This window comes from Mytilus californianus, unplaced genomic scaffold (assembly GCF_021869535.1).
Source record: "Mytilus californianus isolate M0D057914Y unplaced genomic scaffold, xbMytCali1.0.p SCAF_2, whole genome shotgun sequence".
Lineage (NCBI taxonomy): Eukaryota > Metazoa > Mollusca > Bivalvia > Mytilida > Mytilidae > Mytilus > Mytilus californianus.
Window position 1 is genome coordinate 128,913,148 of NW_026262668.1, and position 111,768 is coordinate 129,024,915.

The 111,768-nt window shown below is 32.2% G+C and overlaps 4 protein-coding genes across 4 annotated transcripts; 2 read left to right on the forward strand and 2 right to left on the reverse strand.

Annotated features, from left to right (window-relative positions):
- Positions 1-307: 307 nt before the first annotated feature.
- Positions 308-3,954, reverse strand: LOC127731004 (uncharacterized). Its single transcript, XM_052239722.1, has 3 exons — positions 3,814-3,954; positions 971-1,244; positions 308-689 (listed from the first exon to the last, which is right to left on the reverse strand). Exons 2-3 carry the CDS (start codon positions 1,233-1,235, stop codon positions 421-423), a joined length of 534 nt encoding a protein of 177 aa, XP_052095682.1. The 5' UTR covers positions 1,236-1,244; positions 3,814-3,954; the 3' UTR covers positions 308-420.
- LOC127731005 (uncharacterized) lies at positions 3,863-6,043 on the forward strand. Its single transcript, XM_052239723.1, has 3 exons — positions 3,863-3,965; positions 4,588-4,868; positions 5,366-6,043. Exons 2-3 carry the CDS (start codon positions 4,595-4,597, stop codon positions 5,605-5,607), a joined length of 516 nt encoding a protein of 171 aa, XP_052095683.1. The 5' UTR covers positions 3,863-3,965; positions 4,588-4,594; the 3' UTR covers positions 5,608-6,043.
- Positions 6,044-13,941: 7,898 nt separating this feature from the next.
- Positions 13,942-68,242, reverse strand: LOC127730999 (neuronal acetylcholine receptor subunit alpha-10-like). The gene is made up of 8 exons (XM_052239708.1): positions 68,135-68,242; positions 56,384-56,462; positions 53,169-53,317; positions 48,809-48,853; positions 47,788-47,897; positions 45,620-46,158; positions 29,286-29,470; positions 13,942-15,194 (listed from the first exon to the last, which is right to left on the reverse strand). The coding sequence occupies exons 2-8, from the start codon at positions 56,430-56,432 to the stop codon at positions 14,850-14,852; spliced, it is 1,422 nt and encodes a 473-aa protein (XP_052095668.1). The 5' UTR covers positions 56,433-56,462; positions 68,135-68,242; the 3' UTR covers positions 13,942-14,849.
- Positions 68,243-92,092: 23,850 nt separating this feature from the next.
- Positions 92,093-103,680, forward strand: LOC127731006 (perlucin-like protein). The gene is made up of 5 exons (XM_052239724.1): positions 92,093-92,224; positions 99,148-99,284; positions 99,647-99,731; positions 102,073-102,291; positions 103,611-103,680. The coding sequence occupies exons 2-5, from the start codon at positions 99,153-99,155 to the stop codon at positions 103,616-103,618; spliced, it is 444 nt and encodes a 147-aa protein (XP_052095684.1). The 5' UTR covers positions 92,093-92,224; positions 99,148-99,152; the 3' UTR covers positions 103,619-103,680.
- The last annotated feature ends 8,088 nt before the right edge of the window (positions 103,681-111,768 follow it).

Genomic DNA, 111,768 nt, shown 5'->3' on the forward strand with positions numbered 1-111,768 from the left:
CCTATTTTGCGTCGGTGTAATGCAAAGGATTAAAAAATTCCCCAATGCATGTTCTATTTCAAACGAAACACTTTATTTCAGCACCCATTTTGAATTATTAGTCATTAATTTTTTGCTTGAGAACACAAACCTTTAATAGTTTCGATGAGTAAACAAATCTTATTGATAATTGCTATGCTGGAAGGAAAGTAATACTCTTTGACTTCATAAATTTCCACAAAATTGAAATAAATAAATAAATATCAGTGCACATTTCAATATATAAAACTTGACGTCATTCTTGATGCATGAACTTAATAAATAAACAACGATTTTGCCATGTATTAACATTAACAAATTATAATACTGTATATTCTAAAGTACAAACAAGCAGTTTTAACAGTCAACGAATTGCAAAACAAACAAAGAAATATGATACAATCACAACTTTGGGATGTCTCTGGGTTCGATACGCATGCTTTCTGGAAGTTCTTTCTTCCTTCTTTCTCTTTCAGCCTCTATTGCCTCGTGATAATAACCATAGTAATCTCCTCGTCCTGCTCTCTGTGGCGGCGCCCAGGCATCGGACTTAGGCCAGGGATCTTGAAAGACATCTTTCGGTGGCATTGTGGGTAAATTCCTAGTGTATCCACCTAGTCTGAGTTCTGGAATGCCATTCTGTTTTAAACTTACTTCCTTGTGGTAATACGCTGAAATCAAGAAACAATACAAGCATGATTTTACCTGGAAAGTTTGGTAACAATAAAACATATTGAAAATATTTCGATCTAAATGATCAAATTTTAACTATTTATTGAAAATACGAAATTTATTATACCTTCAGATTGTTTTCATTAGCCAGGATTGAAAAAAAAAATGTAATATATTGGGTCACATTCACAACTCATATTTTTTACAGTACATACGACTTTATAGAAGAAAGAAGGTATACTAAGCTGATTTCTATGAAATCCTAAGAAACAATCCATACCACCAGGTGTATCTCTGTTCCTCATGAAGTCAACCCACTGGTCCTCAGACTGCATGTCAATGGCATCACGTTTGGTATCTCGAGGTAAGGACCTATATTGATGGTATTTAATCCAATCTCTTTCTGATGGAACATAATGAGAAGCTCCCATGTAGATGTTAGACTTTCCATCGCCGCTTAAATAGTTGTGGGTAGGTATCGGGTTGTGAGGTCCACGTTCAAACAAATTCACACCACCACTAGTACCAAATTCTTTACGATGCATCTTTATTATCTGAAGAAGAATATTTGATATGTAACTGTTTATATCAAAGTTACAAGTCTATATCAATAAGACAAAAACAAATTTAACAGCAATAACAAATCGGTGCCATCCACAATACTTGTGAAAGAAAAGGTTTTAATGAACCATCTCGGCATCATTCGGTTAAGATTCGTAGATTATATTGTCTATTTACATATTATTAACGATAGTATCCATATTTGATGACGGTTTGAATCTTCAACTATAATGCTGAATAGGTTAATAAACTTATCATCTCTATAAAGTTTTAACATACATGTCGACCATCCTCGTTTGATAAGTATATATTTTCAAGTTTTAACATACATGTCGACCACCCTAATGTGATAAGTATAGATTTTCAAGTTTTAACATACATGTCGACCACCCTCGTGTGATAAGTATAGATATTCAAGTTTTAACATACATGTACATGTCGACCACCCTCATGTGATTAGTATAGATTTTCAAGTTTTAACATACATGTCGACCACCCTCGTGTGATAAGTATAGATATTCAAGTTTTAACATACATGTCGACCACCCTCATGTGATTAGTATAGATTTTCAAGTTTTAACATACATGTCGACCACCCTCGTGTGATAAGTATAGATTTTCAAGTTTTAACATACATGTCGACCACCCTCGTGTGATAAGTATAGATATTCAAGTTTTAACATACATGTACATGTCGACCACCCTCATGTGATTAGTATAGATTTTCAAGTTTTAACATACATGTCGACCACCCTCATGTGATAAGTATAGATTTTCAAGTTTTATAGAAATCTTTGTCTTGTTTAATGAACATTATTCTTAAAGGTGACCACAATTTGCTTTCCATGTAAATCAGATTAATACATCTTTAGAACAGTTTTTTCTTCTTCAATCAAGCTAATTACTTTGTTATCAAAGGAAACAACAAATCAACTTTAATAGCAATTAAGTGACATTTTTGTGAGATGCTTAACAGTGGCAGTGAAATGATTGTCCTTTTCTCCTAACAAAATTATACTACCAACATACTTTTTCTTATTCTATAGAAAGAAATTACTTCGTAGGAGGCCGTTAATTGCCTTAACTAAAGAATATCAATTTAGATGTCAAGTTAAAAGAAATAAAAAAAGCTTATCATAAATAACACTGATAACATATCTGAATACGAATACGAAAGTTTTATTTTGATTCGGTTCACATATAACAGTACAATCAGGTGTATCTCTGTTCCTCATGAAGTCAACCCACTGGTCCTTAGACTGCATGTCAATAGTATCACGTTTGGTATCTCGAGTTAAGGACTCTCTGTATAATTTGATGTCAGTATTAAATGAGTGGAAGCATTTTACAAGCCCAAGAGCTTATCTGTCAAACATATTCACCTTAATGTATATGCATCATTACCATTGATTTGTAATAGACCGAGCTGACCTGATTGTGCAGTTTACACGGTAACAGTTCTGACCCAGGAATATATTTAGACAAGACTGATACATCGTTGCCCATGCAGTCCTTGATCTTGCTCATAAAATGCTACATGCTTAGTGGAGTATAGCACTGATCATTTTCAACTTGAGAATCCCGTAGTTTGAATCCCGGCTAGGTGTTGAATCTACGACCCCCCTCACTCGAAGCGAGGAGTTAATGGAAATGATTGGCAAAACTACAGGAAAGGAGATGTGTCCTTGCAACAATTTGTGAACTATTTTCATATTTATCTCAGATCCATATAATGATACTCCTGCTATTTTAGATCTATATTTACTATGAAATCCTTTGCTCTTTTGAGAGAACAATTTGCCTTTTGAAGTCATGAAAAGAAAATCTCTGAAATACAGAGAGAGAACTTAGTTGAACTGTGAAGTGCTAATTATAGACATGAAAACGTTCCTGTTGGTATTTCAAAAAATAAACCTAATTTTACCGAAGAATAACTTATTTGGGGGCTTTGCAAGAATATCTTAGATATTGTGCTTTTGGTCAAGTATCTCAGCGATATAAAATTTCTACAACTTATAGGAAACTGTAAAAACAATTTGTTGAATTTTGTTTAAAATTTTCAGTCATTTAACAAAATATAGGTGTTTAAAGTTATTTTATATAATGTCTGTCTAGGTTAGGCATTTTATAAATTGGCTGAAAATCCAGACATTTTACAAAATGCCTAAATTCCAAAAATGCCTGCATCATATTTTAAAAAATGAGCAATCCTGTCGAAGGTCTGCTGGTCTCTACGGGAACCCCGGCTTGCTCCATCAATAAAATTTGACCGCCGTGAAAAAGTGAAAATATACTTAAAGTGGCGTTAAACACAAACAATTAAATAACCAATCAATCATATGCCGTCATTTTATAATTAGATTCAAATCTGAATTATTTCCCTTTGTTATTGCATCGTTTTTAAAATACTTGTTCAGCTTGTTGATCAGTCATGCTCTTACATCATTTGGCCTACAGCCTCTTTGAAATATGATTTAAACCATGTGATAATAATATCATTCTACATTTTTTAATAAATATATATGTTTAGACGAACGTCTCCTTACTATATTATAAACTTACCTGACCAGGTAAAGGTAACCGTTATCACCAGGTGTCGTTATTAAGTGTACATTAGTAACCAACACTGTCAACATCCGGCGATCATAGAGAGATATAACTGTTTTGACCGGAAAGGAACGAACATCATATATAAACGTTTAGATTTTGAAAAGGTAAAAAACAATTAACAATATGTGAGCATTATCACACACATATCTCCCCTGATTGTGAAAATTCGATAGAAGGCTTAGTGTTCTTAAAAGCCTTATTATCGCAAAGGATATCACATTACATAGAGTTTAAATATCCTGACAGAATTTGTGTATAGCTTACATTTAACATGAAATTGATCGTCGAAGAAGTGGAACGATGTATATGTGTGGCGTTTGTACATGACACAAACATCCCATGTAATACTAGTAGATTGTCTTTATATAAAGTAACGGCGCTGAAATTGCTATTCTTCATCTGAACAGTCATGTTATGAATAGTTGAATAATAATAAATAAATGTTAACACGAAATCAAGCCCTGATGTGTTCCATTGCATTGTTGATATAATGACACAAAGCTTCAAAACACATGATTTGAAACATCTTTCAAACTATATTCAAAATAAAGCGGAGGAAAGGTGTAAAACAACTTCCCACAACGGCGAAAATCCTAGGCTCCCTTAAAATGTCAAAATGTCACATTTCAGTTAATTCGCTTATTCAAATAATTTTAGTTTTTACATTTTTTAACAGTTTACGTTGAAAGGTATATTCTACAGTTTGCTGTATTATTTGTTTTATAGCTGAACAATGTATAGAGCAGAATTCGGTACAAGTGGAGGTACAAACATTAGAGAGCGAGGACCATACAACGCTATTCCATTTTACAACTATCTTAGTGGAACGGGAAAGTCGCATGCCTATAGAGGTCCTGGATACTATGTTCCATCTGAGAACAGATGGATGGCATTTCACGAATACAGATCATTACCACGTGAAACCAAGAGAGATGCTATTTTGTTTGAGTCTGAAGATGATTGGGTGACATTCCAAAGGAAAAGGGATTCCGAACATCCACCATCGGGTATGACATAATGAATGATGGTGTTTACAGAATAGAGAATAATAGGCAAAAATATAAAGAGTAGAGAAAAATGGACCTAAAAATAAAGAATAGAGAATAATGAGGTGCTAAAATAGAAAGAATAGAGAATAATGGGCAAAAAGTATAAAGAATAGAGAAATATGGCCTAAAAAAATAAAGAATACAGAAATGGAAGTACCCCATCCAGACCCTCATGAATAGATAAAAACGTACCCTATATTTGAATTCGTAGAAGTATTTATTTTAGAAGTAATCAACTACTTAAAATATTATGTCTTTCTATAAAGTGCCGTGGTTTTCAAAAAATGTAATATTAATGTAAAATTAACTCTATTGCGCACTTCCTGGTCGATTTATCTTATTAATATAGAAAATATGTTATTAACACTCGAGATTTAACTATAAATGAAATATAAATAAATGAAAATAAAAAAAAAATGAATTGATATTTTCTAATACTGAGTTTGTTTTTGCAGGTATATCTATGTCTGGTGTTCCAACACAATATACTGGTGTACCTGTTCCGACCTTACTACCATCACAGTCTTCAGCGTGGAGTCGCCGTTGGACAGGATCAGGTTACTACTTACCTTCCGGAAATAAATGGTTCCGTGACCAAGATAGTCCAGGAATTCCGAGAGAATCAATGTTGTTCATTAACGAAGAGGATTGGATAAAATTCAAATATGCATCAGACAATCCTATCATACCTAAATAATTCAGACATTTAAAAAAAACATTTTTTATTGCAATGCCGATAACTGTAAAAAACAACATAATGTGTTGATAAGTAGATTAAAATACCTTCATGATATTTCCACGAAATGGTAAATAAATGTATTGTTTTTGGCATTTATTATGCATTATCGGATTATTACGTGTGGTGTTGTCATATATGAAAGCTAGAATGCTATATATACAACTCTTTGTTTCCGAAAATGCTATTTTACTCCAAAGTAACCTTGATTGAACATACGTTAACAGAGCACTGTTGACATTATTATGAAGGTATCAAAAGTGACTTCCTTGTGACTTTAACTATATATTAGAGAATATTACATTCAAATCAAGTATTTCTTGTAGTCTTTCACATAAAATGGTGGTAAACCATTTTTATTGTTTTTGTTTATTGAATAAATTTGTTACCAGCATTATATTTGTGTCTTTTATAATATGAATTTCACCTTTATACAAATTCAAAATCCAATCTTTATTAGATGGTAAATTATATCTCAAGTTGTAATACACCGTTTTTGTATGAGGTATGATTATCAGGTACCTGACATACTATTATACTTAAATTCTACAATCCTTTCAAAATTATGTTAGTTTTTTTCATAAATGAATGTATGATTTTATCTTGACCCTTCAGTGATAAAATTTCAGTTATGCTGTTACTATGATGTTGACACAAAATTGCAATTTTACACATAGTTTTTTGTGACATATAACTTTAACATATTTGTATACGACATCTTGTTGCAAAATATATTTTTGGGGAATGCTATAGCTTATATCTAAAAACGAATGACACAATCTCAAAGGTATGTTTTCCATATTTGCAGTTTTATCTTGAATTCAAGAAGTTTGAAGGTAGCACACACAAAAAAGAATACTTATATCTGAAAGACTTATGTTTTGTAAACATCTAATGGAAGTGTTTTGGGGTTTTTTAATTCAAGGGGCAAACAAAAAAGTGGGCTTATCATAACTTATCTTTCCATTAACAAAACAAAATATAAATGATAATGAGGTCACACCAAATCGCGAGAGGGATGTACACATAATCTATAATCATGACACGGTTAAAGCAACACGTAAAGGCACAGTGATTGCTGGAAGTTCCATCATTTAGGACACTACGAAAGATTGCTTTGTGTTAGATAAATTTCCATTCCTGCAAAACTGCTTGGGTCACCAGATGAATTTACGTATCACAATCAGCTGAAAATATCACATCCAAAACGGTAAAACTGTTATTTCTTGCCTTTCGTCTTCCTCGATAGAAACGGCAATATAGATAACGCACAAGATGTACAGAAGGTACAGCAAACAATGAACATTATATTGATAATGACATATGGGTGTGATAATTGCAAATGGCGCTATACTATAAAAAGGAAATGTGGTATGATCGCCAATGAGACAACTACCCACCGAAGTTTAAATAACATGAAGATATAAGCAATTATAGGTCACCGTACGGCCTTCAACAATAAGAAAACTCCATACTGTATAGTCGAAAATTAAATCGAAAAAACTAAAGGCCTAATTTATACAATTTACGAAAAACAAATAAGTGGAGTTACAGCTAGCACAACATTAGAACAAACTGTAAAAACCAGTTGCAGATGGCTTAACTCAATTAATCGAAGGACAAATACACCAACTAGAATTAAACAATAGATAGAAAGCACCGAAAATCAATGTAAGTACCGATACCGATCTTTTGAAGAATTCAGTAAAAGTTTTAATTCATTTGTGATAACGAAATCCCTGACTTAATAATTTATCAGTTATACATAAATTATGTTCATTGAAATCTAAAACGCAACGACAAACACGGTTATAGCGAACAAGTTGTGAAATATACACACTGAAAGAAGGTGCTAGTAAAATAAGAAAATTCTTGATTATTTAAATCAAAAAATTATCAAGGTAACGGTAAGGGTTTTTGAATTTATCAATTAAATGTAATTTAGACGGATATAGCCGTACACTGTGTTTCATAACAACACAGGAACAAGACTGCTATTAAAGGAGCGCAATTGGTGCCCACAGGAATGCATACAACCTGTCCATAAACTTTATTTTAGAAACGTACATAGATATTGTCAAACAGAATACAGCTTTGATTATCTCATTTCAGCACCAGTAAATATAAATATCTAGGATATTTACCTTTTTCATTACAGGAAAAGGCTTAATATGAGTTGCAGCAAATAAATTTGCAATCCGATTTTTCAAAGGACCATCTAGTTAAAAAAGAGAATCGTGTTTGATAAGATTGTATGGAAGTGTAGTGTACAGAGTCGAAAAGTCCTAACTGTCAACCGAATTGAATGAATCATCCAAAACACACAAAGACTTTTTTGACACCCGAAAAATAATCATATGCTTTAGTACAAAAAATATTAACACGTTCTTGAATAGAAGTAATGGAACAAGTCAACAGCACAGACAGATTAGTCGTAGAAGACTTACTAGAAGCCGAGATGAAACGATATTTGAAGTGTTTTTTTTATGTGTGTTTAGGCAGGCAATACATAGTAGGACCCTTCAAATATTCAGAGGAGGCCTTAAGCTGAGATGTGGTCATGACATGATTATTTACTTTTTGAATCTTTGTGGAACGCACGGCCTGGAATGTGGACGAATTTATGAATTCATTCTTAAGAACTTCGTGTAGTATTTACGTCATACAACTACCACATTGTTGGCTGCTTTGTCGGCCGATACGAACACAAAACGTTTCACGAGTACTTGAACTATAGGCACCTCAATGCCAAATTTTCCAATATATAAGCAGATAGTGTTGAACTGATCCAGAAGCAAAATGAGATTTATCTAAGTAAAACGAAAGCAACGCATGATACAAGCGAAGAGAAGGAAACAACTATACAGATAAGTATAAGGTTTGCCCAGTATACTCCGAGACCGCATAAACAGGTAGCATTGGAGAACATAGGATATAAGGCCGGACACACAGATCAGGTATAGTAATTGACATCTTTACAACTACTGAAAACAAAAAGATGTACTCTGATGGTTTCGCGGTGAGTCAGGATGTACTAATGGTAAGTATGTCAGATGCCATCTCCTCTCGGTAAAATGGGAAAGAATTACAGTAAGTATTATCTAAATGTTTGAATTAAAAGCTTGCTCATCAGGTTCATCAGGTTTAACACTTGACAACAAAAAATACTCCCTTAAAACAAGGGGGTAGACATAAGCGTGGCGGTGCAAATAAACGTATTTTTCTAGACATTCGCGGTTTTATATTAAAATCTTGGAAGTAAATAGAGTCTTATCTAAAAAAATAAGAAACCATGTTGATTTGATAGGACTTGCTAAAACCTTTTTTGGAAAACGAATTCAAGACCAACCAAACTTGACGATCAGAAGATGTAATTCAATTGGAAAGGTAAAGGGTGTCTTGGAATATGCGTTAGCGAAAGACTGGCTATTTTAAACGACACACTGATAAACAGCCGAAACGATAACTTATTTATATTTATTTAAAAAAGTTGTATACATTTAAAAATCTGTTTGTCTTGTCTACATTTAACTGACAGAACAGACAAATTAAGAACTGATAAACTGTTTTATAAATATTTCGCAATTGTTTCCAGTGATTACGAAGATTGGCTCAACTGTGTAACACTATGCCCTTTTACTGGTAAAAGTAGTTTATCAAATGATACCGATTCATATAAAGGAGAAAGGTTATTTCAGTTAACCGAAGCTAGCGAGATAACCCTAGCTAATACAATGAATCGTTTCAAGTGACTCTTTACTCGAGTAATGAATAACCAAAGGTCTACTCTAGACTATATCTTTTTTTTTATATTTTTATTCCTGTTGTAAAAAGTCTTACCTTATCAGGAACCTGATGTTCAGTGGTTGTTGTTTGTTGATGTGGTTCATTTCTCGTTTTTTATATAGATTAGACCGTTAAAAAATAGCTATACTTAATGAATCGAGCACCACTTCAGAGACATTTATTGTCGAAACGCGCCTCTGGTGCATACACATTGGTACCGTTAATATATTACAACCACTGGGTAGATAACTCTGCTGGTGGACTGTTAGTCCTCGAGGGTATCACCAGCCCAGTATCCAGTACATCGGTACTGGCATGAAAATGCGGATATTGTGTTATCAAAATTTGATGTTACAATATTTTGGAAATTTAATTTGAATTAACGAATATATCTCCCTCACGCAAAGCTCTGATTCCTTTCCCTGCTTTGGCTATACTTTTTGTACTTTTTGGTTTATAAGCTCTTCATTTTTATAATAAGTTTTTTGATTTTTAAATATTTTGGCCTTGATGATCACTGACGAGACATTTATTGTCGAAATGCACATCTGGTGCAGAAAAATTGGTACCGGTTAATGTTGTTACTACTTCACATGTCAAGAAAATGTTACCTCCAAGGAGAGAAAATAACGGAAGGAAAGACGCTCCAATATCTTAAAATTTTGTTTCAGTCTGTGCCTTTATCAAGCTTCATAGCTTATCGGCTTTGTGATATCGCGTATACATAAAAGGCCTTTACTTTGACCCGGACTTATAAACGACGTCATAAAAGAGAAGCGAAAGATACCAAAGGGGCAGTCAAACTCATAAGTCGAAAATAAACTGACAACGCCATGGCTAAATAAGAAAAAGACCAACAAACATAATGTATGACAAAACGCTTGTAAGTTTGACCAGAAGTTATAATGTCTTCTTCTGATAAGTTAACTATAAGGAATTAGAAGGGAAAACAATTTTCCATCAATAGCATATAAACTTTAAGAAAAATCTATGTATTGATTTCGGAGATTTGATGATTTAAGACAATAATACGTGCCTTTTATACAAATATACAATTATTTTGAAAGAATTTAGAAAATAAGAGATGAATGTTTCCAATTTTTATTAAAATTTAATATACCGAAGTTGTGTGCAATTCTTATTTTAAAAGTCTATGACCGTAACTTGACCTCAAACCATATGTTATGTGAACGATCAGATGAACGAAATTATCTGATTTTAGGGTATTACATTAAAAAAGACAGCTACTTGACACAACATGTTATTTAGATCTTTCGCATGCGTTCAGTCGCCCAAAAAGTTCTTATTGTGACTGACAGCTAACATTCTACAATACCTACAAGCAGAAAACCTTACGATTGTTACATATAGAGATTACTGAAATTTTGTCTTGTTTTTAAACTGTAGGTTCAGTATCAAATTGTTACAATGCATAATGTTAATAAAAGGTTTTTCTGTTTATGGAGTATCAAAAATTCTTTATGACGTCTTAAATACATTGAGTTAATCAGGGCCAAGCTTGTCGCCATTGATTGTAATGAATTCTTTACTCTTTACACGACAGTATCATAAATGCTGTCCACCATTTATTTTACCTATCTGATAAAATGTTCTTTCTATACCCCAGAGTATATGTGAGTTCGTGGTCTAGTGGTTAAGACCGATGGCTACAGTGCTGAAGGTCCCGAGTTCGATTCTCACTCGGGGTGCTAAAAATATCAGTACATCAGAAGGGTGATTTTCACCCTCTCACACACATCTCTGGTACCCAGACCGGAGTTTAAACTAGAATGGGTACTATGGGGGCCTCGGTTGGTCAAAGTTGCTCCCGACTTTGACCTGGAGATCAATCTGCTGATATCTCTTCGGTTTGTCTGTTCCCACCGAGCAGCCCGGTGGTTCTCTCCGAGTACTTCGGCTTCCTCCACCATAATAACAGATACGCCCGGTGTCCTAACACTCCCTGGTGTTGGGGTGGGGATTGTCCTTGTAAATATTGAACATTGTAAATACGTTAGTGACACATCTCTATAAATCCCGATAGGGAGTGTACACGGATTCCACTGTACCCTCGCAGCTCTCGAGGGGTGCTCCGTAAACGGAGGGATCTACGTACATACATATCTACAACTACTGTAGACGTAATAACTCCTTTTAAAGTATTACAACTCCACAAAATACCAAAAATTGGATTGACAAGTAAATAGTTATCAAAGGTACCAGGCTTATAATTTGATACGCCAGACTCGCGTTTCGTCTTCATAAGACTCATCAGTGACGCTCAGATCAAAATAGTTAGAAAGCCAAAATAAGTACAAAGTTGTAGAGCATTGAGGACCCAACTTTGTGCCAAATACTGCTAAAGTAATCTAAGCCTGGGATAAGAAAATCCTTTGTATTTCGAATAATTCATACTTTTGCAAACAGTAAATTTATAAAAATGACCATATAATTGATATTCATGGGCTGGTGATACCCTCGGGGACGATACGTTCACCAGCAGTGGCATCGACCCAGTGGTGTAAATAGTTATCAAAGGTACCAGGCTTATAATTTGATACGTCAGACGCGCGTTTCGTATTGAAAGCATAATACCAACAGTAGCAGCATGTCATGTTATCAGATTATGGCGACAGATTTATTGTTTTAGTTAATTTGTGAAATGAGAGAGACTAAATAGGTGTCGCCTACAGTTTAAGACAGTTTATTGTTGCAGTAATAAGTAGTTTGTGTAGTAATAATTATTTTTGTTCATTTTGGAGATGACGTATACAGCAAATGATTGATATTCAATTGCAGACTTACTTTTCCATTCTTATAGCAATGTAATCAGTTCTCATTGACTTGATGACTCAACGTTTAAAAAAGAAAATAACAAAAATACCGAACTCCAAGGAAAATTCAAAACGGAAAGTCCTTTATCAAATGGCAAAATCAAAAGTTCAACAACAGTTCAAACGAATGTAAAACAACTGACATATTCCTGACTTGGTACATGCATTTCCTTATGTAGAAAATGGTAGATTAAACCTGGTTTTATAGCTCTCTAAACCTCTCACTTATATTACAGTCACATAGAATTCCATTTTATTGAAAACAGTGTGTGAGCAAAACAAACAGACATAATAGGTAAAAATGTCAAAAATTGGGCAGCAGTCAACATTGTGTTATAATCTTAATTATGTCTTAGGGAGGGATAAATCCTACTTTGTAAAACATCACTCTGATTCAAACAAAGAATTCTCTGAAACTGACATTATCGAGATGCTTGATTTCTTGATTGTCAACATATTTGTTACGTTTGGAGGATGTGTTTTTCAACAAACAATCGGCATTCCCATGGGAACTAACTGTGCCCCTCTTCTTGCCGACTTGTTCCTTTATTCATATGAGGCTGACTTCATACAGGAACTTCTTAGGAAGAAAGAAAAGAAGTTAGCAGTATCCTTTAACTTTACTTTCCGCTATATAGATGATGTTCTCTCATTAAATAATTAATATTAAAATAAATTCCATTTTAGTAAGTATTTTGGCTTTAAAATACCATTAATGAAAAAGTCCGGAAAGTTACATCGTCTTTGGCATTTAAACAATGTGACGTCATAGGTATACTACCGATGCCAAACATAAACACTAAACGTATTTATGGTTTTCGTACGCTTCTGGATGCTTTAAATATTGATTGAAAGAAGATTTTGAGGCACAAAATGTGACTTTTTGTTTATTTTTTGAGAAATTACATACTAAAAAATTCTGAATTCAAAAAGGTGGCTCTCCTTAGTTACGGACTGGTAGAACGTTGACTATAACCCTTGAAAATATTTGACAACGTCCAATGAAAATTGTCGTTCTAAACGAATTGGATTACAATCTTTCATTTTTTATATGTTATTAATCAACCGCTGTCTTAACATCATCGAATCCTGTTCTTTTTCCTTTTTTTTAGTGGTGGTTTAGAGAGGTTGGGTGGGATTATATAGATTTTATAGCGACATTTTTCGAACCGACTTATACGTTATAGTCTGTTTTTTTTATGCTGAATTGAAATTCTGTAGACAAATTAGCTTCGCACTACACACGATCGTATTTCAGTACTGTTCACGACGTGACTGTGTAAATTTAGCTGGCAATATTAGTGCATGATTTCAATATTATAAATTAAATTAGAAGTGCTTTAAATTTGCTTTCATTGATTGGCTATTGTTTAGTGTTTTTTTTCTTTATGTCTTTGCTTTTGTAACCTGCAATACCGATCTTCCAGGGTTAAATCCTTTACTTATCCGACTGTTTCTGTATAGTGATAAGATTTCTTGCAAATCTATAAGTAATTCTGATCAAAAAAGTAAAACATTATGGACACAGTGGTATTGTGTTGTAGATAACACTTATACATGTGAAATGTATAATCACAGAGAAACATGTGAAGGCATACAAAGATCCCTAACTGAAGGCACACAATGATCCCTAACAAACTATTAGCTATGCAGGCAACACATCGAGACATTTATGAAACAGATATCACCCTTTATTAGGCGAAAATCAAACAAGCAGTATGAAAGATGGAAATATAAAATATGGTCGATAAACCAAAAGTAACATTTAGAAATGCACACTTTGTTCAAAGATAAAATTTCTATATCTACAAAAGTTCATGCTCAACACGATATATATGATATGAGAATCTGTACATCAGTGTACACAATCACAGACAAGTATATTGACATTTATACATAATATTTGATCCAATATATACATAACATTTAGCACCAGGTTAGACAAATCATCCTGATCAAAAAGACTTTTACATCTTACTAAAACAGTAATTGTTGTAACTAAACGAAGTAGTTTAGAATAACTAGGTAAGCAGACTTTGTTTTAAATAATTCATTCTTAAAATTTGTTTTAGTTCAGTCATTTAATAATAGCTGCTTATCAACTCTGCTTTCAAAGTGTGTACACTTTAAAATTAATTCACAAAGAAGGTTTCTACACTAGTTTATTTGTAGAATAATATAATTTATCAAAATATTTATCCTTATATCATATGGCGTCTTTATATTTAGTTTTATTAAAATGGAAACTACCGTTTGTATACTAGGTTTTTCAGCAGCCGTTGATTTTAAAATATAAAGAAATAAAAAATATAAAAAAAAAGTGACAGGTGTGAATAAATCAAACAGAGGTTAAGGTTTGGTTGCTGTCTAATTGGCATACACCCAAAATCTCATAAGAGAACCACGAATGAGGTTCAGACCTGACAGGGGCACATGCATACACTTTTGTTTTAAGTTAGATCTCAACCCTTCCCTTTTTATCTCGATCCATGGGCTAGCACAAGATCAATAGAAATACGCTTTAACTTAAAAGAAAACAAAACTTAGCGAATTAAATTTTGTTTTTAGCCTCTTTATCAATTTCTACAAACCAGGTGGTAAATCACTTATGTCTCTGTTTCCAGGAGCAAACAAAGCAATGGTATATAGAAACAAACCTAAAATAAAAATAAACATTAACATTCGGTCTATGACTAAAGCTAACTGTTGCCATTCTTGTCTGATATAGTCCCGTCTATCTTGTTCCGCCAGTCTAACTTCATTCCTTTCAATAGTTTGGTTAACCTTATGTAAAACTTTAAGGAATTGATTGTCACAACTTTCTCCATTACCACCAGTACTTAATTTTCCGGTATAACGTGTTGAAATTCCTCCGTTTTCTGAAGACTGGTCGTCATACTTATAATAATCACTTTGTGGTACAGGAACCTGAAAAGGAATAAATTCCTAATAAATGTGATGATAAAAAAACTGTAATTGATATGAGAACAAAAATAAAACAAACTGTAATTACAATTGTAAAACAAACGTAAACTAAGGAAACTGTAATTACAATTGTAAAACAAACTTAAACAAAGGAAACTGTAATTACATTGTAAAACAAAAGTAAAATAAGGAAACTATAATTACATTGTAAAACAAACGTAAAATAAGGAAACTGTAATTACATTGTAATACAAAAGTAAAATAAGGAAACTGTAATTACATTGTACAACAAACGTAAAATAAGGAAACTGTAATTTCATTGTAAAACAAGCGTAAAATAAGCAAACTGTAATTACATTGTAAAACAAACGTAAAATAAGCAAACTGTAATTACATTGTAAAACAAGCGTAAAATAAGCAAACTGTAATTACATTGTAAAACAAACGTAAAATAAGCAAACTGTACTCACGTTGTAAAACAAAAGTTAAAAAAAAGACAGGTAGAGAGATACAGTTATAATGGAGGTATTATTCCCTTGCTGTCAAATGTTTATAGGGACTTTTGTGTCATATACATTGGTGGTACACCATATCCCTCCTTTTCCATGTTAAAAGGGATAAAAAATCTAAGCCAAGAGGATAATGTTAAACTGAAACAAGGTGATCGATATATAGACAAACGTGGAAAGAAAATTACGAACAGCAAGCACTTAATATAAAAGTTTTCATCTGTTCATTCAAAACAAGCGTTTCTCCGGAAGGGTTAGCATTAGCTGTTTTGTTTGTGAATCATGTCGTATTGTCAGGCGGTCATGCAAGGAACAATAGCGGTAAAATCATTAGGCAAGACAGCTGTAGTCATTTTTTCACACTCACCTGGTAACTATCGACCAATTCATGATTGTAACAGGTTTTATAGTGAAAATATCAATTGAGGCTTGTTATAATACCCTACGGCGACATGGACTTGTTAACATCATTGTCCCTTTGTTTTTGGTTAATAGTTATTTAAACAATAATAAAACAACATCTCCTTATTTTTATATAGACCATCATTGAACAGTTAAACTTAGGCGGAGAGTTGTCTCATTGACAGACCACATATCCTCATTTTATGAAATACATCCTTTATAAAAAATAAGGAGATGTGGTATGATCGCCAATGAGACAACTATCCAAGTTCAAATGAAGTGGATGTAAGCAATTATAGGCAGCAGTGCGGCCTTTAACAATGAGAAAAACCCATACCGTGTAGTCGGCTATAAAAGGCCCCGACATGAAAAATAAGAAACAATTCAATAGCGAAAACTAACGGCCTAATTTATAACAAAACAATTTACGAAAAACAAATATGACAGACCTGAACCAACGACAACCACTGAACTACAGGCTGTAATATCGATAGTTTAAGAGTAAAACGTTTTCTTCAACCATATATTTTGTTATGCCAATACTCGAGATAGGAAGAAGGAAGAATTTACCTATTGAATGTCTAAACTGAGGTCTTTGATTGTCTAAATTTAGGCTATTCAATGTCTAAACTCAGGTCTTTGAATGTCTACACTCGGGCCATTGAATTTATAAACTCAGGATTGTTTAGGTCTAAACACGGGCTAATAGATATCTTAACTCTGGCATATAGATCTTGAAACATGGTAGGGATTATTGTATATTATTGTATATTGCTATTTCTGTAGTTTTGCTCTGAGATACCAACATCTACTATAAGACATTAACATTTATGAAAACATATAACATACTTTGTTTTCTATTGGGATACAAGAAAGAAAACAAAATAAGTGAACAAAAAAGGTCGATCTAAAATGATCAATATGATTAGAACATAAACTAATAGGAATCTGAAATAACTATGATTGATTCGTTATTTTACATACTTGTTTATGTCTACGTACCAACAGGGGATTGTAAAAATAGTCTGCTTATTTTTGTTTGTGCTCAAGTGTGAAATTATTTCACACAAATCTAAAATGTTTTACAGAAAATATGATTGCAGGCATTTCTGTGTCATTAACAGTGAGTAACATCCGAATCCTCAAGGATATCAATATGTTCATAAAAACATCCCTGTTTTTAAATTGCAGTTTTTTTTGTTTTGTTTTATTGTAAAAATGTTCAAGTGTAAGAAAAAGTGACGACGTCGTGCTCAATGATATTGTGTTTTCTTATGGTTTCATGATTTTGTAGATTACTAGTAACTTATTGTACATGAATAAAATCGGCTGTTGATTCAACGTTTTCAATGGTGCCATTTGAAGTGTACTTCCCAAGATTTGATGTTTTACACCAATGAAATATTCTAATATGATTTTACAAAGTATTTATGTGTCATTTAATAATGTAATTCCGAACAAAACAATATGCTCTTTGTTATATTCATCGAGTCAAAATACAATAGCAATTATAAATTTAATTTTCTGTAATGTTTTGATCACAAGATAAGAACAAACATTTTATAAGTAGAGCAGATATAATTCACTTAGTAACTCTTTACTAAATGGCCACAACAGCCATCTTTCTTTCTGTAAAACACATAATGTAATTAATGATGGCTAACGATCATTTGAGTTCTTGTAAATAATAATGTCTTGCTTAACGTTTTGACAACCGATGATCAATCACCCAATTGATTTTGGAGAAAGTGTATATATAGCAAGGTCAACGAAATTCAGATGCACTTAGGAAGTTCATATAAAATCAAACTGATGTGGATATCATTCTTTGTGCCAATTACAAACATTAACGAACGAAATTTTTACAATTGTTGAGAAGTTTTCAAACATTTCCGATGCAATCTATATGTAAATTATCAGGTATTCGTACTGACGTTCTGAGTAATATATCAGCTTATCGGCAGCATGTGCATTTGTATCATGCAAAGTTGCTCAAATAATCACAGTAAACATAAAAAAGCGTAACATGTTTGACATGTTTCAAATTACTTCAGGCGCCAATATGTTAACATATCAGTGCAATGATTACTTGTTAAAACATTTATTGTATACCACAATAAACCATTACGATAGTCTAGATCCTTATTTTTGTGCTACACTGATCCGGAACATGTCAGAGATATTGTGCAGACATCATCCATAGTCAACCGAAAAATGTCTGGTTAAAAAATTACAATATGGAAAAAGGTGAATCCAGTCAAATCTGTTTAAATATAATCAACATTTAATCGAAGGGTCAACAAATCAAAGTCAAAATCGAAATGACAAAGATGAGTAATCTTTCCAGATAGTAGATTCAAGATTTGAAAATACCTTTCTAAAACGGTAAGCAGGTTCGAATTGGTTTTCAGAAAATTGAAAGTACGTGTTCAACATGCATATGACGCTGGCTTTTGTTAAAATCAAGCACATTCATGGATGAGAAAAGGTGGACAAATCAACGATTTTTAATAGATAATCTAGTCTTCCAATATTTATACTTATTATTTTTTTTACTAGAAGGCGCTTAGAATTAGAAGTTCAAAACTGAATATAGAAGAAGGATGATGCTCTAATGGGAGATCAGAGATATAAGAGGAAACTCAAAATCATGGTCGAAGTAAGACAAGCCACTTAATTGTAAAAAAGTCGTAAGGTGTCAAATACTACATTGACTTGAAGTTAATGTTTAACAGATACATGTTTGAAATTATTTATATGGTTTGTTAGATGTCCTTGATGACTTGAAACAAATGTCGTTTTATGGTGTTTTTTTTGTCATGAAGAGTAATGTACAATGTTCGTGTTAAAAGAAATGAAAAATTTACCGATATTATAGAAATCTATCATGATAATACCCCGTATATCCCCACCCCAACATACCATTCATTGCCTGATCCAATGAGGTTTCCCGAAGCATTGTTAAAGTTTTGACTTACACTGAATTTTCATTTGTTGTAAAGGTTATCTATTGTGACCCAACAACACCCGTAGAAAAATCAATAAACCGGCTTAAGACCATCTTATTCAGACAAATCAATCAAACATGCACAGACAAAACAATTGTATATTGATCTTGAAAATGAACAGCCGTATAGCTGTCTTCCTTAAACAGAAAGATTAGATTAACTAGTTAACTTAAAACAATTACCTTCCTGAAAATAGATAAAGTTTAAATATAAGTGTGATGACTGCTTATCCAATATCATTCTGATCTTATCAGGTGATAATACAGTACTTATCTGATATAGAAAAGGTAAATGAGTATTAAATAATCTAACACTGTCAAAATACAAATCTAATTTAGATAATTTTTAAGAATACCTTTGAATTTCAATTCATATGTAGGACTTTCCTGTATTAACTTGTAGAATTATTACATTGAAATTATCAAGTTTGCTGAATTAATGGGTTTGGGGAGAACATAATGATTTTCAACATTAGCATTATTGTTTCAGGCTTAACTTTCTCAAACTGTTATTATAATTGCTTTTACTTTAAGATGCTCAGTACTCACCGTTTAATAACATTAACTGCACCAGATTGGCATTTCGATGGTAAATTTCTCATAAATGATGCTCCAGGCCAAAACATTTGAAAACCAAAACTTATACAAATTAAAGAACTGATAAACCAAAAAGGACGTAAAGTATAGCCAAACACTTAAGCTGACAGTTAATACATTTTTAAGTATTTGTTTTAAGGAAAGAGGACCATATATAATTTCGGCAAATGAGAGACGGAACAAATATGCCAAAAAAAAAAACTAAGACGACAAAAAGACAAAGCGCTTTTCCTTTGATTTTTGTGTGTTTTTTGCTGTGCATAATACTGATTGTAAGCAGCAACCCTCTATCAAGTAAATCTTAATAGGAAACGTAAGCTCTGTATAACGGATCATCTATGATATATACTCCATATGTAGGCGCTGTTGGAATATTGCTACATAGAAATGGAAAATTCACAATTAAGAAACTGAAATCATCACTTTAGTCGTAATGTTCTGTTTACAACCGACCTTCATTGTTAATTTTCGATGTAAGTATAGATATATGGCAGACTTAATTGTATCTGTGGTATCCTTAGTTTCAAATTCAATGGTATAGATGCGTTCAATTTAGTCACGCAACTTTGAATTATTTAGTGAGAGGATTGCAACTATATAGCGGAACACGAAGTTAAAGGATAATGGTAGCTGTGTTTTATTCTTCATTAGAAGACCCTGTATGAAGACTGTCGAATAACATTTAATGAACAAGTCGACATGAGGAGAAGCACATTTAGTTCCCATAGCAATGCCGTCCTCCAAACGTAATTCATAAGTTGTCAATAAAAAAATTATGTCAGCTTTAGAAATTGTTTTAATCAGAGTGTTTTTTCTCTCTCACAAAGTATGATTTATCCCTTCATTTGTATCTATGTTGGCCATTGACATTATTGAAACAAAGAACAATCTTTTTGGTCATGTCAGATTTAAATGTCATATTCTGGGGCATCTAATGTTTGTAAAGATATCTTGTGAATCGTGTCAGAATAGTAATGGCATACCCAAGGTCATGCACGATTTCTTATGTCTATCATTTGGCATTTAAGATTTGTACTGTCATCCTGTTTATTACATAACTTTTGTTATTTCATTGTGTTGGTCATGTTATACATTGTTGTTTACTCTCATTCTTAAGGACGTGACATAATTGTAATGTAATCCTTCATGTTATGTTAGATTTGTAATGTCGTCTTGTACAGTATGAAAAATATGTATTGCCATCATATAGGTATGTAAGACTCGTAATGTGAATTTATACCGTCATCCAGTAAATCATATGATTTGTAATGTCACCGTGTAATCATACAAGATTTGTAATGTCTTCCGGTAGGACATGTTAAATTAGTAATGTATATTTTCAATGTCACCAAGTTGGTCATGTGAGATTAGTAATATCAATTTGTATTATTATACTTCATGTCAAAATGCCAGATTTTGATTGGTTAATACGAGGGAGACAATTTACTCTAATCTATGGTAAATACTCTATTACCCTTCACGCAGACGCTTGATCAAGTGTGCGCTTTATTAAATACGACTCTATCCTATGGCAAATACTCTTACCCTTCACGGAGACGCTTGATCAAGTTTGCGCTTTATTAAATACGGATGGTTGTTATGTACAAGACGTCATAGTTTATTACTTTGAATTTGAAATTTAATCGACAGTAATAACAGAACATTCAGTATAATAAATTAAATAACACATATCTGAGAGGGTGATAGAGCAGATTGTTACCCCTCGAAAAGACATTGTCAACCTTGGCTTCGCCTCAGTTGAAAATGTTTTCTTGGGGTAACAATCTGCTCTATCACCCTCTCAGCTATGTGTTATTTATATAATGTCGTCCAGTAGGTCACGTAAGATTCTTAATATCATCTTGTAATTAATATTATATTTTTAAAAACATACCAAAAATAAAGTATGCCAAATAGGCTGATTTAAATTTTACCACAACGCTCACAGTCAAAAGTTTGGAAAGCCAAATATGTATAGATACAGGAATTGACAGGTGAGACGGATTTAGATGGATCGGGTTAAATTATGTTTGATAGTAAGACATTGTACCCTCTTTTTTAACTATCTTTAAAAAAGTGGGTTTCCTATTGAAAATCCTAGATCTGCCACTGTAGATAAACAATTACCGGTATACTTTGTTTTTTTGTTTTCTTGTTTTTTTGATTTTCATGAAAATGATGTATGCTTGATTTCTTTTGTTGTCGACTGAGAATTTACTTTGATGTATGTTTGTAATAAATCATTTCACTGCCAAATCAAATCACCTGATAATAAGGTGATAAGGAGAGCGCTGGCATCATGTAAGAAATACTAGGAATTCATATTAATATTTTTAAGGTGAGCGCTATCATTGTACTACAAATGATATAACTTATTAAACATCGGTAACGCAATACAAGGATTTATAATGTATATTTTTGTTTAAAGAAGCGATGTCATTTGAATACTGAAAGGAGGTCGGCAAGGACAGACTGTAATTAAAGGGGTTAACATATTAATGATGCATTCAAAAACTATAAGTAGAGGAAAGTCACCCTACGATCAAAAGAAAACAGTTTTTTGAATGAGAAACCAATTTAGTTAAAAGGACACTGAATTAAGGATGATTCCTTCAAAATATGAACGAAAATATAGACCAGTATAAACAACTCACACATAAAGTATATCCTGTCATAAATATACTCATTTATCACGCCATTTTGGGAGACAAATATGAGCTCCAGATTATCAAAACCCCCAGCAAAGTTCGACGACTGTGTTACAGGAGGGGAAATTGACAATGCTATTAAAAACAATGAAAATCCGTTAATCCATAAACAATGTGATGGTCGTACAAATAATGTGACATTCAAAACCAAGCATACCGAAGTATGGAAAAATGTACTTTTGTCCTATTTTGGAAATGACGCATCACATTTGATTAAAGACGGTGGCAACCCCTCGGTCATCAAAGTAACACCTACCGATCAATCTGGCACTGTTTTTTCAAATAAAGATAAACATATATAAAACAGGGTCAATAGTTATTCAAGGAGCAAAATGTGTATTATTTGAAGAAAAGTACTTTCAAATTCTGAAAGACAAAGTCGTCAAAATTGCCGAAGAAGCCCAACCCACATGTAATGCACAAACTAAAAATAAAATTAACCAAACCACATCTTCACTGAAAGACAAAACTGATAATGAAACCACTGTACCTAAAACTATAGATGATAGTTCGCTAACATTACATTTAGATCCAGAGATGACAATGATCAAAAAGAAAGACGATATGTGCAATTCGCCTTCATCACCGCATAATAATAAACAATTCACATCAACGCCAGTGTCTAAAAAATCTACACTTACTCCAAAAGCAAAAGTGGCTATTCATCAAGAAACTCTGCATTCAAATCTGGAAAGTATTTTTACTGTGCTTGAAACTGTTGATACGGCACTGGTTTCTATAGCTGGTATAGTGTCAGACATCAAACATGCTGTTGATGATTTTGACAACCTATCATCAAAAAGTGAAAACCAACTCAAGTCTTTCACAAAACAAATTAAAGAACAACTTAATACCATAGAAAGCAAAATTAAACACAACAATACATCTATAGAGTCTCTACATATTAAGTCTAATTCACTTGATAAACAAGTAAAAGATATAAGCGAAAATCAAATCAAATGGGGATCACCCAGCAAACCAAAGATACAGACATTATAGTAACAACCAAGTTAACAATATTCAACACCAACCAGAGTTTTCACAATCACCACGGTTTCCGCAACCACAACCATTCAACATGAACACTAGTCAACAACGACCACCGTTTCCGCAAACTCCACCGTTTCCACAACCACAACCATTCAACATGAACACTAGTCAACAACGTCCACCGTTTCCGCAAACAATCACATTCAACATGAACAATAACCTACACAGGATGCCATTTCCGCAAGCACCACCAGTCAACTTACCACCTGTGCCATTTTATCCGTGGCCATGGGGCCCATTTAACCAACTAAGTAACCAAAATGGCTTTGCAAATTATCCGTAAACACATATGTTATCTATCAGTATTAATTGGGTATCAAAAGCTATACATGTAAACTAACTTGTCTATTATAGTTGAAAAACAATTGTTATTTGGTGTACTTATTTGCTTGATTAGTCAAGATATGACTAAAATCAGTGTTTTTGTTTTTGTTTGTTCTTTTCAAATAAATATAAAAAATACGAATGTTTGTAAGAAAAAAATAAAGTAAAATGTTTTTCCATTTATTTTATGATAAATCAAAATAAATTTTGATGAAACTTCTATTCTATAGTATATAACCATCTATGGAAAAATAGAAAAAATGGATTATTTAATTCATTGTAGTTTTGAATTCATCAATTCCTTGACAAAGGATCATCCAAAAACAACTCCTAGTTTGTCCTTTTATCTTATATTGGTTACAATCTAATTTAAATCCTTTAACTAAAATAATGCCAAAACGTAGTTCTACTGAATATAACCTGAACATTGGCATGTGGAATATTCAAGGTTTAAATTCAGAAAAAATTAGTGAACATGCATTTGTAAATTTTGTATCAAAAATGCATATTATTAGTCTTGTTGAAACTTGGAGTGACAGTGGTAAACCTGTTGATAATATACCTGGATTTGATTTTATATGTTACAGTACCAGGAAAACACATAAAAGAACCAGACGTGGTTCTGGTGGTATTGCTCTGTATGTCAGAATTTCTATATATAAAGGTATATCCAAACTATCTTGTACTCATAATAATGCTGTATGGGTTAAACTAGATAAACATTTTTTTAATCTAAAGAATGATATTTTTATTGCTACAGTATATTTTTCACCAGAACATTCTTCTGGTTGTACAGAAGATATAAATGAAGTTTATTCAAAGTTGCTTAGGAATATTGAGCACTATAGTTGACTCGGGGATATTGTAATTCAAGGTGATTTTAATGCCTATACTAATACTGTTCCTGGCTTTGTAATTTCTGATGAAGCAAAATTCCCAAAATCAAATGAAAATGAGTATTCAATTGACTCTCATAATTTAAGAAATAATCTTGATTCGAAATCTACAAACAGGAGTGGAAAATTATTAATTGATTTATGTAAAGAATCCGGACTCAGAATACTGAATGGAAGAACTATTGGAGACCCTATGGGCAAATATACATGTATAACATATAATGGTTCCAGTCTTGTAGACTATACACTTGTGTCTTCTAATATATAAGAATGCATTGGAAACTTTAAAGTTAATGAGTTTACTACAATTTCAGATCATTGTCCCATCAGTTGCTCTTACTTACTTGCTTTCAAAAATGTAAAAACACAGAAACAAAATTAGATCCTCTCCCTGGTAAATTTATTTGGGATAACAAAGCAATTGGTTGCTATACTACAAACATTCAAAGCTCACATGTGAAACAAAGACTAGATGATTTTGTAAGTGATAGGCAGATCGATTCTAATATAGCTGTGGAAAAATTTAACGCTATATTATGTGATACAGCTCTTTCATCCACTAAATTTTTTCAAAAGAAAATCATGAATAGGCCTATCAAGAAAAATAAAAAAACATGGTTCTCGGACTCTTGTCATGACCTTCATACTACAGTTAAAAAGTACAGTTTTCTTGTAAATAAGTTTCCAGACAATGGATCCTACAGGAAATCATTTTACTCATTTAAATCTAAATTAAGAAGAAGGTGCAAACAAGAAGAAAGAAGTTACAAAAGTCAAATCTGTGACCAAATTTCACTAAATATCAAAAGAGACCCAAAGACATTTTGGAATTTACTAACAAATTAAATGCTCTATCAGAATTAAAAGAAGAAAACCATTTTGATCAAGAATTATTCATAAACTACTTTAAAAAAATGAACAGTACTTCTAATATCCAAAACAATAAATTCCATGACATAATTATTGAAAAGTTGAAAGCCTTAAAAAAGACACTAAATACTTGCAATTCTGACAACGAATTTAATCAACCAATTCAGCCAGTTGAAATCTTAAAGGCAGTTAAAACACTTAAAAATGGTAAATCATCAGCTGGGGACTTAATTTCTAATGAAATGATTAAATGTGGTATGCCAGTATTATTAGAACCCCTATCAAAACTTTTCAACCTAGTATTTATGAAAGGCAGCTTCCCAAAATTATGGAACAAAAGTCTGATCACATTAATTCATAAAAAGGGGAACAAATCTGACCCCTCTAATTATAGAGGTATCTCATTGATTTGGGAAAATTATTCAATAAAATTATACACACTAGACTTATGAAGTTCATTAACACCAATAATTTGATAAGTGAAAATCAAATTGGCTTCAAAGAAAAAGCTAGAACAGCAGATCATATCTTCTCATTAAAGTCAATTGTTGATAAATATAAGACTAAAAAAAAAGAAAGTTTTTGCAGCATTTATAGATCTACGAAAGGCCTTTGATACTGTCTGGAGGGAGGGTTTATTTTACATCCTACTCCAAAACAGACTTACAGGCAGGCTTTTTAATGTCATTCAATCAATGTATAATGAAAACAAATGCAGAATTAAATTTCAAAATGGTATTAGCCATGAATTTATATCAAATTGCGGAGTAAAACAAGGGGATGTACTTAGCCCAACTTTTATTAATATTTATATAGATGGCCTTGTAAATGACCTTGATCATGCAAACACTCAACCAATTGTTATAGGAGATGTTAAACTAACATCATTATTATATGCAGATGACATTATTCTATTGTCAGAAACCCAAGAAGGGCTACAATATGCACTTAATGAGTTAACTAAATTTTGTTCCCTGTGGAAACTTGATGTAAACAAACAAAAATCAAAAATTGTAATATTCAATTCTAATGGGAAATCCCATTGTAATTATTTTAAAGTAGAAAACGAGCATCTTGAGACTGTTAAATCTTATTGTTACCTTGGAATAACAATAAATCATTCAGGCAATTTAAGTCATTCAAAAACAATTCTTATGGAAAAAGGAAGAAAGGCTTGGTTTAAAATTAAAAAAAAACAGTTTCTTTAGATGTTTCTTGCAATATGCTTGAAAAATTATTTGATACTTTAGTTGTCCCAATCACTCTTTATGAAAGTGAAGTATGGGGTGTAAGCGAAGTGTTCAAAGATTCAGATCCATTTGAACATTTATATATAAAATTTATTAAAGAAATTTTAGAGGTACAGTGCAAAACAACAAATGTAGCTTGTCTAGCTGAGACAAACAGAACCCCTTTGTACTTAAAAATTCAGCTTTCAGCTGTAAAATTTCTAAACCACATTGTGAATTCACCTACTCTTTAGTCTATAAAATATATAATAATGTAGAGAAAACAAGGAAATGGGTTAACATTGTAAAAGATTGGTTAAATAAATTAGGTTTTGGCCATCTTACTTTTGATACTATTAATTTAAAATATTACATAAATACTATCCAACAAAGAATCTTTGACCAGGCGTATCAAATTATGAATTGTTCTATCCATAAATGTGAAAAATTAAATTTCTTTTGTAAGACTAAACAAATTGGAAAAAGACCCCCGTATATTGATATATGTAAATTCAAAACTGACAGATCAGTTTTTGGTAAACTTTAACTCAGTGCCCATTCCCTAGCAATTGAAAGGGGGCGTTATACCAACACCGAAAGAAGTAAACGCATTTGCTTATCCTGTAATAGACAAGAAATTGAGGATGAATACCATTTCTTCTCAGTCTGTCCATGCTATATATCATTGAGGGACACCTATATACAAAATATTAATAAAAATCTTAATTTCAATTTTGTCAAATTGCAGTCGACTATAACACTGAGGCATATGACCGCACATTTAAATAGCAGTCTGCCAGTCATTATAAAACTCACCATAAAGTATATCAATTATTGTTTTTTATTGAGAACATCTGTATAACTTATATTTCTTTTATAATTACACCTTATGTAAGAATCCTGGGTTTTGATTGGTTGATAGCCAGTGTATTTTTCACCAATTTACTTTTATCAAATGAATATCGTTCATTTTTAAACAGCGCCGGGGTATATACAAAAAGGATATGCCTTTTTTACCCTCTCTGCCGTGTTATTTGCCAAATAATACTCTATCCGACTGGGCGCTTGTAATGTCACGATCATCAATGCGTTTTATGTCACGATCATCAATGCGTTTCGTACGTTAACATTCGGTGTAATTAAACAGATATAGCATGTTCTTGAGGGGTATTTGCGAAAAATACCAGTATTGAGAATGAATTTCCCTCGCCTTACGGCTCGCGAAATTTAACATTCTCTCGACTGGTATTTTTCACAATTACCCCTCTATATATCTGTTCAATATATATGTATCCCAATTTTTGTTTTTGTTTTTTGTACATGAACATTAATGATGTGTTAACTGTCGATACACACATATTTATGGTCCCCCCCCCCCCGGTGAATACCACTGTCACTCTAATATAATTATAGTCAATTTAACTATTGTCAGTTTATTGTCTCAATACTGTATGCCATAACCATTGAATGTAAATGTGTTTGTGCTAATAAATATTGTCTATTGTCTATTGTCTATATTTGGTGTCATTTTGTTGTTACTTTGAGACAATTGCTTTTCAATATTTGCTATTTTTGATATTTCAAATGTTTGATTTTTAATATTGATGAAGTAATACTAACAGGAAAGAATACCCGGAATGCACATACGGTCCATCAAAGTAATTTGGATATCTTTCTGGTTTTTTTTTTCTTGTAATTGAGAAGAGCGCTTTCGTTTCTTTGATGATAGGCAGAAGTGAGTTGGAAGATGAACGCCATTTTTCTGTAGATGAAATGATATAAGATAGACGATGATTTCCTTGAAGTACTTTTGGGATACTTGCCATGCGCAGCACTACTGGTACCTCTAGTGGGACAGAAACTGCTTGCAAATCTGGATAATTTTATTTCACGTCCGGTTTTTTGTGTTTAATCTTTTGTGTTTTTTCCATAGTGTTGTCTATTTTCCCCTTTGAATTAAGGATTTTGATTGCCTCCTTTGGTATCTTTCACCCCCTTTTATAAGTCATGTATTCAAGTCACTCTGTAGATGCACAAGGGTATATATAAAAGTATGACGCATTTATTCGGTAATGACCCAGAAAAAAGCAACAAAAACAAAATAAGAAAACAAATGCCAACATACAGACAAGATAAGACGGTTTATAGGGCTCTGTCATTCTGCACGATCTGTTCGTTTGTAGTCAATTTATTAAAAGCTAAACTTGTTTTACCGTTTTTGTTGAATTTGTATAAGAATTAAGAGCAAAACGGCAGGTACTAACTATCTTATAAAACTGCATGTTTGTAATGATTGGACTTATGGAAGTGAAATATTTTGGTATACACACGTATGTTATTGATCCTATTTTGTTTATACGTTATTCCCTCAGCTGATACAGTATACTGGACGAGAAACGCTGCGCAGAAACCATCAAGGAATGTTATCAACTATGTACGCTACCCCAAATCGAATATCGAGGTTATAAATAGAGCATTTTGCCAAGCCAAAGATAAACTTACCATTCCAGGTTCTGGTGGCAAGTCTAGTTTTATACACAATAACTTTGCAACGACACCAAAAAATATTTTTCGGAATATATTCGGCACTTCATATCCTCTTGCACCTTTATGGTGGATATTTAATGTAAATACTGTCATTGCAGTTGCAAATGAAACTATTGCAATATTAATTCCATAGTAAAGACCTGAAAATAAATAAAAAATAATCAAACATCAATATTTCAATCTTCTTATTGCGAAAATAAATGTACCACCTTAATCATCTTTACTAGTAATGAATTCATATTAAAACATCATATTGTTATATATTTGAATGGTTTTGCCTTGGATTTACTAACATTGTAAGCAAATGTCATAAATGAACTCATCATAGATACCAGGATTGAAATTTCATATGATTTGATAGTTCACTTAATAAGCTGAAACTATTGTCGAGGGCCGGTTAAGAAATAAAATTTACGACAAAAAGTTTATTTCTTTTTTCCCATGGTTAACCTTTCATTTCTGTGTAGCAACATTTCTGCTGCATCTTTATATGGAGTATATACCTGATACAAGTTTTTAATTGCAATGAGCAACAAGACGGTGTAGATAATGAACTGCTTACCTTTCCCAAGCACCGGAGTTTACTCCTTATTTTTTGGGTTTCGTGTTTCCAATCTTTAGTTTTCTGTCTTTTTGGGGACATGTTTGTCTTTATGTCATTTTCATTTTGGTAATGGGTTTGACTGGATTAATATATTTTTTATTGACCCTTTTTTATTTTCTCCCTACTTAAAACTCGGTTTAATCTCTAATAGTCATATGAGTGGCATATTTGAATACAATACTTGCATGATAAAATAACTAAGAAACATCTGGATTCAGCTAGAACAATTTTAATGACATGGTGCTTTTCGAAAGACCGCACCAGGGAGAATATAGAAACACAAATATTTCTCCAAAATTTCGTTTGTTTGATTTACTAATGTAATAGTTTGATAACACAGAAAACAACAAATAGCGATATTTTTGTGTTTTAGGAGTATGTTTTTTACCATTTAAACAGAGAAATTGTATGACTTATAGAGCATATATAAGGTAATTTAAAAGAAAAAAATCCACTAAAAATCAAACAGGTGATACTTGTGACAGTACGGCAATCATTTAATTGAAATTTTGCAAAAAACTACATTTTCAATTGCCAAAACAAACTTAAATCATAGTGTTTATTACCTTACTAAAATTTTATCCTACGCCTCATCACCAGTATGAAATCTAATGGGTTATAGAGTAAAGAAAAACAACATAAGCTTCAGTTCTCTGGTAATAACGTATTAAATACGAAAGCTAGTACAACGACGTCAGGTTAAACCCCGGATCCGGGTGCCATATGAATCTCTTGAACTATTTACGGATTCAGACTAGACGTGTCGACGGGGAGTTTCGACAGTGAAAGGATCACCTACTATGAATGCATTATTTGGAATGCGATGCTCAGTTAATGTATAAGACGAAAATCAAATTAGATAAATCGTAACCCATTCCTTTAAACACTTTAGCGGTTGATAGTGGATAAAACGTTTATTCAATAGATTTGTATTTTTCTACTGATTTTCTGACATCATTAAAGCAGAAATTTGTTTGCATTAAATTGATTTCTAACGAACCAAATTGTAACTACTGAAGTAGTTAAAGTAATATGCTGTTTGTCAAATAGAATTTGTTGCTAAGTAATTTACATATAAAATTTTGTATGGACAACAATCGTCTTCAGGTAAATAACGTCATTGGTCAGTGGTTATTTTCTCAAAAATCTTACAAAAAAGGTAACTTATGAGTATTGAAAAATTCAGTTTAACTATTATAGAGTAATTTTGGTTCTTAGATTATTTTGTGAAAAGAGCAAGCGAGTCTAAACGTAGCAGCAAATCATCACATTAGACCTATGCAGTTAGACCTCGAAAATGGTACACATGAATATCACAATTACTGTACTGTTAATTAACAACTGAAATGTTATTGATGCATTACTCACTTCATTGTACTTCACTATAAGTCTCAGTATATATTAACCATACATAAAATAGGACTGTTTGATGATTTATTAAACATTTAAAAAAGTAAAAACATACCAACGTGTATCAAATTTGAAGACAAACAGGTAACACACTGGCCAAAATGAAAGGACAAATTAACAGACAGCAGTAACCAAAACACTTCAGAAAACTAAATATTGAGTACATCGTAAATTATAATCTGAGTCTCAGCAATGTCGTTTACTAGGAAAGGAGGATGGGGTGGTGGCAGTGACAATGAAACTCATTTGTGGTTCATTTCATTTAAAGTTCCTTAAATATGACCAGTCTTCTGAAATATGACGGTATATATATCTACGTCAGAGTCATTACACGAATATGTTTTATTTGATGATCATTTTAGGCCATTACCCTTATCTCAAACATTATTTGATAATTATAGTATGTTTGTCATTTGATTAATTCAGATAAAATCAGGCTGATATCCAGTTGAAATAAAACAAAAGAATTGGAACGTTTTTCTAGAGAAGGTCAAGTGGTATATCTGAATATTTACATTTGTTTTTTCTTGCTATAAAAAGTTTAATCTATGGATTTTATGCATCGTGATTATACTCTATTCATAGTTTAGAGCTTTAAGATATTTGTAAACTTTTAAATTAAAAATACACTTTCACAAAACAGTTAATTATGGTAGGTGTGAATACATTTGGATATTTAATATGTAAAGCATAAATTCCACCGACAATAATACCGCAGACAGATAGAAAGATTGATCTTTTTTCAAAGCCTTAATTTGCATCGTTCCCCTAGGCAACAGTTTTTTTGGGAAACAAAATAAGCTTCGTGCTTCTACAAATGTTAAAACATGAGGTGTATTTCTTACTTATTTTTTTTTTAAATTTTGTTCACTCGTTATTTTTTTATCTGAAAGATGATAACAGAGATGAAAACACAGTACACGTTTCTCTTCATTAAAATGGAATTGAATTAGATGTTGATGCGAGAGAAGTGAAATCGGCAAGTACATAACGGCAACACTTGATTTAAAAAAAATGGCGGCGTAACGGTGAAATAGTTTTAACGAAGTAGAATACTGACTGAATTGCATACACACATTACCATTAAATAGTAGGTAGATTTTAATTTTAATCTATATTAGTGAAACAATTTAGTTAAGTTTACTGGCTCGTTACCACTGCTGGTGGACGTTTTGTCCCCGAGGATATCACCAGCCGAGTAGTCTTTAGTCGATTGGTTTTGAGCGTGGTATCTTCCGCCTCTTTTTTTACTAACAACTTTGTACTGTTTCACTAAATTATAAACTTGGTATCTTCGATGAATCTTAATATATTATTGTGAACAAAATTTATATGATGATATTTCACTTTTGCTATGGAAAATCTACTATAACCGAAATCATGAGACGGTAATGCGGAATCGTCCTTAACTAAATGTAACTAAAAAAACCCAAATAATTCAATATAGAATTAAAAATAAAATAAATTATACAAATACAATTATCTCTACTCTAGAAAAAATATGACGAACTTCTTCTCCTTAATTAATTAGCAATTTTGTACCATTAGTAAACTAACTTCTTACAATAATGGATGGCTATGCATTTATTGAACTGATTTGATTTGTTATATAATCATTTATCAGTTTATTTCTTTAGTTTTCTCATTACTCTTATGTATTAGCCGTCCAGACAGAATGCAAATGAAGTGAACTGGAACATGTGATTTCCGTTAACATAATATCCATAATGAAACAATGTTGCTTCTATCTCTGACGCCAAGCAACGAAATAAAAACATTATACCAGGACAAAAAATTGCCACTTGTACGTTATGCATAAAAATGTATATATCTCTCAAGCCCTGGGTCTGAATAAATCAGCATGCAGACTATTGAAATTACAAACAAAAAATGCTTGTCTCCTTCAGCAAAAATATGATAAAGTGTCCCTAATCATTTATGTTATTTACATTTTTTCTCTGGAGTTCGTCATATTTCCATTTTAAACAATCATGACCACTCAGAAACACCAACTTTAACCGTTTTTCTGTTAGCCCTGGACAATTTCAGAAACTTTTCGAACCAATTCCAAAATCAATTGTAGGATAAGAACCAATATAAAATAACTCAGAGTAAAAGCAAAGAAGAGAGATCTGAAGAAGTAAAGACAAAAACCTTCAAAAGTAAGTACATGCATTTACAGTGTGGATTTCATTGGATTAAATAAGGGTTTATAAAAATCTGCAATAATTTCTGTAGGAATATACTTGTACAAACTAATTTTTTTAGTTATCACGAAAGAATAAAAGTTCCAAACTATTATTAGATATATCATTTTTACCGAGTCGTATCGAATGTATAAAAAGTCAATAAACTGAATATCATCCTCAGATTAAAGAAGACTCTATATGAGAATTTAGGAAGACGTATTGAGTTGATCAATAGCTTTACAACGGTTTATTAAATGACTGGAATTTATTAGGAGGCAAATAAAGAAGTGAGAGTATTCCCAAAGACAGATTATTAATAACTTTATAAATACTATAACCTTGTCTAGGAAAATTGATAATTTGAACAATTGGGAATATATTTTCATAATTTACTCAATTTGTTCATACGCTCGAATTGGTTCTATCACAACAAAAGGAATAAGAACATGATATGTAAGGCGATGAAATATCATCTAACATACACATAAAACCGAATCAAAACCAAACCAAACGTCACTGAGACATATCCAATTAATGAGATGTAGAAACAATTAATAGCACTTAACGTGTATGAGATACAAAAAGCAACGCTAAAACAATATGAGGCCCATACGCATGATGTGGTCGTCGTATTGTCCATTGTTTAAAGCAATAAGTATAACAGAATATGGAGTATTGAAAACATGTCTTCAATCATTTGTTAGACAAATCACAACAGTAAACAGACTCAAGTGAATATAGAAATAAGGAGATGTAGTATGATTGCCAATGAGACAACTATCCTTAAAGCTGTGATCAAATAAGTTAATTTTTTAAAATTTTTATGGTATACTAGAAATCGCCACGGTTAAAATTAAACAGCCTCTTACTGTTCACTTTATAGTTCAATTCAAAGTTTGTATAGCATTTCATTGATTTGGAGTTAAAGGTAATTAATTATATATAAATACAAAAAAAATCCAAATCCAAATAAACTCATCAAAGATATTAGAACTAAAATTTTGTACGCCAGACGTGCGTTTCGTCTAAAGGAGACTTTTCAATAACACTCGAATCAAAAAAGCCAAATTAAGAACGAAGTTAAAGAACATTGACCCACAATTCCGAAAGGGTTTGTCAAATTCAGCTAAGGTAATCTATTCCCGAGTTAGAAAATCCTTAGTATTCGAAAAACCCAAATTTGACCATATCAATGATAATGTATGTCAACACAGAAGTACTGACTACTGAATTTCATGCTTCCGAAGCGGTAAGAAATTTTGAAACAATTCAAAGTACTTAATCTGTGTATTGTCAGTTGTAACAAAAGCAAATAACTATATGCTGACCTTTAATATACAAAATCATTTCGTGATCACTGTTTCATACTGATACAGAACCCAATGGGAAGGACCAGTGATAATTTTGAATCTATATAATAGTTTACTCAAATTCTAATCAAACAAATACATAATCAACAAAAGAGGCATTTTAATGATATATCTACATGTGTATACATGTTATTAATGTTATTTAGGGTGTTCTCTTTTATTATGATATGTTTCATAAACTGCATACTTTGTTTTGAAGGATTTGCGAAGTTAAAACAAAATGAACATTCAATGGTCCACCACAGTAGAATGTAGTTACGACGTTTTGCTTTATTTGATTAATGCTAAAAGAAGTATTTTCTGGATTCAAGCGTGTATGAATCAAGTTTAAACCCTCAATCATGGTCAATAACCTCAGTAATTCTGTTCAGAAAACAGTTCATTATGTTCATCATTATATTGTTAGCATGTGAGCGTAAGAGAGTGAGTACTGGCAATGCAATATTACACAAAATTTAGATATCAATTGGACGTAGGCCCCATGCATATTTTCAACCAGCAAATGTTTCAAACTTGAAGAGGAACTTGTAGATACACCTTTAATTTGTGATTGGATTATCAATATCCTTCAATAATTACAACTGAGAGCCTTTACATGGCACGTTTTCACATAACGATTTTATCTGATATACATTTTATCAAAACCAGTCAAAAACTTAAATGATGGCATTGCAAGAGACTATCAAATGGCATTTCTGTGTCCAGCGCTCCGCCAAAACAATAAAATATTATCATCATAGTTATTTTGAAGAGAAAAACGCAAATACAAGAATTAAAAACAGTGTCAAACCTTTTTTGGTAGTGTTGAAACTCATACTAGATCTTCTTATATCTATTATATTAACGATATGTATTTCAAAATTTCTATGACTTTGCCATAAACAGATGGACTTCTCCTAGTGCAAAGTTCTACATATTTTCTTCAAATGTCGTCAGATATCTTGGAGTTTTAAAAGGTTTGTACTGATGGTTGTAAATTCAATTGAGAATTTAGAAATATTGTTTCTGTTGCATACCAAGTCGGAAGGAAGGACAAAATAGTATATGAGATGATACAGAAATGTGCGATACGATTGTAATATATGTTATCTAAAACATTTAGACATTACTGTTACATCATGAAAATAAAAGGCCATATCTTATAGCACATGAGATCACCCCCAGTTTTTGACGTGGTTCGTGTCGCTGTCTTTAGCTTTTAATGTTCTTTTTTTTTTTGCCATGGCGTTGTCAATAAAAAAAAAAGGAGATGTGGTATGATTGCAATTTTCAGTTTAATTACGACTTATGAGTCTGAGTTTCTCTTTGGTATCTTCCGCCTCTCTCTTATATGTCTTCTAGTGGATACATCGAAGGGAACAAAAGATAATAAACAACACCCCTCGGTTGGAATCTAGATAAACATATAGTTTTCTACCTGGTACGGTTTTGTTTAAATGTCTGTTTAAGACAAATGGAGAAAAAAAATCAAAGTTAAGATGTTTAGATATGACATATCATTAACTGATTATTCTAGTCATAGTTGATGAAGTAAAACAGTTACCTAAAGACGACAAGCCGCTAAATTATCCTGCATGAACAGTTAAAAAGACCTAAAGGAGGTAAATTGTTCATGATAAACAGTGACAAAGACCTATAGCAGGTAAATCGTTCTTGATGAACTGTGAAAAGACCTATCGCTTGTAAATTGTTCTCGGTGAACAGTGAACAAAGACCTATAGCATGTATATTGTTCTGGAGTAACAGCGAAAAAAACCTAGCAGGTTAATTGTTTAGAATGATCTGGAAAAAAATGAAGAGTAGGAATACCTATAGCATGTCAATTGTTTTGGATAAACAGCGAAAAAATACATTGAGAAGGTCATGGAATAAGATTATTAATAAATCTTAAATTTCACGTTGAAAGCTAATTGTATGATATTATTCAGTTCCTGTGTATCAATAAATATAAACAAGTCTAAATTGAAAACAACGTTCAAACCTGTGATTGCGTTGGATAAAAACCGCAATTTTTATACGTGTGCATGCAAAACAAATTTCTTGTTAGAGGGGTCTAAATACAGAACAAACAACATTTTCCAAAAGACTAAAAAAGTGATAAAGTATATTTTAACAAAACGCATTTGACTTACAGGTCGAACAACAAATGTTCTTAAACCCTGCTGATCGCCAAATAAACGGTTCACAAGGTGTAATAAATGGATCTTAACTATAGATTTAATACCAAACAGAAAACAATAAACTTGCGGCAAAGATGGTATACCGCAAACAAAGGTGCAAAGATTTTTTGTACACCATATCCGGATTTCGACATTAAATGTCTCTTCAGTGATGTTAGGAATCGAAACGGTTATTGGAAGGCCACATAATTTACCTCAATTTAGGATAGACTCTTGAATTTTGAGGAGTCAAAATAGGATGAACGGATCATATCAACCATAAGGCAAATATAATACAAGCCCAAACGAAAAATTATAAACAAGTCTAAATTAAAAACAACGTTCAAACGTATGATTGCGTTGGATAAAAACCGCAATTTTTATACGTGTGCATGCAAAACAAATTTCTTGTTAGTGGGGTCTAAATACAGCACAAACAGCATTTTCCAAAAGACCAAAAAAAGTGATAAAGTATATTTTAACAAAACGCATTTGACTTACAGGTCGAACAACAAATGTTCTTAAACCCTGCTGACTGCCATTGGCAATTGCCAAATAAACGGATCACAAGGTGTAATAAATGGATCTTAACTATAGATTTAATACCAAACAGAAAACAATAAACTTGCGGCAAAGATGGTATACCGGAAACAAAGGTACAAAGATTTTTTGTACACCATATCCGGATTTCGACAATTAATGTCTCTTCAGTGATGTTAGGAATCGAAACGGTTATTGGAAGGCCACATAATTCACCTCAATTTAGGATAGACTCTTGAATTTTGAGGAGTCAAAATAGGATGAACGGATCATATAAATAAAGGCAATAGTAGTATACCGCTGTTCGAAACTCATAAATCGATAGAGATAAAAATAAATCCGGGTTACAAACTAAAATTGAGGGAAACGCATCAAATATAAGAGGAGAACAACGACACAACAAAAACACAACATTAAAATGTAACACACACAGAAACGAACTATAATGTAACAATGGCCATTTTCCTGACTTGGTACAGGACATTTTAAGAAACAAATGGTGGGTTGAACCTGGTTTTGTGGCATGCCAAACCTCCCGCTTTTATGGCAATGTTAAATATAACATTAAAATGACAACATTACATGACATGACTACAATACAAATAAATGGGAGAACATATAGGTCAAAGAAACACACGAATAATAGCTAACAAAAGGTACTAGGTTTAAAATTTAATACGCCAGACGTGCGTCTCGTCCACACAAGACTAACCAGTGACGCTCAGATGAAAAAAGTTTGAAAGCCAAAACAAGTACAAAGCTGAAGAGCACCGAGGACCAAAACTTCCAAAAAGTTGCGCCTAACACGGCCAGGGTTTTCTGCCTGGGACAAGAACATCCTTATTATTTAGAATAATTTATACTTTTGCAAACAGTAAATTTTATAAAATGACTATATAATAGATATACATGATAAAACTACAGAACAAAAACGGATACATTACATAAAACAACTTAATCCAACACATAAAAATACACAGCCGAGTTAGCCAAAGCCTCAACGCACAAAGTGACGTCACATTTGAAATTCTAAAAAAACACACAAAGTGACGTCACATTTGAATTTGTAAAAATATTTCCCAAAAATAAGATAGAATTAGGATTGATTCAAGATTAGATTTGTAATACTGACATTACATTTATTAATAACAATGAAAATTACAATACTATTAATATCAAATTGTGGTAGTAATTAAATAATTAATTGTATTATCTAGCTATGTCGGTGTTTCTTCTGAATCAAACTGTAAACCAAATATATCGTATAAATTTCGTTGAACCAAACTAAAATCTAATAAATGAAGGGGGTGATTAATTATCTTTACCATAACATACGAATATAACAGAAAAGACGTTAAGACATTTGATAAAATCCGACGAGAATAACAAATATAACATCAAAAAAAAATACATGAATTTGGGATAGAAAAGTACCGTGACACGTCTTATAGCAATGCGGTTTCACACTCAGCAAAACAGTCACAATCGGGAATAAGTCACGTTTGGTAATTAAAAGATCAGACGACATAATGACAAACCACAATCTAACACGTGGTAAAAATGTCCTTAGTTAGTTTGGACAAAGACACATCGTATGGATCAACCAATTTGTGATGGTGTCCGTAAAATTTACGGAGTGTCATTTTTAATCTGTCCTCCTCATAACTTTGTTGGAGCAGTTTCTGCGTAAGGAGCACACTCCTGTATATGAAGTCCGTATAGTGTGAACAAGCACGAGAATAACGTATCAATTGAGATATGTAAACACCATACGAAGGGGCAGAGGGTATCTTACTGCTGAGAAATGGGAAATTGATAATTGGGAAGTTGAAATCGTCCCGTTTATCATAGATTTTCGTGTGAAGTCGTCCATCTGTGTCAATATTGAGGAAAAGATCAAGGTATGAAGCAGTCATTCTAGTATCAGTAGTATCCTTAATTTCAAGTTCAAGTAAACCCGAAGGCAATATAATACAAGCCCAAACGAAAAAATATAAACAAGTCTAAATTGAAAACAACGTTCAAACCTATGATTGCGTTGGATACAAACCGCAATTTTTATACGTGTGCATGCAAAACAAATTTCTTGTTAGAGGGGTCTAATTACAGCACAAACAACATTTTCCAAAAGACCAAAAAAGTGTTAAAGTATATTTTAACAAAACGCATTTGACTTAAAATTGTTTTGTTAAAATATACTTTATCACTTTTTTGGTCTTTTGGAAAATGTTATTTTTGCTGCATGTAGACCCCTCAATTAATATAAATATATTCAGCGAACCAAACTTAATCTTTGTTTTAGGTAGCAATGACTTGCCAGTGTATAAATAATGGAATATATCAATGTAGCTCCTGGTTTTAAATATAATTACTTGTACTTGATTCATGTTTTTCATTGCAATTGTTTTGTCATTGTGTAATCATTTGCTGATAAGCATTTATCCCATTTACATATTTCATCCTTTACAACTTATTCTTCCATTTTCGGAAATTGCAATGTGAGCGCTTAAGGATACATATGTACTTCTGAAATTAACCGTTTAAAATGTTCAGCACTAATGAGAATTAATGCCTTATTTAGATATTATGCTCACAAAATTAACAGGAATGTGTCAACTTAAACATTACAGCACATTGGTATTCGTAGATGACATTCTTTACGTAATTGCTTTATGTACCGTGATTAAATCTGCCAATTTTATTAGCTGGTTTTAAATTAAATCTAAATTAATGATAGCACATTGGTAGTTTTACAGTCCTTCGGCTTCAATGTATTGATTAAAGCATTTAACAAGCATAAGTTGAACATCAGATATACAGTACTGGGCCTGCTTTTAAAAAATGAAAGTAAAATAACCTTGCAATTGAGTTATATATATCCCCTGTAAACCAGATGTGTAAAACTTGCTTTAAAAACTTCATCGAATCACACAAAAAGAAAATAGGATAAACAGCAACAACAAAAAACAGCTGCTTGACAACAAAAATAATAATGTTTCTGGCTTAGGACAGACAACATTTTGATACGTTAGATAACACATGAATGAAAAAAGACGCACAAATTCAAAATTCAAGTTGAGTCGATTTAACATTTCACTGTAATATCAATCAGGAAATATCCGAAAGGAACTCAAGTAAAAGCAGTTAATGTTCTGTAATGCCGAAATTCTGGTACCAACTTGAGGACTACATATGTATAGAATGGGATATGATTTAATTATCATTTTCAATTTTAAAACAATATTTTTAGATAATCCCTTGTATTATTGATATTATTACGAAAGATAACATTATATTTCATTTTTGTATTATAACATTCTTTCATACGACTTATTTTATATACGAGTAAGTGTTCGTTAATATTTGTTTAAAGATTTTGTCTACACTGACAATTTTCATGAACAAAATTGTTCTTTACGGATTTTATATACCGTTTTGTGAATTTTTGTATAGGTACATTACAAACTATTAATCAATTTGTCAATGAAAGGATTTCGAACGGTATTTATTAGTTTGTAGTAATTGTCCAGTTACACACAGATGACGTTTGTTTTAAAACTCCAAAATGACAAGGATATACTGAACGAGTCGAAAAATAACATTTCTTTGTGGGAGCAAATTTCACCTGGCCGTAAGAAAAGAGAATTGACTACCTGGAGTTGTATTTTTTTCCAATCTAGTCATCAATCTTATTTTATTTATTGACATTTAGAATTTGACAACTTTAGCATTCTGTGTTTGATTTATTTGATTTAATTTTATGGTGAATTCTTTACTTAAAAAACCCGAAGACTTTATGCAAAAAAAAACAAACTAACGACGACCCCTGAAATACAGGCATCTGACATGAGACAGTTTGACTTATTGGCTATTAACTGTGATTCACAACAGTACTAATATATGAATAAATGATAAATAAGGATATTGCGTAATTGTACTCGAAACAATATTGCAAACGAGTGTTGATCGTTGTAGTTTATTTCTAATCTGACTTTTTTTAAATTTTGGTTTTAATCACGATCCTTACATTTTGCAATAATCATTTGATGTAACATTTGTATCGTGTGGCAGAAAATGTATGTATAATAGGCCGAAAGGAGCCTCTTGTCGACACACCTGGTCTCTATCGTTTTGAGATTCTGTTTATTTTCACTCCCGTGTCTGTCTTATGCATGACCATTAAAATAAAAAAAAATCGATATACTACCTTTATGTTCAAACTTGTGGTCTCTATTCTACCAACATCGGTATACTTACTTTATGTTCACACTTGTTGTTTATATTCAACAAATATTGGTATATTACCTGTATGTTTACACTTGTGGTCTCTTTTCTACCAACATATATATATACTACATTATATACCATATCCAACAAACATCGGTATACTATCGAATGACTACAATTGTATATATCCTACCATCATCGGAGTCCTTACTACCTTTATGTTCACACTTGTTGTCTATATTCTACCAACATCGGTATACTTACTTTATGTTCACACTTGTTGTTTATATTCAACAAACATAGGTATATTACCTGTATGTTCACACTTGTGGTCTCTATTCTACCAACATATATATACTACCTTATATACCATATCCAACAAACATCGGTATACTATCTTAATGATTACAATTGTATATATCCTACCATCATCGGAGTCCTTACTACCTTTATGTTCACACTTGTTGTCTATATTCTACCAACATCGGTATACTACCTTTATGTTCACACTTGTTGTTTATATTAAACAAACATAGGTATATTACCTGTATGTTCACACTTGTGGTCTCTAATCTATCAACATATATATACTACCTTATATACTATATCCAACAAACATCGGTATACTATCCTAATGATTACAATTGTATATATCCTACCATCATCGGAGTCCTTACTACCTTTATGTTCACAATTGATGTCTATATCCGACCAACATCGGTATAATATCTTAGAAACATCGGTATCTACCTGTATGTTCACACTTGTGGTCTCTATTCTACCAATATCGATATACTACCTCTATGTTCACATTTGTGGTTGTCTCTATTCTACCAACATCGGTAAATCAATTTATGCTCGCCTGTTGTTTATATTCAACAAACATCGGTAAACTACTAGTATGTTCACACTTGTGGTCTATATTCGACCAACATCGGTATACTACTAGTATGTTCACACTTGTGGTCTATATTCGACCAACATCGGTATACTACTAGTATGTTCACACTTGTGGTCTACTAGTATATTCGACCAACATCGGTACACTACCTGTATGTTCACACTTGTGGTCTATATTCGACCAACATCGGTATACTACTAGTATGTTCACACTTGTGGTCTACTAGTATATTCGACCAACATCGGTACACTACCTGTATGTTCACACTTGTGGTCTATATTCGACCAACATCGGTATACTACTAGTATGTTCACACTTGTGGTCTATATTCGACCAACATCGGTATACTACCTGTATGTTCACACTTGTGGTCTATATTCGACCAACATCGATATACTACTAGTATGTTCACACTTGTGGTCTATATTCGACCAACATCGGTATACTACCTGTATGTTCACACATGTGGTTTCTATTCTACCAACATATATATACCTTTATGTGAACACTTGTTGATTATATTCTACCAACATCGGTATACTTCCTTCAGGTTTCAATTGTTGTCTATATCCTACCAACAATGGTATACTACCTTTATGTTCACACGTGTGGTGTCTATTCTACCAACATTGTTATACTGTCTTAATGTTCACACATGTGGTCTATATTCTACCAACATTGGTATACTACCTTTATGTTCACACTTGTGGTTCTCTCTGTTCTACCAAAATCGGTAAACTACGATGATTTGATTGAAGCTGTTAATTTTCTCTTTGATAATATTGATGTACGTTTCGGCAATAAAGTTTATCGACAGGTTGTAGGTATTCCTATGGGCACCAATTGCGCCCCTTTAATAGCAGACTTGTTCTTGTATTGTTATGAATCACAGTTTATGACCAAACTCAGTAAAGACTCGTCTAAATTGCATTTAATTGACAAATTCAACAACACTTACCGTTATCTTGATCATATTTTTTCGTTAAATAATCAAGAATTTTCTAAATATACTGCCGAAATTTACCCAAAGGAACTTCCTTTAAATAAATCAAATATCAACGGTAATAACTGTCCTTTCCTAGATTTAGATATTTCAGTTTTACACGGGAAACTCTACACTAAAATTTACGACAAAAGGGACGATTTTTCGTTCCCTATTGTTAATTTTCCTTTTTTGGATGGTGATGTTCCTTTGTCACAATCTTACGGTGTTTATATATCACAACTCTTTCGCTTTGCCCGTGTCTGTTGTGACGTTTTGGATTTTAATGAACTTAATCTATGTATTACTGGTAAATAATCAAGTCAGGGATTTCGTTACTACAAATTACTTAAAACCTTTACTAAATTCTTCCATAGATATAAAGATTTGGTTTTGAAGTTTGGTTGTACCTGTAGAAAACTTATTTCAAACGGGATAGAACATCCTCATTTTTACGGAGATGTTGTTTTCCGAGCCCGGAATTTAGAAACGATCCCGGTAAACTTATAGATCCTTTAAATTAACTTATTCGAAAAGGTTACCAATTCAACACATTTATTAGATCTTTGAATATTGTTTTTATTGGTAATAATATTGATTTAAATCAAACTAAATATTATTGTTATATACATATGCACATTCATGGCTCTACAATCTGTCGATACCTGTATTTGGCATTGCACAAGGTCATGTTTATCTCTGACTGTTTATGGCGTCTTTACACTAAATCCATCGGATGTTGGATGTGTACTGATTGATAATTTAGTCTTAGATGCATGATTTTTTTTTATTAGTTTTTATTGGCTTTGAACTAGCTGTCAGTAACTGCGAGTACTCTCAGATCTGTGCTAAGTGTCTTTTTGTTGTTGGGATGTACAAGTACCCGTTCACGTCCACTTTATGCTTTTGTCGAATGTATTTCTATTTGTATCCATCTGATGAGTTAAGCCTTTTTCAACTGATTTTTATAGTTTGTTCTTATGTTGTACTGTTACACCACTGCCCCAGGTTAGGGGTGGGTTGGCACCTTCAAACTAGTTTAGCCCCGCCACATTATATATGTACCTGTCCCAAGTCAGGAGCCTGTTATTGAGTGGGTTTTGTTTATTACACTTTGTCATATTTGTTTTTCGTTTATTGTTTTGCATAGTTTGTTCTTGTTTTGTGCTGTTGCACCACTGTCCAAGGTTAGTGGAGGGAATGGCGCCATCTAACTAGTTCAACCCCACCACATTCTGTATGTGCCTATCCCAAGTCAGGAACCTGTAATTCAGTGGTTGTCGTTTGTTGCTGTGTTTCATATTTGTTTTTCGTTCATTATTTTGTACATAAATTAGGCCATTAGTTTTTTTCGTTTGAATTGTTTTACATTTGTCATTTCGGGGCCTTTTATAGCTGACTATGCGGTATGGGCTTTGTTCATTGTTGAAGCCGTACGGTGACCTATAGCTGTTAATTTCTGTGTCATTTGGTCTATTGTGGAGAGTTGTCTCATTGGCAATCATACCAAATCTTATTTTTATACCCTTATGTTCACACTTGTTGTCTCTATTCTACCAACATCGGTATATACCGCTATGTTCACACTTGTGGTCTATATTCTACCCATACCTCATTTAAAATGTGATTTCCCTAGACTTAATTGGAAACTATAAGGAACAAGTACCGCCAAGTAGCAAACTAACTCTTTACCAAACAAGGATTCTTTTTTATTATCTCTTTTTCATCATTCATTTGACGTCTGATAAGAATAATAACTGTTCGTCAGCCATATTATTTGATATGCATACTTTCTCCGGTTTACTGTTTTAATTTGACCATTTTTGGCAGGTATTAGAATTTACAAAATTAATTTTTGCATACTTACAATACGAATGTTAATAATTCTTACCAATGAAAGTACTCACCTATTAAAGGCACATCAGATGATGACGGTGGCAAACTGTCGGCTACAATCATCAGAAATACAGTCATTGACAACAAAGTAGTTATTCCCATAGAAACTTTTTCGCCAGATTCGCTTGGCATATAAAATCCCAACAAGGCAACAAGGGTTATCAATATACAAGGCATGACAAGGTTAAACATATAAAACAATGGTCGTCTCTTAATCACAAAGTAATAATTTATAAACACATAGGGTTCAGGACAACAGGAAAATGTGATAACTTGCCGCTGAAAGTCGAAAACAGTTAGTTCCCATTCTGAACTGCTGACATAATTTGTTAAATCTCCCTTTTCTGCATCATTTTGAATATTAATTTGAAACGCATCAAATGCCCAAGATGCAAAATCCATAGAACAATTCTGAATATCAAATGGGAAATATTTAACGTCAATTGAACACGAGCTTTTGAATATCCACATAGACAACCATGTGATATTTCCGTCAAAAGTCACGATCACATTTGTGCTGACGGTGGATAATGACGATGTAACATCTGCACTGAAAAGAAAAATATAAAATAATGTATATATTAATATATATACTTATTGCTCAATTAAAACATCGTATATCGAAATGAAAAAAAAATAAAATTTTTTTTTTTTTTTATATTGTTTGCATGAAATACAGGTAAAACAACGTTTACATACATATATTCTTGTCCAGTTTTAGGTAACCCTTAAGGTCACGTAACAGTGAATGGGCCGTATCTACGTCATTTGGTATTTGATGGTTAATTGTCTCATTGGCAATCATAACACATCTTATCTTTATATTGTCTCAAATTTTGGTACTGTAACTGAAATTCGAAAAAAATAAGTTATATAACAGATAAACTTGCTAACATTTTATTAAATAAAAATCCTTGAAATAGTCCAACAATTGTATAAAATGTACGAAAATTCTATTAAAAACTATCTTTTAACACTCCTTTCTCTACACCAAGTACATAAGATTGTAAATTTTCATTTCAATGATGTAAAATAATCATAGAATTTAGTGCATACATAAGTGAGAATCGTATTTATTGTGAAAAAATAACACAAACCGTCGAAGTTAGCGTAGTGTTATCATACTGTAAAGCCATTAAACGTCTGTATACGACTTTTTTCACTGTCAACACAGTACAGATTGGTCAATACATAAACAAACGGAGTCATTTACCATGTGATTATTTCATATAAATCAAACAGAAATTTTCTTGGCCAAAAACATACCCATTTTTTGGAAAAATATATGTATTGGTTTTGGGGATTGTATAATTTTGTTCCATACAACTATTTTTGAAAGAATTCATGCAATAAACTTTTGAAAATAAATGAGATTAAATGCATCTTTTACAATTTTTAGTTCAAGTTTAACATTCAACTCTTGAAGGCAACATCTTCTAAAAATCCATGAAATGCCTTGACCTCAATATTCTAAAAGCATTTTCAAAGCCTTTCTATAACTTATTACCTGTTAATTCAAAAAGGAGGAATTCCGATACATCTGATAAAATCAAAAGTTAGATTATATCAACCAATGGGACGAATGGAAAACAAATGTCATATTGGTACAGACATTTTCTGAAGAAAATGGTGGATTAAACTTGGTTTTGTAGCTAGTTTAACCATCCACTTGTATGGCAGTTGTCTACAGATCCGTTATACTGGTATTAACAATATGATCTGTGTTCCTGATTGTCTGTCTACCTTCCGGTTGTCATTACCATACGATTGCTTTTGTAATCGTGTACAGTAGATTATGATATGTGTTTCCTATTGTATCTGACGTATCGATAGCCGCTAATAGGGTGTGTGTTTATCAACTGCCAGTAAAAGTCCAAATGTGATTTTGTATTTTCATCCCTTGGGTGCATTTACTGATGGTGGATTTTTTACTTACTAATTTAGTCTTTATCAGATAGTTTTACTTCTTTAGTTACCCAGGATCGATCGTGGTCGATATTAGCCAGCCAAATTTTCAACATTTTTAACAAATTCAATGTTGTTGCTAACTTTCCCCATCAGATATGCGCTGTTAATGATGTACATTGCTACATTTCGTTATGGCATAATGTATCTTTAACTTTTCTTAAATGAGTATCTTTGCACAAACATGAAACTAATTAATCTTACGGTTACTTACTTATTATACAAAAGAATATCTGGTCTCCAAACTTCAGTGAATGGTAGTCGTATTACACTAGTATTACCGTACTTTCTAGGATCCCATCGTAACATATAATCCTTCCATCCCTGAACATAAACAATTATGTATATTTATAGAAATTACGAGAGGTGGTGGATTGCTTAATATAAACGAATATTTCTTAAAAAAGATACACATACGGTCACAGTCATTCATATTGTTTTACCTAAAAAGTCAGTTTTTGGACGGGTTGTACGTGAAAATAACAGGTTTACCTCAGTGTCAAGCATTATTCTTTAATGAAAACTGATTATTATTACGGGTGTGAATATTCCTGAGGTCGTATGATACAGAAGAGGTCTTTTGTTGAATTTTCCTTGAAATTTAGATACAATGTCACTGTTGAAACTCACTGTCGAAGTATGGGAAACAATATACCTTCATGATTCTACTTTGCGAATTAATTCAAAATTGTTTTTTCATGTCTCAGATAAAATCACAAATTCTGATAAATCATTTTTTTTTCGAAAAAAATAACTCAATTTTCAAACGGATAGAAATAATTTCAAACGAGTTTTTTTTTTTTTTTTTTTTTGGGGGGGGGGGGGGGGGGGGTGTCCCTTATATATAGAGGCTTTTAGTTAATTCCCAACATATGTAGCAAACTTTTTTGTGAAATGATACAGTTTTTGGAAATAGAAAGCTAATGACAATTTCATTGTCACTAGAAATGCTTACGAAAAAAATATAGCGTTTGTTTTTACTTAAATTTTGATATAAAATTCTTGATACAGCTAACAGTTAAATGCAAAAGAAGCAAAAAATGCATAGGGGTCTTTGTGTTTATTTGTTTTGAAACATACAGGAATTCTCGTGCAGTTATTCACGCGTTTTGTATGCAAATCATTTGCAATGTTGCGACAACAACATATTGAATGCAGATTCGTTATCATCTACCATTGCTAGTGTATAGAATACCATAACCGAGCGCCGATCGTTTTGCCAAAACATCTCTCACCTGGTTAAGCCAACAGTTCGTTGTAATGATCTGATTTTTTTCGTCCTATGAAAAGAAATAAATCACAATATATTCTAAATATATAAACTATCGTTATTACATTCTAATCGATCTATTTTTTCTGTCACTTTCTAAAGTGCAGACTACTATTCTTTCTACAGTAAAAGATGATATTCAAAAATATTGTGATGGGGTATATTCAACCAGTGGTGTCAATCAGATGTGGATTCTTAAAAATTATAAAGATGTACTGCTTAATCTTAGATCACAATATCTGCAATTTTGCATCAACATTAAAACTTTTAATTTTTCTACGCTTTACACTACTATTCCCCATGATCAATTGAAAGATCGACAATATATTTGTTGAGTTTTGAGTATTGATCTTTCAACAGACAGTCGGTTTTTCAATGGGTACTAATTGTGCACCCCTACTGGCCGATTTGTTTTTGTACTCGTATGAAGCAGAATTCATTCAGAACCTTCTAAAACACAAAAAGAAAAAGCACCTTGCGAAATTCTTTAATTTTACTTTCAAATATATTGATGGTGTCCTATCTCTGAATAACCCATATTTCAGTCAGTACTTACATCTCATATATCCCAGTTAACTTGAAATTAAGGATACTACTGATACTAGAATGACTGCTTCATTCATTCATTGATATTTTCCTCAATATTGACACAGATGGACGACTTCACACTAAAATTATGACAAACGGACGATTTCAACTTCCCAATTATCAATTTCCCATTTCTCAGCAGTAACATACCCTCTGCCCCATCGTATGGTTTTTACATATCTCAGTTGATGCGTTATGCTCGTGCATGTTCACACTATACGGACTTCATATACAGGAGTGTGCTCCTTACGCAGAAACTGCTCGATCAGAGCTATGAGGAGGAAAGATTAAAAATGACACTCGGTAAATTTTATGGACACCATCACGAATTGGTTGATTTACAATGTGTCTGTGTCTAAACTAACTAACGACATTTTTACCACGTCTTAAAGAGTGGTTTACCATCTACGTCGTCTGGTCTGCTAAGTACAGAACGTGACCTACTCCTGAATATGACTGTTTTGCCGTGTGTGAATTCGCATTTCTATTAGACGTGTCTCGGTATTTATACATCAACCATTCATGTTAAATTGAGAATGGAAATGGGGAATGGGTCAAAGAGACAACAACCCGACCAAAGAGCAGAAAACAGCCGAAGGCCACCAATGGGTCTTCAACACAGCGAGAAAAACACGCACCCGGAGGCGGGCTTCAGCTGGCCCCTAAACAAAAAAGTGTACTAGTTCAATGAAAATGGACGACACACTAAACTCCAAAACAAATACATGAACTAAAATTAAAAAAACATACAAGACAAACAAAGGCCAAAGGCTCCTGACTAGGGATAGGCGCAAAAATGCGGCGGGTTAAACATGTTTTGTGAGATCTCAACCTTCCCCCTATACCTCTAGCCAATGTAGAATAATCAAACACACAGCAATACGCACAGTAAAAATAAGTTTAAAAGAAGTCCGACTCCAATGTCAGAATAGGTAACAAAAGAAACTAAGCAAAATGACAATGATACATAAATTAACAAAGGACTACTAGCAGTTACTGACATGCCAGCTCCAGACCTCAATTAAACTGATTGAAAGATTATGTCTTCATCATACGAACATCAAGCACAATCCCTCCCGTTAGGGGTTTAGTATCATACCATCATAACATATATGAGAAGAACACAACCCGTATCATGCCTAAAACTGGTTTTGGAATAAATGTTTTTATTTCCGATGCAAAGACCCTATGATTGAATCAATATTAATACCAAAATATGCCATCTTTAATGACCTGACCACAGTATCGTAACTATATCCCTTCTGAATAAGTCGGTTTAATGGTTTGGTTAGCTTCTGAGGTGACTGTCGACATTTTCGTGCTTTATATAGAATATTACCATAAAAGATTGGATGTGAAATACCTGAACGTATAAGATGTCTGCATGTTGATTTATATTTACGAATGATGTCTTTGTACCGATGATAAAATCGAACAAGTTGAGATATATAAACACCATAAGATGCTGACAAGGGAACGTCACCATCTAAAAATGGATAATTAACAACAGGCTTTTATCATAAATTTTGGTATTAAGCGTCCCGTTAAAGATATAGATATCAAGATACAGGAAAGGGCAGTGTTCATTGTTAGTATTAGCTTTATTTAAAGTCAGTTCAGCAGGATAAATCTCTTTAGTGTACATACTGAAGTCGTCATTACTGAGAGCCAATATATCATCCAAATATCTAAAAGTGTTATTAAATTTTTGTTTCGATGGGTCTTTGCTGATTTTAGTCATAAATTGTAACTCATAACAATACAGAAACAGGTCCGCAATAAGTCCGCAATGAATAATGTATTTAGTCATGATGTTTCGTTTGCAAGTCTGGTTCGAAATTGTGTTATGTCTTATCGTTTGTGGTTTGTATTCTATTTTTATTTTCTATATGTATGTAAAAGTCATTTGATTTTTAGTTTAAAGCAAATAGATGCACAGGATTTATTTGTTTTTACACATAGTTTTGATTTAAAAGAAAAACCAACATGGTTAGAAAATACAAATAATTACACCATTACTAACACAAATCTATATTAATATTCTTTTAATGGTTAGAAAATACATAAAATAACACCATTACAAACTTAATCCCAATTGTATATTCTATTTTTAGAAATTAACCTGTGACGTCACTTTTTGTGGCGTTGATACATTCGTGTGACGCACAGTTCATAATTCTATTGTGGTGTAATTGTGTACTGTCGTAAATTAATTGGAGGTGTCTGTTGTTATTATGTGGTTTACATGTTGTAATTTATTATTATATTATTTATTTATTTATTTCTCTGTCCTGAGTGTTCTTGTGTTTATTTGTACTGCATTCCTGTCACGTAATGTTGTCATTTTAGCGGTATTTTTTAACATTGTCATATAAGCGGGAGGTTTGGCTAGCCATAAAACAAGGTTCAACCCACCAGTTTTTCTTAAAATGTCCTGTACCAAGTCAGGAATATGGAACTTGTTATCAAATAGTCCGTTTATATGTATGTTGGCGTTTGTTTTTGTAGCAGTTCAGTGTTTCTGTTGTTCCGTTGTTTTCCTCTTATAGTTGAAGTGTTTCCCTCGGTTTTGGTTTGTGACCCGGATTTGTTTCAGTTAAATCGAATTATGACTATCAAACAGCGGTATACTACTGTTGCCTTTATTTATCTATCTCACAGAAACAAGCAGATACTTTCCTTCAACATGATTAAGGATGTTCGCTACTCTTGTTTTTTAATTTTTGCCAGATATTCGGAAACCTCTGGTTTTATCCATGTAGTGTCATTAAAAAAATTTGACCGCTTACCCCTACTTTTCTTTTCATATTTTCATTACATATAGTTTTGAAAGCCATATTTGAAAATCTTATAAAATCCTTGTTATTTTTTCATAGTTTTTGAAATAAAAAAAGTGCTAATGTTAAATGTATGAAAAATCAAGAGAGAATTATTTCCCGCCAAATATTCAATGGCTTATATCTTGAAACCAAGCACACGGACCCTTCATTTTTTTTCTGTTTTTCTAGTTCCTTTATTCATATACTTTTAATTTATAACAGTCTTTTAAAAATCTTGTTATTTTGAAACAGAGTAGCGAACATCCTTAAGAAAGCTCAAGTGCTCAAATATCACCAAGCCCAGAAGTCAGCACTTTTGTGTTGACATGAATTATCATTGATATGGTCATATTTATAAATTAACTGTTTACAGCTTTTTGAAATACTAAGGATTTTCTACCCCAGGAATAAATTGCTGTGTGGTCCGAAAGTCATTTTTGGAATATTTGATATCTCTTTCTGGCGTCCATTGTTTTCTAACCTTTCATATATTACCTTGTATTAAGTGCATATATACCCTTTAGCAAAAAAGTAAATTCGTTAATTAAACAGAAAAAGGAAAAACACAACTAAAAAATACACGTAAACAAGTATATAATTAAAATATTAAATAAATGAATAATAGATTAACAAATAAAAACAAATTGTGCAATCGCATATCTCTGTTAGAAAAGGAAACTCAAATAGAAAACATTACTTATATACGAATGAGCGTTTGTTGCCGATGTTAAAAGTATCGATACTAAAACACTTACATTAAGTTATATTGCTACAACATTACCATAGTGATAATATGCACTAAAAAGTCATCGGACGTATTCGATTTTTAGAATGATTTTCTAATTTTGTAACAAAGAACCACAGAAACAAACAGCCTAAGTAACAATCAGCCCTATCTTGAAATGATAATTCTCTTACCACATCTATAATTTGCGCCAGTGAAACATCAAATGTTACATTTAATGGCCATGAGTGATTTTCTGACGGCCGTATTCTCTTATCGTAACTAGTCATCAAATCACGAACCAAACGATATTCATTTTCATCTGTTAAAACGTAACCTAAAACTGAAAAAAAAAGAATATTTATCTAATATTTCATTATTTTGTTTTCATGTTTTTGTATTCTGGACATGAACAATCACAATAGAAAGGAATTAGGTATGCTCTAGAGATTTCATTTAAACAAATATGTATATATGGAAAGATTAAGACTAATTTGCAAAAGGGATGAAATAAATATCTGATCTCCGAATACTTTGAAAAAATGTATTTTTGGAAGGATGATACGCTTTTGAAAATTGCAATGATAACTTACATTGTGAATATATCTGAAAGTGTATCTTATAAAAATAACGTCCGCTGATCGTGACGGAGGACGCTCTCGAGGACTAAGTGTCAACTACTATATATTATAGCTACCGCTAATCTAGACAGAAGACACTGTTGTCGGGGACTAAGACCCCATAGCAATAGTATCAACATATATAATCATGCGTTTTCTGATTACAAGTAATCGTTTACAATAAAAAAAAAAACAACAGGTATTATCATGATTACGTTTAGATTACAGTCATAAGATTACTTGGTGATTACTGTATAGGATCTGTTTTTTTTTGTACACAAGCACAACAGTTTTCAGTATGATTGATCGTGGTTCAATATGATTGATCCTTTGTACTATCTACTAATTTCAGTTTTAAGATTTTTAAGAGACCAAAACTGTTAGTAGGGATACTTGTCTACAATTTTGATATTTTTTGGCCAATTAAAAAGTTTTATTATGTAGATATATATTAAGTCTTCCTTAATTTCAAACGATATACATTTATGCACAAAATATGCATATAAAGATATCTTTTATCTGAAAGTTGATTTGATGTGCGGCACTTTAATACTAACTCCAATTATAGTTTAACAACATTTTATTGTAACTATATGGACATTAATGACCAATTTCGTCATTTTTACAATTTGTATAAGTTTTGACTTTCTGTAAAAATTTGACATGTGTTTGCTAAATTATCCATTAATGAAATGTTTTATACAAACATGTATGTAATGAAAATAAACTAAATACAACTTTATTGATTATTGCAATTTATACAATTCCTTTACATTACCAAGCTCGCCTGTTGTTTGTCATAACATTTGATGTAGTGATTGATTTCAGTAAAAACATATATACATGTCAATTATATCACAACAGACAAAAATTCTACTTGAACATTAATGAATCCGTATTTATGCAGTCCTTTTTGTTAATTGTAAGTGTGTACTGGGCTAAAATTCAAATTCTGTTGATGATAAAGATAAAGAGGATTTGAAAATTTGTATAAATGACATTTGGCTATAATAACAAACAATACAATATTACACTGCTCTTGTTCCATTTTTTTAATAACATGTATATATTAAAGATATAAAAAACACAATTTTTCAGTCAAGTTTAATTTTTTTCATATGAAGATAAGATGATAAAACATTTCTTTTATACCACTGTGTATATAATGTAATCATAAGTAATAAAAAGTAATCATGATTACTTTTTTATAAAGTAAACTAATGTAATCGATTACATTAAATAAGTAAAATAATTGAAATTTAATCAATTTCTTTTTAAAAAAAGCAACCCTATCCCTGACCATGATGATTATAAAATGACGAGTATTTCGTTTAGCTGTACATGTAGAGAGGTACTGTCTACCTCTTATAGCATTTTATAAAAAGAATGAAGTTGGACGTGACATTTAATGTAACTAAACTGATTAATTAAATCAATTTGTTACGTAAACGTTTGACAAGAAAAAGCTTTTTACCTTATTGTTAGAGATAATGTGGCAGCGAATAGTTAATCCTTAAAGTTCAGATTCTATTTAGCTTCTGTTAAAATTTGGCCAGGGAAGGTTGTTTTAGTAAAAGTTCTCTTCAGATGTGTTAAAAATGTTACTGTCTGATTATTGTACATGCTGTCGGTAATTCGCCTTAAAACTATTTTGCACAACTTTTTCGAATTTTTTATTTATAAACCTCTTCAACTCAGTATTTGATTTGGCCAACTGTTTTATTTTGAGCGCCACCGATGAGCCTTGTCAAGATGAAACGCTTCGATATAAGATCATTGATCAGAATTGTTTACTTTTAGCTGTATTTTCGACGTCTTAAATATCATTTAGTAGAGTGTTTTTTCTGAACTGGTTCTTATTGTACGTTCTCCCCTGTGCCTATTCAGCGAGACAAAAATATCTTTATCTCGAAGCGATATTCTCTTCAGTGATTGTCGTTAATTTTGTTTTAGTTTTTTTCATTAGAAAAAAATGTGTTGATCGCATATGTTTGGCATTTAACGCCGTTTTTCAACATATTGAGGTTATGGTCAATGAAAGCGTGAAATAAGGTATGGACAATTGTTAGTTACTGGAAATCTAATAATCATTATATATTTTACTTTTAGATATGTTTTTGTTTGTTCATTGCTGTATACCAAACATTTAATATCATTTCTACTTGTTTGCATCATTCTTGTCAGCGAAGGGGTTATTAAATTAGAGTTGGCAAAAGTGCATAGATGATATAGACACATTCTCAAAGTTGCAGGATTCAAATATTTTAGACATATCTGAGTCTACCGTTGTTTGTCACAACTTTCAATGTCCCTGACTGGTATATTTATCAATAGAAATAAAAAAAAGATGAATATTGGTGTTATACATTAGAGTTTTCAATCTAGACTGTGTTGTCTTTTTTGACGTTATCCGTAGAAATAATCAAATTGCAAACATCACCTAGAGAATTAAAAAAAGGACCAAATCCAATTAAAGATAGAAATTTTCTTAGAAAATTTTCTTCATTCTATATCTGAACAATACTCAGAACTTTAGCGTCAGTAACTCAATTATGGTGTAATTTTACATCTTTACGTATATGCATGTCGCATATTTTAATGTTAATTCACGTGAACTCGAAAGTTATAAATATGATAGATCTATAATTAACAGGTGAAATACGGCGTCTACAGACATTTACTTATTTATTATGGATTATTCGAAGGCAGAGTAGAGTTTGTATATAAGATGTATGGAAATCTCATTTTATTTACAGAAATAATATTATGAAAACAGACTTTTTACTTACATGCTACAAACATTAATCTCATTACGTCGAATTTCAGCGCCACTGTCATATTGTATTATATGTTGTACTTAACGTGAACCTGGAAATACAAACAATATACAGTGTCAATATGCGTAAAATTACATAATGATAGCTCACATGCATCGCTTCATGCGATAATGCTATAGATTCAGGTGTACTTGAATTGCAGATGATATTCTGAAGCAAGAACTCCGCGGTAGAATTAGCATTTTAGATGTTACAGAGCGACAATGGATTGCAATCGATATCGAGGTTAACCTCTTCGTTCATATCCCAAAACAAAATGACCGTTAAAAAATGAGAATTTGATAATAAAATAAAAGAACGATACCAAAGTGTAATAAAAACCCCAAAGTCAACAATGTACCGCTGAAATGTCGTTTGGCCATTGGTATGTGAAAGTCAGTAAGAAATCCCTTCCCTTGTGTCAAATATGAAATTGCGGCTGCCACAAATGGAACATATTTGTGATCATTTATGGCATAGATATTCCGTAGTTCTGTAGCTTTCTTGTAAGTATCAGCCCTTTATCTAGGACAACTTGGCAGGAGACACAAGCCATGGAATGTTGTATCAACTAATTGATATATTAATTACATGGGAATGGAAAGTTCATAATAGAAAAAGTGAGAGAAAAAACTTGTCGTTAAGTTAGTATAAACATTTAAAAATGATTCACGTCTTCTTTAACAGAATATATTAGGTTGCACAGATAAAAGTAAACACGTCAACAGAAAAGATACATTTAATACACTAGCATGCAAATGGTTTAACGACGGCATTAATAACTAGATTGCTGGGAGGTGTGGCATAAAGATTCGATACAGAGCTACGTTCATACTTTAATTTGATTACCAACAGACCTTCATTCAGACCATAAGAGAAATTGCGTAATCAATTCATTCTTATTTTCAATTTAGCTGATTACAAACATACGGAGAACAAATCAAACAATTATTTTCAATGGCTTTCAATTGTTTAGGTTAGAGCGTTCCTGATGAAGGGAAATCCAAAAAAAAAGCTTTGGACGCACGAAATTTATTATGTCTTATTTTCATTTTGTAACAAAATTTGCTAATTTAAGTAGAAAATAGGACTCAGTGGACATTCCTATGCAAGATGAGGGAATAGTTCCATACGTCCGTAATGTGTTGCGTTTAGTATTAATTGATCATAAGAAGGACTGGTTGTGAAAGGAAAAAAAAATGAATTGTAAACATGACATAATTGGATTTAGATTTCTGCTACTTTTTAAAGCTTTGGAATTGGTAAATACTTCTTTAGTAGAACAAATATAGCAACATAACGTGTCAAAAGTTTGCGATGAATCTCAGTTAAATCGGTTTTCGGTTCTAAAATTGTATTTTATGACTTGAAATAAAACATCTATGAGACTATTCGAAAGTCTTTTCTGTTGGTTCTTTCCATTGTTCATAAAATATATATCCATATAAGTCTTATTTTTCACTTTTAGAATTGTGGTTTATGGCTTGAAGTTAAACACCCATGAGAGTATTTAAAAGACATTTTAGTGTTATCTGGAACTCATGAACGATATTCAGATAATCTTGAAAATAAGAAAGTAGTACGCTGGATACATTTCATTTATTTTCATAAAGTGTTTAGAAAAAATGACTCGATATATTACTTTTGAAAATGTATTATATATATATATATATATATTGTAAACATCATATTAAGGTAAAACTCTGCAGTTTAATGCGAGAAACCAAAATTAGTCATACGAAAATTGTCATACTAGAAAGCAACTGACGGATTTGATTTGCACTTGGCAATAATCCGCTATTCGTTGGCGCTGAAAGATCAAAAAGTCATACACGGTGTAAATTTTGACACACATTGATAGCCGTCCACCCTAGATGAACCCACTTTTTTTTAGCTTATTTTCAAACGTACATATATAAATTAATTGCTATGGTTATGTTTGTTGCATTTTTACATGAATCCCCTAAGTTCAGATGTTTGAAGTAAAAATTAGCAGACAATTTTGAATTCATCGGTTAAAAAACCCCGGAAATTATGAATAAATCGGTATTTTACTCTCATTGATTATTTTTCCGCGATTAGGCACAACAGTATCCCTATTCCGATCCTCATTTAATTGTAGGAAAAAAAAGAGGATGAAAAACAACGATTATAGTGGTTTCAGTTTGTATAAGTATTATTTCTTTCTATTTCTTATGATTTTATCTAACGAACATTGCCGCCTACTAAATGCTCTTCTATTTACATAGTAATTATTTTTTCCTTAGAAAATACTTAAATTCCAATACAAGCAGCTGATATAAGAGATAAGACCAAGGAATCTCTGCAATTAGCACTATATTTTGTGTCAGCACTGTAGTTTTAAATGTGCAACCAGTGCGTCAAAATATATACCATTATTATGTTACTAATTTAATATCTATTAACTTGCTGCGAAAAAAAACGTCCAACAGCTATGTGCATCATCTCAGAAGTCAGAAGGCTTGTTAACCCTTGGTGCTACCAAAGTTGAATAAACAACACTTTCAAAACATTATTTCTGTGATCTTTTTAAAATGTACTTCTTACCAACAGTCTTAACAGAATCTTTTAATTACGACAGGTCTAAAACTGTAAACTTAATTAGAAACGTCTGATCAATTTGTTCAAAACAGTAATCATAGACTATTAGCGGGTAAAAATTAAAAACGTTGATGCTGCGTGTAATAGATTCTCAGTTGGATGTAAATAGAATGATTTATTGTTAACTGAGTCTACATAAAACATAATTTACTCGTCCTTTGATATACAGACTAAATAAATTTAATCAATTATCGATAAATTTCACTTACTACGAAGGAGATACTTTACTCTTTATACTTCTTCAATATTGTTAGTTTAAAGTGTGGAATAAATAACAAGAAATACATCAATTTGTCTTGTTTTAATTCAATACTACTTAAATTTTTAAATTCTCCCATTCCATTTCCAGTACCAGTTCTAATGTATGATAACAACAAGTCTTCTCCTTGGATTCATCTGTTGTTGACTGAAATTCCACAGTTCAAGAAAATGTCATTGATTAGGGAAATATATTCGTTGATATAACAGCTAATTCCAACTTTATATGAACCGATGATTTTATTACGTCCAGTGAATCTTTCAACCATGCTCAGGAAGAGAACAAGATTTGACCTTCACTTGGTGCAAGAAATCCACTACAATCGAGACGAGCTTGCTACCATGAACATACAATTGTCGGCGTGTTTACAAGACAATATGTCAAGCTGATTTTTAAATTTATTTATTGGCAAATGAAATGTAGCTTCTACATTTAATTCAGACATACCATATATATATGAAATAACTTTTAACTCATTTTTATATAATAACATAAATGTTACATACGGATTCGATCATTGATTGGGAAAAAAAACCAATCAATTTGTTGTGTTTTTAAGTAATGTTTTATATCCCCATCCATGACTGACCTTGTTCTACAATGTTACGACAGAGTAACTAAAAGAATAACGCAAAGTTTGCTTTTGTCATTATTCATACAAAATGGCAAAACGACAAAGTATTTAATTCTTATATAAAAGGCTGTTACTGTTACTATAATATATTGTTTTAAATAAATTACCGTTTTTTCGTTTTAAAATTAGCTTTGTTCACATATATTTGATACTAATTTAGTACACAATATAATTATTTCTGGATTAACCTTCCTTAGGTTCGATACTAATAATCGCAAACGTTCGGGAACAGGGAAATAAGTACCTCTCATCAGGGCCCAGCGTTATTTTCATTTGGATATAAGGATGCTAGTTATTAGGAATAGTATGAACATGAATAACTGAACATTGCTGATAATGTTGACAATCATTATTTGTCTTTTAACATTATATCATAGCAGATGTGTTTTTTTCTTGAGAAAAACAAAATAGACGATAAGTGCAGATGTCAAACAATTGTCACAGATTTATTAGGCTATACAATAAATTGGTATTAAAACGTTGATGTGGGTTTCTGTTTTTCAATAAAAGTAGCAAAACGCTGTTAATAAAGGACGGTCACGCCAAATTGTAAGCTGAATTTCAATGGTAAAGGACCAAAGCAGCATTGTTGTATCCTTGACATTAAGCATGTGTTCCATTGCCAAATTAATGCCAACCATTTAGAATAGACCAGTAGAATTGACAAATACAATTATTGACACTGTAAAACTATATGTCTGATAGGATTCAATTGAGTTGTGTGCTATAACATCATTAGTATACTCTTAATTAGGGAGGTACATTGGAAATTATGCATATACAGTGTAGTTATAAATGTCCCTCGAAATGTATTGGAGAGACAATTATTGCATCATGCTTTCCATATTTGTGTTTTCTTGATCATTTGAAGTCGGATGTTGGTTACAATAATTATTAGGTGTATCGCAATGTTTTTCTACAAAATGAAGAAAAAACCCGACATTTTCTATTATGATCAAGAGCCGCAATTGGGAATTGGGAACTAAATTAGCTCGTGCTTGTTTGTAATTCTAATGTAAAAGATACATTTAAAAGTTCACATTCACTAGTTTAAAAAGTAAATTTTATTGACGCCGGTAAAAAAAATGTTCTCAAGTCATCGACGCGTTAAATTATTATATGGTAATGATTCTGAGTAATTTTCATCAAATAGTGATTAGGGGTAGGGTGATTAACGGATACAAGTGTGTACTGATGTATGCAAAATATGTTACAGTCCATGTCACAGTAAACCCAGCGGATAAAAAACTAGGATGGAAGGACACACGAAAGAAGAGAATCTCAGATGAACGGACCTACACCCACGCTTAAAAAAGCGAGGATTATAATGTCATGAGTCCCCTATTAACTGCGGTATAGGTCAAAGTAAGTTGAGATGGCTACATTTTTTTTATATTTAGAAATATAAAGATTACACCGTCTGAAGAATCAGTGGGTATTGTTAGAAATGTCTCTCAAGTGGTGTTTCGTTTAACTTTGATCTTTATGAAGTTAAGTCATAAAATGTGATTCAATAACAGTAAAATATTCAATCTACAAAAAAAGGGACAAAGTGTGTTCCCACCGAAATATCAATCAATTGACGATATACTTATAATCTCTAAGACAAACATTAATGAAAATAATGGCATTGATTTTTTCTTTGTATGTCCACTTAGTACATAACTAAAAATGTTGTTGTATTTTGTGTTGTCTGGACCCTTAAGACACAGATGATCCTTGCTAGCCTTTGTTTTTCTAAAGGTTGACTCATTAGATATAAGAAGATGTGGTATGAGTGCCCATGAGACAACTCTCCATCCAAGTCAAAATTTATAAAAGTAAACCATTATAGGTCACAGTACGGTCTTCAACACGGAGCCTTGGCTCACACCGAACAGTAAGCTATAAAGGGCCCCAGAAAATTACTAGTGTAAAACCATTCAAACGGGAAAACCAACGGTCTAATCTATATAAAAAACGAGAAACGAGAAACACTTATGAACCACATCAACAAACGACAACTACTGAACATCAGATTCCTGACTTAGGACAGGTGCAAACAAATGCAGCGGGTTTAAACGTTTTAATGGTACCAAACCTTCACCCTTTTTCAGAAACAATAGTGTAACATCACAACATAGAAAGACACACTATAAAATATCAACTGAAATAGCTTAACTCAATCAAAGGACATATTAACACCATTGAACATACACTGAACAAATAAATTTGACCTATGACACAATGTAAATACAAAATAAATAAACTAAGGGAAGAATAATAAAAGTAACATGTTATATCGGTAAGAAATGTTAAACAATTAAAGAAAAACAATATGCTCGAACAAAAATACCATCCATTTGCAATAACTTTAAACACAGGTATATGAAAATAATTTTGTTGTTAGGTATACCTGTAAAGTACCAATAGAGAAAGGAAATATTTTTACAAAATAAATAATTTTGAATACAAAATAAATAAACTAAGGGAAGAATAATAAAAGTAACATGTTATATCGGTAAGAAATGTTAAACAATTAAAGAAAAACAATATGCCCGAACAAAAATACCATCCATTTGCAATAACTTTAAACACAGGTAAATGAAAATAATTTTGTTGTTAGGTATACGTGTACAGTACCAATAGAGAAAGGAAATATTATTACAAAATAAATAATTTTGATGTTCATAGTGAAAATTTATAGTTATACCAAACACTTATCAAAGCTGGTATATAGACCAAATATAACCCTGAATAACATTAAATAACAAAAAAGCAATACAATTAGTATCAACAGGTCAAATAAACAAGAAAGTACGATTTGAGAGTACTCGCAGTTACTGACAGCTAGTTAAAAGCCAAAACAATTAATAATAAAAAATCATGCATCAGAGACTTCATTAGACACAACAGAACCTTGCTAGTCTTTGTCTTTTTATGTTGTCTCGGCCCTTAAACACAACAGGACCTCGCTAGTCTTCGTCTTTCAATGTTGCCTCGGTCCTTTAAACACAACAAAAACATGCTAGTCTTTGTCTTTTTATGTTGTCTCGATTCTTGAACACAGATGGACCTCGCTAGTCTTTGTCTTTTTATGTTGTCTCTGTCCTTAAAACACAACAGGAACTTTCTAGTCTTTGTCTTTATTGTGATGTCTGGGTCCTCACGAAACAGAAGAACCTCGCTAGTCATTATCTTTCTCTAGATTGTCTAAATCTTTGAGACATTGCTGATATGTGTCTTATTTTTGTTTTAGATTGGTTTGGTCTTTGACACACAAAAGACTTGGTTTACCCTTGCTTTTTGGGGGGCGATGTCTTGGTCCTAAAGGCATAGCAGGAGCTTGCTAATGGTTTTCTTCTCTTTTTAGGGTTGTCATGGTCCTTAAAACAAAGACAAACTTTCTATCGTTTGATATTTTAGGTTGTGTTAATCAAAGAGGAATCTTGCAAGTAATGTTATTCATGGTTTCGTGGTTTGTATTGTCTTGATTATCTAAATTATGTTTTCTCGATGCAAAGTCGCGTCGTTTTTCTCCTAGTCGCTTTAACAGAATTTGTTTTATGTAACGGTTTCATTTATTGAACCCATAGGGTGACTGAGACATAGAAATATGGTCACCTTGGTCCTCTTCAGACCGGCAGTAATCTCCTTGCTAAAGTGGGACGTACGTTTTGCTATGTGGGAAGTATAAATAGGCAGCCACTTTAGGTAAGAATGGGGATGTTAAGTCCGATGCCTCGTGTAGAGAGATTGCTACAATCTCTGAACGTCAAAGAACCCTTGTAACAACTCATTGAAGGGTCCATAGGATGCCTGTTGCAAGGCAAACATTCTGTTTCTAATCCATTTTTTCAAGTGACAGTCCAAGTTTCTCGCCCGTTCACCTTGCAACACCTACATATTGTACTATTTGTATATAGTTTCTCGTTCTGAATATTCATGACAGAATTTTCCACTGAACGTTAATTAAGCAACAATCAATCAATCAATCCTTTATTTATGTTTTGGTTATAGTATTTGCATGATGAAAACAGATCGTTATCACGGCGATCATAAAAAGGTTATAAATCGGATAAAGTTGACCCCTTCACTCTGCGATAGATTAAAAGGGGTGCTTAAGGAGCATAGATTGAACGTCCTTCACTCATTGGTAGATTAGAATGGGTGCCTTAAAGGAGCATAGATTGAACATCCTTCACTCCGCGATAAATTAAAAGGGTTGTCTTACAGGAGTAGATTGAACGTCCTTCGCTCTGTCATAGATTAAAAGGCGCGCATTAAAGGAGATTTTATTGTACGTTCCAGGTAATTAAGATTTCTCTTAGTTTAATGGCAGTGTTAACATGAAACAACTATGTGTTTCTATTACTGGATACATTCATGATACTATCATATCTGTGATTACTTCGGATTACGCTGAAGTGTACGTATAAAAAAGGAGATGTTATATGGTTGCGAAGGAGATATTTATCCACCAGTGTCCAAATGATGTAGAAGTAAGCAACTATAGGTCACCGTACGGCCTTCAACAATGAGCAAAACACATACCGTATAATCAGCTATAAAAATCCCATATATAACAAAATGTGAAACAATTTATACGAGATAAGAGTCTGATTCATGACATAACAATTAACGAAAAGCAAACATGACAGACAGCAACCAACAACAACCACTGAATATTAGCTATCCAAGTAACTAACGCTAAGTATATTCGTTTGTCCAGAAAGGTTTAAGAATGCATGAAATGTGTAATATATAGATATTGCCTTGTTAGGCCATCAAAGATCATAATTGAGCAAAGCTAATCGATTTTTGATATGTCTACAAACTATATATGATAAGTTATGGACAGACATGTTTACTGCTTTTCCATAGATTTTTACGACCCTTTTGCCACATTGATTTCTGATATTTCTTTACCCACATGTTACAAGATATTTGACACGGTTTTATTTGAAATCGATATCAACTCCTACTTCATGTCAGCAGATTTTATTTCTAAGTGATCAACATGAGTTTTAATGAGAGTAAATGAGTGCCTATTTGATGCAAAATTCAAATCTGTAATTTATTACTTTGTATTGAATGCCTCTATTATTTTTCATTAAATATAATTTTAGAGGAAACTTAATTTCCTAATTATATTATCTTATTTCATATTGTTGCGAACCTTTTGCACTTTGCAGCCGCATTAAGAACAATAAGTCATTTTTCATTTAATTTAATAACTGTTGCAACTGACAAGATTAGTGACAAAAGAAACGAGAAAATTTTCTAAAATTACTTTATTAAACATTTTTCTTCGTCTTTCTTTCAAACTTCTAAATAATTATAAATCTATTTTAAGCAAAGTTAGAGAAAATTTCCCCGTCAATACTTTAATCTGATTAACGACAAATGAATAAACTGAAAATAATTGTTACTTCAACAAACCAATTCGTCGCAGATTGTATGATCGCTTATCTTAAAATATATCAATAAAAAAAGAATAGATAATTAGTGTTGGGGTGGAGTCTTATTACTGTCGTTGATTATTTTTGGTAAAATGATTATTAATTATGCCATTTTGTTGAATTGTACATTAAGAGTTTTTGTTTCATCTCGGAAAAGAGAAAATAACAATAAGCAGTCCGAAATTTATTTTATCAAAATTAGATAGTAAACAACAATAAAACGACATCAACAAAAACAGGTGTGTTAATGAAAACTAAAATTCGATGAAATTAAGTAATTTTCTATTTTTAAACCACTGTTATTGTAACTACGGAGCAGCGATCCTACAAGAACGGGTTCAAGCAACAGTGCTGAACATTGCTTATGTTCCCATTGAAGAACTGCGTACACGATACTAATCACCCATATTTAGAATAAACGCATTCAACCTCTTTTAAAAATTATCTAAATGTTTCTTCAGCAAGTTTGTCTAGATTTCAACCTTTATCAACAAGAAGTCTCTTAACGTCGATTTGCTTTACAAAAGATTTTTATCGTGTCTGAGGCAGTACTCGCTCAGAATAGCTGTATTACAGAATTTTTGTCAGGAATCTTTAAAGCTTCACGATTTCAATATTAGTTATTTATGATGACCGAACAATAACTTCAAGTTTGACACGATTTGGTGTTAAATGGAGTATAAACATACAAATTGGTCTGCTCGACAGTTTCGGCCCATGCCACATTTAGTACGATCTCATAGTAATTCAAAATGTGATCATCGCATGAATTTTGGTATTTCATCAGCAGTCCAGTTTAAGAGTTACAAGCATCGAACGCGTCACCTTTCATTTGTTGTACATTTTTCTACATTCTACTTTAGCGCGAGCACGGATTGCTAACAATTCAACCATCCTCGGAGACAGCGGATTGCTAACAATTCAACCATCCTAGGAGACAGCGGATTGCTAACAATTCAACCATCCTAGGAGACAGCGGATTGCTAACAATTCAACCATCCTAGGAGACAGCGGATTGCTAACAATTCAACCATCCTAGGAGACAGCGGATTGCTAACAATTCAACCATCCTCGGAGACAGCGGATTGCTAACAATTCAACCATCCTAGGAGACAGCGGATTGCTAACAATTCAACCATCCTCGGAGACAGCGGATTGCCAACAATTCAACCATCCTAGGAGACAGCGGATTGCTAACAATTCAGCCATCCTAGGAGACAGCGGATTGCTAACAATTCAACCATCCTCGGAGACAGCGGATTGCTAACAATTCAACCATCCACTGAGACAGCGGATTGCTAACAATTCAACCATCCACGGAGACAGCGGATTGCTAACAATTCAACCATCCTCGGAGACAGCGGATTGCTAACAATTCAACCATCCACGGAGACAGGATTTCAATATCAAAGCATCAGATTGCAAACAGTAGGACAAAGACCGAAAAATTCGAAATGAAAAATAAACATTTATTAACTTTTTTGTGCCATGAGTATGACTGTTATACTTCAACAATTAGTCCAGTTTTTATTTGATTCGCTACGCCAATATATGTCCATGAATCTCGCTATGTTACATTCATTTTATGCAGAAATATTCATAATTATTAATGTCTATTACATCGAACTAGATGTTGCATGTATATTTGTATATACTGCCGTTATAACTATGTGACCAGGAACAATTTATTTGCCACCATTGATATGCTAGAACTTGTTCTAATTAAGTCAATTCCATGCACTGGCAGATGCATTCTTTTAACTCATACTGCACCTCGGCAAGGTTAAAAAGATCCACTGAAAATATTACTACAAAAGTTTGACTGTCGTAATCATTGCAGTGGCACAGTTTCTAACCCACTTGTGAGATTTCAACTCTATCCCAGATCCTACATGTACGCTTTGTTTATATATGACGTTATTACTTGTTTAGTTTTGTCATGTTCCTGTATTCGACGTTAACTTAGATATGACGCGCTCTTTTCATCATTTGATGTTTAAAACAGTGTTAAAATGCTGCATTCAAAGAATGAAATGTTGACGCGCTCTGTCTCGATATTTTTTTTTTTCACTTTCAATTCTGTTTATTCATAATATGATATTTTAATGCTTGGGCATAACAGATATTTACGGAAAATCAGTGCAATGCATTTATACATGTAATAATGAACAGAAATAAAATAAATGACGCCTTCAATTATTCATTTTAAAGCAGGTGCGTGTTGATATTTTAATAAACACCTCAGATTGGATAGAAAGTTAGGAAATGAAAATAACTCTATATAAATTTCGTGTGTCTGTAGCGATTTTCTTGATTTGCCTTCACCAGGAATGCTAAAACCTAAATATTTGAAATTCATGGATGTATGAATACGTCGAAACGTTGTGAACTATATGACCAAAAGATTTGAAAATATTATGACGAAACAAGTACTGTTCAAAACAAATGGCCAAAGAAAATGATGATCCCAATAAACTGGCACTAAAAAGTATATTGTAAAGTCGTAATTATAAAAAAAAAAAAAAAAACATAATGAGAAAAAAAGAAAATAAATGAAAATAATAAAACAAAAACGTTATGCTGAGTTTCATACAATTGACTTTAAATTTCCGCAATTTTCTTCTTCATAAAATTATAACAGTTTTCTAATTATACTGTAGACATACATATATATATTAATTGAACAATTGTAATGTAAATAGTTAAATAAACTTATAAAAATTTTAATTTCTTAATACAAATGGAATATTAATGAGACAGAAACTTACCTGATCTTTAACGTGATGTTCCTTTCTTCACATGAACAAGTGTGATCATTATATTAGCTTTTGTCAGTTATGCTACTTAGTTACAACGCAAGGGATTCCGTATCACAAATCTTTAACCAATTTAACAGAAGAGAAATGCACATCAATTCTCAACTGGCATGATCAGATTCATTCTTCTTATGCACGACTTCAGCAAATTTTATACTAATATTAATCCAGAAGAAAAGATTTAATGTTTATTTGTAATTATCTCTGTTGATGTTGATGTCAGAAATTTATTTCAGGAAAGTTTATTCTGCAGTATTATCGTTTAATCTAGGATTATCTTGATTATATTTGGAAATTCCATCTTCAAACACTAATTAATTCTATATTAAGTTTTCAATATAAAAAACATTTCCTTCAAAGTTTAACAAGGACTTAGTTGGTAGCTCTTTGTCCTTTGTCCATAAATAAATACATGATACTAATATAAAATCTTTGGTGGTATCACAGGAGATATAATATATATATATATATATATATATATATATATATGCTTATCGTCCAGTGGCAAATATGACATTCATATTCAAACGATAACGTGTATGTATTTGAAAAAGTACCTACACTGTAATATATTGGCATGCTACGTAGTATATTTCAAGTGCTATAGCTATAATATGCAACAGTGTGTAGGAAGACATGTCACCCTAATCGGACACAGAATTCTTCTTCCCAACTGACCAGTCTTTTCTCTTACTCCTAAATGCTAAGTTTATCGCAACAAATTTAAGTTGAAACAAAATTTATAGAACATGGTTTTTCACGACCTCCCGAATATGTCATATTCATTGAATGTAATTTAAAAAAAAAATGCTAAGATTTATATTTTTAATAATAAAAAATGGTACTTAAAAGTCATATTTTGGGAATGACTATTTGTTTGGAGTATTGTCTTTTAATGAGTTATTAATAAATTTAGTTTTGTTCAAATTTTCCTTTTTTGTGACGAAAATCAGTCTGCGTTTTAAATATGTATTGTTAAAATATTCTTAGTTTTACTTCTTGTTTTCTTTAGAGGAACTGTTTGACCTATGTTCGGTCTGATTGGGACGTTAAATAAAATACATGTATGGGTTTTGCCTGTCTCTCTATATGTAAAAACCGAAAAAAAAAATGGCTGAAAGGAGATTTGGAGTGTTGAGACTGATTGGATATATTAAATATTGGCGTGTATACCATGCAGTCTGCACGTATATAAGATCCCTTACAACATAGGGGCGTACTTTTCGTTGTGCACTATTTTTAAATACAAACATAACCTGTCTAGTAGGGAACTCCGTGATGCATGAGTGACCATAATAGATATAGAATGTTCTGTGTTTAACAGCACCAGATATTTATCGTTATTTGGAGAATCGGATGTTCGTGGCAGATCTTTGATTTGTTTTTGTCTAATTCATTAACAACAGTTAAGGACTCAGGACGATATTTTTAATACACCTGTCTATTGTTGAAGATCAATGTTGTCCTCCAGATGCCTCTTGTTAAGTTTGTCAATGGGTTGATGTCTCGTAGACATATACTGATATCTCGTTGTATTCAGTCAATTAGCAATTGATGCAATAACAAGCACTTGGAATTATATTCCACGAATCAGGTCATTATGTATAGATATGCATATACGTTTGAAGTTTAATTTGTACATTTGTTCTTCTATGTTCTAATATTAGTTCAGTGTAGATTGTCATTTTATATCTGATTTAAAAGTTTGACCAGGTTTGTAAAATTTTTTCGTGTATTATAATAACAAAATTCCCCGATAACAACCTGAAAAGATAACTGTAATCTAATTACAGACAAAACTTGAACGATGCATTTTGTTTATTTATTAAGTACAGCGTTCTCTATATCGTGTAATTAACAAGAATGTCTTTCAACCATGATGTAAAATAAAAGGCTGTGCACATTAAATCTAATATCGTTATCATTAACTGGTTATATTTTGACCAAAGCTATGGTAATGTTCACCTTGTTTTATGTATTGCTATTAAAGACGGAGAATCTGAATGCCTATGAGATATTGGACATTCGTTGACCTAGAGTTATTTACATCCTTGTCATTTAGTCACTTGTCTCATTGGCAATCATACCACATCTCCTTCATTATATGATAGGTGATTAATGTTTCCAACTTCCTTAGGATAAATATGCAATAATGAACACAAAAGACAAACCACAAATATCGTCGAACTTAGAGGAAATCATAGCAAATACTTTCTTTGTTTTTAAATGCAAAAATGTTTAATTAAAGTCCTATGCACCCTTGGCTTTCAAATACTCGGCTTGGAACGTTCCCAATGAAGGTAAATCAAAAGCGCTTTGAACGCATGAAATTTATAAAGTGTTGTTTTCAATTTTTTTTAACTATTTAAAGATTTTTGTTCAAAATGACTTTAATAATTCGTATAATATATGGAGTATTACACTTAAATACAATCTATCAAATTATAACCTTACAAAAAATATCAGTCATGTACAGAGCCATCCTCATATACTTTATTTAAAGTTTCGTCGAGAATGGACAACTAGAAAATACTTGTCACTTTGTGGTTCACATGGAAAATGCAGCCAAATTTGTAATGTGCACATGGAGTTTATCCTTTCGGACAGGTTCACCTTCCCTTTACTAATGATTTGTCCAGTTATGATAATATTATATTGCTCGGTGCTGTCTCATTGGCAGCAACTACTTGTAATAAGATCAGAATATAGCTACTTTCTAGTGTTATTTTTTAATTATCAGAGACTTCAGTAGATACAAGCAAGGACAATGAGAGATAGTTCGTAAATTAATTGAGAAATATACCGATGTGATCTTGTTTCACATAAACACTTCACATTGGTCGTAAACAGTTCATTTCACATTTGTGTATAATTATAAGCTTCGGTATAACTGAATCAGGTGGAGTTGGATAAAACACTTAAATATCCCGATCTTAACCGATATAGTCATGCATTTCACTTGAACACAATATATCGTTGAAAGGAGTTGATATATTTACAAAGACAACTGTTCACAAAAGGTTCCGTTTCATATGGTATAGACGCAATCTGGTCTTGCTAAATTTAAGCTTAAAATGGTGACTTGGATTTGTATAAGCCTAACTTGATTAATACAAATAACAGACAGAATATTTTATTATAGTGTCACATACCAATACAGAACAATATCATACATCATAATATAAGTATAGAAATACAAATAAAAATTTCAATCGAAGTTAAAATATCGGTATCCAGCCACAACTGACTTATGAGACACTTTCGCTTAAAGACTTATTCTAACATTCATTAAAAATGAATAAATAAAACTTTTACAATAAAAGAACATATTATACACAATATTTTCTGCGATTAAACATAAAATATAAAGATTTTGCTAAAAAGGGTTGTATACAGTCATGTGACATCAAAAAAAAAAAAATAACATCATAGCTGTCAATTAAATTAATCAATAGTGTAAATTACAATTATGTTACATTTAGTGTAGTACTAAATGTCACACGATCATATTCCATATTTTGTAAAGCATAGCAAGAAGAGTTAAAACGATTTAGATTTGAAATGAAAAAAAAAATAACCTCAGAAACATCAGGAGCAATTTGGGGTTAATTTCCTAAATTTCGTTCTTGTATTGTCCTTTGACATGAAATTCAATTTCTAATTTCCCTCACAACAGATAGCTTTCAGACAAGCTAAATGTACATAATGTTGTACTTTGAAAAAGCAGATCTGTCAACACGCAGATTTAAAAGTCTCCTATTTTACAAGACATTGATTACACCATCCCCTTAGTTAATCATTACATGACCTCGATGCTTACCGCGGCTGATTTTTTTTATGCAATTTGAAGTCCAACCAGTTTAACTTATTCATACAGATAATCATGGTTTTTCTCCATATAAGAAGCAGTTAACCGATTGGGTTTCATTTGAGATGTGGTTATCTATGTGAAGCAGTGACCGACTGGACAGCAAATATGTGAATTTGAGTGGTTTTTCGTTCTTATAGAAATGCAGACCAGAAGATAATACACAAATTACTTTACAATCACTTAGAGGTATGTTAATGTAAAAAGAAACTAGATCTAAATATATAGTGGATTGAAACATCTTTTGAAAAGGATGCTTACACATGCATTTCAACAAACATTTCAGCGAAAGCTATGTACTCAAGTTAAAGTACAGTATAGTGTTGACAAATCTTACCCGTCCATTTTCGTACAATTCACGTTATTTACGAATTACTCTTACACGTGTTTTAGATGTTCTGCAGACCGTTTGATGTAAATATATCTATATACAGACCGTTTGATATAAATATATCTATTCACAGACTGTTTGATATAAATATATCTATTCACAGACCGTTTGATGCAAATATATCTATTCACAGACCGTTTGATATAAATATATCTATTCACAGACCGTTTGATGTAAATATATCTATTCACAGACCGTTTGATATAAATATATCTATTCAACTATTTTTTTCTTTGCTGAAAAAGTATGACTTTTAAAAAAGAAGGTGCCATGAGGGCTACCAAAAACAACCACGTGGAAGAAAGAAAAAAAACATCTGGAATAAAAGAAAAAAGAACAAACAATTGACTTCAAAACACGACACAGAAAACTATAGATTGGGCAGCATGAATACCACAAAAAAAAACGGTGATGAATTCTGAATGGTAACCAGTTCCTGCTCCATTCGTGGCACCCGTCGTTCGTGTTACTCACGATGCATATTTGACCCTGCCATACTTTCTTTAATATATTATTGATTAACTTTGTATATGTTACAGGCTTTTTCTAAATCTAGGCATTTTGTAAAATGACTGATTTTTTTCCAGGCAATTTTCAAATGCCTAACCTTGATAGGCATTGTATAAAATGACTTAAAATACCTAGTCATATTGTAAAATGACTTAAAATACCTAGTCATATTGTAAAATGACTTAAAATACCTAGTCATATTGTAAAATGACTGACATTTTGAAACAAAATTCAACAAACTGCCTGTTAACTTTCAGGTTATTTGTAGAAAAAATATCATAGAGATACGTATGACCATAAACACAATATCTTGCAAAAAAAACTCATGGTTCAGTAAAAGTAAGTGTATTCTTTAAATACCACCTGGGAAAGTTTGTATGTCTATAATAACAAGTAGTTTTTTTCAGTGATGTACTCACTCGGTATTTCAGATAGTAATTTTATGATTTACTCGCTCGGTATTTCAGATAGCAATTTTACGATCTTCTTATCATGATGGCAGAACTAGGGACAAATTGTTCTTACAATGGAACAAAAGTTACCAGCAAATTTGTAGAAAATCTAGATTCAAAACAAGTGTTTAATATAAAGCAGATAGAACAAATATGCTTTTTGATTGACTGATTTTTGTTTGTTTGCGTTCAGTAGAAAATAGTTCATTGATATTTAGAACAAATTGATAATAAATCAAATATGTAAGTTTTGCAATGCATTGTCCCGGGTAAAAGACAAGAATTTCGACTGCCGCTTGAAATGAAGGTTTCAGTGGTTGTCGTTTGTTGCTGTATATCATATTTGTATTTCGTTTATTCATTTTACATAAATCAGGCCGTTATTTTTCTCGTTTGAGTTATTTTACATTTGTCATTTCGGGGCCTTTTATAGCTTTTTCAACATTAGAAAATAACATAATTTCTGTTTTATCTGGATTAAAAGACATAAACCATTTTTTGAACCATTCGTTCAGCTTTTCCAGATCATGGTTTATCACAGTTTCTATCTGCAATGCATCACGATCCGCACAGCTGAGAACAACGTGTCATCTGCAAAGAGTCTGCACAGAGAAATAAGTCTTTCTGCAATATCATTAATATATATTATAAAAAGTAATGGTCCAAGGACCGACCCTTGAGGGACTCCAGCTGAAATACTGCAAAGTTTTGAAGAAGATTGCTTGATAACCACTCTTTGTTAAAAAAAAGTTCTTAACATGCAGAGAGCTCGCTTGGCACTCTCCTTAGACGAACACAGCCAAACGGATTCCCTTCAAAGATATTACCTTTCCCTACACACTCGATGCATTCTGCTGTAAAATGGTCAGAATTGCCACCCAGGTTCAGGTCACTATTTCCAAAATTTCATTGTTTATCGCCAGTGCGTAGCTTGTCAATGTGGTTCGTTAGATATTTTTCTATGATATATCTGACAGCTCGGGTTTCACCATACAATGCCGTATTTGGTTGTGATACAATGATACGAGTATCTTTATCTCTACTGCTTCAAGAGAATTTTGGGGTATTTTCGGTCTATAAGAATAGAGACCGGTTGCATTGACAGGATGTGTCTCCACTTATGTATGCGTCACATGACATGCTTAGATCTGATTTAGCCTGTTGAATGCTATGATTATCAAAAAGATGTAAGTCAACCTAATGATGATTATTGTACTTTGGATCTTTTTGAAACACATGGAAAAGGAAATATTCATGTGTGCGCTGTTTGCGATACCTCGTTTTTTTTCGAAAGTGAAGTGTCATATCAGCTAGGAAAAGTATTGACGGAGTTAATTGTGTCATGGTCCGGGTTTAGCCATATGTGGTTGTAGAGGTAAGACCAAATTTCACGCCAAACGATGCATTTGCCCAAAAATCAGGACAAATATGTAGCTAAACCTGCCATCCAAACATTTTTTGAAATAGCAAATAGTTGTCGCATTCAGTAAAATTTATTTTGAAATATCAAAACTCTGAAAATGAAAGCGTTAAATTCAAAAATCATTATCATTAAAACTACTCTGTTGTTAGATAAATTCCACTCATATTGTGATGTCTGTAAAATGAAAGTTAATGTAGAAAAAACAAAAACTGTAATTTTTAGTAATGGTAGACAACCCAAAATCTTAGTTTTACATATAATAACTCTGTCATAGATATCGTTCAAGAATTTAACTATCTTGGGATCTATTTTTCCCGAAATGGCACATTTAGATACTGTAGAAAAAGCTACAAAGGCAATGTATGAGGTGATCAAAAAGGGGAGAAAACATGGCTTACCTATTACATAGATGTCAATTAGATTTATTTGACAAATTAGTGAAACCGGTCTTATTGTACGGTTGTGAAATTTGGGAGTTTGGGAATAACGACATTCTGGAGAGAGTTCAATTATAATTCTGTAAGCTTCTTCTTTACTTAAAGTCTTCTACCCCAAATTGTGTAATATATGGTGAACTTGGACGATATCCCATACATTTAGATATTAAAGTCCGTATGATATTATTTTGGGTCAAATTAGTATGTGGTAAAAAAGAGAGAATTTGAAATTAGGAAAATTGCGCAAATCAACAGAACTTAATTTTGAACAATTAAAAGTAATGCTATCAAAGGGTCTGAAATCAATTAATCATGTCCACCAAACCTTTGATTTCTATATTGATAAATTGTGTTATAATTACATTAAAAAAGAGGTCATAGTTTGCAAGAGAAATTGATAATATCGAAAACCTGTTACAAATTAATTCTAATGAACATACATCGAATACATATGCTTAATATATCCGATAATACATCAAATTAATCAAAAAGGTTTATCTGAAAGTTGACCTTGATTAATGATTATTACAAGAACAAGTTATTCAACATCTGTACTTCAGAACATAAACTTTGAAATATAGATAAATTGTAAAGGATCAATAGTAAAGTTTCAATTAATGTTTTCGTTCAGGATTAAACTAAAGGAAGAAATAACTAACTTCTTGACATTACAATTTTAATTTATCTTTACCCTTTCTCTTCTTACATATTTCATTTTGGTTTTGATAATTGATTTTTTAATCAAAGATAACTTTGAAATGAAGTACGTGTTGTTAATCGCATTCATGATTTTAATAAAACAGGATTCTATATACATTCAAATGGTTCCCTTTTTTTTAATTGATTTTTAGAGGTTATATATCGGGGTAAAATAATTGTATGTAAAGTGAAATGACCGTCAGTTGCAGTAAGGCAAAAGATCTTTCATATATATTGTGTGTGTGGGGCATCTTTTTTTTTAATTCTGGTGACAGACATGAATTTTGATAATAAAAGAAAAAGAACAAGCTATTTTTTTCAATAACATACTGATGCAAGAGTTTTTTTTAAACGAACCTTTTATATACACCTTCTGAAATAAATGATTTTTATCAAGGGATTTAGAATCAAACACTGAATTTAAAAGAACGGCTATCCCCCAAACGATATATGGACGGTGCCTTATTTAATCCGCGTCCTGCCAATAAAATAAATAATCGAGTGACTACCTCGCTCGCTAATAACTCGATAGACTCGCAACTAACAGGTTATAGTCGGTAGGCGTTTGTACGACATACTAGCGTAGATTTAGAGCTGCGTGCGGTATAACTATATAGGTAAAAATCCTCATCATAGATACCAGTATTAAAATTTTGTACACCAGACGTACGTTTCGTCTATATAAGACTCACCAGTGACGCTCGAATAAAAAAAAGTTAAAAAGGCCAAATAAAGTGCAAAATTAAATAGCATTGAGGACCCAAAATTCCGAAAGGTTTTGCCAAATAAAGCTAAAGTAATATATATTCTTGTAATGCAAACAGATGCAAAGCTTGCCTAAAATGAAAACGTGCCACATTCAAGACCGTTACCTCTGCAGCCTCAGAAGACTCACTATGTTTTTCAGAGATATCGCATTGGCATACTAAGTGGTTTACCATCAACAAATGACAAATTCAAACATTTTTAATTGATAGTGGACAGTTACTCAAAATGGTGTGAGTCCTTCTTTTTTCATACTAAAGAAACCAAATAAATTGCAAATGTAATATACAGAGATCCTCACTCGTATGGTGCGCCAGGTTTTCTCATATCAGATCGCGGTCAAACATTTGTATCTAACATTGCCAAATCTTTATCAGAACGTCTTAAAATAATAGGACGCCTGAACAACTTCTATGAACCTCATACTAATGAATCAGCTGAACGTATGAACTTCAATACTTCAACACTCCAAGCTTTCAGTGCATATGTTAATGACATGCGAGACGATTGGATTAATTACTAGTACTCACCAGGAATAATGATTGCATACTGAGCATCAACTTACACTCAATCTAAAGATTATTCACCTTTTTTTTAGCTTATGCCATCACTTGGCGTCCGTCGTCGTCCGTCGTTTGTCGTCGTCTGTCGTCGTAAACTATTTCAAAAATCTTCTCCTCTGAAACTACTGGGCCAATTACCTTCAAACTTTAACTAAATGTTCCTTAGGGTATCTTGTTTATAAATTGTATCCGAAGTTTGTATCCATCGACAAACATGGCCGCCATGGCTAAAAATAGAACATAAGGGTCAAATGCAGTTTTTGGCTTATATCTCAAAAACTAAATCTTTTAGAGCAAATGTGACATGGGGTACAATTGTTTAATTGGTCAAGATCTATCGGCCCTGAAATTATCAGACGAATCGAACAGCCCATTGTTGGGTTGCTGCCACCGAATTGGTAGTTTTAACAAAATTTTGCAGTTTTTTGTTATTATTTTTAATATTATTATAGATATATATAAACTGTAAGCAACAATAATGTTCAGCAAAGTAAGATCTACAAAAAAGTTAATATGACCAAAATTGTCAATTGACCCCTTAAGGAGTTATTGCCCTTTAAAGACAATTTTACACAATTTGTTCATCAAGTTTGCTAACATTTAAAAATCTTCTCCTCTGAAATAACAGGTGAGCGATTCAGGCTCTTGAGAGCCTCTTGTCTTATTGTATCGTAAAGAGATAACATTTCATATAGATACTGTGTGAGAACCTAAAGATCATTTATCATTGATGATTTGGCCTTCTAACTTTTACTATTCCAGCGCCACTAGTGTAGACGAAACCCGCGTCTGGCGTTACAAATTATAAGCTTGGTATCTTTGATTTTTACAACCACTGGGTCGATGCCACTTCAGGTGGGTGTTTCGTCCCCGACAGTACAATTATAACACGACTTTGTCCACATCATACGTAGAAATTAAGGAACTGTGCAGCAAATAAAGAAATGAAATCTTTGGTAAATGCACAAAGACTAAAACCTTATCATGATCCTGAAATTCGACAATAAATATTCCAAATGAACTTGAAAATGACAATAAATATCATGATGACCAGCCTGATATTCCCATACATCAAACAGCAACCAGCAGATCAAGAAAATCGTATGAAAATCATAAGATTAGGAACAATGTACAAGTACATCAACTGGACAACCAATACAGAGACTTAATCAATATTGTATATAGGAAATAATCCACCAATTAATGAATCAAAGCCATCATGTAATCATTGTAACGAGGAAACTGCAAATCATTCAATGAACACAAAATTGATTCAATTGTTTCACCTGCAATGGAAATGGCACATTATATTACAAGATTAAGTCTAAAAAAAGAAACGTCCACTTGAATTTAATAAAACAAATTATAATATGAGCTCTCTGGATCCATCAACTCCAAGCATATATATAGATATATAATCAATGACTGTTATGTCAGATTCTCTTCGACTTATGTTATTGGAATGTCCCTTTGGTATCTTTCGCCTTTTTTATATGTTAACCACTCAAATGGGCAAGTGTTCTAAAGAAAACAAATATTCCAATTCCAATCTTCAATGGAGGAGCTTATTTTTGGTACAATATCACAAGAAATGCATATGGAAACCAATGACAATAACGCGATATCATGCCGCTACATTTATTCTAACTCAGATAGAGGCATTCAGAATACGTTAACATGAACTGCATTTTCAATATTTGATTTAGGACTTTTGATAGATGCCATATTTAAAGTTCGAATCAACAGTGTTGGCAATGAAGAAATCCTCATAGGGTTGAAAACCAAAATATACCCCCAGAATAATCCATTTCTTTTTAAACAACCTTGAAAGTCTGTGTGACAAGGTTATAACGTGTTTTAAGAACCAGCGGTCAGTCCTTCTGGTTGTTTTAAAGTTACGGAGATCAGTCTTTCTCATTATTTGTAAGTACCGACGATTAGCTCTCTTCTCATTTTTTAAGAACCAGAGGTCAGTCCCCCCCCATTGTTTTAAGTACCGGAGGTCAGTTATTCGCATGATTTTTAAAAACCGGAGATCTCCTATTTAGATATGTCGTGAGTGCATTTTTCCTTCAACAGTTTAACAGTAGTTTTGTATCATTTTAAGTTTTCATATTAAGTTTGTGCATGTTGAAGATTTTGTAATTCAAAATCATTTCTGAAATTATTTGTTCATTATGATTTTTTTGGTGTAGAGAGTTATGTTTATTTTCAATTAGTTATTTTAATCAAAACACATAGAACCAAATAATCAGTGTACATATGAATTCTAACTGTAGTATAAAGAATATCCAGATGTTATAGTGACTTAGAACAAATCGTATATATTGGCTTCGGATAATAATATTTAGAGTTTACTTCGAACTTTCCCATGCAGTGATAAAGTGTTTGTACAATTTGTTTGTCTGTTGGTCCTTTTCTTTTTTAGGCATGGCGTTGTCAGTTTATTTTCTACTTTTGGGTGTGAATGTCCCTTTGGTATCTTTCGTCTCTATTTTTGAAAGAGCAGACACATTAATTCCATTATGCATTTAATGATTTAAATTATTTGAATTCATCATATTGTTATTTATCTAATTTATAAAATTTTTGGAGTATTAATTTTGCCAGTTGTCTTTCTTTAGTCTAATCATGGACTGACCCTTTGTCCCTTGGTTCCTTGTAGCCCTACAAAATATGTGTTATTTATAATTCAAATATATGACCCATTTTATCTACAAACAGACACTTCAAATAATAACCATCAGAGTTAACCCACAATTTAGTTCTGGTTATAATTTGTTGTTGAAGTAACTTTAGTAATGGTAGTGCAGAAGCTGTTTAGGTGAATACTAATCTTTTAACTTGCTTTTTTAAACATTCAACCAAATATGTTTTAACCTCTCGCATGTCAAACTTCACACTGTTCATTTTCTGGCAACAGCTACGTTCATTTAATCGAAAAATCATTTATTTCTACGAACTGATATTTGAGGAGATCTGCATTACAAAAAATATTTTGATTACCTAAAACCTTTGACCAGTTAAGCTTCATATTGTATTTAATCAATATCATAAGCTTTAAATAACGATATTTCTTAAGAACTTGGTCAGCTTCATCGTTTATTTTAATTAAATGCAATTGATCGCAAACTTCAAATATTTTAAATCATTACTGGTTCTAAAAATTTTGTGGTCTTCTCTTAATGAAAACTCTTCAGTTTAGCAAAAGATAAAATCTCTTCGTGTACATAAGAGAACAAAGAAAAATGTATAAGTATGATGTAAAACATAATCTACTTTGATATGTAATTGAATGCTACGATAATAAGAGCACATTAAGCTAATTTGAAATAGAATAGGCTAGCATGTTACTTTAAAAAATGAAATTGAAGGTTAAAAGTCGATTACAAAATAACATGATTCTAAATATACGATATTGTATGTTTTGTATAATGTGAAAGATATTCCGAATGATGTGTTAACAAATAATGAAATTGAATAAAATAAATATATCCGTAATATGTACAGTGTTCGAATGTAATATGTACAGTGTTCGAATGAGAGTCGAATTGAAGTGGATGATTTATATGGTCATTTTGTTAAAATTTTGCAAACGGAATGATTTATGTTAAAATTCGTGAATGGTACTTGTAAGCAATGATCCATAAAGGTGAACAAGAAAGCCATGGTGGAACGACAATGTTTGCCAAGAAGGAAAATACTATTTGGCCTGAACGAATTAAACCTTAAAACAACCCTACTAAAACTGGTGTTGAAAAACGTAGACTTTGAGAGGCTTGAACAAAAACTTAACGACAACATTGGTACTGGCGCCAGGATGATTATTTTAATGAAAATGATCCAAAACAGTGGTAAAATTGATGCAAGATTCAATATGAGGTTACGCTAGATGATGAAAATGAAACTAAAAATTTCGAATCTGCATAAAAAAACATTCTCGCAGATTGTGAAATCCAAATATATACACAGAGTGAAATTAATTTGATGATTTTGATATCAAACAAAACATTTTTTGATAACGAAAAAATCTATGAATAAGGTTCATAGATTATAAAGAATATATAAATGATAAAGTCTAGGTATTAAGCTCATTCAAGGTGAGTTATGTAAGGATTTTTCTGTTATTTCTTTATATTTTACCTTATTTATTTAACTTCAGTTCTGATAAAGTACCAAATATGTGAATTAAGGGGGATATATATCCTGTACCAAATTATTCTACATCAGATCTTAAGAATTTTTTTCTTATAAACAGATAAGTCTTGCTCTTTTTTGCTTTCAAGGTGTAATACCACTAAATCATAGTACGTCACATCCGGTTTCATACGAAAAAGGGTCGAACAAATTTTTCCTTGAATTTGACAGTTGTAGGAAATTAACCCTGCATTTCATTGCAGAAAAAAGTGTCTGAGTCATCTTGGGTGTTTCAAAGCACCATCTTTTTAATTGGTGTTTCTATTAAATATTTTTATTAAATATATCAAAAACAACAAACAGAAAGTAGAAAAAAGGTAGTTTTACTTCATGGTTTCATAAATTTTTAATTTTCGTGGCTCGTGGCATTTTTTTCTCTAAATCACAGTGTGACATGATATGTACATTAAAAAATGTTATGTAAAATTGAGAATGGAAATGGGGAATGTGTCAAAGAGACAACAACCCGACCAAAGAGCAGAAAACAGCCGAAGGCCACCAATGGGTCTTCAACACAGCGAGAAAATCCCGCACCCGAGGTGGGCTTCAGCTGGCTCCTAAACAAAAATGTGTACTAGTTCAATGAAAATGGACGACACACTAAACTCCAAAACATATAAATGAACTAAAATGTAGCATATTATGAAAAATTGATTTTATCTATCAGTTGTTATACTTGTAAGCATAAAACGCAGTAAATTACAAGATTGCAACCTAGTCAAATGGTCAGATAAAAGGGAGATAAATAAAGATGGGCAGATAAGATTATTAAGTCAAGGATTTCGTTACCTCAACTTACTTTAAACCTTTACTAAATTCTTTCATAAATAGAAAGATTTAGTTTGGAAGTTCAGTTGTACCTGTAGAAAACTTATCACATATGAAATAGCACATCATAATTTTACGGTGATTTTTACTGAGCCCGTAACTTTTAAGATACGATCCCGGTAATCTTATCGATCCTCTAAATAAACTTATTCTAAAAGATTACCAATTCATCACAGTTATTAGATCATTGAATATTGTTTTCTTCGATATAAATATGGATTTTGTTATAAATTAATCAAAACCCAACTATTGAAATATCCCAGCTTATCATGCAATTTGATTGGTTACATTAACAGGGTAAATAAGAGTCACATTTCTTGTGAACAAAAACAAAGATCTGAATGGGATTATATTGAAATCAGAACACTCCAGAATAATACAGTTGTTATTCGGGCTTTACAGGTATGGGTTCATATTCCCTGTCAGTGCCTTCTTTCCCCTTCCCCTGACGATCAGGAGATATAAAACACTGACAGGGAATATGAGCCCGAATAACATAATAATTATCATAATGATATGCCACTCCGGGAGGATAACGGACACTAAATCCGAAGTAAAACAATAGAAGTTTTGTTTATATCTGTAAAAAAAACCACATTGGATACAAATAAGATCCCTTTCAATATATTACTTTTTAATAGAAAAACAAAGGATATGGAGTATCCACCCTTGACACAAAATCAATGCACAGCAAAAAAACACACAAAACACAGAGTCCATTAATCTTTACTCGTATTCATATGTGTACTTTGAGACTCTAACAACATTACTGCGTATTTGTGAATGTGTTATAAAATTATAAATGCCAAAGATTGCTCAAAACTGCAATTTGGTAGATGTTAGCAAATTTTGAGAAGTCATCACAAAAATGAGTAAGAGCATTTATCATTAACCAACATTCTATTTGAAATAAAGCAGTGTAATGTTTTTCAGATATAGATTAAGTCATTTTGGTTAATGATGTCATTCAATGCACGATTATACCAAAAACACCCGTAAAATTTGCTATATTGTAGCAAAACGGTCTGTAACAACAATGTATAGCGTTCAATAACATGTTGATATATTTGATATGTGTATAATTGTAGAAAAATCCTTATTGTGTCTTATTTAGATTCTTTCAACTCAAATTCACGTATTTTGTTTTTTACATCTTTCGTATTTTGACCCTGCGAGTGAAAAATAATCAACGGAAACTGTTTGGTTTTAGCGAATGGTGTTTGAGATTCATTTCGCCTGATCAAAGGTAACCTTCTTGTGATGTTATTTAAAGGAAGCAACACTTTTGGTTCAGTGGACTTTTTTGAAATTTCAGCGGCTATCAAACAGCAAACTAAGGCCCATGATTATTATCTTTTTCAATGCTCTGATTTATAATAAGCACTATTAAAGTATCTTTTCTGTAACTCTGCTGTGTAATCGAAGTTATTATGGTTTCTATGGTCTTTTATTTACTAAATGATATTGATGTGTTGGGGTAAGAAAAAAAACCGGCTTTCCTTTTAAAATAAATCGATTTATTCTGTCTACATATGATTGCTGAAGATAAAACAACCGTTCAGAAGTAAAAAAAGGATCAATGGATTTACGCATTTTATTATTGTCCTCGAGTTTTATATAGTTTTTAAAGATACAAGTAATAAATAACTTGATCTCTACTTGAAAATACCGAAACTGTATATTGATACTATTTATGACAGTTTTTGAATTAATGGTTTAATTATAGCGACCTATTTATTTCTTTATAGACATTACATACTTTATAGAGCTTTTTGTGTTACATTTAATTAAAAGAATTAATATTTGTTAAGCATCTTTACCTTCTTTGTCCTAATTGATATGTTAATGTATAATAAATTTTAATTCATTAAGATGTTCAATGGGTTGTTATTTATTTATACTTAAACTGGATATAGATAGAGATTTATATGTGACGCATACTTTAATAAGTTTGAGACGAGTTATCAGATTTCTTGAAAAATAAGTATGTAAGGGCCTATTCAAACACCGTACTTATGGAATCAGATATATCATAAGAGTATTCTAAAACATGTTTTAATCATAAGACACATTCGATAAACCAGTCCAATCTAATTACTAGAATTTGTGTGTGTAACCGCCTGGGTGGTATCGGGATAGCGTGCTCGCCTCGAGTGCTTGAGGTCGTGGTTCGATCCCCGGCTAGTTCAAACTTTAGACTTGAAAATTTGCATTTGTTTCTGATCCACTGAGCAGGCAGCATTTGAGATTAAGTTGAGAGTAAAGACTGGACTGCTCGGGGTTAGAAGAATGTGTCGAGGTAGGGTGACATGTCTTCATGCTAAATGTTTTCTTATAAATTACATCGATCATCGTCTCGCTCTAGTACAAAGCTGGGTTCATATTCATATCGTATTAATGACCGTGGAGCTCATTATATTAGGGGATGTTAGTATTATTGACAATGGCCGTGTAAGAAACAATGTTTCAAACTGTTAATTGAATCCTCAAATTGATAATTATGAGTGGAAAAAGGATATCAGTTAATACAAAAATAAAGGAGATGTGGTATGACTGCCAATGAGACAAATATCTACCCAAGTTCAAATGAAGTGGATGTAAGCAATTATAGGCAACCGTACAGCCTTCAACTCATTTATATTTACATTCAACTGATCAATTACAGCTAGAATGATTGCTTCTTTTGCATATGTACTATTTAAGGACGATCACTTCACAGAACTGAAAAATGTAACTAAATAATATAGTACTGAATCATGTAGTACTTCCGAATTATTGTATTATTTTAGTACCATAATTTTACAGTACTAGATTTAATACTTTAAAATAATAGTTACTTAATAAGCACACATGCAAAAGTAGTTATGTTCGTGAATTTAAATGAAGTTATCAATTGCTAGTATAATACTTAATTAGGATATCCATGGGATATCAGATTTTGTGTATCGCTTATCCAAATACCAGATTATGTTAATCGTTAAAAATATGTGTCCAGAAGCATGCATAGCTTAGATTTTTATCTTTACCCTTTATTATTTAGTTTGAACTATTTGGGAATATTTGGGAAACAAAATATTTCCGAATGTCCTTTCGTCATTCGATTCGTGTCAATATTTCCGCACATGGTCATCAAAGATATGATAAAAACATATCAAAACAACAACGCACTAAAACGTACATCGATTTTGTCATCAGCAAATTAAAACATAACCAAATTTGTATACTTTTCAAACGGGATGTATAAAGACACACCCACGTTCATTTTGATCTATAAAGAGGTTAAACTCTTAACTATCCTACTGCCTGTCGATACATTTATTTTTGGCATTGCACAAGTCATGTCTTCTTTGACTGTCCGTGACGTTAAAATACTAAACCGCTGGGATGTGTTTTAGTTGATTTTAGTCTCTGATGCATGATTTTTTATTATTAATTGTTGTTGGCTTTTAACTAGCTGTCAGTAACTGCGAGTACTCTCAAATCGTACTTTCTTGTTTATTTGACCTGTTGATACTAATTGTAATGCTTTTTGTTATTTAATGTTATTCAGGGTTATATCTGGTCTATATACCAGCTTTGATAAGTGTTTGGTATTACTATAAATTTTCACTTCGTACTATGAACATCAAAACTATTTATTTTGTAAAAATATTTCCTATCTCTATTTGAACTGTACACGTATACCTAACAACAAAACTATTTTCATTTACCTGTGTTTAAAGTAATTGCAAATAGCTGATATTTTTGTTCGAGCATATTGTTTTTCTTAAATTGTTTAACATTTCATAGCGGTATAACATGTTACTTTTATTATTCTTCCCTTAGTTTATTTATTTTGTATTTACATTGTATCATAGGTCAAATTTATTTGTTCAGTACATGTATATTAACTGGTGTTAATATGTCCTTTGATTGAGTTAAGCCATTTCAGTTAATATTTTATAGTGTGTCTTTCTATGTTGTGATGTTACACTATTGTTTCTGAAAAAGGGTGAAGGTTTGGTACCATTAAAACGTTTAAACCGGTGCAATTGTTTGCACCTGTCCTAAGTCAGGAATCTGATGTTCAGTAGTTGTCGTTTGTTGATGTGGTTCATAAGTGTTTCTCGTTTCTCGTTTTTTTATATAGATTAGACCGTTGGTTTTCCCGTTTGAATGGTTTTACACTAGTAATTTTTGGGGCCCTTTATAGCTTGCTGTTCTTTGTGAGCCAATACTCCGTGTTGAAGACCGTACTTTGACCTATATAATGGTTTACTTTTATAAATTTTGACTTGGATGGAGAGTTGTCTCATTGGAACTCATACCACATCTTCTTATATCTACTTAACGAGACAAGATATCAAGATTTTTAACATCAGCTCACAACAATGTTCTTCAATGTTCATAAATCAAAATAAAATTGATCTAAGATTATTAAAATTGAACTTCAATGGTTAACGTTAAAAAGCAGTTGAACCTGACGAAAATAGTTCACTAACTTCTTTCGACATAAGTTTTAACTATATATATTCTATCAATTAACAATGTGAAATTTGAAGAAAACAAACCCTTGATAATACAAGATTTCGGTGATGCTTGCTAAATTATATACAATTAAAATAGCACAACCACTACTGACATTTTAAGATTTGTACATTAATAACGTATTCATTAAATAACAATCACTATAAAGTTTATGAAATAATATTTGAATACGAAATATTGTCCCTGCATATGAAGAAATATCTTACCTCTATTAAATATCTTAGAAGGAAAGCATAATGTCTAAACACCAACTCAAATACCTCCATGGAACTATTCAATACTCTAAATGTTATTTTTCAATAATTAAATAATTAGTTCCCCACTTTGACGTCAAGATACTACAATCTTATACCATTTCAATTATATGCACTGTTAAACAAACTCTTTGACAGTCCTATAAACATCACTTTACACAAATGGGTGGTATTATATTTTTTTATGCATTTCAATAATCGGAAATAAGTCAATTTTTAGTTAATTGAAAAGCAAGATTACATCAATATGTTATGTACCAATTTTGTAGCGAAAATACAACATGTTTTATATTTATAATATACAGATGTATAACTGGAGGAATGATTTTAGATAATTTAACAACATATGTTGTTGCTTGATCAAAAGTAACAATGGTTAAAATAATATCTAGTATTAGATATTATTGAATTAAATGTTTCATCACCCATTGTGCGAAGTCCTAATTATTTAGTTAAAAAACACCTACATAAATAAAAGTTTGCTGATTATGTCAATATCTAGGGGAAATTGGTTGTAATAGTCTAAGGATATAAAGTCCATTAGGAGTATCTGCCTGAATATGCATGAAGACTATTTTGACGGTTCTCTTTACGACCTCATATTACATTGTTCTTAGCATATTTCGATATTCTCTATACAACCTGAGGTAACATTGATCTAAGACTTATTGTAACTGTTCTCTTTACAACCTCGGGTACATTGATCTATATAATAGATAATACTAGTATATTGACTGTTTTCTTTACAACCCCAGGAAATTGATCTATATAATTGATAATACTATATTGACTGTTTTCTTTACACCCCCAGGAAACATTGATCTAAGACGATGTTGACTGTTCTGTTTACGACCTTATCTAACATTGATTTAAGACTATTTTGACTGTTCTCTTAGCGACATTATATAACACTGATCTAAGGCTATTTTGAATGTTCACTTTACGACCACAGGCAACATTGATTTAAGACTATTTTATCTTAAATTTCTTAAATAGCATTGATCAAAGGCCATTTTGACAGTTCTCTTTACGACGTCAGGTAACATTGATCTAAGACTTATTATAACTGTTCTCTTTACGAACTCAGGTAAAATTGATCTCCGACTATTTTGACTGTTCTCTGTATGACCTAAAGTATCGTTGATTAAAGACTGTTTTGATTGTTCTCTGTATGACTTTTTGGTTTAGGCTTCTCAAACTTTTGGTCTCAAGTATGCTCAAACAGATAAGTTTCTCTCGCACCTACTTCGGTGTCATTCGTTCGTATTACTGTTACACAGTATAATTATACAATCTACTTTATAATATACACGAACTAAATTCTTATACAAATATAAATAAGAAGATGTGGTATGAGTGCCAATGAACACTTCTTTAGTTCTATTCACTAAAAAAAGTCCCAGCTAAAGGGGAGAAAGGGTGTTTACAGCTTAATGGTGTAACAATTGGCCATAAGCGTACAGAATTAGATTTATTCCTTACTATTGAGGTCAAATGGGTAGCACTTGAGAATATTATTTTCCGACGTGTATGTCTACCTAAAAATATAAACGAAACAAACACATCAGTCAAAAACAACTCATGACGTGTTGTTTTGCCTAATATAGGAACCAGACCATTTTGCCTTACAACCCAAAAGTCAGTACCAAGTTATAGAGACTATGTATGACAAACTCTTATATAGTCTTAATATGATTCTGTTATGACTTCAAGGACCAAATCTTCAGATTTGAAATAAAATGCATTCAAAATAATCTAGATTTTTTTCAGAGATACTATCTTACTACTAGTTTTCTACAGACAGACACTTATTCATTAATACAGCAGTCAAACAGTTGAAACCAATCACGACGGCTTACTTGAAGTATCTCGTTTACCAATCCATGTTTATAATTTTGCAATATATAACTTTTTAGTATGCGGAGCACGTACAATATTCCACGTGATAAGTAATCAAACTGCTACACTTACATCCCTCGGATTTCAAATGTTTGGCATTGAGCGTTCCTGATGAAGGTAAATCCAGAAAAGCGCTTCGGACGCATGAAATTATTAAACGTGTTGTTTTCAATTTTTTACAGAAGAGTATTTCTTCCAATCCATGTTCCTTATTTTGTTTTACATGTATATAGCATTTCAAAATGCGGAGCAAGTAAAATATAACACAATATGAAACAAACCATCACTTGATTGATTTCTCCAAATACAGAATATATGCTGCAATTAGATATGAATACACAAGACTACTCAAGTCGATTCTATGTGCTTTCTAGATCATTCAGCAATATGTAACCTTCAAGCAACTGTTATAACAAAGAGCAATAACAAAATTCTTCGTATTTCATGAGAATGCCAACCTCACTAGTTGCAATATTGTATCGCAAAAGGTAGTGAAATAGAAGTGAGAAAGCGAATGGATTAAACTAGCCATTGTTATGCAATACACGAGGGACAGAAGTAAAGAAGGGTCCGAACAATATCAAAATTATACGACTACTAAAACGGATATTTTTACTTTATTTCGTGAAATTCAACTTCAAGATTCATAAGATGCCTGTATCTAACATAGATGGACGCTCTTACCATATTTGTAATAAACGGTTTACAACTTTCAACATGCAGTAGTTTACTTCATCGTTGCCATAACTATACAAAAAATATTTCAAGTCTTTTTTATTATTATGACGGTTCCCATACTGGTCAAATATTTCAAGTCTTTTAATGATTATGACGGTTCCCATACTGGTCAAATATTTCAAGTCTTTTTATTATTATGACGGTTCCCATACTGGTCAAATATTTCAAGTCTTTTTATTATTATGACGGTTCCCATACTGGTCAAATATTTCAAGTCTTTTTATTATTATGACGGTGCCCATACTGGTCAAATATTTCAAGTCTTTTTATTATTATGACGGTTCCCATACTGGTCAAATATTTCAAGTCTTTTTATTATAATAACGGTTCCCATACTGGTCAAATATTTCAAGTCTTTTTATTATTATGACGGTTCCCATACTGGTCAAATATTTCAAGTCTTTTTATTATTATGACGGTCCCCATACTGGTCAAATATTTCAAGTCTTTTAATGATTATGACGGTTCCCATACTGGTCAAATATTTCAAGTCTTTTTATTATTATGACGGTTCCCATACTGATCAAATATTTCATGTTACATTAATAAGGAACTGAAGGGATCTTAAAATTTCCTTTATGACAGAAACTTGATACAGTTCCCAAACAGCGTTTGTTTGAAAATCAAAACAACTGAACATTATCTAACCGTGTCTCAGATTCACTGCATTCAGTCAAAGATGATTAAGGGCTTCCGAGAAAAAAAAACCTCATATATATATATATTATCTTTTCGGCTCCGACAAATTATATGTCGATCAAAATAAACTTTTTTTAATCTGTGCAAAACTTTATAATGAGTAAAGATTTCATAATCACAATCTTATACCACTACTCACTCTTCCCTACTATAGAAATATGCCCCCATGTTATATATCACTGTCATTCTTATAAGCATATTTCTCTTCTCTCCAAGTTTCTAGATCATATAATGATTTTTATTTAGATTATTTGTACAATATCGTGTAGTTTTATTCGTCTTTATTAGGTATTTACCATATATATTCGTTTGCGTACCAGCATGGAAATATAGTTTTGTAATGTTTATTTTGACCTTGTGGAAATGGATGGATATAAGAGCAGTTGCTATTGTTTCTCAATCCAAATTTTGTATTATTCATTTGTATAAATCGTTCTTGGTATGATTATTTGTACATGACGAATTCATGAATAAAATATGTTGATATTAACCTACTGTGGATTTCACTTTCTCATCATATGTTTCAAGAGCAGTCTGTGTAATGATATCAAAAACTTCCTACCAATATCTGAAGTACGTCAATCGTGTGGACTTATTTTCAACGATGATATAATAACGATGCTGGTGATTCATAGGCGTCTTGTTCTGTTAGAGTCCCATTCTATACGAAATATTCCAGACATTAAGCTTACCGGAAGAAAAGATAAACATTAAACTTGTCTGGTTAAAATTTCGTTTCATTTTATTAAATTAAGATTCAATATTTAACGTAAATAATGTATAGTCTATCTAAAAATGTTTGTTCAAATAACTGATAATTTGTAACACGATGATTTATTCTACTATTTACTTTATCACAAAGATCCATGGAAACAATTTCCAATAAAAACAACATTTAAAATGACAGCTTTCTCTGAAATATTTTTATGGTAATGCACTCATCTGATGTTATCACAAAGCTTCGTTTTACTCGTAAAGAGTGCATTAAATGCATAAAATGGACAGTTTATATCAAAGGATTTCTCATATGATTCAATATGGACATTACATAATTTTCTAGCATTATTCTATATGATAAAATGGTTTAATTTTCCCTGATATTGCACGAGTGTCAAGTATATATAGGAAAACAGAAACGCGAGAATTATTATCAATTAAGCACATTATTAGTTTGCAATTAAAATTACTACCCACACTCCTGAGTGGTGTTCTTTTCCCGGAATCGTATAATTTTATAAATAAAGCCGACTGAGACATACAAGCAAAAGGTTAAAATAAATCATTGTTTGAATTAGGAAGTATTTACACATTGCTGGATTGAGATTTATATCAAACAATTAATAGGCTCAAAAATACCACGTGATTAAGTTACCTTTAACAAAGTAACACCCAACAGAAATAGAACAAATAAAAAATACCCAGGGGTACTGGATATATGGAGAAAAGATAAAAAAAAAACCAAATGTTCTTTTATTTCTAGTATATAACACAAATACTTTCAGGATCCGGTTTAAACGTATGGTTGATCATGAGTAAATGACCATCATATACGTCGATTTGTCACTGATTTGTCAGTCATGATTGATGTTATATATAATCATTGATTATACACATCCTAAAATCCGATTTATTCACTTTATTTAGCCGATCAAATTGAATACGGCCATTACATTTTTACACCAAAATCAAAAACCCTACTGATCAACCAAAATGAATATTAAAGTTGAGATGGTAAAATAGAAACAAAGACGTGGAAGATACCAAATGGAAGAATAAAAAAGAATCAAAACTCGTAAGTTACAATGGAAAACTCTAGAACTTAGTAGCTTTGTTGGTGGATATATGGAGAAAAGAAAAGAAAAACACAAATGGTTCTTTTATTTCTAGTATATAACACAAATACTTTCTGGATCCGGTTTAAACGTCTGATTAATACAAAATGACCATCAAGTTACAATGGACAACTCTAGAACATAGTAGCTTTGTTGTTGGCTTCTCAATAAAATAATGTTGGCTAGAAAATGTTGTTTAATCGTACGAGCGGAATCATACTTTATAACAAGTAAATGCTTTTGACAACTTTGTAACTGTCTCTTGTGAGACTGAATAAGTAGTTGAATGATGCACAGCATTCGGACTGAATGCTTTCCTACTACTCGATTGGAAGAAATCGCTGACTCTAAATTCATAAGTTTGTTAATTGGTTGAGGGCATTAGAAATCTAGTAAATGTCTTTCAATCCCGCAGAGTTTCGGGTTTGAAATATTTGAACTATAAGTTTAGCAATGTCTTTTATGTCAACAAAATTGGACTCAATTAACTCGATTAAAGGTGTAATACCACCAAATCATAGTACGTCACGAAAAAGGGTCGAACGAAAATATTCCCTTGATTTTGACTGTTGTAGGACATTAACCCTGCATTTTATTGACATATATCATATATCTTGGGTGTTTAAATGCACCATTCTTTTTTTATTTGCTGTTTCTATAAAATATTTTGGAAACTTCAGGTGACATGGTTACTTAGGCTTGTTAACAGGAAAAAAAGGGGTGAAATTTGATTGGTTTACTTCCGGTAATGGTTATCATATTATATGCAATGAAATGTTATGTTACATTTTCACAGTAGTAATGGACAGGATAAAACTTTACGCAGGCCAAACATTTCTTTATTTGAAATGAAGATAAATTCTGCACATTTTTTTGAAAGTGCCAATTTAACAAAGACTAATAGGGGAACATCAATGGTGGTATTATTCCTTAAGCAATTGAAAATCCATTAAAGTCATTCCCCGTATTAGTGGTACACGTATGCTATCATTTTATTCAATTTTGGATACTGTGTTGTTTAATGTACAGCTTTTTATTGCTTTCATTCGTTTGAATATCATTTTTTTTTGCACTTTATTCTTACAATCTAGTGATCATTATCACTAAAAACCACTCGGAAGTTGTGAACAATTCATTATAACTAAACGATAAATTTACTCGCCGTAAAAATTTTTTTGTGAAAAGAGCGAAAAGAGCACTGGTTTAGGATATTAAGCGTAAGATCTGATTCCAAAATGCATGTGAGGTCTTTGAAAGCACCCTTTTAGAAGCTTTACCATCTAAAACATCTTCTTTGACCTAATGTACTTAATGCTTAATTTTTGGGAGACCTACCCATCCACCCATAGAAAAGTATAATTATGCAGTTACCTTTAGAGGCTCCATATATTTTCCCAGGTAGAGCCCCAAGTAAATGTTAAATCATTGGTTCACAACTGCTTCACATTAAACGAATTTGTTGATTGTATATTTTAATGGAAAACTTGATTCAGTAACGGGTTCAATGGCAAAACTAATTGTTGAAAAAAAAATATTCAAATCAAATCAATGACCCACGTAGTTTTTCAATTTTGTTAATATACGTCATTTTCAATAATGTAGTAAAACATTTCTATATTGTCAGATTCCACTGATTACACTTATGATTTTTAATTCTTCAATGTGTTTTCTCATCATAAACTTATTGTCGCACGAATGAAAAATGTGGGGAAAAAAACACAGAAGAGACAGCAAGACAAGAATACAAAAAAAAAAACAGAATAAAAAAAAATGGAATATGCAAGAACATACACTAAACAGTGAGGACTGGTAATGAAGAAAAATATATATTGCAGAAGGACATTTGCACATTTTTTCTTGTTTGTATTATATTTAAATCTGTCCATTCGTTATCATAAATCGGCCACACAAGATATTTTCACAATTATTTTGCTTATAAGGAGCAAATTCATCAATGTTAGCCGACTATTTTTGAAGACACCAAAGACGGATCATATTAATTTTCCTAGTGAACCATCGACACGTTGCACTTTTTCTTACATTGATGTGTGTATTTTAATGGCACCGGATCTACGTAAACTAAAATCCGCCACTCGGAAAAGAACATGTGACTAGCAGGCCAAGAAAATGTTTTTTATCCGACAATCAGATATCAGTTGATGTACGTCTTGTAAGATTTCATACGACAGCATCATAAACAGTACAAGAAAACAAGATTTTGTGCAATTCCTAGAAAAATAACTTTACAGAATTTCAATGCAGAAAAATAAGAAAAAACTATAAAAAAAAAATGCTCGACATTGACATATAAACATTGACAGATTGACATAGACATATCAACGTAGGACATGACAATATCCTTAATTTGTTTACAGGAAAGATTCAATAAGAAATGCATCCGTTTAATATGATAAATAAATAATTATTTCTGGACAAATGTTTTTGATTGAGTTTTGTAAACCGGTTACACTAAACAATGACTGTATCCTGTCAGTATGAAATCGGAACTTTAAAAACCGCAAAAATATAACCTAGTTAAAATGATTACATGGGGTTAGTACCTGAATATAAGTTACATACTCGTGGCGAATAATGAATAAGGAATCGTACGATGTATGATTTGTCTACATGTTAACGGATCTATTACGATTTAAAGATAGAAACTTGCCGCCCCAAGTTTGGGTCGGCAATTTCCATGTTTTCGATATAGACTCCGCTCTGACGTCCCATGACCTAAGCCAGTCCTACAAAGGCCTTCAGACAATCTCGGACTATTTAAGTATATAATAAAAGGATCCTAACCTTACATCTTTATATCAGATGTGTAATTTTAGCCCTCGAGCCTACGGCTGTTGGGATGATACAATGACCTAGAGCTAATAATACACCTGATGCGATAATCTGATATTATCAATAAATGGCGATGTAAGTTATACATCAACGATACAGCAAATTAAAACAATTTATCGCACCGCGGGTAAATTATTACGTTGTGATTGGTTTAACGCCGTCACGTGGTGACCCCCCTATGGATTCGTAGGGGGTTAGTAGATTTCATAGTGGGTTCATGACGTCACGGCTACTGTTAATGGTGACGTCATCTATTGATGTTTTTTGTTTTTCATTGTTTATTTTTCGCGTGCGATAAATTCGTTATAGGGTTCACTACTGACCCCCTTTGAACAGACCATAGAGGGTGAATAAAATCCATAGGGGATTCGGCCTTCGGCCTCACCTCCTATGGATTTTACTAACCCTCTATGGATCCGTAGGGGGTCAGTAGCGAACCATATAACTAATACTATTAGAATATACCATACGGTATGGGTTTGCTCATCCTTAGATACCAGACGACGACATGTAGCTGTTACATCCTCGTTCTTTGTTCTACGTTCTACAGTGGATAGTTGTATCATTGGCGACCACACCACATTTCATTATTTTATATTGGAAGACACGATCTTTTGCCTTGCCCTTTTTTTAACACCAATATGATTTCTTTCAATTGCTTGTAACATTAACTTCAACAAGTCCAAGCTCCTTGTGAAGTATAAATTTAATTTAAAATTCTATTGTAATAATAAATGATAAAGTATCAATCTAATAAATATCGTTTTACATTAACAATGAATTTAACTTCTTCCAACTTTCTAGTATATCCTTGCCTTTATAACGAAACGCTAATAATGATAAATAGTAATGATAATAATAAATAAAACAGTTGAGCCTTATTACATACGTGCTCTTTACTGCGGAATTTTGTTTTCACTGACTTTCTTAATTCCTTGTCTGTGTTCTACTCTTCTTTCATTCTCTATCTTTGTCAAAATTCTTTTCGGCGTTGTTTTTTTTTATCGTGTTTGTGATACGGTTTAATGGCGATTTCTTATAGCTTGCAGTAGAGATAGAACATATTCTATTATGTATCATAAAATAGAGAATGGAAATGGGGAATGTGTCAAAGAGACAACAACCCGACCAAAGAGCAGAAAACAGCCGAAGGCCACCAATGGGTCTTCAACACAGCGAGAAAATCCCGACCCGGAGGCGGGCTTCAGCTGGCCCAAAAATGTCACACTAAACTCCGAAACATATCAATGAACTAAAATTAAAAAAAACATACAAGACTAACAAAGACAAGAGGCTCTTGACTTGGAACAGGCGCAAAAATGCGGCGGGGTTAAACATGTTTTGTGAGATCTAATTTGCATATTCATTACTTAAAAGCTACAATAATCCATATGATGCGTCTTTCTAATTCTTATATATAAATCAAGATGTTAAAACAGCAACTCAACACGACTACTAAACCAAAACGGACATCCACAGGTCAATATGCAATGATGGAATAATGTACATGCAATGATGGAATATGTACATGCAATGATGGAATAATGTACATGCAATGATAGAATATTGTACATGCAATGATTGAATATGTACATGCAATGATGGAACCATGTACATGCATTGATGGAATATTGTACACGTTATGATGGAATAATGTACAAGCAATGATGGAATAATGTACATGCAATGATGGAATATGTACATGCAAAGATGGAATAATGTACATGCAATGATAGAATTGTACATGCAATGATTGAATATGTACATGCAATGATGGAACCATGTACATGCAATGATCGATGGAATATGTACATGCAATGATGGAATATGTACATGTAATGATGGAATAATGTACATGCAATGATAGAATATTGTACATGCAATGATTGAATATGTACATGCAATGATGGAACCATGTACATGCAATGATCGATGGAATATGTACATGCAATGATGGAATATGTACATGCAATGATGGAATATGTACATGCAATGATGGTACAGTATACATGCAATGATGGAATAATGTACATGTAATTATGGAATATTGTACATGCAAGGATGGAATATGTACATGCAAAGATGGAATAATGTACATGCAATAATGGAATAATGTACATGCAAGGATGGAATAATGTACATGCAATAATGGAATAATGTACATGCAATGATGGAATAATGTACATGCAAAGATGGAATTATGTAAATGCAATAGCAGCTACACTATAGTTTGTCAAACTATAAAACATTCAGTTTTAAGCGGTCATTGAACCATGAAACTATGAACAATTGATTAAAGCAACTTTCTGTGTTTTAGTAGATTATTATTTTGTTAGCATTTGCTAAAACATCATATTTATTATCAAAATAGATTTAATAAACATTCTTAAATAACTTCTCTTCATTTTTTTTTTCCTTAACACATTCATTGACGTACCTTTGTTCAAATGAAATCAACTGACATATTTACCGAATTAGGTGTGTCTCTTTACTGCTCTATTTTTATTTAATCCGGAAAAGTATATATCCGTAACGGGTGAATCAGGGCTGCCGTGTACTATAAAATCATAAACATCTGGTTGTGCGACCAGTACGTTCCAACATCTTGCTGCTTTCAACAAGGTAATTTCAAAAAGTTCATACTCTACACTTAAGCAAAATCTTACATTGATTATGATAATTGTTCATACGCATTTGTGTAAAGCGAGGTTCTTTCAAACTTTCGGTGAAAACCATATTTTGATCAATAGCTGAGGTCCTAACATTTTTGCATGACCTTAATTAAACTTGTTGAAGTATATACATATATTTCAAGTTCAAAAGTTTATTTTGAGTCGAATACTTGCATATTCAAACGCAAACTAGAGAGCTTTTAAAATCGACTACATGAAATGCATTGTCATATACAAGCTTTTGTTTCGAAATGAATGAGAAATCGTATTATAATAAAGATCAAGTTCGTTTCAATTCATTCCATTGTATTACTGCATATCTTTTTCTATCCGTTTGATTATATCTGATGCTATTGTGTCTTTGGTTATGGACATAATTTCAACAACACGGGCATGATTTAGATTGCCACTACGTGCTATAAGTTTTGAAATCTTTCAAACACTTAAGTTCAATTGAAAATTTTAATGTTAATCAAGTATTTTACAGATTTACATTCCGTGGTTAAAGACTATTTATTAAACGGCTTTAATATTACTTTTTCCAGGAACTACTGATGCTGACATAGGTCATTTTGACCATAACCAGTGCTATATAAGTAACAAACGGCCAATGATACCAAAGCGTGAAAATAGGTTAAAATAGAGTTAGTAGCAGTTACGTGAAACACCTGAAGCACCCGTTTTCGCGCCGTATTTTATTTTGATCGGAAGTCGGAATCTCATACACAAGTACACGTGACTCTTTATTTTACTATATTTTTTAGGTTCCTTTTTCTTTTGGAAAAAGGAGGTATCCTTTATGAAGTTGTATTTGGAATTTCATTAAGGATCATCCTTGTAGTAAATTTTAAACAGAATTGTTCACAGAAAATACGTTAATTGTTTTGACGACTGGTTTTAAGATCTACATCATTTGGTCTCTCTTTATTTTATTCTAATGCAGTGAAATGCCCTTTATTTTGAAGCCAATGAAATGATGGCTTAGTTCAGGTGGTTCGGTAGCTCTGTGAATCTATCACAACATTTGGTGTTTGGAACTGGTGGGCACCTTTTTCCTGTGACACATTGCACATAAGTAAAACATCATTAGAAAAAAAACTGCGTATAGATATACTGTTTATAATGTCCCATTAAAAGCGGGCGTTTCAAATTCAAATAAAATGATATATTTGAAAACATTTGAATTAAGTTGGCATGGAAACGGGTACGGAATGATGTATTGGTATTATTTAAAATCTTATTTTAATTATTTTGTTCTTAATATATTGCGATATGTCAATATCATTGTTATGTAGACATCATTGTTCAGAATTATTTTTTTTAAACCTACGGTAGATAGATTTAGTTTTCTTTTATTTCAGATAAAATGATGTGGATCGTCAAAGTTGTAGCGTGTCTGATTGTCTGCAAAGCTGTACTCGGTGCCTTTCCTTGGAAGAAAATTAACGGTCGTTGTTACCATTACAGTGAAGACAAGCAAAATTGGTTTACTGCCGAGGTATGTCCAATATAATTAAAGAAAAAGTCTCTTCGAAATAAATACAAGGTTGAAAAGCAAAGTTCCCGTTACTCATTATTTACTTTTCTCTGTAATTATATGCTTACAGTTGCATATTTTTTGTGTCTTTTCATTGGTGTTGGCGTTGTCTGTTTTGCTGATTTACGCTTTAATTTATCGTTTCTTTAGCTTAAAGAAATTACCAAACAACAGTCATTATATACAAAAGGACACACAAATACAAAAATAAAACAAAAACAAATAATTTAAGCAAATACTTTGCTTTCAATAAAAAAAACTTAACCAGTTCAATAAAGTACTGTAAAGACACATATACTTTTTTTTTTATCATTTCATTTTAGAGAAAATGTCGAGAAATTGGTGGTTATCTTGCCAAAATTGAGGACGCCGCAGAAAATACAATTCTGTATGATAATAGACCACTAGGTAATACAATTCTGTATGATAATAGACTACAAGGTAATACAATTCTGTATGATAATAGACCACTAGGTAATATAATTCTGTATGATAATAGACCACTAGGTAATACAATTCTGTATGATAATTGACCACTAGGTAATACAATTCTGTATGATGATGGACCACAAGGTAATACAATTCTGTATGATGATGGACCACAAGGTAATACAGAATACAGAGTAGTTTGGTGCACATTTATTTTGATCTTATTTTCATTTAGCTGCGGTACCGTATCTCTTATGGTCCTAATGATATTTTTTTACAATTTGCGGACGTTCCGCAGCTAATTTGTATTTATTTGTATAAGTTTTCTACTTCGAAATTCTTTCATTATAAAAATTTTCCTTTTGTTGTTTAAGAAAACTTGATGATTAAAGTAATTATAGGGATAGACGAGCACAAGCATTTTTTGATTAACAACCTGTCTTTAGCTTGTGCCTTTTTTAACGAATATGTGACTACACTAAAGTCGGGAATTTTCCGACAATTCAATACGGCAAAAGCTGATTGACATCGTATTTTGGGACCACAAGACAGTTATTTAAGACTTTCACCTCATTCTCTCTCTCTTATATTTTATTGGTTTTAATGCAGTTTTTTTGCAAAATGTTCAGATCTATAGGTTGTTGATGAAACTGATGCATTCTTATGCAATTAGTATACTAAATTCCTATTTTTTCGATCCAATTTCGATCCTTAAGCTGTGGTCACACCTTACCGGATAGCTTGAACGGACGGCGAACGGATGAAAAAAAGTTTTCCGTTGACAAACTTTTTATCCGTGGGGAGTCCGTTGGTGTACTGACCAAATAAAACAGACGCGTAACGAATGCCTAACGGACACACACAGGATATGCAACGTACGAGAAACGGAAACGTACCGGACAGAACGGATGTCGAACGTTCATCCAACGGACGAGTACCGCATAAAACGGACACCTAACGGAAGCGTACCGGATAAAACGGATGAACAAGTTAAGCGTAAAATTAAAGGCGGCAATAATAATACATGTAAATCACATACACGTGACCATGATCTTGTCCACCATCTCCTTTGTCTTCTCCTTCTTCTCCTTTCGACAGCTAGTAGATTTATATTTGCAACATTTAAGTTCAGTCTGGCCTGAATAAGAGCTGCTTGATAGTGAAGACGTGCTCTTACTCCAAGATCCATCATAAACATTCATGACACTCAAGAAATCTGACAAAACAATAATTGGCATTTCTGACGCGAAATTTTCAATTGGCATTTATCCGTTTTACATTCGTTACGTATCCGTTTTATCCGTTATCCTTCCGTTCATGTCCGTTTCACATCCGTTCATCATACGTTTTATCCGTTATACGTCCGGTAGAAGTCCGTTGGTGAATTGGTCTACCGGACCTCCAACGGATGTATAACGGACAAGTAACGGATACAAAACGGAAACGGAACAGACGAGTACCGTAAAAAAAACGTTCAACGGACACTTCACCCGTTGGACGTCCGTTCAAAGTTTTGAACATGCTCAAAATTTTCAACCGGACAGAACGGACGTCAACGGATAAAACGTACATGAAACGGATATGGACGGACGTCTAACGGATAAGAACGGACGTCTAACGGACATGAACGGATTGAAAAAAAAGTTATCCGTTCGGCGTCCGTTCATGCTATCCGGTAAGGTGTAACCGGGGTTTTAAGTCCTCTTGATTTTAATATTCCATACTCTTAGCGAAAAAGCAAAAAAGTAAAAGGGCCCATTGTGAAATTTCTCTTACTGTGTTATTCATTACCAATGTTTCCCATTGAACTGCTTTTAAATCTTTTAGTTATGTGTTGTCTCTTTTGGCTTATGAAATAATTTGGACAGGCAGGGTTTTAAATGGAGAATTTGGTGATTTAAACAAATATTTATTATAGATTTTTTCCATGTACAATTGTTTAAAAGTATGCATTTAGAAAATTACTGTATCCATTTGAAATTATGTTCATTTTGAATTTTCTTAAATTTAACTGAAATAATCGATGAATATTGCTGATGAAACTTTATTCTTCTTATCTTGGATTCTATGATGAAATTGATGATTGGTCGTGTTTTTTTGAAAATATTTTTATCCAATTAGACATTTGTCCTTTGACCACCTTTTTGAAATTTATACGATTTCTGATGACTTTTAGTATCTCCTAAAGGTTATTATTCTGATATAACTAGTTTAATATTATGTTATGTTTCTTTTGATTATGTTTAATCATATAGCTGAATTATTTTTACTTAGGCGTTAAGCAACAATATTTTGATGAATGATTGATGTTTTTCTACAGGCATAAATGGTGGTCATTTATGGATAGGCCTGTCAGATTTAGACGAAGGACAGTTTAGATGGAGCATTGATCAAGAATTAGCTACAAATGTTAACTGGGTTTCTTGGCATAAAGCCAGCGATCCAGGTCATAACTGTGTAGCTATGTATTACATAGGACCAAGTTGGCTTGATTGGCGCTGTTCATCGCCATTTGGTTACGTTTGTGAGACCGATTTCTGTAAGTTTTTTTAAAATAAGCTTCGCAAATAATTTGAATAGTCACAGTATGGCATGATAGACTCCATAAGCTTTAAACAAAATGAATTATTTTATAATTACTTTTCATGTAATAAAATGCTGTTTTAACATTGTAAGGCTGCATTTAAGACGAAAACAGTATGTATTCATCTTAAACAGAACCAAATCTGACAAAACTGAATATGAAACTAAGATCATTAAATAAATGCGAAATTGAACGTTATTTTCCGAAATGGTTTAATTAAACTCCAAGAAATTTTCTGAATAGAAATGAAAAATCACTTTAAATAAAAAAAATACCTGAATATTGAGAGTCTGCCACTGTCACGTATGACGTATCACCAAAACCATACTTATTTTCATTCCATACAATCATTATCTAGTATTAGTAAATTGCAAAGAAGAACGCACATAGTTCACAATTGTTATTTTCAGACGACAAAATGTCCAAAATTCTAAATGAATGATAATAACTTTATTTTGTCCATCAACACAATATGTTTCTCTCTCCAAATAGTCATTTAGATATTCCATTTCTTGTTACATTAACCCAAAGGTGACTAGGGAATAGGAATATGGTCACTCTTGGTTTTCTTCCGACAGTAAAACACTTACCAAAGGGGCGTCCGTTTGGTGATGTGAAATGTATGAATACGCAGTTAAGTCCGGTCAGAATGGGGATTTTACATCCGATGCCTCGCGAAGTGAGATTGCAACGCTCTCTAACCCCTTGCAACAACTCTTTGAGGGGTCCGTAGGTTGTCTGCTGCAAGACTAAATTTCTGTATATATCCAATATACCCTCGTTTTCAAGATGCATTCCAAATTTCTCGCCCGATCGACCACATATTAAAGGACCTACCTATTATATTTATTGCTAATTGTTTTTGTCCTGAACATGCATGACATATTTGCCACTTGACGTTAAGCAAACAACAATCAACCAATCAGTTTTGTAACATTTAACATTGTATCCTGACAATAACCCATTCAGCCAAAGTGACCGCGGATCATAGGAATCATCGACTATAAACATCTGTCGTCAATGAAGATTTCATTATTCAAATGTTAGTTTCGTTTCTGACGCAAATGGGGTTTGTCATGGAAATCGTTCTTTGACGCACTGAACCGTTGCCGGATAGGAGTATGGTAATATTAGAGTTTAGTGTCGGGCTAGTGTGCATATATCAAAAGGGTAGAATAAAGAAGTTGGAAGTTTGTAAATAAAGTATCCGTATTAACTACTGTAAACCGTTTGGATTTGTTGCTGTTTTTAAGTTCAATTTATTCTATTTACAGGTTTTTGAAGACGGAACAGTTATGCTGGAAATTAGGAACTTCTATTAAAAGATATTCAATTATCCCAAAATGTCTTTAAAATCTTACCTCATTTTCCAAACATTATTCTTTTTCTGTATCTAAAATGTGTCAAAAGGCCTGAGTACCTGAAGCCCAAGCTCTTCATCCCAAACATCTGACAAAGTAATCCACCGCTCTGATAACTGAGTTAAAAAAGTATAACAAAAATATCGAACTCCAAGGCAAACTCTAAAAGGGGAAAGTCCACAAAACTGACAATTCAAACGTTATCAACAAACGGAACAAGTGAAAAAAACAACTGTCTTATTCCTGACTTGGTACATGAGTAGTTCACTTGCGCAGCTTATGCTGTGTGGTTTGAAATCTACAAAAGGTCAAGGGAAGCACCGCTTTACAATTGAATAATTCTACAGCACGAATCATATTTTTTTATGCATTTACTGTTTGTAAAGCCAATAACGGGACATAAAAACATGATTTAGCGTACGTTATTTTCAGAATGAAATGTATTAGTTGTTTTGTCTATCTGATTTAAAGTATAATGTTGTCTACATGTTTAATCTAATAGGATAAGGAAAACGACAAAAGTTTTACCTATATAATAATGATAACAAATAACGTTAAACTAACTTTACAATCGCCAAACCAAAACAAACATCTTCAACAAAAATCAATATCAAATTAAGTAAAACAAACAAGTAATTAGATATAAGTAACAACATTTCACTACCAATACAACAGCTGGTATCAATAGACAATCGCAAATGCAATAAACTCCAAGGAAGTATCAAAATTCTAAAAACACTGTAAAAATACATGAAAACATGAGGACATATATAGATGTAAATATATTGTCATAATACAAACAGGATGTTTTCTCCTAAAGGTGGCGGACTGGAAGTTATTTTATTGTACGCCAAAACTATGAAATATCCAAACTGAAATATTGGATTTATTCTAATAATTCCTTGCAAAATATCAGAAATGAAATGATCCCTTACAAGGAGTTTTTTTCTTGATATTGTTATAGATGGGTATTACTAATAATGATAAAGAAACAAACACATTTAGTATTTCAAAATTTATTTGGATCAATATCTGTAAACCTGAAAAATAAGAGTCTTAACTGATGTTTATGCAATAAGAGAACTTGGGCAAACTTAAATTATGGGGATCAAATTGAATATTTTCATAAATTGTGCCGTTTTTAACAGTTATCATGACATATAAAGTTCTGATAGCAGTAAAGTTCAAGTGTCAGTGAGCATGGACTTCAATCACGATATTTTACGAGTCCACAGTAATTTTACTCTCTCAGAAGGTAGGGGTTTATAAAACATGTTTGTGGTTATCTATTCATTCATTCTGAAAGTCATTTGACACATCTTTGGGCTAGATTTACCAATAAATTACATCGTGGCAAGTGCTTATAAAAATAAGATGTGATATGATTGCCAATGAGACAACTCTCAACAAGAGATCAAATGACACACACATTAACAACTATAGGTCACCGTACGGCCTTCAACAATGAGTAAAACCATACCGCATAGTCAGCTATAAAAGGCTTGTTTATATACTCGAAGTCGTCATTCCAATGATTGGTCACTTCCGGGAAACGATACTTGCTCTTTAAAGTGATAATAATACATGAAGTGTTATTGAGATATGATCAAATTACTTGCTGGCCTTCCCTTTATATGTTTAGGATACTAAATAATATGATACAGTTACGATAATTACGTTTTTGTCAAGCGGCGATAGGGAACTATTTTCTGTTTTCAATGAATTACGTCATATAGAAACCTAGGTGATTAGGCTACGAGTGTGGAATTTTGCTGTTTATAATAAATTTGTCACTTTTCTCTGCAAAAAAGGGGAAACTTTCGCAGATTTATGGATTTATAACTTCATGTTGTGTCATGAGCCAGAGTTTTCGGTAGCATTTCTAAGTTATAGTAGATTTTCAGTTCTTCGAGTCGCGCATGTATCTCACCGTCAAATATAAATGCAAGGTCGCAATAGCAATTCCGCATATCCTATCTGGCTGTCAAGCTAAACAGAACGTCTTAAATAAACAACCATTGAGTCAACAAATCTAACTAGGTACAGCATGCATTTCGATACAAAGCTATTTCACCTTTAAAAGCTATACGATGCCATTTCAAGTTCTTCTATTTTAAGCTACTCATTTTAATCTTCTGAACATTGAACCAAAACCTTACTCAAAGACTTTCAGGAACTAAAAACAATATTTCACAAATATTCCCGCTTACGAAGGTCTTCAACATGAAGTTGATTCATGTAAGACAAGATACGGAACCAGTTCCATGTTTACAATTTCTGATAGTAGTTTTCGGCAATTATGACACTTTTTAAAGATATATAGATACGACAACCTTATATATACGTAATTCCATGAAATAAGTATATTTAATTTTCTCATTATTGTATTTTATTTGGATTGATATGATAAAGTCTTGCAAATATCTATAAGCATCTTACTCTTTTTAAATTATTACTAACTATGTTATTGCTGCTATATGAGTTATTTATTGAGATAAATACATACTGGATTATGGCATATATGAGTATGTTGGAGTCAAACAACTACACTTAAAACAAGACTATCTAGAGGAACACTATCGATAATCAACACTGAATTAAAAGTACACACGTCTGATCTGTAATTGTACGGATTGTGTCCTACTCCCGATTGTGACATTTTTACTGAGTGTGAATTCGCATGGCGGGTAATGGATGCAAAACAAGAGACGTGGCACTCTTCCTACACAGGGCATCAAATTTAACGCCCCTGTTCCATCTGGACGTGACTGCGTATTTATACATACCAAACAGCCAATCAAACGCCCTTCTTTAGAAGAAAATTATTCCGCCTCTGAAAAATTAAAATTTTGGATTTTTTTTTTTTTAAATTAAAAAATTAAATTTTCGTTCGCTCGTTCTCTTTTTGATAGTAGGAGTTCAAGACCTTGCTGAAATCTTGAAAGTCATTTTTATGATGCTAAAAAATCACACAATGTCACACAAATATGCATTTATAGTTGAATAGCGTCTGATATATGAATGGAACGGAACTCTTGTGAACAGTCAACCATTCAAACATCTGATATACAAAAATGATGCGTTTTATGTTATTTTTTTATGGGAATTTGAAAAAATGATGAATGATATTTAGTATAGTGGAACTCTGAATTTTTAAGCATACAAAATTGACCTTCATACTTAAATGTATATTTGCAAATAACTGAAGCAATGGGTAGATTCCGATATGAACACGATTAAAGCTTACTAGATATCAATTTTGAAAGTGATTAAATTCTCATAGGCACAAATTTGGAATTGAGACCTGTAAGTCCAATAAGTTTATGCAGTTCATTTACTTAACATAGGATGATCGAAATTATCGACCATCATTGTTAATTACATGACTAAGTCAAACTCATTTGACGTGTTTTTAGGTAATATTTTGCTTTAGAAGATATATATATTCGACTCGTTTTATTCTATATGTAAAAATTGTGTCGAAAACAACATTTAAATGAACTTACTTTCACAGTTGTTATCCATTCGTTTGAGCATTTGATTTAGCCATTTGATTAGGGACTTTCCTTTTTGAAATTTCCTCGGAGTTCAGTATTTTTGTGATTTTACTATTTTCACTCGCACGACGGACTTTTTTGAATTTTTGAAGTGTAAATTTGGACCCGGATGTTGGTTTTAAGAAACAAATCTTTTTTTCTTGACGAACTTTTACAACACCCGGGGAATCAGAAGGACGAGATATCGATTTGGCGTGCCCTAAATTGGTCCTACCTCTGTCTTTCATTTTCAAAAAATACTTTGACAGTCATGTTACAATATAACTATCATATAGATTATAAAGTTAAAACATTGATATTATACCTGATTTATGATATTATATGATGAAAAATAATGGAAAAATCTAATCGTAATATAAAATATATAGCACTGGAGAGAAAGGAAGAACATCGGGATAGTATATTCATTATTAAGATATACCAAAGCAATAACACATACATGACACAGTGCCGAAAAAACCTCTGGAAAAGTGTTTGTTTTACGATAAGTAAAAACAAATTCATTGTATCCTCTAAATGGTTTTAGCTGGTTCTGTTGAACTCTTTTAGGTTTACTTTTACAAATTGTAACTTGGATGGCACTCATACCACATCATCTTATATCTATTTGTATGTCAATTATGGTTTGATTTTAGTATGTAAAAATGGTTTAGGTGGTTCTGTTGAATTCCCCTAGTCCTTGTATGTCTGTAGTGGTTAGCTTGTTTTATTGAACTCCTCTAGTCTTTGTATGTCAATTATGGTTGATTTGTGTGTTTCAAAATGATCTGCCTGGATGTATAACTAATCTTAATTTACAAAAATATAATTATGGGTCTTGCTGAAAGTGTGTTTTGTTTTAAGAAACAAGAGCTGCATTTATAATTTGTTTAAAGAAGTTGTCAACCAAATAGCCCTCAGACGGCTAATCAATTTCTAGGCCATAGTTCAAAATTATTTCATATTTTTATGGATGTGGCTTAAAGATTGTTTTTAACTTATAATATATATAGGAAGATGTGGTATGAGTGCCATTGAGACAACTCTCCATCCAATAAGCATGGTTAAGGGGTTGCTTAAAACTTGAATGGGGCTCAGCGATTCATATACTTTGTTGAGAAATAGTTTCAAACTTATGTAAGCATGGTTTAGGAAATGTTGCAAACATTTATTTGCCTGGATTGGGCGGGGTTCTTCCAAAGTTTTATGAGAATAATTTAGGAATTGGATCAAACTTATATAGCCATTGGTAAGGGATTGTTCCAAAGTTTTATCGGCATGGTTTTAAAATTGTTTTAACATTGAATGTTGTTTAGCGATTGTTTTACAAATTGTATGTACCTGGTTAAGGAATAGTTTCAAACTTCAATGGGAACGGTTTCGGAAATGTTCCCAAATTTTATGGGAATGGCTTTTAATAGGGATTGTTTCACACTTTCATGGGAATGTTTCAGAATTCTAAAGTCTTGTTTAGGAATTGTTTAAACATTTGATGAACTAAGTTTAAGGATTGTTTCAAACTTTAATGGGTTATGATTAGGGATTTTTCGAAATGTCTTAGGAATTGTTTTAAAATTGATTGGGTCCCATTTAGTGATTGTTTTAAAATTCTATGGGCATGGATAAGGCATTGTTTCAAACTTAAAGGGTTCTGTTTTTGGGATTGTTTAAACTTTTAAAAGTCTGGTTTAGAGATTGTATGAAAACCTGTAGTGATCTAGTTAAGGAATGGTTTCCATCTCATGGTTTTGGAAATGTTCTTTTTGTAGTCAGGGGTACTTTTATTTTTAAAGAAAAGAGTATTTTATTTGCCTTACTATTACTTTTTCATTTTTATTGTCTTACTTCCGTTGTGAATTTGAATTTTTCAAACAGATGGTTATCATGAAATGTTTCAAACAGTTTACATAAAACCGAAGGAATGTTACAAGTTCTTATAGAACTGAAAAAATGTTTGAGACATACTAATTATTCATTCGATCAATTATCCCATAGTATCAACATCGACAGAAGTGACAAAATTATATTAACATGTCTAAAATATAAGTAATTTGCATTAATTAATTGAATCAACCATTGTGAATATTTGTCCCAGTAAAGTATAAAAGCTTAACAGGAAATCGACCAATTTGAGATTGTCGTTAAAAGATATGCCCCCTGGAGAGTTCAGCTTCCAGCATTTCAGCATTCTGCCTGACATACGTGATGTATTACTAAGCCATAGGCGATATAAATCCTTGTAATTGATGGTCTCCCTTGCTCTTCGCGGGAGACGTTAATTTGATTTTAACCAATACTCGATTTTTCAATGAGAATTTGAAATTAATCGTTCATCTCTTGTCATTCTAAATCACCGTGAAATAAATTTCGAACATTTTTTCTGTAATTTTATGAGCTAAGTCAAGTTTTCCAACAAATATCTTTCTTGGGACTTATAGTTGTTTATATGCAATTTGAAAAATATCGAAAGTTGGATGAAGACCAAAATCATCAATTTTAGTGCCATCAATTTAACGACAATATTCTCACTCTGAGGAGTAAAAATGGTTCTTGAAAAACTCATTGGACTACAACATGCATGAATACCATACACCTAACCATGTAAAATATGAGTATGCCGGTAATACCATTAACATTAGTTGAGGAGTTGTAGTGACAAGCTGTAGATACGAAGAAGAACAACATGGCTGTTAACAGCTTTTAGAATGAATGCAATGTATTCAGATTGGATTATGACATCAAGAATTTTGTATAATATTTTCTAGATTTCGTGTGAAATATTTTGATCAGTTCCCTTTTCAATATACTTTTTTTTCTGTTTGAAAGAGCCATACGAGTAGTTGCAGCACAGATGTCCCTTTCCTAATAAGAATATTTTGCATTGATTTAAATAGTTCATTGTTGGGACCATCTTTTGTATACTAATGCACCACACTTTTGTTAGCATTTATGATTTGATATTAAATTTTACCGACCTTTCGATTTCGCAAAGTTGGCAATTATTACGTTATTTTAAGACGGATGGATGGTTGTTTAACGTCCAGTGGCAAAGCATATTCAGGACGAGAACGTTAATTGAATATAAACCCTGCTTTGTACTAGACCGACACGCTGAGCCAGATTTTTAACGTGCTAGTTAATAGTCCACAGTAAGACATATCACCCTACCCGGACGGGGTTTGAACTCACGACCTCCAACACTCGAGACGAGCACGATACCACGAGACCACCAATCTTAAGGCGGTTTTTGAGATGGAACGTTCTCTTACGGTTTAGAACCACTAATTCGGCCCGGTAAGAAAGAAAGAAAGTAGTACATATTTTAAACAAAATAGTTCCTACGCATAGCTGTAACTTTGTAAACTATTTGGGTAATTTTGAAATCAACTGAAAGCTTAAGGAATTGGGATCACTGTACAATCCCTGTTAAAAATTTATTTTAAATAATAAAATAATAAATGAGATTAGAATAGGAGGTCATATTTGCCCTGTTGCTCAGATCAGTAGTACCTGTTTTGTACTACTCAACTTCCCGGAACCAGTGCGCTCGAATATGCAATTAAAGGTATGTTAAATTTTTCAGCACGTCAAGATAAGGTATAGTTTTGACCTGAAATGACTGTCACTATATTTGAACGTAAGACAGATGAATATTTGAAGTTGCAGAATTTAACATAGAAAGCAAATGGGCTATGAATTAGTGGTATTTTTCCTTATATGTAACCCAAGTTGTCTGTGTCTTGGCCTATTTTGTATATACCAGAATTCATGACATGATGTATACCCTTCAGACTTCAAGACATGATGTTTAAACTTCAAAATGCAAGACATGGTGTATACTAGTACCCTTCAGAATTCCAGACATGATGTATAAACTTCAAAATTCAAGACATGATGTATACCATCCAGAATTCAAGACATGGTGTATGACCACCATAATTCAAAACATGATGTAGACCCTTCAGATTTCAAGACATGATGTATACCCTCCAGAATTCAAGACATGATGTATGCCCTCCAGAATTCAAGACATGATGTATACCCACCAGAATTCAAGACATGATGTATACCCTCCTGAATCCAAGACATGATGTATACTTCCAGAATCCAAGACATGATGTATACTTCCAGAATCCAAGACATGATGTATACCCAACCAGAATTTAAGACATGATGTTTACCCTCTAGAATTAATGACAAGATGTTTACACTCCAAAATTCAAGGCAAGATTTTTATCCTCCAGAATTCAAGACAAGATGTATGCCCCATCAGAATTCAAGACATGATACATACCCTCCAGAATTCAAGACATGATGTATATACCCTCCAGAATTCATGACATGATGTATACACTTTAGAATTCATGACACGGCGTATACACTTCAGAATTCAAAAATGATTTTAACTTTAAGATTCTATTACATGAGCAGGGGCGGATCCAGCCATTTATAAAAGGGGGTTCCTAACCCAGGATAAAGGGGGGGGGGGGGGGGGGGGGTCCAACTATATGTCCCCATTCAAATGCATTGATCGT

Bases quoted from the DNA above. Each gene is read 5' to 3' on its own strand.
- LOC127731004 (XM_052239722.1), bottom strand. From the start codon at position 1,235: ATGCATCGTAAAGAATTTGGTACTAGTGGTGGTGTGAATTTGTTTGAA. The intron at 690-970 runs GTATGGATTGTT...TCTTGATTTCAG, and splicing joins GAACAGAGATACACCTGGTG to CGTATTACCACAAGGAAGTA.
- LOC127731005 (XM_052239723.1), top strand. From the start codon at position 4,595: ATGTATAGAGCAGAATTCGGTACAAGTGGAGGTACAAACATTAGAGAG. The intron at 4,869-5,365 runs GTATGACATAAT...TTGTTTTTGCAG, and splicing joins TTCCGAACATCCACCATCGG to GTATATCTATGTCTGGTGTT.
- LOC127730999 (XM_052239708.1), bottom strand. From the start codon at position 56,432: ATGACAGTGGCGCTGAAATTCGACGTAATGAGATTAATGTTTGTAGCA. The intron at 48,854-53,168 runs GTAAGAGAATTA...TTCTTTTCATAG, and splicing joins TGGCGCAAATTATAGATGTG to GACGAAAAAAATCAGATCAT. The intron at 15,195-29,285 runs GTAAGTTTATCT...ATTCCTTTTCAG, and splicing joins TGCCACCAGAACCTGGAATG to GTTCCTGTACCACAAAGTGA.
- LOC127731006 (XM_052239724.1), top strand. From the start codon at position 99,153: ATGATGTGGATCGTCAAAGTTGTAGCGTGTCTGATTGTCTGCAAAGCT. The intron at 99,285-99,646 runs GTATGTCCAATA...ATTTCATTTTAG, and splicing joins AAAATTGGTTTACTGCCGAG to AGAAAATGTCGAGAAATTGG. The intron at 99,732-102,072 runs GTAATACAATTC...GTTTTTCTACAG, and splicing joins GTATGATAATAGACCACTAG to GCATAAATGGTGGTCATTTA.